Genomic DNA, 144179 nt, shown 5'->3' on the forward strand with positions numbered 1-144179 from the left:
ACTCTGTATGCTTCTTCAGGAGAACTGTAACTGCTGATTTAGACGTAGCCAGTATTCTGTTCTATCACATTTAGCATTTTGTGGCGCATAATGAGCTTGTAGTATCTAAAGCAAAGTAAGGAGAAATTAGGTTCTTACCTGCTAATTTACTTTCTTTTAGCTTCTCCAGACCAGTAGAGGTTAACTTTACGATTGGGTATATATCTAATCATGACCAGCAGGTGGAGACTGAAAACAAAACTTTGGGACAGTATATCCTAGCCCCTCCTCTCTATTTCCCTCAGTCTGCCGAATAGCCAAGCAGAACCAAGAACTGGAAACAACAGAGAGAAAAAACAATACTCCGAAAGGAGTAACAAATAACATACCCAAAAAATGCTGTTGGAAAATGCAGAGGAGAAATTCCCGAAGGAAGAAGGTCCCCACAGCTCGCCAGCTAAGCCAGCCGAGCCACAGCCGCTGTTCTTCAATTCTCCCCGGCCCTAGAAAAATACTAGAACCCGCAGCAAAAACCAAAAACTGCCCGCGCAACAGCCCCAACAACAACAACAACAGACAGGGTGGGGACCTCTACTGGTCTGGAGAAGCTAAAAGAAAGTAAATTAGCAGGTAAGAACCTAATTTCTCCTTCTTTAGCACTCTCCAGACCAGTAGAGGTTAACTTTACGATTGGGACGTACCAAAGCAGTCCCTCTCACGGGCGGGACCCCCGAAGGGCCGATACCAGAACACGCTCACCGAACACCGCGTCCCGACGCGCCTGAACATCTACCCGATAATGCCGAACAAATGAATGCAAGGAGGACCAAACCGCAGCCTTACAAATATCCACCGGAGGCACGAGCGACGACTCAGCCCAAGAAGCCGCCTGACCCCTAGTGGAATGAGCCTTGAGAAACTCCGGAACCGGCTTCTGACTCAGAAGATAAGCGGAAGCGATCGTCTCCTTGATCCAGCGCGCAATAGTAGCCTTAGAAGCGCCAGCCCCCCGACGAGGACCCGCCAGAAGCACAAAGAGATGATCGGAGCTCCGAAAATCCCGGGTCCGCTGCACATAAGCATGGAGGACCCGACCGACATCCAACTTGCGCAGCTGTCGTTGCTCAGAAGAACCCTCCCGACTACCCAAGACCGGGAGGACCACCGATTGATTGACATGAAAAGGAGAAACTACCTTCGGCAGAAAGGAAGGAACAGGCCGCAAAACAACCCGCTCCTTTGAAAACTCCAGGAAGGGAGCCCTACAAGAGAAAGCCTGTAGCTCCGACACCCGTCTAGCGGAAGTAATGGCCACCAAAAAGACCGACTTCAGCGTAAGGTCCTTCAACGAACAGCCATCCAACGGCTCGAAAGGAGGGCGCACTAGAACAGAGAGAACCAGATTGAGATCCCAAGAGGGAATCGAGGGCCTTATGGGAGGCCTGAGCAACTTGGCCGCCCTAAGAAAGCGAATCACATCAGGAATGGCTGACAAACGCTGACCTGTCACCAGCCCCCGAAAAGCCGACAGGGCCGCCAGATGAACCCGAAGAGAAGACCAGGCCAGGCCCCTATCCAGGCCATCCTGCAAAAACTCTAGAATGTTAGGCAGAGAAGCGCGAAAGGAGACCACTCCCCGCGCTCGGCACCATTCCTCAAAAAGACGCCAAACCCGTACATAAGCCCGAGAGGTAGAAAGCCTCCGGGACCCCAAAAGTGTAGAGATCACCTTGTCGGAATATCCCTTCTTACTCAGGCGGTCCCTTTCAAGAGCCAAGCCGTAAGACAAAAGGGAGACGGGTCGAACATGGGAATGGGACCCTGCGTCAGAAGATCGCACTCGAGAGGCAGAGGAAGAGGATCCGCCACCAGATGCCTCACCAGATCCGCATACCACGGACGACGAGGCCAATCCGGAGCCACCAAGACCACCAGCCCCGGATGGCGAACAATGCGAAGCAGTACTCTGCCTACTAATGGCCAAGGAGGGAACACATACAACAGCCCCTCCGTTGGCCACGGTTGGACCAGAGCATCCAGACCCTCGGCCAGACCGTCCCTGCGACGACTGAAGAAGCGGGGTACTTTGGCGTTGCCACTTGTAGCCATCAGATCCATCAGGGGCTGCCCCCAAGCACGCACTAGCAACTGAAACGCCTCGGCGCCGAGACACCACTCTCCCGGATCCAAGAAGTGACGACTGAGGAAGTCCGCCTGAACGTTTTCTACCCCGGCAATGTGAGAGGCCGAGAGGTCCAGAAGATGCGACTCCGCCCAAACCATGAGCCGAGCCGCCTCCTGCGCCACCAGAGTGCTCTTGGTGCCCCCCTGACGATTGACATAAGCCACCGCCGTGGCATTGTCCGACAGGACTCTGACCGACTTGCCCAACAAAAGGGAGTGGAAAGCCAACAGCGCCAGCCGGACCGCCCTGGTCTCCAACACGTTGATCGACCAGGAGGCCTCCTCCGTGGACCAGGTTCCCTGAGCAGAGTGACCCAGACACTGGGCCCCCCAACCCAGGAGACTCGCATCCGTAAGGAGCACCGTCCACTGCGGAAGATCCAGACCCACCCCCTGAACTAGGTGAGGGGTCCGGAGCCACCAACGCAGACTGCAGCGCGCCAAGCCTCGCAGGGGAACCGGAACATCCATCCCGTGCCTCTGGGGAGACCACCTCCGGAGCAGAGCATACTGAAGAGGACGCATGTGGGCCCGCGCCCACCTCACCACGTCCAGGGACGCCGCCATCGACCCCAGGACCTGGAGGAAATCTCGCGCCCGAGGACACCGGGACGCCAAAAGCAGGCGAATCTGAGACTGCAATTTGCTCACCCGGGCCTCTGGGAGGAAGACCTTCCCCAAGGAGGTGTCGAACAGCACCCCGAGGTACTCCAGACGCTGAGCCGGAACCAACCGACTCTTGGAAAGGTTGACCACCCAGCCCAGCGACCGGAGAAACTCCACCACCCGAGCCGTAACCCGGTAGCTTTCCTGCAACGACTTGGCCCGAATTAACCAGTCGTCCAGGTAGGGGTGTACCAGAATGCCCTCCGACCGCAAGGCTGCCGCGACGACCACCATCACCTTGGTGAACGTCCGGGGAGCCGTGGCCAGCCCAAAGGGAAGCGCACAGAACTGATAGTGCCGACCCAAGATCGCAAAGCGCAGGAAACGCTGATGAGAGGTCCGAATAGGAACATGCAAGTAGGCCTCCGTCAGATCGAGAGAAGTGAGAAACTCCCCCGGCTGAACCGCCAGAATGACCGACCGCAGCGTTTCCATACGGAAAGAGGGAACCTTGAGAGCCCTGTTGACCCCTTTCAAATCGAGGATGGGCCGAAAAGTCCCCTCCTTCTTGGGCACCACAAAGTAAATGGAGTACCTGCCCGTGCCCCACTCCGGGGGGGGCACCGGAACTACTGCCCTGAGATCTAGCAAGCGCTGAAGGGTCTGGCGAAAAGCCTGCTTCTTCCCCGGAGTCTGACACGGAGAAGCGAGGAAAAAATCCGGCAGAGAGCGGGCGAACTCCAGGGCATAACCGTCCCGCACCACCTCCAGGACCCACTGATCGGACGTGATCTCGGCCCATTTGGGAAAAAAGTCGCGCAGCCGGGCCCCCACCGGAACCAAGGGGGGCGCCGGCAAGGCGTCATTGTGCAGGACGGGAAGCGGGGGAACCGGCGGAGGGGTTCCCTGCCCCCCGAAAGGGCCCCCCGAAAGGGCTGCATGCGCTGGAAGAACCGACCCCGGGAAAACCCCGGAGACTGGAAAGAAGCAGCCCCACGCCCAGGGCGATACTTGCGAAATTCCCGCAAACGCCCCCGGGCCGCACCCCCCCGAGACGCCGGGCGGGCACGGTCCTCCGGCAAACGGGGAACTTTCGAGTCCGACAGAGTCTGAATTAACTTATCCAAGTCCTCTCCAAATAAAAACGACCCCCGAAAGGGAAATTTAGTAAGCTTAGCTTTGGACGCAGCATCCGCCGCCCAAGCGCGCAGCCACAACACACGCCTTGCGGCCACGCCAAAAGCCATGGACTTAGCCGAGATCCGCACCAAGTCATACAGAGCATCCGAGAGGAATGAGGCAGCCATCTCAATCTTTGCTACCTCCTGATCCACCAGAGACCAGTCGTCAGACTCTCGATCCAAGACCCGCTCCGCCCACCGAAACACGGCGCGAGCGACCAGTCCCCCACAAATAGCCGCCTGGACCCCAAAGGCAGAGACTTGAAAATTTTGCTTAAGGATGGTCTCCAATTTGCGCTCCTCAGAGTCCCGCAAGGCAGAACCGCCCTCAACAGGCACGGTATGCCGCTTGGAAATAGCCGAGACCACCGCATCCACGACTGGCGAAGCTAACGTAGCCCGATCCCCTTCAGGAATGGGATACAGGCGAGCCATGCTGCGCGCCAGCCGAAACGGCGTCTCCGGCGTTTTCCACTGCTCAAGAATAATATCCCGAATATCCTGATGCATAGGAAAAGAGCGGGAAACGGAACGGATCCCTCGTAACAGAGGGTCCCCCACACGCGGAGTCTCCGGCGGCGCGTCCTCAAAACGCAAAGCCGAAGAAACCTGTTGAATAAGGTCAGGCAGCTCATCTCTCTGAAAAAGGCGCACCACGGACGCCTCGTCACTGGAGAACGGGAAACCCGACAACCCGCCGCCAGCTTCCGTCCCCTCCAGAGGGTCCTGGAATTCCTCAGAAGGGTCCAGGTCCTCCTCCATACCGACACGTTCCTCCGACCACAAATCCTCGTCCCACGACACCCGCGGACGCTTGGACAAGAGAGGCGGCGGAGGGGACGTCACGTCAGACGAGAGAGGCAAAGCCGCAGGGAGCGCGGAGGAAACCCCACCCCCCGAGACCCCCTGGGCGCAACCGGGACCCCCAGCCGCCTGAAAATAGGCTTTGCATAATGAAAAGAAAAAATCAGGGGAAAAACCCCCCGAGGGTCCCAAGGGACTCCCTGCCACAGCAGGGGACCCAGCAGAAACCTGCCCCTGCTTAGACAAAACAGGGGGAAGGTCACCTGAGGTGGAAGACAAAATGGAGGGGCCAGACAGAGAAGATGGCGTCTTTCCCGCCAAAACAGCTCCCTCCACAGCCTGAAGCGGCTGAGAGACCTGAAAAGTCTCAGCCGCTAAAACAGGCAAGCCGGCATCAGCTGTCAAAATATCAGCTGAGAGGGAATCCTCTAAAACCCGACCGTCGGCGGCTCGGGGAATCCCTCCGTGGGCGGACGGAGAAGACCGGGCTTCTCCACCGTTCCCTGCCGACTCGCGAGGCACCATCGGCGGGGAGCTCTGGGCGCCTGCAGCCGCTGCCGACGGAGCTCCTCCACCGCACCGGCCTGAACACCGCTTGCACAGGCCGGCCGCGAGTGCCTCGCGTCTGGAGCACAATGAGCACTTTTTCCCTTTAGAAGTGCTCATTGCTCCATACGCGACCTAGCTGTAAAAAAGTGCCGGTTAGTTGAAAAAATACAGTAAAATACAGTTTTCTTAAAGGGATACAACCCTCCAGACCAGCACTACCTCAGGATTTTTTTTTTTTTTTTTTTTTTTTACAGAACAGACTCCACAGGCTCTCGAAGCAATATGCCTTGCTTGATTTAGGGGGCAAGGCTTACTGCTGAGGCTCCTCTAAAAAAATATGGGGAGGTGGAGGAAGTGGGGGGAGGGACCCCGCTCGTGACCCGCCGGGTTTGACACCCCCGAGGTCGGACGAACCCCCAAACAGAGTCCGTCCAAGCTCCGTCCGGCTAAAAACAGGGACAATAAACCTCTAAACAAATTCCAACAGCCCTACCAAGGGAGATGGGTACAGATCACTCAACACCTGCTGGAGACTGAAAGAAGACTGAGGGAAATAGAGAGGAGGGGCTAGGATATACTGTCCCAAAGTTTTGTTTTCAGTCTCCACCTGCTGGTCATGATTAGATATATACCCAATCGTAAAGTTAACCTCTACTGGTCTGGAGAGTGCTAAAGAATATACATATAACATAAATTAATAAGGAAAGAGGATTTAAAGGGACCAATGATAGCTTGCATTAAGGCTATATTGACAAGACTAGTTCTAAAGTCAAAAATAGCCACAGGCGCTTGGGGTATCCCTTCTCCAATATCAAAGGATATACCAAAATGGTTGTTAAATGATGAATTTATAACACTAATAATCACAAGGAAGAATACTCTCAAGCATAGTCCATTTACTATTTGATGAGTAGTTAATCGGAGACTTTTATAAAGTACCTGTTTTATAAAGACAAGACAAGGTCTATGTGTCTTTACAAAATAGGGTCTTACAAAGATTCCCACTAGTGCACAAATGTTCAAGTAAATATTTGAATCTCTGTGTGTGTATTCTGTGGAGGTAATTGTATAAATAATTTTTCATGCTTCTATGCCAGTACACAAACAAGGTGTAAAAAGTACACACGGTACAACTGGGCACATACTTTATATGACTTTAGTGTAGTGTCGTGTAGGGGAGGAACTGAGGTGAATAGGCAGAGATGCAATTTACAATCATAATTTACTAGCTAACATTTATACCTGCTCCTAAACTGAAAGTAATATTTTGGCCTCCATGTGCATACTTGCTAGCATTTACACCTGTTCAGAATGGGATATAATTTAATTTAGTGAAATGTTTATATACCACTAAATCATCACACTAGCTTTGACGTGGTTTACAAAGCCAATAAAATTTGATTTACACAATGGCCAAAAGTCTAATCAGGTACTTTTAAGTAATTTCCCTTTCTATCCCAATGGGCTCACAATCTAACTATAGTACCTATGAGAAGGAGTAAACAAACAATTATTATCATACATATCAGGCATAGATAAAGGAAGGATGAGGGAAGAATAATACAGTAACTTAATTTAAAAAAAAAAAAACCAAAACAACAGATTAGAAAATTCTAAAGAAGCAGAATAATTGAACAGATAGGTATTTTTTAACAAACAGGTAAGTTTTTAGTCATTTTCTGAAAGTGAAGTAATTCAGTTCTGTTCTTAAGGGTGCTGTAAGGTCATCCCAGGTTCTGGTAGCAGCAAATGTGAAGAGAATGTTGAATATTTGTTTATATTTCATTCCCTCAGATGAGGGGATGATCAGTTGAAGGGTGGTGTTAATCCTTGTTGAGGTGAAGTGGGAAGTGAAGAACATGTGAATTATCTGTGAGATAGCGCATTTACAGTATGGTGCACAATGCAGGAAAGCTTAAACAGGATTTGAGCATTTAGAGGTAGCCAATGAAGCATGTAGTAGTACACAGACCCTCCCTCTTTTACTAAGGTGCGCTATGCTTTTTAGCACGTGGTAAATATTAGCGCGCACTAAACACGCACTAAATGCTAACGCATGCATGTTATCCTATAGACGCATTAGCAATTAGCGCACGCTAAAATGCTTAGTGCACCTTAGAAAAGAGGGCCAGAGAAACCAAAGATCAACCTGATTGCGGTGTCCTGAATCATTTGAAGCTTATTCAGTTGAGAAAGAGGTTATGCTTGCGTAGAGGGAGTTACAGTAGTCTAACTGAGTTAGGACCAACATTTAGACCAGAATTGCAAAATGATTATGGTAGAAGTAAGGTTTGATAAGTCTCAGGTGCTTAGGACCCTTGAGAAAGGCTTGCTAGCCGAAACATGGCCCGTGTTGGGTCCGTTAGTTTCTAATACGTTTGATGTGGACATATTATCACTGTATGAAGATATTTTGAAGAAATAAAGAAAAATCAAGAACTTTGTGTTTCTCTACAGTTTGTATCTTTCTGGATTGATCCTTTTTTCTGTGGAACATTGGGTCTTCTCGCTTTGTGCACACTATTTAAAACAATTTCTTGATATTAAAGGTGTAGTTGTCTATTATTGAGACAAAGTAGTTTTTTTGGCTTCAGCTACATGGTGCTTATAGGATTTCTTTGCTGATTTCCACACCTGCTTACAATTCTTAGAGCTGTTTTTTGCCATTGTCTTTCTAGGTGACGGCAGGATTGCTTTTCAGCTTTTAGAGAGTATCATTAAACCATGGGGACTGTTTGGTTGTCCTGACATTGCGGGGGTGTAGAGGTGCAAGAGAGTATAATGTGTGAAGAATAGCTTTGTTCCAGTTGCTTAGATGTATTGTGTTAAGGGTCGTTGACTTGAGCCGATGATCAGCTACTTTGGGCCAAAATTGACAAGGGTCTATTTTATTTCTGCTTAATAGCTTCTGATTTGTTGGCTTGTTAGCAGTGCTACCCATGAAGAGGGACAATGTAAAGGAAAGTAGTGAGTGATCAAACCAGGGAGCAGCAGACCAGACTAGGTCTGTGACTGGGAGAGTGGAACTAGTTGCTATGAAGTCAATAGTATGACCTTTATTATATGTAGGGCCAGAGGGAATCAGTTTTAGGTGGATGTTTGATAGAAAAGTTTTGAAATCTTGAGCTGCTGATTTATCTTGAGATTCTAAAGGATAGATTGATGTCTCCTAGAATGAGAGTTCTTGTGAATTGACATGTGATGCTTGAGATTATTTCTTCTAGCTTGTGGTGTATTTGAGACCAAACCCCAGAAGTGCAATATATTAGTATACCAACAATGCTGGGGAATTTGTCAGTTTCACCCTGTAGAGAACATATCATGTATTCTAAGGCTTAAGCCAGGTAGAGTGGCTGAATCCATTATGGATAAACAAAAAACCCAAAACACAAATCTTGTAGATCAATGCAATTTCACTTCCGCTTTTATTTGGTCTTGGAGTTAATATTTAAGAGATCTCATCAACAACCCAAACAAAGGTGTTATCACCAACATTTTCTACCTTTTCTATAGGCACCTATATATCCTTATAATATAGGCTAACAATAGACACCTAAGGCCTTTGCACATAGCCTTGGTGGGAAAACAAGTGCTTGTAGCACAGCAACTCTCTAAGAGCTAAGTATTCCTAAACTAAACTAAACTAAACCTTAAGTTTATATACCGCATCATCTCCACGGATATTGTGGAGCTCGGCACGGTTTATAAGAACTTAAAATATAGGAAGAGAAGGAAAAAAAAAAAGGTTTATATGAACTTATATATAGAAGAGAAGAGTAAGGGGAGGATAGAATTACATTTTAGTGAAAAGCCAGGTTTTCAGTTGCTTGCGGAATAATTGGAGGGAGCCTAAGTTCCGCAGCGGGGTAGTAAGGTCGTTCCAAAGACCTGTGATTCTGAAGAGAAGGGATTTTCCCAGTTTGCCTGCATAACGAATACCGTGTAGAGAGGGGAAGGAAAATTTATACCTTTGAGTGGGTCTGGTAGATTCAGGACTCGAGGAGTTATAAGATAGTGGGATTAAGGGAGGAAGGATGCCATAAAAGATCTTAAAAGCCAGGCAGGAGTATTTGAAATGGATTCTGGAAATCACTGGGAGCCAATGAAGTTTGGCTAGGAGTGGGGAGACATGGTCAGACTTGCGTTTTGCAAAGATCAACTTGGCTGCAGTATTCTGGATTAGCTGGAGTCTTTGAAGACTTTTTTTTGATAGGCTTAAGTAGATGGCATTGCAGTAGTCTAATTTGGAGAGGATGATGGATGGCGAAATGTTGTTGGCGAAAATAGGATCTTATTTTCCTCAGCATTCCTGAATTGTATATCACTGATTTTGCTTTAAGCATAGAATCTTATACTTTTCCTAGGGACCAAGATAGCGTCAGAGATAGCGTCAGAGATAACATGCGAGCAGTTCTTTCCCTAAGTTATGTGTGGAGAACACTGCTGGTGACTTGCCTGTTTTGTAATGGGGAAGCGGAAAGGAGTCTCACGGGCTGTGCCTCCATTGGCCGCAACTACTCGGTGGCTGGTCCAGATGACTTTGCAAGGATTGACTCTTCATCCTGCGCAGAAGACACAGCCGACTACAGAAGCGACCTCGCAGCAAGCGGGGGAGCTCAACACAGACAGGGCTTCATTGAGTCCAGACCAACATCAGGCTCATCTCTAGCCCAGACGGCCCAGTCCCATGCTGCAGGCGGTGCCTGGTTCTCCTGGAAGAGAGGTGGAGATGCTAAGCCCTGGAGAAATGTCGGGGAGACCACCTATAGAGGTGGAAATGCAACATCTGTTTCCAGCGTAGGGACTGAAGAAATAAAAGAATATGGAGTAGAGACCTCACAATTTGGAGAGTTGGTGAAACCAGCCATCATAAATATGGAAGCCATTTGGAGAGCAATAGAGACCATGGACTCCAGCCTGAAAAAAGCAGTAACTGTGTTGAGACATGATTGTGGTCAAATCAGCTCTAGGGTGAATCTCCATGGTGAAACCTTGAAAGAACACGGTGTGATTATTCAAAAAAATGAACAACAGATAAAACAGGTTAAAAGAGAGTACTGTATATAGAGAATTTCCAAAGGAAAAAATAATTTGAGATTAATAAATTTTCCCAGGTCTCCGGTAATCTCTGCTGTTAAGATGGTCCGTAGATATTTACGGGAAGTTTCATTGATTTCCTCTGACAATTTACCACCTATTCTAAGAGTACAATACCTGACCATCAAATCTAAACCAACTAGTTCTACACCAACTGGTAGAACAGAGACTCCTGGAGGTGAAATGGATTTGACAAAATTTTGGGGGGAAATTTCACTTGAAGTGATCGTTGAAAGGATGACACTTGTGGTGACTTTTGCCCTGGAGTTTGATAGAGACTTGATTTTCAAAACCTATTTCAGACATATGAATACTCAATTTTTAAGCTCAACTAAACGTATTTTTCCAGATATTTCATAAGTGTCACAACGGAAAAGAAGGGACTTCTTGGCATTTAGGCCCAGAGTCCTTTCTCTAGGTGGTACATTTGTTTTAAAGTTTCCTGCAAAATGTTGTGTGACTTATGGAAATAAAAATGTTCTCTTTTTTTTTTTAGCCTAAACAATTGATGGAATTTATTGTGGCTAGAGAAGGTGGGAGTGTTGTTATTGGACCCATTGTTCCTTCAATTGTGTAATGCGAACTGGCTGTCGACTCTTTCTCCTTTTGCTGTCTCCTTTGGATAATATCAAAATTAGTTTTTGATTTGCCTCTTAAATTTTTCCATATCTTGGTTCTATATATTTATGGACTAAATAATTATTAATTTTTTTATATGGGGGGTTTCCCTATTATGTATTAATTACCAATATTTTTGTTGTGAATCTATACTCAAGTGAATCTTCGGGATCCCAGTCAGCATGGGTTCACCAAGGGTAGGTCCTGCCAATCCAATCTCATCAGCTTCTTTGACTGGGTAACAAGAAAGTTGGACTTGGGAGAGTCTTTGGACGTCGTGTACCTGGACTTCAGGAAAGCTTTTGACAGTGTCCCACACCGCAGGCTGCTAAGCAAGATGGAATCGATGGGGTTAGGAGAGACACTAACTGCATGGGTCAATGATTGGCTGAGTGGCAGACTTCAGAGGGTGGTGGTTAATGGTACCCTCTCTAAAACATCGGAGGTGACCAGTGGAGTGCCGCAGGGCTCGGTCCTGGGTCCACTCCTTTTCAACATATTCATAGGGGATCTGACTCAAGGGCTTCAAGGTAAAATAACACTATTCGCCGATGACGCCAAACTATGTAATATAGTAAGTGAATGCAGTTTATAGAATTATATGGCGCAGGACCTGCTTACATTGGAAAGTTGGTCCTCAACCTGGCAACTAGGCTTCAATGCTAAGAAATGTAAGGTCATGCACCTCGGAAGCGGAAATCCATGCAGGACGTACTTCTTGAACGGAGAAACTTTAACTAGGACTTCAGCAGAACGAGATTTGGAGTAATCATCAGTGCAGACATGAAAACTGCCAATCAAGTGGAGAAGGCTTCATCTAAGGCAAGGCAGATATTGGGTTGTATCAATAGAAGTTTCGTCAGCCGAAAGCCTGAAGTCATAATGCCGTTGTACAGGGCCATGGTGAGACCTCATCTGGAGTACTGTGTGCAATTCTGGAGGCCACATTACAGTAAAGATGTGCGCAGAATTGAATCAGTTCAACGGACGGCCACCAGGATGATCTCGGGGCTCAAGGGTCTCTCGTACGAAGAGAGACTGAACAAATTGCAGCTCTACACTCTTGAGGAACGTAGGAAGAGGGGAGACATGATCGAAACATTTAAGTACCTCACGGGACGTGTCGAAGTGGAAGATGATATTTTCTTTCTCAAGGGACCCTCGGCCACAAGAGGGCACCCGCTCAAACTCAGGGGCGGAAAATTTCATGGCGACACCAGAAAATATTTCTTCACAGAGAGAGTGGTTGATCATTGGAACAAGCTTCCAGTGCAGGTGATCGAGGCAGACAGCGTGCCAGACTTTAAGAATAAATGGGATACCCATGTGGGATCCCTACGAGAGTCAAGATAAGGAAATTGGGTCATTAGGGCATAGACAGGGGGTGGGTAAGCAGAGTGGGCAGACTTGATGGGCTGTAGCCCTTTTCTGCCGTCATCTTCTATGTTTCTATGTTTCTAAGTGCCTGAGTTATACTTGTTTGATTTATAAAATAAAAATAGTACAAATAAAGAAAAGAAACTTATACTTTTCCTTTCCCTTCAATCTTCTACACTACTTTCAGCTAGTAAAAACATAAAAAATAAAAATAAAAAACCTTTAATCTAATCTAATCTAATCTAAACCTTAGGTTTGTATACTGCATCATCTCTACATTCGTAAAGCTCGACACGGTTAACAAGAGTTAGGGTAGAAAGGAACTCCAGTGGAGGGAAGAGGCAAAATGAAGAGAAAATTTAGAAGACTAGAATAACCAGAGAGGGAGGATGAGTTACATTTTTGAGAATAACCAGGTTTTCAGATGTTTACGGAAGAGTTGGAGGGAGCTCAGATTCCTAAGAGGAGAGGTAAGGTTGTTCCAGAGCTAAGTGATTCTGAAAGGAAGGGAAGAACCTAGTTTTCCTACAAGTGAAACGCCTTTTAGAGAGGGAAAGGAAAGTTTCAGTTTTTGGGTGGATCTGGCAGAATTGGGGTTAGAGGAGTTCCAAGAAAGAGGAATGAAGGGAGGGAGAATACTGTGTAGGATCTTGAAAGTGAGGCAGGCACATTTGAAGTGGACTCTGGAGATAATCGGAAGCCAGTGGAGCTTGGATAAAAGCGGTGAGACGTGGTCGAATTTGCTTTTTGCGAAGATAAGCTTAGCAGCGGTATTCTGAATCCGCTGGAGTCTTTGAAGGTTTTTCTTTGTTAGGCTAAGGTAGATAGAGTTGCAGTAGTCCAGTCTGGAAAGGATGGTGGATTGGACAAGGACGGCAAAGTGTTTTTGATGGAAACAGAATCTCACTTTTCTCAGCATGTGAAGGCTGAAGAAACATTTTTTTACTAGGGAGTTGAGGTGGTCATTGAAGGAAAGTGTAGAGTCAATGATGACTCCCAGAACTTTACTAGAATATTCAAGATGCAGAGTGGGGCCAGAGGACAGTGGGATGGAGGTGGGCAGTTGGTCCAATTTTGGGCCGAGCCAGAGAAGTTTTGTTTTATATTCGTTCAGTTTCATCTGCACAGTGTGGGCCCAGGATTGAAGGTTCGATATACATGAGGATATGTTCGCCGAGAGGTTGGTGAGGTTCCGGTCGGTCTTGAGGAGGACAAAGATATCGTCCGCCAATTGTGTAGAAATTCTTCTCTTTGTAACCCAAATGACTTTGTGGTTCTGGGAGTGAAGGTGAAGCAGTCAGGTGCGCAGGTGGTATTCTCATCCATCCTCCCTGTCGAGGGTAAAGGCCAGGGCAGAGAAGCTTACATCCTGGAGATGAATGCGTGGCTATGTGGATGGTGTCGTCGAGAGCGTTTTGGCTTCCTGGACCATGGGATGATCTTCCAAGGGCTGCTGAGCAGGGATGGTATGCATCTATCAAAGAAGGGAAATATGTGTCTTCCCCAGCAGGCCGGCTAATCTACTGAAGAGAGCTTTAAACTAGAAGTGATGGGGCAGGGTGATCAAAGCTCCCGCGTAAGTAAATCACTGAATATCTCTACATGGATGGCAAAAGGGGGCAATGACTGGAAAGTAGTATTTACTAATGATCAAAGTATGGGAAACAAGATTATGGATCTAGAAGCTATGAGGGAAGAAGAGTTGGATATAGTGGCCATCACAGAGACGTGGGTTCACAGACAACCATGACTGGGATGTAGTTATACTGGGCTATAATCTGTTCAGGAAAGACAGGGTAGGAAGAAAAGGAGGGGGAGTAGCGTTATATGTTAAAGATCATATCAAAGCCACACAATTGCAGTATCTGCAGGGCAAGGAAGAGGCACTGTGGATCAATTTGGAAAGAGAAAATGGTGAATATATTTACATTGGTGTGATATACAGGCCTCCTTCACAGACGGAAGAAGTAGACATAGATTTAATAGTAGATATTCAGAATTTACTTAAAAAAGGGGAAGTCTTACTAATAAGTGATTTTAGCATGCTGGATGTTGATTGGAGTATCCCTATTGCGGGGTCTTCTAGAAGTAGGGAGATTCTGGATTCTCTACAAGAACTGTTTCAGCAGTTGGTAATGGAACCCATGCGGGATGGGAGGTCATACTGGACTTAGTGCTTACAAATGTGGAAAGTGTTTCTGGTGTTACAGTGGGTGATCATCTGGCATCCAGTACACTTCTCTCTCTGTATTCACGGTTTCAGCAATTGCAGTTTCAATTATTCACAGTTTTTAGCTTGCTGGTTCCTCCCCCAAAATTAAATCAGCTTGCATAGAGAAATCGCTGATTGCAAGCGTTTACAAAGAAAATCGATGATTCCCAGCACTTTCTTCACCATAAGAACATAAGAATCGCCTCTGCTGAGTCAGACCACAGGTCCATCATGCCCAGCAGTCCGCTCCCGCGGCAGCCCCCTAGGTCAATGACCTGTAAGTGATCTATTACTCTAAAGCATTTGTACTGTATAGTACCCCTCTAATTATACCCTTCAATCCCCTTTTCCTTCAGGAATTTGTCCAGTCCCATTTTGAAACCCAAAATCGTGTTCTGCTTTACGACCTCTAGTTTTTGTTGCCCCTGCCAGTCTGAAGAATCTGTCCCTCTCTACCTTCTCTATACCCTTCATGATCTTGTAAGTTTCTATCATATCCCCTCTAAGCCTCCGCTTCTCCAGGGAAAAGAGCCCCAGCCTGTCCAGTCTCTCAGCATACGAAAGGTTCTCCATGCCCTTTATCATTTTTGTTGCTCTTCTCTGGACCCTCTCCAGTATCGCCATATCCTTCTTAAGAAACGGCGACTAGTATTGAACGCAGTACTCTAGATGCGGTCGCACCATCGCCCTATACAACGGGAGGATAACCTCCTTGCTTCTGGTAGCAATACCTTTCTTGATAATGTCCAACATTCTGTTCACCTTTTTCGAGGCCGCAGCACATTGTCCCGCCGGTTTCATTGTTTTATCCACCATAACCCCCAAGTCCCTTTCTAGGTTGCCCTCCCCCAATGATATCCCCCCCATCGTGTAATTGTACATCGGGTTTCTTTTCCCCATGTGCATGACTTTACATTTCTCCACATTGAAGCTCATCTGCCATTTATTAGCCCACTCACTCAGTTTGTTCAGGTCCCTTTGGAGTTCTCTACATTCCTCAACTGTGCTAACCTTACCAGAGAGTTTTGTGTCGTCCGCAAATTTTATAATTTCGCACTTCGTCTCTTGTTCCAGATCATTAATAAATATATTGAACAGGAGCAGTACAAGCACTGACCCCTGTGGGACGCCACTCGTTACCCCTTTCCAGTCAGAATAGTGACCTTTCACTCCTACTTTCTGTTTCCTGTTCGCCAGCCAGTTTCTGATCCATCTGTATATGTCCCCTTCCACTCCATGGTTCCACTGTTTCCTTAGTAGGCGCTCATGAGGCACCTTGTTGAATGCTTTCTGGTACACTATGTCTATGGGGTCACCTTTGTCCAATTGTTTGCTTATCCCCTCAAAGAAGTGCAGTAGGTTCGTCTGGCATGATCTACCATTACAGAAACCATGCTAGCTTGTTCTCATCAGCTTATTTTTTTCTATATGCTCATTGATACTGTCCTTGATTAATGATTCGGCCATCTTCCCTTGAACTGAAGTTAAGCTGACCGGTCTATAATTCCCTGGGTCACCTCTGGATCCTTTCTTGAAGATGGGTGTCACTATCCTCCAGTCCTCCGGGATCACCCCTGTTTTAAAGGATAGGTTGCAAATCCGCTGTAGTAACTCAGCTATTTCGTCTCTAAGCTCTTTTAGTATTCTCGGGTGGATTCCATCTGGGCCTGGAGATTTGTCCGTTTTTAGTCTATCTGCTTGAGTATGTCATTGAGGCTTACTTCCATGCACAATAATTTTTCCTCTTGATCCCCCTTGAAGAATTTTTTGGGTTCCGGCACATTGGATGTGTCCTCTTTTGTGAATACATCCAACGTGCCGGAACCCGAAAAATTCTTCAAGGGGGATCAAGAGGAAAAATTATTGTGCATGGAAGTAAGCCTCGATGACATACTCAAGCAGATAGATAGACTAAAAACGGACAAATTTCCGGGTCCAGACGGAATCCACCCGAGAATACTAAAAGAGCTTAGAGACGAAATAGCTATTTTCCTCTCCTTCAGAAACAGGCCAGGTCTCCCACCATGTTATTCGTTGTTTCACCATATTCACAATGGTTTTTAATAGAAAACAGCAAATAACATATGAAAAAGTTATTCGCGGTTTTTCTGTATTCACGGGTCTGTTAATCCCCTATCACAGTGAATATGGAAGAAGTGTAATCACTGCATGGTACAGTTTAATATTAAAATGGGTATAGAGGGGGCTCATTCAAAAACAAAGATTCTAGACTTTTAAAAAAACTAACTTTGTTCGGATGGGGGTTTACATCAAGGAATTATTGTCTAGATGGGAACGTCTGGAAGGAGTGTAAATGCGGTGGGCAAAACTGAAAGGAGTGATTGTAAGGGTGACAAACCTTTTTGTGAGTCAAGTAAGTAAAAGTAAGAGGAAAAGAAGGCTGCTTTGGTTCTCAAAAGTAGTAGCTAAGAAATAAGAGGTTAGCTTTCATAAACTACAAAAGATCGCAGAAAGAGGAAGACAGGTAAAAATATCTGGAAAAGTTAAGAGAGGCTGGTCTTGTAGTCAGATAAGCAAAGATGCAAATAGAAGAAAAAATAGCTGACATGGTAAAAAGGGGAGACAAGACATTTTTTATATATATTAGTGATAGGAAGAAGTGCAAAAGTGGCATTGTGAGACTCAAAGGTGAAAGGGAGGAATATGTAGAAGCTGATAAAGAAAAGGCTGAATTGCTTAACAAATGTTTATGTTCTGTGTTCACGGCTAAAGTGCTGGGAGCGGGACTGCAGAAGACAAACGTGAATAGGGATGGAGGAGTAATATTCCCTGATCGATTTTCAGAGGGTTGTGTTCATGAGGGGCTAGCTAAATTAAAGGTAGACAAAGCGATGGGGCCGGATAGTGTACATCTGAGGGTTCCACACAGACGTCTAATAAATAAACTGAGTGCCCCTGTGATGGGTCCCAAAATGACAGGCTGGGACAAGAACTGTTTGAGAAGGTGACAGAGGGTAGTGATCAATGGAGTTCGCTCTGAGGAAAGGGATGTTACCAGTGGTGTACCTCAAGGTTCTGTTCTTGGGCCTGTTCTTTTTAACATTTTTATAAACGATATTGCTGAAGGGTTGTCAGGTAAGATTTGCCTTTTTGTGGATGATACCAAAATCTGCAATAGAGTAGGCATGCCGGATGGTGTGAATAACATGAAGAAAGACCTGGCGAAGTTTGAAGAATGGTCTGAAATTTAGCAGCTAAAATTTAATGCTAAGAAATGCAAGATCATGCATTTGGGCTGCAAAAACCTGAGGGAACAGTACAGTTTAGGGGATGAAGAACTTATGTGTACGACAGAAGAGCTGGACTTGGGTATGATTGTATGTGATGATCTTAAGGTGGCCAAACAGGTTGAAAAGGTGACGACGAAAGCTATAAGGATGCTATGTTGCATAGGGAGAGGTATGGCCAGTAGGAAAAAAGAGGTATTGATGCCCCTATATAAGACTTTAGTGAGACCTCATTTAGAATATTGTGTACAATTCTGGAGGCTGCACCTTCAAAAAGATATAAAAAGGATGAAGTCAGTCCAGAGGAAGGCTACTAAAATGATGTGTGATCTTCATCATAAGGTGTATGGGGACATTCTTAAACATCTCAATTTGTATACTTTGGAGGAAAGGCGGGAGAAGTGAGATATGATAGAGATGTTTAAATACCTACGTAATGTAAATGCACATGAGTCGAGTCTCTTTCATTTGAAAGGAAACTCTGCAATGAGAGAGCATAGGATGAAGTTAAGAGGTGATAGGCTCCAGAGTAATCTAAGGAAATATTTTTTTACAGAAAGGGTGGTAGATGCATGGAACAGTCTTCCAGAAGAGATGGTGGAGACAGAGACTGTATCTGAATTCAAGAGGGCCTGGGATAGGCATGTGGGATCTCGAGAGAAAGATATAATAGTTACTGCAGATGGGCAGACTAGATGGGCCATTTGGCCTTTATCTGCCATCATGTTTCTTTGTTTTTAAACCAGTTAGAGTAATTAATACTTTTATTTATTTTGCTATATAGTGTGTAGGTATCCTGAACATTCAGGCACACATTTTAAGAAGCATAAACTCATGGAGGCCTACTCTTTCCTTTTGTTTTCTTTTTTTAAGTGAGGTTTAGGGTGAAGACACAAATGAAGACAGAAGATTAAAGAAGCCTTAAGAAAAGATAAGTAGAAGAAGAAGAAAAAGACATTTTTAACTTCTAAGGAAACAGATAGAGAGACTAGGGCCTAGATGCACTAAAGAGGATTGGTAAGACCATGTGGGTCTGCTCCGATCTGATTTTTGGCCAATTCAAAAAGAGCTATAGTTGCACTAAAAAGTTTGCATGCAAATGATTTACGTGGTGGTTAGTCATAATCCCCACTTCTCCTGTCCGATAGATTGCTGTGAGCGACTCTCACACATGCGCAGGGCCGGCAAGGGAAGCCTGAACAGTTGACAGATAGGGGAAGCCTTCCACTCAGCTGTTTGGAGCAGGAAACCTTTTTTTTTATGGGCACAGATCCTATGCTTGTTACACATATACAATATGTGGCCCATTAAAAAGAAAATAAATTTTTTAAAGGCCCCCCTCCCTGCCCATTGTCTACATGAGTTGTTGGCTTCACCTCAGGCCAGTTTTGTTGGAGGCCACCATGTTACTAAGAACTTTTGTTTGATTTTGGTGTCTTTGGAATTTGTGGAAAATCAAAAGCTCCCCTCCCTGCTTATTAGTTTCCATGCGGAGAAAGTGTTCGATCGGGTTTCCTGGGATTTTATGTTTTCAGTTTTGGATAGGTATGGGTTTTTTCAGTCAGCGGTTTGGGTACTCTATCATTCCCCTCAGGCTTTGGTCTGGGTTAATGGTCAGTGCTCCTCTTCTTTTCCTATAGAAAGGGGCACTCAACAGGGCTGTCGCTTGTCCCCTCGTTTATTTGTGTTGACACTGAATCCCTTGATTCGGGATGTTATGGTTAATCCAGGAATTAAGGGTTTCCTGATAGAGGATTATGAATTTAAAATCTCTGCATTTGCAGATGACTTATTAGTTCATTTAAGTGAACCTAGGGCCTCTTTAATGTGTCTCATGGAAACATTTCGAGATTAGTATAGTATATGCCTTTTCATTGCCATATATGTAACATCGCTGTAAATATAACATCGCTATAATATGTAACATCGCTGTAAATGTACAGTCTCTTCTTTAGTATATGCCTTTTCACTGCCATATATGTAACATCGCTGTAAATGTAACAACGCTGTAATTTGTAACAACGCTGTAATATGTAACATCACTGTAAATGTACAGTCTCTTCTACTGTTAACCGCATTGAACTTCCATGGTATTGCGGTATACAAGAATAAAGTTATTATTATTATTATTACGGTGATTTTTCTGGATTTTGTTTGAATTTGGATAAATCCTTGGCATTGGCCACTACTCCTCAGGTACGGTTGGACTGGGAGAGTGATTTTCCATTTCTTTGGGCCGAAGGCTCATTTCGTTATTTGGGTATCCGACTTACTGCTTCCGTTTCTATCTTATTTGAGAGGAATATTGTTGTGTTGTTTGAGTATACGGAGGAGTGTTTATCTTATTGGGCCCCTTTACCTATTTAGCTTCAGGGCCATGTTCATCTGATTACCATGATAATTCTTCCTAAATGGCTTTATGTTTTGCAACTTTTACCACTGTGGATAACAAATTTTGATCTTGGCGATTATATTCCTTGTTTTCCAGATTTTGTTGGAATAAAAAAAAGCCTTGATTGGCTTTAAAATATTTGGTGGGGTACTGGTCCAGAGATGGATTGGGTCTCTCTGATTTTAAACTTTATAATTTGGCTTGTGCCCTGCGTTTTTTGGGAGAGCGGTTTTCCAATTGCCAAGCTTTCACCCCTAAGGATGTAGAAGTGGCTCTTTGGGTCCCGTGGAGTGTTTTGTCTTTTTTTACAAGTACCATTCTCTGTCTTACCTTCTCTTGCAAAATCTAATCTACTTTTGCAGTCTCTTCGGAGGGCATGGGTTGATTTATTGTGGTTATGGCATGGCAACTGTCGCTCCACTAGCATCTTGCCCATTCTGGGGAACTTACACTTCCTACCGGGCACTGAAACTGCTACTTTTCGCAGATTATCATCGGCTGCCATGCGGCTATTGTCTCACGTTCTTCAAGCTGATGGGACCTTGATTTCTTCAAACTCTTTTCGTCTGACTTATCATTTACATCTGACAGATTTTCTTGCATATAAACAGCTACATTATGTTAGTTCCTTGGCTCAGACGGATCTGTTATTCCCCATTGAGTCTAAAATTCGGGATTTTGTGAAACCATTCTCAGAGGATGGTTTTAGTGTATTGGGCTTGCATAAATCTCTTCAAAGTTTACTTTCTTTGGCACTAGCAAAAAATCGGCAGGAGGTATGCCCATTCCCTCTTGCTATGCCGCCCTCCCCCATATGAGAAACAAATTGGCAGGAGAGATGCCCACTCCCTCCTGCCATGCCATGGCATTGAAACGTCAGGAGGTATGCCCATTCCATCCTGCCACCAAAGGCCCACCCCTGCACCAGACACTCCCCAAAAATCCCCTACCCTACCCTCTTCCCCACCTCAAAAAAGGCAGGAGGGATGCTCACTCTCCTCAGACCCCCCCCAAACCTCCTGTACCTTTCAAGGAAGTTGGAGCAGGAGGGATGCTCAGTCCGTCCCACTCGGAGGTCTGCCAGTCCAAAATGGCAGGCCTTCCCCTCCCCGGTGTATAAAGTGATTGGCTCAGATGCCTAAGGCCTCTCCCTTTGGGTTGACTGAACCAATCAGGGCCTGAGACTCCTCCCCCTTATATCCAGGATACAGAAGAGGAGCCTAAGGCCCTGATTGGCTCAGATGCCTAAGGCCCTTAGGCGTTTGAGCCAAGCCTTGGGTCCCATGATGCACCAGGGAGGGGAAAGCCTGCCATTTTGGACTGTCGGGCCTCTGAGCAGGACACATCCGTCCTGCTCCAACTTATTTGAAAGGTACGGGGGAGGGGGATTCGGTGGACCTCCAATGGCAGGAGGGAGTGGGCATCCCTCCTGCCTTTTTTGAGGTGGGGAAGAGAGTAGGGTAGGGGATGTTTGGGGAGTGTTTGGGGAGTACTGCTTCTGAATATTAGCGGTGCCTTAGTAACGCTCAGCTCCACCCTGACTCTACCTCCAGACATACCAATACTATTCGCATAATGTTGAAGCGGGTTGCCTGGCTATTCAATAGCATTATCCAAGTATATGTCACTAAATATCAGATTGGACCCAATCAACGCTAATTAATCAGGAGCATCTCCTACTTGGTTAACTAGCACTGACTATCAACCCCATTGTTATTATGCTGCTATTTCACATTAGAAATGCCCTCATTCTATCTTCCTCACATGTGCATTCCATTATAAGTGGCCATTTTGACCAGCCATCCTCTTTGTTGTTCTTTTGTTGTAAAGGAAAGAAAAGTCACTCACCATGTTCCATTACTAATGTGTCTGCTAATGCTGGGATAGTATCCACCAACTTCCCCAAGTAAAGGAATACAGACAGATTTCCTCTCATGTTCCCAACCTTAGATAACTAGAATTAAACAGAATACAAAGGCAACATGATAAACAAGGTATCTTAGTTTTGGACATCTTACCCCTTCTTCTACAAAACTGCGCTAGCAGTTTCTAGCGTGGGGAGCTGCGCTGAATGGCTCATGCTGCTCCCAACGCTCATAGGAACTCAATGAGTGTTGGGAGCAGCGCGGGCCATTCAGTGCGGCTCTCTGTGCTCTTTCTGTGTTAAAAACCGCTAGCGCAGTTTCGTAGAAGAGGGGGTTAGTGTTTTGAAAATGCCTCTATGTCTACCATTAAAAAGCTTCAGAAAATTGAAAAGCTTTCAACAACTTCAGGTACTGAAGTTCCTGTAGAAAAGAATTCCACAAATAATAATAATAACTTTATTTTTTCTATACCGCCATAATCTTGCGACTTCTAGGCGGTTCACAATGAAGAATAGCTGTACAGTCAGCGAATTACAGTGTATAAATAGATAAGAGGTCACTGAGTGGTCAGTGATTACAAGGTGCAAATTGGTTAGAAGAAAAATATACATAGGTTACAGTATAAGACTTAACTTTTTACATATTACATTGAAAATGCTCGGACACGAGCGAGTAGCTGGGTACAATTGTGAAGAGGACATTATAGCAGACGGAGAATATAGGGTACCTATAATGAGGAAAAAAGAATTCAGGGTGAGGTGTGGTAGCTTTGGTCATGTGGGGAGAGTCTAGCTAGGACATGTATTTCTTAAACAAAGTGGTCTTTAATTCTTTCCGGAAGACGCTGTAGGTCAACCTAGCGACATCAATGAAGTAGCCTTGCCAAGTTTGCTGTCTACCAGCTTGAAACTTGAATGTTCTGTCCAGGAAGGTTCGATATCTGCAGCCTGCGATTTTTGGGTATGCAAAGAGGATGCTGTTTCTGGTAGACCTAGTGGAGGAGTAGAATTCGAAGTGAGGTTGAAGGTAGTTGGGGGCCATTCCCCTGGTTAGTTTGTAGCAAAAGCAGGAGAATTTGAATAGAATTTGTGCCTCAATTGGTAACCAGTGCAACAGTCTGTAGAAGGGACTAACGCGGGGGTCGGCAACCCGCGGCTCCAGAGCCGCATGCAGCTCTTTTTCACCTTTGCCGCAGCTCCGGTAGTGTGTCACGCGGGCCGGAGTCTTTCAGTGGCTGTGGCGCGCTCCTGAAGAATGGGAGGCGCGGAGGATGACGTGTGATAGAGGTCTCCACGGGAACGGGGATCGCGGGGATCCCGCGGGTTCCCCCCCGGCCCACGGGACTCCCACGGGGATGAAAACAGCCTACCTAAATTCTGGCGATGCAGGCATGCAGCTTACAAGTCCGGCGTCGCGGCGGGAAATAGCCATGCTGAGCAGTGAGCTCAGCACGTACAGAGATGAAAGCCTTGCTTGCTGATTGGTCCGGCGGCCCCACCCCATCGTGCCGCCGGACCAACCAGCATCTAAACATTAAGATAAGAAACAATATATGCAGTGTTAGATTTGTTTTATAATGGTTTTGCGGTTCCAAATTTTTTTTTCTTTTCGAAAACGGATCCAAGTGGCTCTTTATGTCTTAAAGGTTGCAGACCCCTGGACTAACGTGATCACATAAAATATGCTCAAACAGTAGTCCTTCAATCTAATATGCTGAAAGAAAGGCACATCCAATAGTAACTTATTTGAACATTAAATATGCAAGACTGTGATTAGTGAAAAAGAACATCATTATTAATCGCTTTAAATACTAATGTTAATCTTTTAACTGTGCAATCTGTAAAGGTCTCATGGTCTCTACTTGAATATCACAATTCACGTGCTTCTCCAGTGCCATGTTGATGTTTAGGAAAATGACAACTTTTGGCAGTTCCCATAGCATCTAATCTCCTAATACAGCTCAATAACTCTTAGGTCCTAATATTCAGCCTGAGAGAGGCAGCCAAGCTACTTCCAGCAGGCCGTGATGATCCCAGATATTCAATGCCGGGGCCTTATTCAGCCTCGGCACTGAATATCCAGGGCAAAATTCAGTGGCTTGCAATTAGCAAAGCCAAGCTGATTTTTATCAGCTGGCCAGCTAAGGCTAATGGTCAAAGACAGACTCACATAAAAAGTAGGTCTATCTGGCTGCATGTCTTAGCTGGCCGGCTGATGAAAATTGGCGGTGACCAGCTATTTTGTGCAACAAAGCCAGTCAACAAGCTAGCCGGCTATCTTTTGCTGAATATTGGCGGATAACCAGCTAATGGGACTTACACAGACCTTAGCCATTCCCAGTCCAATTAAGGTTCAAGACAAAATCATTATTCATCACCAATATAAACAGGAGGACACTAAGCAATTATCTCAAGGGAAGGGATGGAATGATAAGAAAAAAAGGGGATAGGGAATAGATGATCAGTGACAGACAATGAGGATCAGCCCCATGAGCAGGCTAGAGAAAATGTGAAGGTTTCATACTGCAGAGAAAGGAGAAATATGAGGCAATGAAAATAGGAAAACAAGGAAGAAAAGAAGGAATAAGGACAAAAGGAAAACCAAACAAAAAGATAAAGAAGGGAATAAGAAAGAGAAGGAAGCTGTCAAAGTGTGACTGAAAGACAGCAACAACCATTCCCTATTACCCCTTAATTAAACCAAATGCACCTCCAACTCATCCACAAAGCAAACAAGCCCACCATCACCTTTCCAGATGCTTAAAGCTCTCCTCATACACAATCTGCAAAACACACTCATACACAGCCCAACAATATTAACCAAACCCTCTCATTTCACAAACCATTCAGTAAAAATAAAGATGAACCAGAAAGCACATTTACTTACCATAACAGGTGTTATCCAGGGACATCAGGCAGATATTTTCACATGTGGGTGACATCATCCACAGAGCCCCGGTATGGACAGCTTTAAAAGTACATCATCACTTTAAGAAGTTAAGAAAGTTAACGAAATGCCTGCACTGCGAGTGCCTTCCTGCCCGACGCAGAATCACGGCACCTCAGTTCCATAAGCAAACTAAGAAGCCAACCAGGGGAGGTGGGTAGGTTGTGAGAATATCTGCCTGCTATCCCTGGATAACACCTGTTATAGTAAGTAACCATGCTTTATCCCAGGACAAGCAGGCAGCATATTCTCACATGTGGGACTCCCTAGCTTACTAGAATAGGATGGAGAGAGTATTGGCCATTAAGAAAATAAATTTTACAAGACTGCTTGGCCAAAGTGACCCTCCCGTTTGGAATTAAATTCCAGACAGTAGTGAGATATGAATATATGAACTGAGGACCAAGTAGCAGCTGTACAGAGTTCATCAAAAGGAGTTGAGAGTAGGATAGTAAGTGAAGCTGTCATAGGTCAGACGTTTGTGGGCTGTGACGCAACTCCCAGTTGCAGCCCAGCCTGAGCATAACAAAAAGTGATACAAACCGCTAACCATATAGTTCTCTTGGATACAGGACATCCCAACTTATTAGGATCAAAGGAGACAAAAAGTTGAAGAGATGTTCTTAGTGGCTGAATTCTTTGTAAATAGGAAGCCAAGGCTCGTTTGAGTCGAGTATATGAAGAGCTTTTTCTCCAGAATGAGAATAAGGCTTAGGAAGAACACTGGAAATATGGTAGATCGATTTAAATGACATTCCATGACTACTTTTGGAAGGAATTTTGGATGGGTGCGAAGCACAACTTTGTCATGATGAAACACTGAACGGTGGATCCGCCACCAGTGCTTGAAGTTCACTTATTCTTCGAATAGAAGGGAAATGAGAAAAACCACTCTCCAACTGAGGTATTTCAGATAACCCAAAGACATTGGTTCAAAAGGAGACATCATAAGTCTAGAGAACATTGAGAGCCCAAACTACTGGAGGTGGTTTGAGAGGTGGTTTGACGTTGAAAAAGTCTGTTAATGAATCTGAACACAACAGGATGAGCAGTTAGAGGTTTACCATCAACTGGGCTGTATAAAGCATTGATAGCACTAAGATGAACTCTAATCTAGGTCTTGAGACCTAAATTGGATAAATTTAGAAGAAATCCAATACTGCAGATATAGAGGTGGATACAGCATCTTGACGATGAAAAGTACACCAAGTGGAAAACCGTGTCCATTCTGCTGGAAACACTGCTGCGTAGACGGTTTTCAAGATGCTTCTAAGATAAGCCTGAAAGGATGAGAAAGATGAACCTCAGTCCATGTCAACCTGAGAGGTACCAAGCTATTAGGTGTAAGCCTGTAGATTGAGATGCAGAAGATATCTATGACTCTGCATTAGAAGAGATAGAAAAGTCTGAAGCGGCATTGGTTCCTTGATACGGAGCTGAGGTAGAAGGGAGAACCAGGGATGCCTGGTCCATTGAGGGGCCATCAGAATCAAAGTGGTCAATTCCTGCTAGAGCTTGACAAGTGTCTCGAAGATGAGAGGGATTGGAGGAAACACATAAAGAAACTTGTGTGTCCAATCCAGAAGAAACACATCCAATTCTAGGTTTTGGGGAGAATACTGCCTGGAGCAAAATTGAGGCAACTTGTGATGGGGGGGCACGCAAACAGGTCTATCTGAGGAGGCCCCCAAATAGAGAATATGTGATGCAGAACTGCAGAGTTGATCATCAACTCGTGTGGCAGAAGAAACCTGCTGAATCCGTCTGTGAGATAATTCTGCTTCTCTTGAATGCATACTGCTTTCAAAAATATATTGTGAGCAATCATCCAGTTCCAAGTCTTCTGGGCCTCTTGACAAAGAAGGAGAGAACCCATGCCTCCTTGCTTGTTTATGTAATACATTGCAATCTGAACATCCGTGGGGATTAGGAGGACGTAGTTAGTCACAATGTGCTGAAATGTTTTGAGAGCATCGTAGATCACTCTGATTTCCAAACAATTTAGATAGAAAAAATTGCTTCTAGTAGACCACCAACTTTGAGTTCAAAGACCATCCAGATAAACCTCGCAAGCATAGGAGGACGAGTGCAAGTTCAGAACCTTCTGATGTAGAGGTGTGCGGAACTAAAACCCCCTGGAAAACAAGGAAGAGCTCATTCTCCACTGCAAAGATTGTCAAACATCCAGGGATCATACAAGGATAGTACTTTCCAGTGTATTGGGCCTAGGGAATGGAATAACCTCCCTGGGTACATTCGTCAAAAACAGAATATACATGAATGACTACTTTGGAAAATTGCAAGTCATGGAATCGAGGATGAAATATTCACGTGGTTTAAAAACTGGCTGAAGCATAGGAAACAGAGAGTGGGGGGTAAATGGACAATACTCGGACTGGAAGAGCGTCCCCAGTGGGGGTGCTGCAGGGCTCGGTGCTTGGATCTGTGCTCTTCAACATCTTTATAAATGATCTGGACATTGGTACGATGAGTGAGGTGATTAAATTTGCAGATGATACAAAGTTATTCAGAGTAGTGAAGACGCAGGGGGATTGTGAAGATCTGCAATGTGACATAATCAAGTTTGAGAAATGGGCATCAACATGGCAAATGAGGTTCAACGTAGATAAGTGTAAAGTGATGCATGCCGGTAACAAAAATCTCATGCACGAATACATTATGTCCGAGGCGGCAAAGAGAAAGAGACTTGGGAGTTCTGATCTACAAGTCGATGAAGCCATCTGCGCAATGTGCAGCGGTGGCGAAAAGGGCGAACAGAATGCTAGGAATGGTTAAGAAGGGGGTCATGAACTGATCGGAGAGGGTTATCATGCCGCTGGACCAGGCCATGGTGCGCCCTCACCTGGAGTACTGTGTCCAGCACTGGTTGCCGTACATGAAGAAGGACACGGTACTACTCGAAAGGGTCCAGAGAAGAGCGACTAAAATAGTTAAGGGGCTGGAGTAGTTGCCGTACAGTGAGAGACTGGAGAAACTGAGCCTCTTTTCCCTTGAAAAGAGGAGACAGAGGGGACTTGATCAAAACGTTCAAAATATTGAAGGAAATCCTGGGGAGATCCGGGGAGATCTGGGGAGTTCCTGCCAATCCAACCTGATCAGCTTCTTTGACTGGGTGACGGGGAAGCTAGATGTTGGAGAGTCCCTGGACATCATATACCTGGACTTCAGCAAAGCATTCGATAGCGTGCCTCATCGCAGGTTACTAAGCAAGATGAGTTCCATAGGATTGGGCGACACATTGACGAAGTGGGTTGGGAACTGGCTTGGAGGTAGGGTTCAAAGGATAATGGTGAATGGCACCCCCTCTGAAATGACGGAGGTGATCAGTGGAGTACTCTGAAATGACGGAGGTGATCAGTGGAGTGCCCCAGGGCTCTGTCTTGGGCCCGATACTGTTCAATATCTTTATAAGGGACTTGGCAGAAGGGCTCCGAGGTAAGATAACATTATTTGCCGATGACGCCAAACTAAGCAATGTAGTGGGCAAAAGCACAATAGATAAAAATTCAATGCCCGACAATATGATGCATGATCTACTCTTACTAGAGAGCTGGTCTAAGACATGGCAGCTCAGCTTCAATGCCAAAAAATGCAAAGTTATGCACCTGGGTACCCAGAATCCATGCAGGACTTATACCCTTAATGGCGAGATCCTAACAAGAACGGTTGCAGAACGAGACTTAGGGGTGATCATCAGTGAGGACATAAAGGCTGCCAATCAAGTGGAGCAAGCTTCTTCCAAGGCAAGACAAATCATAGGTTGCATACGCAGGGGTTTCATCAGCTGTAAGCCTGAAGTCATTATGCCTTTGTATAGATCCATGGTGAGACCGCACTTGGAATACTGTGTGCAATTCTGGAGGCCACATTACTGTAAGGATGTGCTGAGGCTGGAATCGGTCCAGAGAATGGCCACCCGGATGGTCTCGGGACTGAAGGATCTCCCGTACGAAGAACGGTTAGATAAATTACAGCTATACTCGCTCGAGGAGCGCAGAGAGAGGGGAGACATGATCGAGACGTTCAAGTATCTCACGGGCCGCATCGAGGTAGAAGAAGATATCTTCTTTTTCAGGGGTCCCACGGCAACAAGAGGACACCCGTGGAAAATCAGAGGCGGGAAACTCCACGGTGACACCAGGAAATTCTTTTTCACCGAAAGGGTGGTGGATCGCTGGAATGGTCTTCCACTTCAGGTGATTGAGGCAAGCAGCGTGCCTGATTTTAAGGCCAAATGGGATCGACACGTGGGTTCTATTCGCAAAGTAAAGGCAGGGGAGGGTCATTAGGGTGGGCAGACTGGATGGGTCGTGGCCCTTATCTGCCGTCGATTTCTATGTTTCTATGAAATAGACTTAATAGATAAAGACAGACTGTTCACCCTCTCCAAGGTAGGGAGAATGAGAGGGCACTCTCTAAGGTTGAAAGGGGATAGATTCTGTACAAATGTAAGGAAATTCTTCTTCACCCAGAGAGTGGTGGAAAATTGGAACGCTCTTCCAGAGTCTGTTATAGGAGAAAACACCCTCCAGGGTTTCAATACAAAGTTGGACAAGTTCCTGTTAAACTAAAACATATGCAGGTGAGGCTGGACTCATTTAGAGCATTGGTCTTTGACTGGAGGGCCACCGCATGAACGGACTGCTGGGCAGGATGGACCACTGGTCTGACCCAGCAGTGGCAATTCTTATGTTCTTATATCCCTTTTGCCTGATGAAATACAGGGTATGAGATTAAATGAACAAAGGAGAATAGAGATTCCCTACAGTAAGGTGCTGGTCGCCAATGTTTTATTGTCTGGTATTCTGTTTTGTATTTTAGATGTAACTTTGTATTTTTATATGTAGTTTGTAACCCACCCGTTCTTTCAATATATTAAGGAGAAACCAACCGCGAAGGAAGTACTGAGACTGTTGGATGACCATGGAATAAAGGGAGCGCTAAAAGAGGATAAAGCAATCGCTGACAAACTAAATGCATTTTTTGCATCTGTATTTACCAAAGATTTACACAGCATACCGGAACCCATCAGGCTATATGCTGGAAACGAAGATGGAAAGCTGACAGGATTGACAGTCAGTCTAGAGGAGGTGTGTAGGCAGATTGATAGGCTTAAGAGTGATAAATCCCCGGGACCGGATGGCATCCATCCGAGGGTCATCAAGGAACCGAAAGGAACCATAGCTGAACTGCTTCAACTAATAGCCAATCTGTCGACCAAATCGGGAAAGATTCCAGAAGATTGGAAGGTGGTGAATGTTACGCCGATCTTCAAGAAAGGTTCAAGGGGAGATAAGGGAAACTACAGACCGGTGAGTCTGACCTCGGTACCGGGAAAGAAGGTAGAGTCGCTGATAAAGGACCGCATCATTGATTACCTTGACGGACACGGGCTGAGGACCAGTCAGCACGGTTTTAGCAAAGGCAGATCATGTTTGATGAACTTGCTGCACTTCTTTGAGGGAGTAAACAGACAGATAGACAAGGTATGTCTGGATTTTCAGAAGGCCTTTGACAAGATTCCACATGAATGACTACTTTGGAAAATTGTGAGCCATGGAATCGAGGGTGAAATACTCATGTGGATTAAAAAATGGCTGGAGCATAGGAAACAGAGAGTGGGAGTAAATGGACAATACTCGGACTGGAAGAGCGTCACCAGTGGGGTGCCACAGGGCACGGTGCTTGGACCCGTGCTCTTCAACATCTTTATAAACGATCTGGACATTGGTACAACGAGTGAGGTGATTAAATTTGCGGACAATATGAAGTTATTCAGAGTAGTGAGGATGCAGGGGGGTTGCAAAGATCTGCAACGTGACATAATCAGGTTCGAGGAATGGGCATCGACATGGCAGATGAGGTTCAACGTGGATAAGTGTAAAGTGATGCATGTAGGTAACAAAAATCTCATGCACAAATACAGGATGTCCAGGACGGTACTTGGAGAGACCTTCCAGGAAAGAGACTTGGGAGTTCTGATCTACAAGTCGATGAAGCTGTCCACGCAATGTGCGGCGGCGGTAAAAAGGGCAAACAGAATGCTAGGAATTATACAGAAGGGGATCACGAACAGATCGGAGAGGGTTATCATGCCACTGTACTGGACCATGGTGCGCTCTCACCTAGAATACTGCATCCAGCACTGGTCGCCGTACATGAAGAAGGACACGGTAGTACTCGAAAGGGTCCAGAGAAGAGCGACTAAGATGGTTAAGGGGCTGGAGGAGTTGCTGTACAGTGAAAGATTAGAGAAACTGGACCTCTTCTCCCTCGAACAGAGGAGATTGAGAGGGGACATGATTGAAACATTCAAGGTACTGAAGGGGATAGACTTAGTAGATAAGGACAGGTTGTTCACCTTCTCCAAGGTAGGGAGAACGAGAGGGCACTCTCTAAAATTGAAAGATTCCGTACGAACGTAAGGAAGTTCTTCTTTACCCAGAGAGTGGTAGAAAACTGGAACGCTCTTCCGGAGTTTGTCATAGGGGAAAACACCCTCCAGGGATTCAAGACAAAGTTAGACAAGTTCCTGCTGAACCAGAGCATATGCAGGTAGGGCTAGTCTAAGTTAGGGCTGCCGCGTGACTACTGGCCACGATGGACCACAAGTCTGACCCAGCAACGGCAATTCTTATGTTCTTATGTTCAATGCAAAAGTGACCTGCGACGCCGGTTGGGAAGATGGCGGCCTCTGAGTTGGCTTACCAGACGGAGCGATGTCTACCGACGATGGTGTCAATGTTGATGTCCTCAATGACAAAGGTTGCGAGGTCTGATCGATGTACATGCTGGTCCCGAACAATATTTTCTATTGAAGTTTCTGGCTGATTATCAAACATTTCTGCAGGGTAGAACACTAGGCACAAGCTCCACCCGGTGTTCTGGGCTAAGGAACTGGAAGCACCAAGTGTCAGGAAGAGAGACTGACCTTGGGCACCTGCAGTACTTTTTTTTTTTTTTTTGCTCGTTAGTTGCCTGGAATGGTCAAAAAACACTGTGACAACCAAATCACTTCAGTGGCCGAGGAAAAATGAAGGCCTCGATGACCGAAGCCCCAAGGAAAAAAAAAAGGAAAAAATGTTCCTCTATTTCTTTTTTTTTTAAAAGAATAAACTTAAAAATAAGTTAAAAACACATGAGCGGGAAGGCAAATGGCAAAAAACTGAATAATGTTTAGAGGCATGACTTCTTAGCTCTGAGGAAAACTAAGAACTGAGGAGCCATGAGCCCGTGTCGGGTGGACATGCACTCGCACATGTGCGTTGCGGGCAGTTCACAAACTTTCTTAAAGTGGTTATGAACTTTTAAAGCTGTCTATACCGGGACTCTGTGGATGACATCATCCACATATGAGAATATGCTGTCTGCTTGTCCTGGGATAAAATTAGGTATAGTACAGGACCATCAGTTCTATCCCCGAGAAGAGGTAAGAAAGTATAATGAATCTGGAATCAAGTTGTTGGCGGTAAAACTGTTAGAGGAAATGTATTAAGAAAATCCTGAGCCACTTCCTCAGTGTCCAAAGTCTACCATCTTCCAGATGCAAAGACCTTTAGGACTGCTGCTTATAACAGCAAAAATCGAACTTTGCATTCATGTAGTCAGGAGCAGATAGGGTAAAATCTGTCATTTGTCCAACAATGCTGCCAATGATTTTATGAGCATAGTTAGGAATTTTCACAATCACTATCTGGGGTTGCTGTCATGTGTCCAGTTATTTTCACAATCACTATCTGGGATTGCTGCCATGTGTCCAATCACTGACCCAACCAGTGAGCTCGCTCCAGCCGCACTGACCCCACTCCATCTGGAAAAGGCAATTCTGTCTGTAGCCAATTTTCCAATATAGGGATGAGGCAGACCTCCGGAATTGACTCTGGTAGTCCTAGAAAGCGAAGGTTGTAAGTACGAGAGCAATTTTCAAGATCTTCAATCTTTTCAGTTTGTGTCTTTAGTTGCTCTCACAGGGTTACAAACTCTAACAACATTGAGGCCGCTGTGTTCTCTATGGATGCCACATGCTCCTCTAAATCTCCCATGCGGCAAGAGACCTAAGCCAACAACGATTCCAAATTGGAGATCTGCCCTGACAATTTTACAAAGTATGATTCTAAGGCTTGCATAACCGCTGATGTGAGTTCTGAAATATTCTCTGGAGATAAAGTTAAAGTCATTTCTCCATTAGAGCCTGCTATTTTGTCTTCTAAATTCTTAGGCCTCTCTTTTTCTTTGGCTTTCTGAGCAATTTTGGTGTTCATGATCAAATCAGACCTAGGCAGTCTTTTGGCCACTCCTCATAATCTATAGCATCTATAAGTTCTGCTCTAGGCTCAGATTCAGACTCCCATCATTCTTATAAATTGGGTAAAAGACAGACTCTCCAGTGGTGACCTTTTGTGAGGAGATCTGCGAAAGGTCTAATGGGATGCTGTAGGATTCTTCAGCAGATAGCACTATGTGGTCTGAAAAAGAGTGCTGAAAAAGATCAGTCATAATCTTCAATGCCATAATTCAGTGATATAGAATGTCAAGAAGGATGCCAAGGCAATGGTTTAGAAGATTGATGACATCAAGGAGAACATTAAGAAGTGTACTGAGAAGTACAAGATGTTCTCCTTGAAGACTATCCGTATCGGTGCCGAGTTGTGGCATACTTTGATCGTGAAGAAAAGCTCTGCTTCTTAGATGATCTTCTCAACACTGATACCAATACTGGTGTAGTGAGTAATATCAAGGGCACAGGCTGCATCAGGTGTCAAGGTGTTGGTGACCTTGATGTCGAGGTATACCTCAAGGGAGATACCAGCTGTAGGGATGGTAACCTAGTCTCTGTTCGTCGATAGTGTGGACGCAAGGGACAACACCAATGTATGCCTGGAGGGAGAAGGATGTTTGTGCTTCTTAGCTTTCTTATGGATTTCTCCTGATGGCAGCACCACCGATGAAGAGGTAGACTGAGGAGAAGACGTTGTCGGTATCGGTGCCAAAGGTTGTTTATATGTGCCGGTGTCAGTCTCAGCAAACATTGTGGATGTTCCTGATGTAAATCCAAACAGCTTTTCAAACTGGAGCTATTGAACCTTAAGAACAGCAAGTGCAAGAAATCAGGATGGTGTTGAGGACCAAGGCATTGAACACACCAGTTGTGTAACAGAGATAGTCTGGCTACACCGGATGCACCACTTAAAGCCTCTAGAAGTTTTTGACATAGAGAGGAACACTGTCAATACGAGATCAAAGGACTCAATGGTCCAGGGAGGTTGAGTAACTGTAAAGCCATAAAAAGTTTGATGTTCCCAGTCTGAGAACAGACAGAAAGGAACCCGAAAGTCCAAAAATGAAAAATTTTCCAATCAATGTAAATAATTATGAAGAAAAAAAAAGGGACCGGGAAGGTAAAATAACCTGAAAAAAAATTAACGCTTGCAGAGAAACTACAAATATAATTTCTCAACTCTGCGAAAAACTGAGAACTGATGGTCCAGTGAGATAATGATGGATGGGAAGGCACCAGTGCATGTGCGGTACAGGCGGTCCTCAAGACTTTTAAAGTGACACTATTGTTTTTGTTTTGTCTGTATCAGGTCCGTGGATGGTATCACCCACATGTGAGAATATGTTGCCTGCTTGTCCTAGGAAAACATGGCTATACTTTGTTATTATTATGGACCCCAAAGTGACATATGGACCCCAAAGTAACAGACTGGATCAGGAACTGGTTGAATGGAAGGTGCTAAAGAAAGGGATGTTACTAGTGGTGTACCTCAAGGTTTGGTTCTTGGGCTTGTTCTTTTTAACATTTTTAAAAGTGATATTTAAAGTGACATTTTTTAAAGTGATATTGCTGAACGACTGTGATAAAATTTGCCTCTTTGTAGATGATACCAAAATCTGCAATGGAGTAGACACCCATGATGGTGTGGAGAACATAAGAAAGGACCTAATGAAGCTTGAGGTATGGTCCAAAATTTGGCAGCTAAGATTTAATGCTAAAAATGCAAAACCTTGCATTTGGGCTGCAAAAACCCAAGGGAAAGCTATAATAAATGGAGGGATAAATGGTCAGAAATAATTTAACAATATTGGGCCCAATGTTCAAAACAATTTAAATAGCCAGGAAAGGCTTGATTGGTTCCATATAAAAGTTCAGACTGAGAAATTCCCAATATTTGGCACTTAATTGGTTAAGATAATCACATAAATAGGACCACATAAAATGCAATCCTACCTTTATGCAGTTCTTCACAGCGAGGTAAATGCTATATTCAACATCACACTTAACTGGCTATGTTTTAGATTGCTCCCTATATCTGGAAATTCAATACTGGAGCCTGGAGTTGGACTGACACTGATGAATTCCCAGGTTTAACACTGGCAGCGGTCAGCAAAATGCTGATTGCCACCGGCTGAATATCAGGCTAACTGATTTCAATTACTATGACTTGTTACCTTGGCCTCCTGCATTTAATATGTTCAGTATTGTAATTATATTCAACCTCATTTGGGGAAAGGATGAGATGGGATGAAAGGAAGGGGCAGGATAAAGGAGATGAGATTCACCTTTCAGTGACTGCTTGAATTTGTTAAGAAAATAGGGAAAGGAAAATCATCTGTAAAATGTAAAATATCGATCTTTGTTTGAAAACAATAAAAATATTTTTAAAAGCCTGTGATAGTGGCTTTTAGTAATGTAATCTGAGACCACAATGTCATTTCATACAGTCCACCAAACAATTTGCAACCTAAGTTAGATATGAACTGATGACAGGTCCTTGGACTATACTGCTCCCTTTACACAGTCATGTCCATTTTAAGTAAACTTTACTAACCTGTTTGTGGCACTCGTCTAGCACACAATGAACAAACTGCTCTGACTTCAGCTCTACAATCAGATGTACCAGAACTGAATGGAAAGAATAGTAACAGATGAAAAGATTAGGATCTTACCTAAATAATCTTCTTTCTAGTAGACAAGACACTCTATTCCTGAACATGTGGGTAGACAATCACTTCTCGCGAGAACTCTTGTAGGGAACTTCATTAGCATTCTTTTGTCTGCCTCTCATCCTTCTGGGCTCTCCTCCAATTCCTCAGTTCATACCAAAGCAGATAGTGAGCCCTGAAGAAGAAATAGAAGAGGGAGAATACTCTCTGAGAAACATATCTGTTCTGCTCATATCATTAAATATATAACAGATAAACAAAACTTAACCATTTGCAATACATAACAAGGTGAAAACCAAACAAGTCACCAACTGGAGAGCTACCTGTACTAAAAGTGTGGGAGATTTCATAGATACCCCCTAGTTTCTTCAACGTGGCTATTGAGTCCTCTATACATGTCAAAGCTGGACAAAAGAAAGAAATAAGACATCTGGATTCTCTGGCACGATTGAGTCAGTAAGCAGGCAAATGAACATCTGACAAGGCAGGTTTCAGGAATAGAGTGTCTGTCTACTAGAAAGAAGATTATCAAAGTAAGAACCTAATCTTTCCTTCTAGTGCGACAGACACTCTATTCCTGAAACTGTGGGAAGTATCAAAACAGTCCCCTAAGTTTAGGGTGGAACAGATAAGCCTGCTCTCAAAACTGAAAATCCAGTCTTGTTTGGCTGCCATGTCCACCCTGTAAAACTTTGTGAACGTATGGAAAGAAGACCAAGTAGTAGCTCTACAGATTTTATCTGGGGACATACTGAAGTTTCCATCTAAGAGGAAGCTACACTTCTAGTAAAGTGCGCCTTTATGGATATAGGCAAACGTTTTTCACTTCCAATATAGAATGAAAAAATAGCCATATGGATCCATCGTGAAAGGGTCACTATAGAGGTTGGTTGACCTTTACGGGCAAGCCCCAGCTAATACGAACAGATGATCTGACAATCAAAATTCATTCACAACTTCTAGATACTGCAATAAAAGTCTGAAAATACCCAACAATTTTAACACCTGATCACTCTTTCTTGACCCCAAAGGAGTGAAGGCAGGTAAATGGATTTTTTGATTGACATGAAAGCCAGAAAATACGAATGGTAAGAAAGATGAGACCGTGCATAAGACCACACCTGAATCTGAAATTCTGAGAATTGTATATCTGGAGGACAAAGCCTGAAGTTTCGACACTCGTCCGGCAGAGGTAATTGTTACCAAAAATACCATCTTGATGGTGAGGTCCATCAGAGAAGCTTGCTCCAGAGATTTGTAGGGTGTTCTCGCCAGTACCCAGAGGACAGGATTAAGATTCCACTTTGGAAAAGGCTGCGCACCAGAGGATGAAGGCATAATGTGCCCTTCAAAAAACTGTCCACAACTGGTGGCTATGGTGCTCTTAATAATCCTAGTTCCAAAACAGAAGAGCCCTGTAATCTGAACTTTCAGGGAACCACCTGATAGGACTTTTTCCAGACCTTCCTGCCAGAAGGCGAGTATCACAGAGATCGGTGCCAAGCTTGGGAAGCACTTCCCAGGCTTTCACATATGCTACTATAGTTGCCTTCTTCTTACATCTTAGAAGAGTGGATGCCATTTGTCTGAATAACCTTTACGTGCTAGCACCCGTGTGCTCAAGAACCATGCCGTAAGACTAAAGCATTCTGGATCCTGCAGGGCAGTTGGACCCTGTGTGAGCAGCTGGGGATGATGGGGAAGTTTAAGGCTTTGATCCCTTTGCAGACGGACCAGGTCTGCATGCCACAGTTGCCTCGGGCAGTCTGGTGCTATTAGAATCATGGCCCCTTGTGCACATGATCCTACGCAGAAGTCAGCCTATCATGGGCCATGGAGGGAAGGCATAAAGAAGACCTGCCATTGGCCGTTGCACCAGGGAATCCAGACCTTCGCTTCCTGACTCATGTCTTCAACTGAGGAACCGAACCACCTTCTTGTTGGCTGCCGATGTAATCAGATCGAATGTCAGGCACTGCAACCGATTCACAATGTAGGTGAAGGCTTCCTTAGACAGTGACCACTCCCCAGGATCCAGGGTCTTCCGGTTGAGGAAATTCACTTACACATTGTCCAGTCCTGCCGTATGTACTGCTGAGAGCACCAGAAGATAGGCCTCCAGCCATTGAAACAACATTTAGGCTTACAAGCATACAGCAGAACTTTTGGTGCCCCCTTGGTGATTGACCTAGGCTACTGCCATTGCGTTGTCCATGAAAACTTGTACTGCTTTGCTCAGCAATGCGCTCCCAAACTCCTGAAGCACAAGGCGGATGGCTCAAACTTCCAAGAGGTTGATCGACCGCTTCTTCTGGGAAGGGGACCAGTGTCCCTGAGCTAGACAACCCTTGCAATGTGCCCTCCAGCTGGCATCCATCGTCAGAGTCACCCATGAAGAGATGTGAAGAGGAACTCCTCTGGTAAGTGACTGGGGTTCCAACCACCAGGCAAGACTGGTGAAGCATATCCCTCTGTGGTCACCATCGGAAGAGAAGCATATCCTGGAGTGGACACAAGTATGCCCTTGCCCAGGGGATTATGTCTATGGTTGCAACCACTGATCCCAGTACCTGCAAATAATGCCAGAACATCAGAGCAGACTTGCTCCGAAACTCCCGTATCTGATGCAGAAGCTTCTCTCTGGGGTCTTCTGGGAGGAACATTTTGTTTTCCCTTGTGTCGAACCAGACTCCCAGATTCTCCAAGATCTGTGTCAGCTCCACGTGGCTTTTCCGAAAATTGACCACCAAGCCCAGTGTGCTGCAATAACCACATTACCTTGGTGACTGGAAGTGCTGCCCCAGCACATGGAATCTCAAAAACTTCCTGTGCTCTTGGAAAAAATGAGAATGTGAAGATAGACATCCATCAAATCCAGTGAGGCAAGAAATTCTCCCAGATCCACTGACCTCACCATCTCCATTTGGAAATGTAGTATCTTGAGGGTCACATTCACTACAATCAGCCTCCAGTCTTCTGAGCCTCTCCTGGGCACTATGAAGTATATTGAGTATCTGCTGGAGTCTAGGTTTTCCTCTGGTATGGGCTCTATGGCTTCCAGATCCAGCAACATTTGCAGCATTGCTCTGACTTTGCCTGCTCTTTCCTGGCCTCCCAGCAGGAGAGTCTAGAAAAGGGACTGGGAGAGGACAAATTAACTAAATCTTGTACTCCTCCCATATAATATATAGCACCCAGCAATCTGTGGTGATCTCCATCCATGCTCCCCAATAGGTCGATAACCTCCCTCTGATGCGTGGAGGTTCGGCTGATAGCATGGCATCCTAACTGCTTCTTGGGAGTTGTGGTGGAGCGTGATCCTGAAGCTTGGGAGCACCTGCCCCCCCCCCCAATCTTTGTCTGGAGTTTTGAAAGAATCTCTGATCTGAAGGCCCTCTCGAGAACTGGAAATATTGTCTGTAGGCCTGAAAATCACCAAGATCTAACCCTCTAGGAGTTCGAGGTCTGCTTCTGGTAAAGACTTCAGCTTGCAATCCTGCACGTTGACCACGTGATCATCAAGTCCTTTCCCAAAGAGTTAATGTCCCTAAAATGGCAATTTACTTAGGCCCAAATTCACTAAACTCACCGATCTGGGCGATCCGTGGCCGAGTCTTGCCTAGCAATCAATTCACTAAAGAGTCTCCATGCAAATTATTGGATTGGATGCACGCCCCAGGCATCGCTGCAGAGCGATTGTGATGCACGCGGACCATTCTGGTTGGCCCCAGATGCAATCCGCACATGCGTTTGGTCTTTGAGGTCAGGGAAGGGGTGGCTGCAGTACTCGCTGACTGAAAGGAATTTTTAAAAAATCTAATTTTTAGGGAATGAGCAGAAGTTTCTTTTTTTAAATGCTTCCAGATTTTTATGTAAAAGAACACACTTTTAACCCGTGGGTTAAAATCACGGGCTCGCACTGCACTGAGCTTTGGCGGCAGAGCAGGATTTCAGGGCGGCAGAGGACTATGGAACATCTTCCCCGGAGACACTCACAGAAATAAAATTTTAACCCCCCCACACCCCTAGGAAAACAGCTAAGATTTCAACATGTAACCGTAGAAAAGCAACTTGCATTTCAGATGTCTTCCCTATAATAAAAGACGGGCTGCAAAAGTGAACTGAACAGATGAACCTGAACTTGCAGTGCGAGGTGTAAGCAAGCGGCAGAGCTCTGGTATGCAGTCCTTTATATGCAGAGAGCATGACAGCAGCAAGGATAGTTGCAACTGGTCCTCAGCAATCGCTTCTTTTTGGATCAGCCAGCCCAATCAGTATCCCTTCTTCCATTTAGTGAATCGCTGCCTTCCTACTTATGCAGGCAATTTCCCCTCATTTGCATGAGCAGATTGGATTGGATTGGAGATTGATCGGCCACAAGGTTAGTTAATCAGGTTGGGGAAAAATCTGATCAGGGAACGATAGCAAACTGGTTGGGACACGATCGGTGCATAGAGGAGGAATCCCCTGTTCTCTGTCTAATTCATAGAACCCTGTGGACGGAAATGGAATAAGCAGACATTTTGATACATAATCCATTCCAGACATTAAAAACTGAAGATCCCTCCTGACAATAGTCTCCGGATTGCGGTGCTACTTGAAGTGGAAAGCCTAGGCATCAAAAAATACTGCCGCAGCTGCTTTCAAAGCAGAGACCGCAACTTCAAAGAGCTTCTTGTGAACAAAATCCAGCCTTTGATCCTGGGCATCTTTAGTACCACACCGTCTTCACTGAGAGGGGAGGTACGCTTTATAACCTGCACCACCAGTGAATCCACAAAAAGCTGGTTAAATTCCACATTAACTGAATAAACTTTGCCATGAGCATTTCAGCATTTTGGTAAAGTCTTGTTGAGAGGGAAAACAGAAGTCTGTGCCTTTGTGCTGATCATAAGCAAGCACAGTCTAGCAGAGGACTTTGGAGTCTCTAATTCCTGGAGGGATCCATGATCACCTCCAAAAATGCTGAAGGCATAAACAGTCTGCGCACAGTCGGGTCCTCCCCAAGATCAGGATCCTTCACCAGATCTGGATTTAGTCCCCCTAGAGATGAAGCAGCATTTCCTAATACAGAGAACCCATACTGTGAGAATAAAGGCATTGAAATAGAGCCCACTTCATCCCAGTCTGCCCCCAGACTGAAATTCTGAAATTCCCTGTCTTGTGCATGGCACTGCTGCAGAGGAATTGCGCTCTTGGGGAGGGAGGGGAACCCCAGCACCAGCAGGGCCACGATATCCAAGGAATCCATGCGGCTCTTGTTAATCATCTAAGCTTGATGAATTCAGTGGAAACCCCTGACCAGGAAGTCCAGAAGTCTCCTGCAGAAACTCACGAGCTCCTATATGGGGTTTTGTGGCCGCATCACAGCTGCGCTTCACCGAGGACACACTTGCTTGGCTCCCCTGTTTAAATCTGGACCTTTTGCCGGGCCCTCGGACCAACTGAGCACTAACATCCACTGAGGGACCAGAGGAGGCCAGAGTCTTCTGCCCCGCCTTCATGTGCCTCAAGGAATATGGAACACAGATGATCCTCAGACAGCCATCCATTACAAACCTGCATGAATCCAAGGTATCCTAGCCTGAGGAGTCCATCATACTTGCTTTTAAGCAAAATCAAGGGGTTATGAGGCAGATAGTGGCTTTTATTTTTAAATTGGGAAATCCAAGATGGCCACTGCAGCAGCAATTCTAGCGCCAAAAACAGCCTGAAGGACTACACTGGGAAATAAAAATTAACAATTTTAGAGGCGGGGCACCTAACTCTAACCCTAGAACCACAAAAAATCACCCCTTGATTTTGTTTGACAATGCTGTCAGCCTGTTACTGCCATGCTATGTGCTGGGAGCTGCAAACAGCTTTACATTATGTAGGTTTAAATAGAAATACATGAGGGTTTTTTTTCCGCTCTTTCTTTCTTTTCTTGCGTGACAGAATAGGTCTTTTTATGGAGTTCCTTTCTGTTTCATGCATTTGATTTTAATTGTTAGCTGCTGAGAACTGTTGTAAGCGTCAGCAGGATATCAAATTTTAATAAACATAAGCAAAAACCTCTGCATCAAAAAGCCTGGAATTAGAGAATGACATGGGTAAAAATTTGTCCCCGTCTCCGCCCTGTCCCCGCAACCTCGGTCCCCATCCATGTCCCGTCCCCGCGAGCTTAGTCCCGTCCCCACAAACCATCTGATCCCATCCACACAAGCCTCAAATAGTTTTATACTGAACTGGATAAAGCTGGATAAAAAATGAAAACGTAGACTGCCTCTTTCTCACAGAAACCTGGCTAACATCAGACACTGACCCCAGAATAAGTGAAGTCTGCCCTCAGGGATACAAAATAACAGTGATTTGCAGAGAGAAAAAAAGAGGAGGAGGATTAGCAATCCTAATCAAAGACTCCATATCCCTAAATTTACTGGAAAAAACATCCACCCCATACATGGACCTTCTAGCCTGCCAACTCTCAAACACCACACTAAAAAACTCACTAAATGCTACATAACACTGGGAAACTGGACCACAGTAAGACCTGAATTTGAAAACTTCATATACCAAAACTCATTAACAACAGACTACAACCTTATCTAGGAGATCTAAACCTACATCTTGAAGACCAATCATCCAAACTAGTAGATAACTTTCTTTCATTTCTCAATGCCTTATCTTTCCAGATTTTAAATCCACAAACTACGCATGAGAAAGGTCACCAATTTGACATCGCAGCCTTCATGACCCACCAACCATCTATACCAAAAATTCAAACATCTAATGGAACTTGGTCCCCATCCCTCTGGTCAGACCACTACACATACACCTTCAACATCAATTGGACCAAAAACAAAGCCATACCAAAATCCAAAAGAGTAATTTACACCTAACGCAAACACATCAAGTCACTAAATTCTGGACAAAAATAGATGAAACAATTCAGGAATGCAACCCCAAGGACTTCATTTCACAATGGAGCAAATTGAGCACTAACACTCTTGATGAACTAGCCCCATTGCAAACCAAAACTAGAACCAGCAGACGATCAGACCAATGGTTTGACAACGAATTACTCCAACTCAAAAGACAATGCAGACGACTAGAAAGAAAATGGAGAAAAACCAACCTAGAGTATACGAAAACTACCTGAAAAAAAATTAACAAACAATACAAACTACAATTAAAGGATAAGAGAAAAGTACACTACACCAACCTAATAGGCACAGAAACCCAAAACACCAAAAAACTATTCAAAATATTAAAAGATCTGACAGACACCAAACCCTACCTGGCCAACACCCCCCACCCCTCAGCCACCCTCTTAGCAGATCACTTCAAGAATAAAATTACAAATGCCAGAGCCACCCTCAATGATACTCCAATCCACCTAATTGAATTCACAATGCAACCCACAGAAAAAGAATCAAGTGCAGCAGACAGAACATGGTCCCAATTCCCCAATATACAATGGTCCGATCTCAATAAATTCGACAGGAAATACAGCCACGCATCCTGTGAACTCAACCAATGCCCACCATATCTCCTAACAACCTCCAGCACAAAATTCCATGCTTTACTCCTACAATAGATACAAACCACGCTCACAGACAGTCTTTTACCAACTGACCTCAGCGAAATCATCATCACTCCGATCTTAAAAGACCCAAAGGGACCAACAGATCAACCATCTAACTACAGACCCATTGCCTTAATACCACTATATGTCAAACTAACAGAAGGACTAGTAGCCAAACTCCTCACTAACTATCTAGAAGACCACAACATTCTCTACCCTACACAATCTGGCTTCAGAACCAACTTCAGCACAGAGACATTACTAGGCTCCCTTATGGACACAACCAGACAACACCTCAGCACAGGAAAAAAAATCATGCTCATACAACTGGACCTGACTGCAGTATTCAACCTAGTAGACCATAGCATCCTACTGCAAATTCTGGACACAATAGGTATCTCAGATAAAGTATACTCATGGTTTGAAGGTTTCCTAAAATCACAAACATACAGAGTAAAATCAGATATAAAAAAATCAGACCCTTGGTCTAACTCCTGCGGCGTACCCCACTATCCCCTACCCTCTTCAATCTCTATATAGCCTCACTCGGTGCATACCTTGACAAACTTGGCCTAACATCTTATAGCTATGCAGATGACATTACCATTCTCATACCTTTTGATCAACCTATGCCCTCTATGAAAGACACACTACACAGAACACTAGACTCAGTAGGGACCTGGATGAAAAATCACAAACTGAAACTGAACCCAGACAAAACAAAATTCATTCTCCTCGAAAAAAACAAAGTTCCGACCATAACTAATCTATATAATAAAAGGCTAACTCGCGCATGCGCACTCCTATTTATGTGCTTCCATGATCTGTAGTTCCGTGGCCGCATGAGTGCGCATGCGTGAGTCCCCAGCCTTCTTCCCAGCACCTACCTTGGCCGCAAGCAGCGGCGGCTCATCTCCTGTGGGGACCTCATCTCCTGTGCTGTGTCCGTCCGTGGCCGTGGCTTGAGGCTTATGCGCCAGTTAGGTGAATCGGACGACAGGAGCGGCGCAAGCGGCAGATGGCGGGAGGAAGGCTCATGGTCCTGCCGCCATTGCCGCTCCTGTTCACAGGGCCTGCAAGTCGCCGACTCCCCCCCTTCCCGCAACAACCACTACCGCTCCTGTTCAAAGCGGCCTGCTGAGGTTCGCGGCCAGCTGTAACGAACCTCGCAGGCCGCTCTCCACATGGTAGCACGTTCCCTCTGACGCGATCGCGTCAGAGGGAACATGCTACCGAGTTGGAGAGCGGCCTGCGAGGTTCGTTACAGCCGGCCGCGAACCTCAGCAGGCCGCTTTGAACAGGAGCGGTTGCGGGAAGGGGGGGGAGTTTTAACAGGATTAGAATTTTAACAGGAGGAGTCGCCGAAAAAACCTTCAGCAGCAGCAGGCCAGCACGCGGGAAGGGAAGGGGGAGAGGCCGAACGGAGCAGGGCAGCTCACGGTAAGAGAAGGGAATGGGGGGGGTGGGGGAAAATGCTTCTACTACTCAGCAGGGACCTGGAGGGGAAGGGAAATACCGCTGCTGCTTATGCAAAGGAAAGTGGTGGTGGGGGAGAGAAGGGAATGGGGGGTGGGTGGGGGAAAATGCTGCTACTACTTCTCAGGGATCTGGAGGGGAAGGGAAATATCATAGCTGCTTCTGCAAAAGAAAGTGGGGGGGGGAGAGAAGGGAATGGGGGGTGGGGGAAAATGCTGCTACTGCTTCAGCAAGGACCTGGAGGGGAAGAGAAATACCGCTGCTGCTTCTGCAAAGGAAAGTGGTGGGGGGGAAGAGAAGGGAATGGGGGTGGGTGGGGGGAAATGCTGCTACTACTTCACAGGGATCTGGAGGGGAAGGAAAATATCACTGCTGCTTCTGCAAAGGAAAGTGGGGTGGGGGGGGAGACACAGAAAGAAATACAGACAGACAAAGGAGGCTAGGGAGAGAGACAGACAGAAATAAAGACAGACAGGGGACCAAAGAGAGACAGAAAGAAAGACAGACAGACAAAGGGTGCCAGGGAGAGAGAGAGAAAAAAATTGCAGGAGGGAGAGAGACAGAAAGAAAGGAAGAAAGAGACAGGAGCAGGGAGAGAGACATAAATAAAGAAAGACAGACAGCCATATATTCTAGCACCTGTTAATGTAACGGGCTTAAACACTAGTATAGAAATAAACTCATTCAACTACCCCATTCAAACCACCCTAAAACTACTAAGAATGACGATAGACAGATGCTGCACTATGCAACCACAAATAAACAAAACAATACAGAAATCATTCGCAGTTATGAGAAACCTAAGACAAGTCCTAAAATTCTTCAAAAGAACACAATTCCAGCTCATAGTACAATCCCTAATCCTAGGTCTACTAGACTATTGCAACATCCTCTACCTCCCCTGCCCTGCAACAATGACATAACAACTACAAACAATTCAAAACACAGCCCTGAGACTCATCTACTCATTGAGGAAACACGACCACATTATAGAGGCATACCTCAACTCACACTGGCTGCCAATTCCAGAAAGAATACTATTTAAATTCTACTGTATACTATTCAAAACTATAAACGGAGACAGCCCAACCTACCTAAACAACTGCCTCATCCAAAATACCTCAACCAGGCATAGAAAACCTCACACCCCATTCACCCCCCAATCAAAGAAGTTAAACGGAAAAAACTATATGACGGACTCCTTGCCACTCAAGTAGCAAAACTAGATAATCAAATCTCCAATCTACTGATAACAACCCCAGACTACAAAACGTTCAGAAAAGAAATATAGACTGTTCTGTTCAAGAAATCCCCGAAAAAAATCTTAGCACTACGAATACCTTCCTTCCTCCCATCTTCCTGGCTCACCGAATCAACCTGGTCTACTCTTTACTCTCTTTGGAAATGACCAGAGATCTTCTTTTGTAATCCACCTTCTATCTCTCTTTTGTAATCCGCCTTGAACCGCAAGGTAATGGCAGAAAATAAATCTCTAATGTAATGTAATATAACTTATTTTATTAAAGTATAAAAAGTAATAATATTCTGTACAATTGTCATTTTATAAATCAAAGTTCTGGTTGCCGAACTAGAGGAAGAGATCTTCAGCTGGCAGGGCTTTCTTTGTAAATGTTTACCAACACAACTAATATACTACTTTATCCTAAAGCCCCAAAAAAATAAAAGAAATAGAATTTTTTTTTCTACCTTTGTTGTCTGGTTTCTGCTTTCCTCATCTTCTCGTCATTCTATTCCTTTCGTCCACTGTCTGCCTTCTATCTACCTCTTCCATATGGCATCTGCTCTGCTACTGTGCCTCTCCCTTCCATCTCTTCCTCTACCCCTACTCCCAATTGGTCTGGCATCCATCTTCTTTCCTCCGCTCCCCCCATAGTCTGGCATCTCTGTCTTCTTCCCTTCCATTTTCCTTCCCTCCCCCAGGTGGTTTTTAGCATCTCTCTCCTCCTTTCCTCCCCTCTGATCTGGTATCTGTCTCCCCAATCCAGCATGTGCCCTTTTTTTCTTTATCCCCTCCTTCCATCCAGTTTCCTTCAGCATCTGTTCCACTCTCTCCCCTCCCCACTTTTCCTTCAGCATCTGTTCCATTCTCTCTCCTCCCCACTTTCCTTCAGCATCTTCTCCCCTCTCTCTCCTATCCACTTTCCTTCAGCGTCTTATCCCTACTCTTTCCTCCCCATTTCCTTTTAACGTCTGTTCCTCTCACCCCACCCCCTCTTTCTCCACTTCCCTTCAGCACCGCGCGGTCCAGCAGCCCTCTCCCTTCCTCCCGATCACCACGGTCCGGGAATCTCCCTCACTCCCTCTCTCTCCCTTATCTTATTGGTGATTTTCATTTCTCCAAACGGCACTAATCTTTAAACAAGTTGCATGTAGCTACCTGAAACTTCTCCTCTAATGCAACTTCCTGTTTCTGGTTGCGTCAAAGGAGAAATTTCAGGCAGCCACACGCAACTTGTGTAAAGACTAGTGCCACTCGGAGACATGAAAATCGCCAGTGAAGGTAAGGGGAAGGGAGGGAGAGAGATGCCCAGACCACGGCAATCGGGAGGAACGAGGGAGGGAGGCTGCTGGATCGCGTGAGCGCGAGGGGTGGTAAATATTTTGCATGCGTTCCCTCCCTTAACTACAGAGACAAGACCATTCACCGCTCCACGGGGCAGTAAATGGCCTTGTCCCAGTACCCGCAACTACCAAGTTTTTTTCCTCCCCGTATCGGCGGGTAACAGTCATCATGTCATTCTCTACCTGGAATCCATACTGCTTGTGTCTTCTGACTGCCTCTCAGGCCCAACAAACTGGCCTCAATCCCCACCAGATCACCTGCTTGCAAATGAGGGGAGGAAAGTAGTCCGCCCCAATCCTGGAAAAAATGTCAAGAAGCCACTCCGCCTGCACTCAAGCCCACTGCAAACAAACCTGGGTCGAGCCTTGCTCCCAAGGAAATGGTCCCTGAGCCACCAAACTGAAAGTGCAGGCTGTACAAGTAGGTGCACTGCAAAGCAGTCTATCCCTTGGAAGCAGACCCTCAAATTCAGAGTCTGCATTCTCACGCAGACAAAACTGTCCCAAGAGTGAGATTTACTGTAGTACCAAAAGCTTCGCAAAAAGGTCCAAAAAAAAAACTGAATATAATTGAAAAAAACCCCACAAGCAGAATAGACTGGCTCTTACCATCTCGCTTGTAGAGGAATTGAAGGACAGCCTAGAAGGATGGGAGGCAGAACACAAGAATGTTAATGAAGCTCCCTACAAGAATTCTTGTGAGAAGGGATTGATTACCCACATGTTCAGGATTGGAATGTCTGTCGCACTAGAACTTCAGTTACACTGCACAATTTAGTATCATTCTAATGGAAGCATCATTGTAAAAGTTAAACCTTTGAGTTGCCTGTGTGGGTAGCATAGTTTAAGTAATGAAACTGAAGGTATTCTTTTTACAAGGGTAACAAGCCTCAGATGGTAGAGTCGTGCAATCACTTCAGATTCTCGTGTGAAGGTGAATTTTTCACCTGCTCTCTTTTTTAACATCACTGGCTTGGACCCACCTTACCACTCACTGGATTTTTGTGTTTATTTTATCATCTTTATTGAATCTTATTTAAATAAAGTTATTAAAAAAAAAAAAAATCTCTTTACTCCTTTCCTTAAGACAGGGGTGCCCACACTTTTTTGACTCGCGAGCTACTTTTAAAATGACCAAGTCAAAATGATCTACCAACAATAAAATTTTAAAAAAACACAACGCACACTGTACGCATAGAATTGTTAATTATCATTCCTATTCCGGGGTTTTTTTTCAAAGAGGTTAAAGCAGATGACTCTATGTGCTGTCACCTCAGTAACAACCATACAAAAATAGACAAATACCCACCCCCCCTCCCTTTTTACTAAACCACAATAGCAGTTTTTAGCGCAGGGAGCTGCGCTGAATGCCCAGCGCTGCTCTCGACGCTCATAGGCTCCCTGCGCTAAAAACCACTATTGCGGTTTAGTAAAAGGGGACCATATTGTAAAATATAGACAGCAGATATAAATTCAGACACATTTTGATCACTAAATTTAAAATAAAATCACTCTCGGATCCAAGATGGCCGCCGCTATCTGTTGCTGAAAAGACGCTGGAGGGTGTCCTTTTTTACTTACTGAAATAATGCCGAAGAGAAGGGGTAGAAGCGTCGGTGGAGCCTCCCAGCGCTCGAGCCCCACAGTTCTTACCGTCGATGACATCTTCCGACGTCTTCAAAGCGAGCTGAGTCGTTTGGGGAATTGCCCGATGGGAGCGCCGGCTGAGAGGAGTGCTTCGGCGGACACCCCCGGGCTGGATGTCACGCTAAGCCCCGACGTCAGGACGCCTCCCCTACAGCCGTTGCCGCTGGGAGCTAGCTCTCCAAGGGAGGAGAGCATGTCTGAAGAGGCAGAGTTTTCCTCTCGAGAGGCCAGCGAAGCGGAGGGCTTGCTACAGGGAACAGCACAAGGGGATTTTCTCCTTGTAAGAGAACCAGCGACCGGGACAACTATGTCTGAGGGTCAACAAGGCTCAAGGGAGGTAAAGCACTCGGATGAACCAATTAACATTGCACAGGTACTTTCCTTTGCCCCTATCCGACCCCCTGAGGTTACATTGGAATCCTTATGGGATTTGGTTTCTAGTCTGGGTAATTCTCTCAGTCCTCAGATAAAGAATTTGGATAAAGAATTACAAGTTCAGAAAGAAGAAATTAAAATTGTGAAACAGGACATTGTAGTTATAAAAACTGAGATTCAAGAAGAAAAGAAGGACTTAAAAATGTTAAAGAGCAACCAAGATTTGATTGTGAAAGATAACCTTAATATGAGAAGAAAATTGGAAGTACTTGAAAACAATAGTCGGTTTAATAATTTGCGTTTGATTAATTTTCCGAAGGTTGCGTCAATTCCTCCAGGAGAAATGATAAAACGTTATTTTCTGGAAAATTTAAAAATTCCAGAGAGTTCATTTTCACCATTGTCAAGAGTGTACTATTTGCCCAATAGAAAAAATCAGGACTCTCAAAAAAAAGATGGTGATGGCAGACCACAGGAAAATCCTTTGGATGTTACTGCTTTATTGGAACAATCTGATAGAGAGGTGGCTAGTCCAGCCACTCTCTTACTGACTGTAGCTTTGGCTCCAGACAGAGATTGGATTCTTAAACTTTTCTTCAAAAATAGATCCAGGGATTTCCTTGGCTTCCATATTCAAGTTTATCCTGATGTTTCGAGAGAAACTCAGAAAAGAAGGAGGGAATTTTTATTGTTAAAACATGGTGTGACCCAGATGGGGGGATTATTTTTTCTTAGATATCCTTGTAAGTGTGTAATTAGATATAATTCCCTTAAATATATTTTCTTTGAACCGTCTCATCTGACTGCTTTCCTCTCTATGAAGCGCCTCGAAAAAGGAGAAACATCTGTGTCTTAATTAATTAAGCTCTCTTTCAGCATCAGATGACGTGTTTTGGTTAAATTTCTTATTGTACTATATTTACTCCTAATTCCTTAATCTTGGATCCATTGTTGAGGACTAGTGTACGATTAAGTCGGATTCATTGCCTTTTATGTAATCTTGATGTAATTTTGATTCATTTTCAAGTTTGATAATAATCAATGATATGTTTTCTTGATTGTACTTTTCTGTACAAGATTGTAATGCTTGTTAAAATTTTTAAAAATTCATAAATAAATAAATAAAAAAAATAAAAAAATAAAATCATTTTTCCTACCTTGTCTGGTGATTTCATGAGTCTCTGGTTGCACTTTCTTCTTCTGACTGTGCATCCAATCTTTCTTTCAGCCTGTATGCTTCCTCTCCTACACACCTCATTCCCTCTCCCAACTTTTTCTTCCTCTCTCCCTGACCTTTCTTTCTTTCTCTCTTCATGCCCCCTTTCTTTTTTTCTGTTTCTCATCTTTCCTTCTGTTTCCCTGCCTGCCCCCTTTCTTTCTTTCTCCCTGCTCTTCCCCAAGCCACTGCCACTGCCGCTGCCATCAGGGAACAGGACCCAAACGCCACCAATGGATAACAGGCCCCAAAGCCGACACCGCCCCATGCTCGCCCTGCTTCGGGCCGATCAGTCTTCCTCTCCCCGACATCAATTCTGCTGTTGGAGAGGAAGTTCCGCCCAGCCAGGCAGCGATTGGCTGGCCCGAACTTCCTCTCCGACGGCAGAATTGACGTCGGGGAGAGGAAGACTGATCGGCCCGATAGATCGCCAATGCAAAGTGAGTCCTGGATGATCGACTCACTTTGCCTTGGCAAGGCAAAAAATTGAACAACGTTAAAAAAAACATGACTTCTTAGTTCCTCCGCAGAAAACTAAGAACTGAGGAGCCGCGCACCTACATCGGGCGGGGAAGTCACTCATGCATGTGCAGTGTGGGCTATCGTGAACTTTCTAAAAATCTTAAAGTGTTAATGCACTTTTAAAGTGTCTGTACCAGAGCTCCGTGGATGACGTCATCCACATGTGAGAATATGCTCCCTGCTTGTCCTGGGATAAAATATATTATCAAAGTAAGGACAAACACTTTTTCCAATGCAACAGGTGAGTCATTCTAGTGAGGTACCTCAGTTCAGAAGCCAACCCGGGGAGGTGGGTGGGTTGTAAGAATATCTGCCTGCTGTCCCTGGATAACAACTGTTACGGTAAGTAACTGTGCTTTATCCCAGGATAAGCAGGCAGCATATTCTCAACATGCAGGTGACCTCCAAGCTAAGCATAATGGGATGGAGGGAGAGTTGGCAAATTAAGAAAACAAATTTTGTAAAACGGACTGGCCAAAATGGCCATCCCTTCTGGAGAAAGTATCCAGACAATAATGAGAGGTGAAAGTATGAACCGAGGACCAGGTGGCAGCCTTGCAGATTTCCTCAATAAGAGTTGATCTGAGGAAAGCTACAGATGCCGCCATTGCTCTAACTTTGAGGCCTGTGACTTGACCCTGCAGAGGGAGACCAGCCTGAGCGTAGCAGAAGGAGATGCAAGCAGCCATCCAGTTGGATATGGTTCGCTTCGAGACAGGATGCTCCAACTTATTTGGATCGAAGGAGATGAAAAGTTGTGGGGCTGTTCTGTGAGATTGAGTGCGTTGCAAGTAGAAAGCCAAGGCACATTTACAGTCCAAAGTATGAAGCGTTATTTCTCCAGGGTGAGAATGAGGCTTTGGAAAAAAATACTGAAAGAACAATAGATTGATTAATATGAAATTCTGAAACACCTTTGGGTAAGAATTTAGGATGAGTACGGAGGACCACCTTGTCATGGTGAAAAACTATGAAGGGTGGATCCGCAACTAAAGCTTGTAACTCACTGACACTTCGAGCAGATGTGAGGGCAATGAGGAACACCACTTTCCAAATGAAATACATTAGATGAGCCCTATCAATTGGTTAAAATGGAGGCTTCATCAATTGAGCCAGGACGACATTGAGATCTCAGACCACTGGAGGCGGTTGAGCGGTGGGTTAACATTGAAAAGTCCTTTCATGAAGCGGGAAACCACAGGATGTGCAGACAGGGGTTTCCCATCAAGAGGCGCATGGAAAGCAGCAATTGCACTAAGATGGACTCAGATAGATGTGGACTTGAGGCCAGAGTGAGATAAATGACGTAAATAGTCTAAAACTGAAGACAAGGAGGTAGACATTGGCTCCATGTGACGAGTAGTACACTAAGCAGAAAATCTAGTCCATTTCTGGTCATAACACTGCCTAGTGGATGGCTTTCTAGAAGCCTCCAAAATGTCCTGGACAGACTGAGAAAACTGTAGAGAGGCAGTTAGGTTGAAAGGTACCAAGCTGTTAAGTGTAGAGACTGCAGGTTGGGATGAAGCAAAGACCCCTGACTCTGCGTAAGCAGAGAGAGAAAAACTGGTAGAAGCAGAGGCTCCCTGGTGCTGAGTTGAAGTAGAAGGAAGTACCATGGTTATCTGGACCATCGAGGAGCTATCAGAATCATGGTGGCATGTTCTGTCTTGAGTTTGACAAGAGTCTTGAGAATCAGAGGGAATGGAGGGAAGGCATAGAGAAAACAATCTGTCCATTCCAGAAGGAATGCATCTACCTCTGTAGGGTCATGAAATGGTTAACTGTTGTTTAAAATATTGCTCTGGCCTACATAGGTGAAAACAGTGTACAGTCTACTGACCTCATCTGCCTAAAATGTATGTCCCTACCTTACCACATTGTAAGCTAAATAGATAAGAGTTTGAGCCATGATGTACCCTGCCCTTTCACCTCGAGGCGATGAGGAGTGTATATCTTGGAGCAGAACTGAGGCAGCTTGTGGTTGAGGGGACATGCAAACAGGTCTATCTGAGGAGTCCCCTACTGAGCAAACACATGACGTAGAGGTGAGGAACTGAGTGTCCATTCATGAGGTTGTAGAAGACAACTCAATTTGTCTTCCAAACAGTTTTGTTGACCTTGAATGCATACCGCTCTGAGAAAGATGTTGCAGAGAACAGCCCAATTCCAGAGCTTCAGAGCTTCTTGGCAAAGGAAGAGGGATCCCGTGCCTCCCTGCTTGTTGACACAGTACATGGCGACTTGGTTGTCCATCCGGACAAGGACTACTTGGTCATGAAGAAGATGCTGAAAAGCTTTGAGAGAGACGGTTTGTGCTGGACCAATGATCTTGAGTACGGAGACCGTCGAGGTGGGCTCCCCAAGTGTAGGTCAAAGAATCTGTTGTGAGAACCTTCTGATGAGGGAGAGTGTGGAAAAGCAAACCTCTGGAAAGATTGGAAGAGAACATCCACCAGTGGAGAGACTGTCTCAACAAAGGAGTTACTGTGATGTGTTGAGAGAGTCGCTTGCTGCCACTGAGATGCCAGGGTCCACTGAGGTATTCGAAGGTGAAGTCTAGCAAAAGGAGTTACGTGAACTGTCGAGGCCATGTGACCGAGTAGAATCATCATTTGTCACGCTGAGATTGATGTGAGGGTAGACATTTGATGATAAAGGTGAATGAGAGCATCCTGGCGTGGTTGAGGCAGAAACGCTCTGAGCCGAATGGTGTCCAGGACGGCCCCAATAAACTGAAGAGTTTGAGAAGGGTGAAACTGGGATTTTGGAAAATTGACTTCGAACCCCAGACATTGGAGAAACGTAATACTCTGTCGGCCTGCTGCAATAACCCCTTGTTGAGAGGGAGCTTTGATGAGCCATTCGTCAAGGTAAGGAAATACTTGAAGACCCTGGGTATGCATGGCTGCAGCTACCACCACCAGACTTCGTGAACACTCTGGGGGATGATGCGAGTCCAAAAGGGAGAACTTGGTATTGAAGATGAAGATTCCCCACCCGAAATCTTAAGAATCTGCAAGAGGCTGAATGAATAGGGATATGAGTGTAAGCCTCTTTGAGATCCAGAGAGCATAACCAATCCCCTTGATCCATCAGGGGGTACAGAGTTAGTAAAGAAAGCATCCGAAACTTCTCTTTGACTAGAAATTTGTTGAGGGCTCTGAGATCCAGAATAGGTCACAAATCCCCCGTCTTCTTTGGGACTAGAAAGTAACAGGAATAGAACCCCATGTCCCGTTGGTTCAAAGGAACCTCCTCGACAGCTCGAAGGTGAAGGAGCACCTGAGCTTCCTGAAAAAGAAGGGGAAGTTGTGACGAACTGGAAGGAAACTCTCTTGGAGGGAGATATGGAGGTACTGTTTCTATCCCATGTACTGTCAAATGTATCTTTATTGTAAACCGCTTTGAACTTCATGGTATACCGGTATATAAGAAATAAATTATTATTATTATTATTACTTGAAGGAAGTGAAGTGAGTATTCCTCCCGAAGGATGTTGAGAACCCAGAGATCTGAGATGATCAGCTCCCACTGGTGATAAAAATGGTGAAGCTGACCTCCTATAGGCAGAAGAGAAGTATGATGGATGGGGGTTGGTATGCTCAGACTGAGAATGTCAAAAAGACTGAGCTGGCTTAGCAGCAGCAGGAGTCTGAGGTTTTTGCTGTGTCTGCTGCTGTGGCGGCCGTCTAGGCGGAGGCCTGGAGAAAGAAGGAGTTGTTTTTTGAGGGTAACGACGTGGTGGAGGTTTGTAAGGCTGAGCAGGTGGAGTCTTAGCCTTTGGCTGGATCAGGGAGGAAAAGGAGCACTCATGTTCAGAGAGACACTTAGTAGCAGCCTCGATGGAATCATCAAAAAGTTCATTTCCTTGGCAAGGCAAGTTCACTAGACGGTCCTGCAAATTGGAGTCCATGTCCACAATGCGCAGCCAAGCGAGACGACGCATAGCCACAGCAAAAGCGGTAGCCCTGGATGATAACTCAAAGGCATCGTACGTGGCTTGTAACATGAAGAGGCGAATTTGTGACAAAGTGTGAAGAATCTTTTTAAACTCTGGAAGAGATTGCTCCTCAAGAGCAGGAAAAAATTTAGGCAGTATTTTGAGATAGTGATTAAAATAAGAGGTGAAGACATAATTATAACTGAGAATTCGATTTGCCATCATGGAATTCTGATAGAGTCTGCGGCCAAACTTGTCCATGATGTGGCCTTCCCTGCCTGGAGGCACCGCAGCGGAGACCTTAGAGGGTTGAGCCTTCTTCAATGAAGATTCCACCACTAAGGATTGGTGAGATAACTGTGGTTTTTCAAACCCCTTACAAGGAACTGTGCGATACCTAGATTCCATCTTAGAAGGTATGGCTGGAATAGAGTAAGAGGTCTCCATATTCCTGAGAAACGTTTGTTTTAACACAAGAGTCATGGGAAGCCTCAAGGTCTCCTTGGGTGGATGAGGTAACTCCATGTCGGCCAGGTACTCAGGAGTGTACTTAGATTCAGAATGTAGATCCAGTTGAAGAGCCTTACCCATATCAAAGACAAACCTCATGAACGAGGAGGACTTTGAGGTAGAGGGTTCCGCAGGAGAAGGAGAACGAGACTTGGGAACAGCCAAATAAGATGGTGAAGCTTCTCTGGAATATTGAGAAGGCATTTCAGAATTAAGCGCCATGGTAACTGAAGAAGCTCCACTGCCTGTCATAGGAGGAGTCAGAGAGTGTTTGTGCTTCAAAAGCCTCAATGGATAATTCCCCGGAGTTCTAGGGATGGACTGGCTCATGGCAGGAGGAGAAGGTTCCCTCGTAGATGGTCTCGACGGAGAGGTCCTCGACCTGGATTGTCTTTGAGGTGAAGCAGCAGACGTGGAAGACTTACTGGACCGAGGCTTGTGTTTAGGTCTCGAAGGAGTCTCGACGGCCCTCGATAAATGAGGCATAGAAGACTCGGTACTATGAGGAGGTGAGTCCTTTCGTTTGAGAGAAGAGTCTTTACACTGCTTAGAAGCAAGGTGCCTTGAGATTGGGGTGTGCTTCGAGTGGTGTCTCGATCGAGGTGCAGGAGACTCTGACCTGGAAGGCTGAGGCGAAGAGTCACTTGAGGATAAGTGATGAGATTTTCGAGGCTTGCCTCGAGGTGCTTCAACAGGAGGCTCAGGCTGGCTCATAGGAAGCAGGATCAAGGCAGGGACAAGTTGCGCCAGGACCGAGGTAATCTGAGTGGTCAAAATGGCTTTTAACATGTCCTCGAATATAGGCACCGAGACCAAGGGATCAGGTCTAAAAGGAGTGCACTCCAAGGAGGGCGACCTCGAGGATGAGTATTCCCTATGTTTGGAGGCACCCTTAGCTGGAGGTCTCGTAAAGGCTGGCAGGACTGCACTCACTGCCTGGAATGCCTGAGACTCTGGAGGCTTCTTAGGAAGGGTACCTGAAGGAGAAACAGGAGACTTACCCATAGATGAAACCTTCAGAGGGACCACAGATGAGGCCTTCGAGGCCAAGGTCGAGGCCTTAGTCGAGGCCACTACAGGGGTCGAGGTTCTAGAAGTCGAGGCTGCCCCTGAGGCCGAGGTCGAGGCCTTATCCGCAGACGGTTCCATAGTGCCAAACAGTTGAAAAATTTTAGTGCGGCGTCTGCGAAGGTCTCGAGGTTGAAGGGTAGCACAGCATGGACAAGTGTCAGGAAATGTTCTGGTCCCAGGCAGGCAATGCACCAACAATGAGGGTCGGTGATGGAGATGACTCGGCTGCATTGGCTACACTTTTTAAAACCGGTAAGAAGCTGGGACAAAAAAAAAAAAAATGGAACTGACGAAGGAATGAGGCTCAGTGGCCAGGCCTAAGCCCAGAGGCCGCTGACCAAAAAATACGGAGAAAAAGTTTTTGGGTTTTTTTTTACACACGTAAAACTCACAAGGCGCGCCAGCACAGCGACTTGAAGAAAATAACAAAGCCGTGATGCAAGAAGGCAACAAAGAACTGCAGAGCTGAAGTAAACGGGACTTCTCGGCTCCACGGAAAACACTGAACTGAGGTACCTCACAGGAGACGCGTGCCCTAACTCGGGCGGGAAGGCACTCGTGCATGCGCAGTGCAGCACTCGTAAGCTCTTAAAAGATCTTCAAGCAAGTCTGCTTGCGAGGCTGTCCGCTGCGGGGCTCCATTGGTGACATCACCCACCAAATAAATGATTTTATTATCAATTTAGTGATCAAAATTTAGTGATCAAAATTGTTAATTATCATTTGTATTCATGGGGGTTTTTCAGAGGTCAAGGCAGATGACTTTAAAATATGCAATATCACCTCAGTAACAACCATACAAAAATAGACAAATATACCCCCTCCCCTTTTACTAAACCGCGATAGTGGTTTTTAGCACAGGGAACTGCGCTGAATGCCCCTCGCAGCTTCCGACGCTCATAGGCTCCCTGCACTAAAAACCACTATCACGGTTTAGTAAAAGGGGGCCATAGTGCAAAATAAAGACAGCAAATATAAATTCTCATAATGGATACTTTTCTCTGCATACAGTGTGCTTTGTGTTTTTTTAAATTTTATTGTTGGTAGATCATTTTGACTTGGTCATTTTAAAAGTAGCTCACAAGCCAAAAAAGTGTGGGCACCCCTGCTCTAGAGGCTCTGAGTCTGCTGTCAAGCAGGGTTTAAGGGCAACGGGTTGTTCCCCCCCAGAATTCATAAGGTCATCTAATCTTTAGCCAAACAACTACCCCTAAAAAGGGAGCCATGCAAGAGTAACTTTAGAGGTGGAATCACCAGCTCATTGTCTGATCCAGAGCATTCTGTGAGTAGAAATCAAATGTGTAATGTAATGTAATGTAATGTAATTTATTTCTTATATACCGCTACATCCGTTAGGTTCTAAGCGGTTTACAGAAAATATACATTAAGATTAGAAATAAGAAAGGTACTTGAAAAATTCCCTTACTGTCCCAAAGGCTCACAATCTAACTAAAGTACCTGGAGGGTAATAGAGAAGTGAAAAGTAGAGTTAGAGGAAAAATAAAAATAAAATAAACATTTTAACAAGACAGCATTGATCTAAATACTTTGGAAGGTAGAAGAGAGGAGAGAAAGGAATAGAAGCAGAAGGGGGAGCCGTTGAACAGTAGAATTCTGGAGAAATTTAAATGATAGAAATAGAACAAAACAAAGACAAAAGGCAAAACAATAGATAAGATTAAAGATAAATCATAAGCTGGAAAGAAAAATAAAATAAAACTTTGTCTTCAATCCACGGTTTCAGCGTCAGTGATGAAGTGGAGCAAGTAAGTTTAGGAGGAGCGATTGACGTATCCAGAAAGGGCTTCTTCAGGGAAGAGACTTGGCAGACAGTCCCAGGATGCCTATGTCTCCTCCCCTGCGATGTTCTCCCATCCATGCATTCCCTCCCAGACACACTGCCCGTGCCCCAGCCGCTCCAAGGACATCTTACCCAAGACCCGCATACAGCACATCAGCCACATACTAGTCCACACTCCAGCTAAAATAAGCTGATGAGGAGGCTCCACAGCCTCATTTTCCAGAGTATGCAGCCGGGACAAGCAAGCGTGAGTGATAAATGACGCTACCAAGGCAGTTTTGACTCCCAAAGCCACTGCCCCAAAGAGTCTTCTGAGAACCACATCCATGCGGCAGTCCTGGGGGAAGAACAAGCTCTACAGGAGGGACGGACTGCACCTGAGCACGGCTGGGACGAGGTTGCTGGCACGCAACGTCCAGAGCGGCATAGACTTGGCTTTAAACTGAGAAGAAGGGGAAAGCCAACAGTCGACCTGACCTCGACACATCGGACCAAAGTATCGAGCAAGGATACTGAACCAGAAATTTGTAAAAGAGGACTCGGGACTGAGAGGGAACTTTTGGGAAAAGGACACAAGGACGCAATGCAGGGAGCCAATGCACAAACGAACCTAGCAAGCAGGATTAAGAGAGAACAACAGGAGCCAGAGGGTCATCCAAACATGGGGAAGCAGGCTGAGGACAACACAGACACACCGCAGGATGGGGATGAACACAACAATGCTCGGGGGCTGGCAACCCATGAGGAGGTTGGCAGGGGCATCAAACCACGAGGAGAACCAGCAAAAAAGGCAAACAACCAGGACTTAAATTGCCTATACACTAATGCTAGGAGCCTAAGAGCCAAAATGGGAGAACTAGAAGTCATAGCCAGTACAAAGGACCTGGACATAATAGGAGTCACAGAAACGTGGTGGACTGATGACAACAAATGGGATGTGGCCATACCAGGGTACAAACTCTACAGGAGGGACAGGACACACAAGAAGGGTGGAGGAATAGCGCTTTATATAAAGGACTCCATACCTTCAACCAGGATGGAAACAACAGTAAGGGCGGACGACTTGGAATCACTATGGATTAAGCTACCTGGAGGAACTGGAGCAGACATAAAATTGGGCCTGTACTATCGCCCACCTGGACAACCGGAAGCACTCGACCAGGACCTGGAGGCTGAGCTGAGGCAGATATGCAAAAGCGGAAGCGTGATGGTGATGGGAGACTTCAACTACCCTGGGATAGACTGGAGTATTGGACACTCAAACTGCATAAGGGAGACCAAATTCCTGGAAACCACGAGGGACTGTTTCATGGAACAGCTGGTCACGGAACCAACATGGGGGGATGCCACTCTCGACCAAATCCTCAACGGGCCAGGGGGACCTGCAAAGGAGGTGGCGGTGCTAGAACCCCTAGGAAACAGCGATCACAACATGATCCAGTGCAAGCTGGAAATTGGATCATCAAAGGTGAAAAGAACCACAGCAACAGCACTCAACTTCAAAAAAGGGAATTATGATGGCATGAGGAAAATGGTGGGAAAGAAACTCAACGGTAGCGCAAGGAAGATGGAGTCTGTAGAAAAAGCCTGGTCCCTACTCAAGGGCACGGTGCAAGAGGCACAGAACCTGTACATCCCCAGATTCAGGAAGGGGTGCAAAAAAAACCGAACAAAAAATCCAGCGTGGATAACAACTGCAGTGAAAAAGGCGATAAGTGACAAGAAAGCATCGTTCAAAAAATGGAAAAAGGACCAAACAAAGGACAACCAAAAGGAGCACAAAGAACACCAAAAGGAGTGTCACCGTGTGGTTAGGAAAGCTAAAAGAGAATATGAGGAGAGACTGGCGGGGGAAGCAACAAACTTCAAATCGTTCTTCAGATATATGAATGGGAAGCAACCGGCAAGGGAAGAAGTGGGGCCATTGGATGATGGAGACAAAAAAGGAGTGGTAAAAGAGGAAAAAGAGATAGCAGACAGGTTAAATAAGTTCTTCACGTCCGTCTTCACGAGGGAGGACACATCCAATATTCCGGAACCGGAGGACATCGTAAATGGGGATTGGGATGAAAAGCTGGTCCAACTAGAGGTAAGCCAAGAGGATGTCCTCAGGCAGATAGACAGACTAAAGAGCGACAAATCGCCAGGTCCGGACGGCATTCACCCAAGGGTACTCAAGGAACTAAGGAACAAAATAGCAGAGCCACTTCACCAAATATGTAACCTATCCTTAAAAACTGGAGAGATCCCGGAGGATTGGAAAATTGCAAATGTCACGCCCATCTTCAAGAAGGGTTCAAGGGGGGACCCGGGAAACTACAGGCCGGTGAGCTTGACCTCGGTCCCGGGAAAGATGATGGAAGCACTGATTAAGGACAGTATCCGTGAACACAGTAAACACATAGAAAACAATGGACAGCTAAAGTCGAGCCAGCACGGCTTCTGCAAGGGTAGGTCATGCCTCACAAACTTATTGTACTTCTTTGAGGGGGTAAACAGACAGGTGGATAAAGGGGAATTCATTGACATCATTTACCTTGACTTTCAAAAAGCCTTCGACAAGGTACCGCACGAAAGACTACTTAAAAAGCTGTGGAAACACGGGGTGCAAGGGGAGGTCCACCGATGGATCAAAAACTGGCTGGCAGACAGGAAACAGAGGGTTGGAGTAAAGGGCCATTACTCAGACTGGCATGGGGTCATGAGCGGAGTTCCGCAGGGGTCGGTGCTGGGACCGCTCCTGTTCAATATATTTATAAATGACCTGGAGGCGGGAACAAATTGCGAAGTTATTAAATTTGCGGATGACACCAAACTCTACCGCAGGGTTGAAACCATGGAAGACTGCGAAGATCTGCAAAAGGACCTAACGACACTAGAAGAATGGGCCAAAAAATGGCAAATGAACTTTAACGTAGGGAAATGCAAGGTCATGCATGTAGGGAAAAACAACCCGATGTTCAGCTACAGAATGGGAGGATCACTGCTAGGGGTAAGTAACCTTGAAAGAGACCTGGGAGTGATGGTAGACACATCTTTGAAGGCGTCGGCACAGTGCGCCACAGCCTCAAGAAAAGCAAACAAAATGTTGGGTATCATTAAGAAGGGTATCACGACCAGGACAAAGGAGGTCATCCTGCCACTGTATCGTGCAATGGTGCGACCGCATCTGGAGTACTGTGTCCAGTACTGGTCGCCGTACCTCAAGAAGGACATGGCTGTACTTGAGGGAGTCCAGAGAAGAGCAACTAAGCTGATAAGGGGTATGGAAAACCTCTCATATACTGACAGACTGAAAAAGCTGGGGCTGTTCTCCCTGGAAAAGCGGAGACTTAGAGGAGACATGATAGAAACCTTCAAGATCCTGATGGGTATAGAAAAGGTAGACAGGGACAGATTTTTTAGATTATGGGGAACCACAAGTACAAGGGGGCACTCGGAGAAATTAAAAGGGGACAGGTTTAAAACAAATGCCAGAAAGTTCTTTTTCACCCAGAGGGTGGTGGACACATGGAACGCGCTTCCGGAGGCTGTGATAGGCCGGAGCACGTTACAAGGCTTCAAAGAAGGTTTGGATAGGTTCCTAGAGGATAAAGGAATTGAGGGGTACAGATAAGAGTAGCGGTAGGTTATAGGGATAGTCTGGGACCATTGCTCAGGCAATGGGCCTGATGGGCCGCCACGGGAGCGGACCGCTGGGCGAGATGAACCTCTGGTCTGCCTCAGTGGAGGCAACTTCTTATGTTCTTATGTCCTAAGTACCACACCACTGTCACTGGGAAGGGAGGTGTGCTTAGTGACCTGCGCTACCTAAGAGTCCACTTTAGGTTGACTAAAAAGGATACAGACAGGACATAGCTCTCACCACCTAGAGAGCACCTTTCGTAGAGTCCCATTGCTCCGAGATCAGAATGCTAATATCAGGATGCCAAGGACTGAGCTCGTATTCCCAAAAGGAGGGAGGAGGAGGTAGAAGGATCCAGCTGAGAGAATAAATTCAACTCCTGCAGATTCTTTGATATGAGATCCAGCAAAGCAGCAGACTTAAATAAATGCAGAACTGTGGGATCGTCCTCAGGCTCAAAGGCCATATAAGGATCCAAAGATCTGGCATACTGTCCCGAGTGCTCCCACCACATCCCCGGAATACAAGGGGATTCACAAACTGATCATCATCATAAGTATCGCCCAAATCAGGGTCAGCTACCTCAGGAACAGTAGCTGCTTGCGAAGAGGATGTGCCTAAAGAGGCAAAACTGCTGAGAGACAAGTCCAAGGTAGCGAGGGACTACGCAGGGGAAGTACAGCTATCCTGAAATGAATTCCACAAATATTTCATAAATTCTGAGAAGGCCTCCTCCGGTCCCTAGGGAGTAGAATCATCCTTAGATGACTTAACCTTGCTTTTCTTGGGCTGTGGGGCAAATGTGTCCATTCGTGCAGAATCTTCAGCCTTACCGAGGCCTGAAAAAGGAACTTGCCACCCCAAGGAGCTAGCCGCCCATTTTATCACCTGCTTAGGCAAGGGAGAGGTTAAGCCTGGCGCTGCTGCCTCTCCTGGCAGCGCCATGTGGAACTTGGCACAAGGTCGCTCCAGAGGCGCTAAATTTGCACAATCCTGGCAATGATTTAAAGTAGAACACATTCACATGGATCATGCAAAAAGTACAAACAGCTACAACACGAGTTAAGTGGATCACCACTGGGAGGAAAAGCCTCAGACAAAGCCCTCCCAGCACCACAGACACAATTTAGCATGCCCCATCTTGAAAACTCACGATCGAAGGTTACACCCTGAGGCAGCATTATGTGAAACGCTGGACAGAGTTGGTGTTCCGACCAAGTTTTACAAATTATTACATTGAAAAAGATAAGTTTGAGTCACATTTGTACCTAAACTTTTGACTACTTGTTATTTATTTGCATTGCACAACATAGAGCTTTACTAGGCCCTCCTTTTTGCTGATGAGGTTCTCCGCCTGAACACCTTATGCCACAGCTGTGGCGGTGGGAGGGCTTTGTCTGAGGCTTTTCCTCCCAGTTGTGGTCCACTTGACTCGTGTTGTAGCTGTTTGTACTTTTTGCACGATCCATGTGAATGTGTTTTATATATTGATATTGGATTTTTCACTGCTTCTGAGTTGCTTATAATGATTTAAAGTAGAAAAGCCCAAGGACTCCATCCCAACAAGGTTTCAGGCAAAAATTGTTGTTTTGGAAGAACAGGGAGCATTTGAAAAAAAGATTGCTAAAATCCAAGATGGCCACCGCTAAGAAATTTGTGCCAAAATCGTGAATATTTTTCACAGTTAGAAAAGAAAAAAAACGGTGATTTTAGGATTTTTCAGGTTGGGAATCCCAGGGGGCCATGCAGAAACTCTCCCCCCCCCTGATTCACCTCACAGGCTGTAACAAACTTACTTACTTTGATCTATATTGGAAATGTGCTGCAGCCTGCCTCAGCTCTCTTACAGTTGCTGGAATCAGAGAATCATTGCCTCATGCTGGGAATACTTTTTCAACGCTGATCTTCAAGATGCCAACCAGACATGGTATCTGACAACACCACTGCCCCCCATGGACCAACGGACACATTAAGGGAAGGGTGCATGTGATAAGCACAGCGGCACCCTACAAGACACCGCTGAGCCTCCTAAGGGTGGCTAACAGACTGCACTCGAACCCCTGCTAAACAGTTGGTGAGGAAAAAGTGGGGATGGCTCCAAGCTCCAAAGAAACATATGCAGACTGGCTAATAGGTACCACCAGGGATTGGCCTGTCAGCTGCAGACCAGAGTATGTTTCTTTTCAGGCAAAGCTGAAGAAAATACTCCAAGCACAAAGTAAACCCAGAAAAGGTTAAAAAACACAGAAGAAAATAAGAAAAAGGGGAGAGCAGAACAGAAACACTCCTTCAAGCTCACATGCAGAAGGGAAAAACTACAGGTGGAAGTAGAGCTCCTAGTGAAGTAGAGAAGGATCAGATAAAAAATAGGAGTGGATTCCTTCTGCAGATGGCTCGCAGCCATTGGGAGATAACTCACTTGTCCAGAATGACTCACCTATTGCACTAGAAAAAATGATTTCCTATACACAGTCCCTAGCTCACTGGCCCTTTTACTGAGTTTTCTTCTCCCTCTACCCTCTAACACACACAAATTCTCTAAACCGGATAGCATTACCAAAGAAAACTAGTTTGCAATGGATGTCATATTTTCAGCATTTATAGATAGAACCTTTGTAAGGGAATTGAGTATAGAAATGTTTTTGCCTTACCATCCACAATCACATCCAAAGCTACCCCATCCTCCACACCATGTAACATACCTAAAAGAGTCAGAGAAATATCAATGTTAATTTTTTCAGAAGCAGAAGCTCCACTTCACAGTTGGAGAGCACAGGATACACATTACACAGGCCAACCAAAAAAAAAAATAAAAGTTTTTCTTGGTGCCTTGGGTTTTTTGACCTGTTCCTGGGGTTATTTGAGGCACTGATTCAGAAAATTGCATTGGATAGACTGTATCAGCTCTAGTTTCTTAGATATGGTTTAATTTATTAATTTTTTTACCACTATGAACGAACATTGGGCAAAAAAAAGATTGGCCTTTGAGGGAATACCGTATTTTTCGCGCCATAAGACACACCCTAGATTGAGAGGAGGAAAACAAGAATAAAACATTCTGAACCAAATTCTCCCTACCAGGCTCTGCACCCAACCCCACACTCCTTGTCAGGCTCTGCACCCTCTCCCCATTCCCCGCCAGGCTCTGTACCCTGTACCCCCTCTGGTGGTCTATTGGTAGGCAAGGACAGGACAGGTAGGGACAGGGCAGGCAGGGACAGGGCACAGATGTCAAGGCAGATGACTTTTTAAAATATGCAATGTCACCTCAGTAACAACTATAGAAAAATAGACAAATATAGTACAAAATATAGACAGCAGATATAAATTCTCAAAACTGACACATTTTGATCACTAAATTGAAAATAAAATCATTTTCCCTACCTTTATTGTCTGGTGATTTATTTCTTTCCTTCCTCAGGCCCAACAATTGTCCCTTCCTTCCTCCCTCCTATGTTCTCCTCACTGCCTTCCAGCCTCTGTCCTCTTCCGCTCCTCTCCCCTCAAGCCTGCCCGCCCGCCCACTGGATTTAATTACCTCCCGCTGCTACTACTGTGAGGACACATCGAGAAGCAGCAGCAGCAGCAGCGGCGGGGGGGGGGGGGGGTCGGACTCCTGGCACATGTTCTCTATCTCAAAAACTAGAGCTCAGAGGAAAAAACTGGTGAGGATGAAATGTCAATAATTCAGCCACGGGTGAATATAAACCAATATGAAACACATAATGGAAACTAATAGAAACTATAATAAAAATAATATGAAACACTTAATATAAACTAAATTAATAAAATCATAATTAATAAAAGCATATCAAGCAAAGAAAATATATGTATTATTAAACAGAAAATGATAAAATCAATTTGCAAAGACAAATGGATCAATACATTGAAATTTTGGAAACAAGAAATTAAGGTCCACGTGATCTTTTCCTCACTTCTCTGGCAGTGGCACTCTTGTGCCTTAATCATCCCTTCTTTTAAAGACCTTGTGTGTACTTTATTACTGTTCACTGTTTAATTATCCTTTAGTTCAGTACTTTTGGCTTTGTTTTAATCAAGTTTTGTTCAAATACCCTGCATTTTGATTCCCTGCAGTTTTCTATCCTCCTTTTGATTGCATTTCTTAAATTTCTGTCTGCTTGTCACATAGCCTCTGATTTACGGTAATATGTTTTAAACCTTTATAGTTGACATGCATTGAATGCTCTATTTATGTGATAGAACTACCAGCTATTGAGGTAGGCATATTTAACCTGTGTCATGCAGTCACCTTTTTTCACCAGATTTCTTTCTATATTACATTTACCTAGCCTTCTATTCCTTTCTGCCCTTCTTTCCAGTTTCACTTTACTTTCAATCAGTATATTTAAGTGTATCATATTTTATTTTTTATTACTTGTGTACTTCTAATAGATGTTTATCTGATTTATAAATGTCTAGCAATATGTTTAGTTACATCTTGTTTCAAAAATTTCAATGTATTGATCCATTTGTCTTTGCAAATTGATTTTATAATTTTCTGCTTAATAATATATATACTGTATTTTTCACTCCATAAGATGCACTTTTTTCCCACTCAAAAGTGGGTGGAAATCTCAGTGCATTTTATGTAGTGAAGATACAAATTTTGATACCTCCCGTGCCGTTGTAAAACACCCCCCTGCCGCTGCATCCCCCCCCCCGCCTTCCTGCCCGCCACCGTTGTTGTACCTCCTGGTGGTCCAGTGTATATTCCTCCCTCGCAGTCTTTGCTCTGCCGGGCTCCTCCTTATTTCATGGCCAGCGGCGCACAGGTCAGGAGCGCAGAGGTCAGGAGCAAGCTTTCTACGCTCCTGCTTGGGCCCGCGCTGCTTTCTGAATGCTTGCCATCAGTTTTCGCAGGACTCACGAGAACTGACGGCAGCCATTCAGAAAATGGTGCAGGCCCAAGCAGGAGCGCAGAAAGCTTGCTCCTGACCTCCGCGCTCCTGACCTGTGCGCTGCTGGCCGGGAAATGAGGAACCCAGCAGAGCAAAGGCTGTGAGAACCGTCCAGCAGCCTTGTGTAAAAATCAAGGTGTGTGCTGCCGCAGGGAGGGAAGGAAGCCGGCTGGAGCTGCTGGGCCCACAAGCAAGGGGGGTGGGCTGGAGCCAACAGACCCACAAGCAGGGGATGGGTGGGCTGGATTTAAAAAGGTATGGGGGCTTGGGGATGGCTGGCTTGGGGCTGGGGGGCTGCCTGACTGGCTGGCTGGGGGCTGGCTGCCACTACATGTGCCTAGCATTAGATGTGCCCACCACTAGACGTGCCCTGTACCCTGTCCTAGCCTACCACTAGACCACCAGAGGGAGTACAGGGTACAGGGCACACCATTTGGTTCAGAATTTTTTTTCTTGGTTTTTTTCTCTACATATGGGTGCGTCTTATGGTCAGGTACATCTTATAGAGCGAAAAATATGGTATTTTCTTTGCTTGATGTGCTTTTATTAGTTATGATTTTATTAGTTTATATTGTGTGTTTCATATTATTTTTATTATAGTTTCTATTAGTTTCTATTATGTGTTTCATATTGGTTTATATTTTGTGCTTCATATTATTTTTATTATTGGTTTTAACTTGCCATGGCTCAATAGACTCTTGACAAAGGCATAGATGCCGAAACACTGTCAGTGTCGAGTCTTCGCAGTGCTACCATCAATAAAATGAACTTTGAACTTTACACCCGTGGCTGAATTATTGATATCTCATCTTCAGGACTCCGTTATTGTGCCTTGATTGTCTCATCATTGAGGCCTCCTTGGGCTCCCCCTTTTTGGAATCAGCAGGTCAAATATACCCAGAAAGAAGTCTAACATTTGAGGCACCAAAATCAGTGTTAGCCAGTGTTATTCTTAATAGATTGGCAATTCAAAAGAACCAAGGTAATAGAATTAAAGTTACTTACTAAAGAACATCAATGAAATTAAATCATACACAGCGTTTGTGAGTTTACCTTGGGTAATGATTCCCAAGGAACACAATAACATGGAGTTAGGATGTGGTTGGGTCATTCTATTCTCACGTTTAATAGTCCTGGTTGTTAGCACGTGTTGTGAGCAAAAACCAAAGTCATCTTTCCTCGTTAGGGAGGAGGTTGATTTGAGCCAATTAAAATCAAAATGGATGATGATGGATTGGATTGAAAATGGATTGGATTGGATGATGCAGTTTGATGGCTGATATACCCCTTTAACAGCCTGTCTTGATGATATTGCTCTGTTAAAGGAAATAAGTCTGCGGCGCAGTAATTGTGCACCATGGTTTTCTGATATATTGCGGCAGTCTAAACAGGAGCTGCGTAAGTTAGAACACAAGTGGCGCAAATGCCCAGATCATGATTCTGACAGCTTATCGTGATTCCTTGATGGGATATAAGGCTTTGACATTAGAAGCTTAAAGGGATTTTTTTGAACCATAAAATTAGTGGGGCAACTAATCAAGGGCGTTGTTTAATGTAGTCCAGAGACTTACGTCTGCTCCATCTGATAATGCTGAATCCTCCTTTGCTAGTCGGGAATTCTTGCATTTTTTCACAGCTAAAGTTCAGAGGGTTGTGGCAGAGTTTAGTGGGAATTTGTTGCCTTTGATAGAGTTCCCTGATGTAAGGTTATGGACTGAATTTGATGTTGTTGGCAAGTTAGATATAAAAATGATTATTGAATCCCTGCCTTCTTGGCGTTTATGTGTCTATGTTGGATGCTTTGTCGCTGTCAGTACTGCATGAAGGTTGTATCCAAATCGTCGCTTACTGGGTCAGTTCCGTTGCAACTTAAGAAAGCTATTGTTTGTCCATTGTTGAAAAATCATACGCCTGGAACTGCTTTGGAGCATTTTCATCCAATTGTATAGCTGAATTTTTTTGACCAAGGTTTTTGGAAAAGTGGTGTTAAAGCAATTGCAGGTTTTCCTGGATAGCAATGCGATTTTGGATGATTCACAGTTTGGTTTTAGACAAAACCATTCTACTGAGCTTCTTTTGTTATCAGTGTTAAGACACACTGTATGTAAAGGGCTAAACCAGGGGTGTCAAACTCCTTCCTCAAGGGCCACAATCCAGTCAGGTTTTCAGGATTTCCTCAATGAATATGCATGAGATCTATTTGCATGCACTGCTTTCATTGTATGCTAATAGATCTCATGCATATTCATTGGAGAAATCCTGAAAACCCGACTGGATTGCGGCCCTCGAGGAGGACCCTCCTGGGCTAGACCATGGGTTATCTTACTACATGGTGTTTCTGGATGTGTCAGCAGCTTTTGACACTATCAATCATCAAATCTGCTGGCAAGGCTGCGAGCTAAGGGCATTGCAGAAATTGTTTTGGACTGGTTCCGATTGTTCTTGGTATATAGGTCATTCTGTGTAGAAGTAGAACAAGAGAAATCTGATTGGTCCACAATAGCTTGTGGTGTTTTCTAGGGATCCGCTTCGTTGGCGGTTTTGTTTAACATCTACATGTTGCCATTGTGAAGGGAACTGCAAAATTTGGGTGTCAATTTTCATCTAATGCTGATGACATCCAGTTTTTGATTCCGGTGGATAAATCGATGGATGAGGCATTGTTGGACCTCAATAACTGTTTTTGTGTCATACGTGACTGGGTGTGTTAAAATCAATTAAAACTAAATGTGGCTAAAACTAAAATCTTGCTTATTAGCCATGGTAAAAATCTGCCTTTGAGCTCTTACGAGGTCTTGCTTGATCGTGTGGCAGTTCCAATGCTACAGCAATGTAGGTATTTGGAGGACCTGTTGGATTCTTCCCTATCTTTCAAACCACAGATCAAGGCTGTTGTATCTCATGTGTTTTTCAAGCTACGCTTGTTGCATAGATTGAGAGATTACTTGTTGAATGATAATTTTAAAACGGTGATTGTGATGTTGATAACCCTGTTGTTCGACTACTGTAACTCTCTCTATTTAGGATTACCTAAATGTGTGTTACAAGCTATGCAACTAGTGCAGAATGCTGCTGCACGTCTCGTTGCTCATGTCTCTAAGTTTGATCACATAACCCCAATTCTTCGAGATCTTCACTGGCTGCCGATTGGTGTGCGGATTGAATTTAAGGTTTTGTGTATAATCTTTAAATTGTTACGTGACAACTGTCCTGTGGCTATACATTCTGTTTTGCAGTGGTATTGCCCTATGCTTGCGTAACGCTTTTTGGATAGGTTGTGTCTGGAAGTACCTCCATTGAGTGTAGTTAAGCTTTCTGTGAGTCGGAAGACATTGTTATCTGTACAGGGCCCAATGTATTGGAATGTGTTACCACTGGAATTAAGGCAGGTTCCCACATTGTTACAGTTCAGAAAAGGACTGAAAACAGCCTTGTTTGAGCGTTGTTTTGCCCAGCGATAGGCGAAAGCATGGAAGGAGTGTATGATTTTTTTTCTTTTCATTTTTTAATTGAAGTTGGTGGGTAAGTTTTCAATAACTTTGATTTTATTTGTTTAACTTTTCATAATTGTATGTATGTTATTTTCGTTATTATGTAGGTCATTTTTGTTACCCGCCTAGAATTGTTGGATAAGTGGGTTATAAATATTTTAAATAAATAAAATAAAAATCTGAACTGGAATCAAAGATTCATGAGAATAAGATATAACAATCTTGAACAGGATAAAAAAAAAACCCAAAAAAAAACCCACCCACAAACTTAAGACATAAGCAAGGGTTCTCCAGCAGCAAAAATTTCCCCCTCTCCCACTTGCTCCTGCCACAACTCTGTCCAAGCACTTGTATTGCGTTGGCCTCCCCCTGTCACACATACTAAGTTTTGTGCATGCATGAAAACTGAGCATGCGCAGGGAGGACAGAGCAGTTGCAGTGGTCATATAGAGCTGCAGGCTGGAGCAAGTGGGAGAAGGAGTAGTTTTAGCCGCTGGAGGACCATTGCAGCTGATGGAGTTTGGGGTTCCCAACCAGATCAGGTTTTTAATGCTTTTGAGTTGGCCCAGGGGGGAGGGGAGGATGTGAATACCACATATGCCCACACAGTTTGTCCAGTGGCTCATCCAAAATTTGAGGTCTGGCTACACCTCTAGATGCAAGATTTTCTTGCCATTTATTTTTAAAATTTCATAAAAAGAGATTATGTACTTACCCTGGTAAGCTCTTTTCCAGTAGATAAGTGAGACATTCTAGACCAGGGGTGCCCAAATGGTCGAATGCGATTGACCAGTAGATTGCAAAGGCAACGCGATCTTCTTCCTTCCTCCCCGAGCCAGGCGAGGCACATACAAGTACCAGACCCACAAGACTTCACCTCCGACATCAATTCTGATGTCGGAGAGGAAGTTCTGGGCCAGCCAATCACTGCTTGACTGGCCTGGAACTTCCTCTCCAACATCTGAATTGACGTCGGAGGTGAAGGCTTGTGGGCCCAGCGCTTGTACGCGCCAGGCCTGGCTCAGGGAAGCAGGGAGAAATCGGCGTGGTGGCTTGGGGGGGCGGCAAGGAGAGAGAAAAAGAATCAGGGAAGTGGAGAAATGGCGCGATGGCTTGGAGGGAGAAGGGGAGAGAGAGAGAAAGAAAGACAGAAATAAAGAGGGGTGCAGGGGGAGAGAGAAAGAAAGACAGACAGGCAGGGGGAGAGAGAAAGACAGAAATAAAGAGGGGGACGGGGAGAGAGAAAGAAAGAGAGACAGAAAGAAAAGGGGAGGGGACAGAAAGAAATTGGATTTACAGAAGAAGGAAGTGCAATTAGAGACTCATGAAATCACCAGACAAAAAAGTAGGAAAATGATTTTATTTTCAATTTAGTGATCAAAATGTGTCCATTTTGAGAATTTATATCTGCTGTCTATATTTTGCACTATGGCCCCCTTTTACTAAACTGCGATAGTGGTTTTTAGCGTCAGGAGCTGCGAAGGGCATTAGGCGCAGCTCCCTGCGCTAAAAAACGCTATCACGGTTTAGTAAAAGGGGAGAGAGTATATTTGTCTATTTTTGTATAGTTGTTACTGAGGTGACACTGCATATTTTAAAGTCATCTGCCTTGACCGCTGAAAAAAACCCCGAATACAAATGATCATTAACATTTTCTCTGCGTACAGTGTGCTTTGTGTTTTTTTAAATTTTATTGTTGGTAGATCATTTTGACTTGGTCATTTTAAAAGTATCTCGCAAGCCAAAAAAATGTGAGCACCCCTGTTCTAGATAATAAGATTATTTCCCCATACTCGCATGCTGCAGAAGGAATCCACTCCGGATTTTTCACTCTGCCTCCAGTGTACTTCACAGACCAGTTTAGCACTCTCTACAGTTTTTTCCTTCTGCACGCATGACTGCAGCTGTGTGTGTTCTGCTCTCCTCAATTTATTGTTTCAAATTCGACATAGTTTCATGTTTGAAGCAAATTTGGAGCTCTGCCTGCTTGAGAATTCACAGACTTCAGTCTGTAGCTGACAGGCCAATCCTTTTTGGGTACCTGTTAGCCAGTCTGCATAGTTTTCCTTGGAGCTCAGAGCCATTACTGAAGTAGTCTCACCTTCTGTTAAGCAGGGGTCGAGCGCAAACTGTTAGGCATGCTTAGGGGGCTCAACAGTGTTCCACAGCTTGCCGGCAGTGTTTTTGCGCTTCTGCCCGTCCTGGTGTGCAGTGGAGTTTGACCAGCAGCCCAAAGCGTTGAGAGAGCATTCCCAGCATTGTGGCAGTGAATTCTTATCCGGCTACTGAAGAGAACTGGAAGTAGGTGCAGCTCAGTGTATAAGGACACAGTGAATAACTCAGAACTGACATGATAGCCTGTGAGAGACATTGGGGAAAGCTTAAAAGAAGGGTTTTTCTGTGTATCTAAGTGTAAAAAATATTGCATTTTTGGCACAGATTTGGTACCGGCAGCCATCTTGGATTTTTATTTCTTTTTTTTCCTGCTTCTTCAAAACTTCATTGTTTGCCTGGAAAACTGCTGGGATGGAGTCCTCAGGGTCTCCGCATGGGAATTCATGCCAGGTTGGAGCAGATTTAGCGCTTTTGGAGTGTCCTTGCGCCACATGGTGCAGCTGGGTGGGTAGGGGTGGGGGACTGTAGCAACCAGTTCAACTATCCCCTCACAAAAGTAGGTGATTAAACGTTCAGCTAGCCTGGTGGGGCAGCCTCCATTGCTTTCAGAGCTCAGCATGGCTGGTTCTGTGGTTAGCCAGGCTGTGGACCCTCCGCAGCCTACGAAGCGCAAATGTAAGTACTCTAAGGGTGACTCTATGCCCTAGGGACCAGATGCTGTCTCTGACTTTATGAAGTCTTTGTGTTCAGCATTTTGAAGCAAATGTTCTGCTGCTGGGCAGTCTCCGTCCCCCCCTAAGGCATCTTTGGGCAGCTTGGCCTGCTCATGTTCTGGGGATCTGGGTGTTGATCCTGGCCTCTCGTGACTAAGTGCACCTCTCTTCCAAGTGATGGGGAAGTTGTGTTAAAAAATATACAGGACCACCGTGTGGACGTGGTCCTCAGGGAATTTTTTGAAACGGCCAATTTAGGCATCAAAGCTACTGTGGAGACATCTTTGGTTGCATGCGCCTGTTTCTTTCAGCTGCGCACGCTAGAGATTGATGTGGTGGAACCTCCTCCTCAGCTTCTGATGGCTGGTACAGATTATATGGCTGAATACCTTATATGACCTTTTGAAAATGCTGGCCAAAGTGTCAGCGTATTCCATTTCAGCCCACCGAATGCTCTGGGTCAGGCAGTGGGCTGGTGATTCAACTTCTAAGGCAACTTTAGCGAGTCTGCCTTTTTAAAGGGCAGTTATTTTTTGACAAAGGCCTGGATGACCTCATGGATTTGGTAATGGACTGTCTTCGGTAGACCCAAACCCTCCAGGGATTCTGGGCGTTCTAATTTTCAGGGCTCCAGATGCTCCAGATAGGCACCTTCCAAGTTGCAGAGATTTTCCCAGAGTTCCTGAGGTTGGTATGCCAGCTACAGTCGTTCCCAACCTTCTGCCATCTGTCTTACACATCTTGCCAGAAAAACATGATAATGCTAGAACGCCGGATGTCTCTCTGTGAATAGGGGGCCAGCTCTCGGAGTTTCTGCCTGCCTGGATGCGCATTACAGCAGACCAGTGGGTCTTGGACATTATTCGATCAGGTTACGAGCTGGAGTTTGCCCAGTATCTGTCAGTTTGGTTCATGGATTCTTCGTCTGGATGCCCAGACAAGGCACTCAGAGTTCATCACTTATCGGATATTCAAGTTGTAGAGCCGGTGCCACGCAACCTGTATACTTTATCATGCTAAAGAAAGGCTCAGAAGGTTGGAGGCCTATTCTGGATCTGCAGCATGTGAATGCGGCTCTCAAGATTCCCTGCTTCCGAATGGGGAAATAACCCTATTGTTTAGAATGTCTCACCTATTGCACTGGAAATAACTGAATCACTACCTCAGCTCTTTCCAAGTGCTTCATGTTGAAGGCCACAGTAATGCTGGTCCTTTCCCCCTCCTCTGTGAAACCAAAACTGCTTCAGGGACAGGGGACTGGGAGACAAAGGCTTGATGCTGAGTTTAGTATTCCCAATTGTTTTGAAAAGGTGGCAACTAAGGGCAGAACAGTTTGTACCTATCCCCCACCCCATCCACTCCCTTCCCTTCTCTAGCTCCTCTATGACCAAGTTTGTTGAACTGGAGCAATCTGCAATCTAAACAAACCCCTGTATCACTGACAGGTCACACAGGTCACAATACTAGAAAGCACTGCTACATCTTTTATACAAAAAATAATTTTCCTCCTCTCTGCCAGAAGCAACCTGCAATGAAGCTGAGACTGGTAGCCCAATTAGCTGTATGCCAGTAAGTTCTCTTACCCATTAGTGTCCCGATGAAATGCGCACATATTCTTCTATCCTGCAGTAGCAGCATGGTGACAGTGTCCGGATGAAACAGCATAGCATTACGAAAGCAGGACAGCATGTATTTCTTACGAACAACCTCAAGGACAAAAACAATGTAAAAGTAAAAACCTTTTCTTTAACCTCTCTAGAGGCTAATTTTATAATAGGACATCTAGGCGGGAAAGACACATGGAGGGGCATTTTCAAAACATACCTTTAAGTCCGATTTGGACGTATGGTGCTAGAAGTCCAAAGTCGGCAGTAAGAAGGAGAATTTAGGTTCTTACCTGCTAATTTTCTTTCTTTTAGTCTTTCCAGACTGGCATAGTTCACTGATGGGTAATAGCTCACCATGACCAGCAGGTGGAGACTGAGACAAACTTTTGGCTGTAGTACAAGTGGCTGTGCAGTCCCTAATACACTCAGTCTGCCGAATAGCCAAGCAGAACTAAGAAACTAATAAGTGTGAATTATAACAGTCACAACACTCCCAACAGGAGTAACAACTAACAGAGCAAAACTGTTGGAAATTGAATAGGAGAAGTAACTTCAGCAAACGAACCCACAGCTCGCCAGCTTTGCCAGCCAAGCTAAAAGCCGCTGTTCTTTTAATCTCCCTTACCCTACTAAAAACCTGAGATCCTGCAGAGGGAAGGCCCTGGCAGCCTGTTCAGAGCGATGCCGCCGCTGCTGTTTTTGGAGGCCTCGGAGCAGATGTATGTCAGTCTCATAGTGGGAGAGTCAGTGGGATTCTGCTGCACAGGGGGATTGGAGGGAAGGATAGAAAGATTCTGCACAAGGGGATGGGTGAGAGGGGAGGAAAGATGCTGCACATGGGGGAGGGGGGGAAAAGAAAAGAGGAAGAATTGGGGTAGAGGAGAGGAACATAAGAAGTGCCTCTGCTGGGTCAGACCAGAGATCCATCGTGCCCAGCAGTCCGCTCGCGCGGCGGCCCATCAGGTCCAGGACCTGTGTAGTAGTCTTCTATCTGTAACCCTCTATCCCCTTTTCCTTCAGAAAATTGTCCAATCCCTTCTTGAACCCTAATACCGTACTGTGTCCTATCACGCCCTCTGGAAGCGCATTCCAGGTGTCCACAACCCGTTGGGTGAAGAAAAACTTCCTAGCATTGGTTTTGAATCTGTCCCCTTTCAACTTTTCCGAATGCCCTCTCGTTCTTGTATTTTTTTGAAAGTTTGAAGAACCTGTCCCTCTCTACTTTCTCTATGCCCTTCATGATCTTGTAAGTCTCTATCATATCCCCTCTAATTCTCCTCTTCTCCAGGGAAAAGAGCCCCAGTTTCTCCAGTCTCTCAGTGTATGAAAGGCTTTCCATACCCTTTATCAATCGTGTCGCTCTCCTCTGAACCCTCTCGAGTATCGCCACATCCTTCTTAAGATACGGCGACCAATATTGGATGCAGTACTCCAGATGTGGACGCACCATTGCCCGATACAACGGCAGGATAACTTCTTTCGTTCTGATTATAATACCCTTCTTGATTATACCTAGCATTCTATTCGCTTTCTTAGCAGCCGCTGCGCATTGTGCCGACGGCTTCATTGTCATGTCCACTATTATCCCCAAGTCCCTTTCTTGGGAAATCTCACTCAATAACAGCCCTCCCATCGTATAGCTGTACCTCGGGTTTTTGCTTCCTACACTGAACTTCATCTGCCATCTCGTCACCCACTCCCCTAGCTTGTTCAGGTCCCTTTGTAATTCTTCTCAGTCCTCTTTAGTCCGAGCACCACTAAATAGTTTGGTGTCGTCTGCAAATTTTATTATTTTGCACTTCGTCCATGTTTCTATGTCATTTATAAATATATTGAATAGCAGCGGTCTGAGTTACCTTCCTCCAGTCCGAGTAGTGGCCCTTCACTCCTACACTCTGCTTCCTACCCCGAAAATAAGCCCTAATACATTTTTTGGACTCCAAATTAATATAAGACACTGTCTTATTTTCGGGGAAACACGGTAAGAATGAAGGACCTGACAGACATCCAACTTGCGCAACTGCCTCTGCTCCACAAAGCCCTCCCAACTACCCAAAACCAGGAGGACTACGGACTGGTTGACATGAAAAGGCAAAACCACCTTTGGCAGAAAAGAAGGAACAGGCCTCAGCACAACGAGCTCCCTAGAAAATTCCAGGAAGGGAGGCCTACAAGAAAATCTCTGTAGCTTGGAAATGTGTCTCGCAGAAGTAATGGCCACCAAGAAGACTGCTTTAAGAGTAAGGTCATTCAATGAGCAAGAACCTATGGGCTCAAAGGGAGGACACATGAGCATGGACAGGTCTAGATTGAGATCCCAGGCCAGAATCGAAGGCCACACCGAAGGCTTAAGCAATTTGGCCACCCTCAAAAAGTGAATCACGTCCAAAGAAGATGTTTAAACAGCTATCCTGCAGCAAATTGCGAAACGCAGACAAAGCTGCAAGCTGAACCCAAAAAGACCAGGCCAGGCTCCTGTCCAGGCCATCCTGAAAGAATTCCAAGATGTTAGGCAAAGAAGTGCGAACAAAAACCACTCCTTAAAGATACACCAGACACATACATAAGCCCAAGAAGTGGAAAGTCTCCGGGACCCCAAGAGATTGGAAATCACTTTATCCGAATAACCTTTCTTACCTAGGCGTTCCCTTTCAAGAACCAAGCTGTAAGAGAAAAGGGACCCGGATCGAAAATTGGAATAGGACCCTAAGTCAGAAGGTCGGGCGAGAGGAGCAGCGGAAGAATATATGCCACAAGAAGACGAACCAGATTCACATACCAAGGGTGCCTGGACCAATCCGGAGCCACCGGGATCACGCGGCTGGGTGCCGAGCAATGTGAAAAGGACTCTGCCCACCATTGGCCACAGGGGAAACATGTACAGGAGGTCCTCCGATGGCCAAGGCTGCACCAGAGCATCCAGTCCCTCTCTCTGAAGATCTCTTAGCCAACTAAAGAACCATGGCACTTTCGCATTGACACTCGTGGTTATCAGGTCCATGACCGGCCCGCCCCAGGTCTTCACAATCAACCCAAAGGCCGCGGGACTGAGATACCATTCACTGGGATCCAGCACGTGACGACTGAGGAAGTCCGCCTGGACATTCTCCGCTTTCACTATGTGAGAAGCCGAGATGTCTAGAAGATGAGCCTCTGCCCGGCCATAAGCAGAGCTGCCTCTTGCAGCACCTGATGACTCCTGGTTCCCCCCCTGACGATTGACATAAGCTACCGCCATGGCATTGTCCGAGAGAACCTGAACCAACTTGCCTGTCAGCAACATCTGGAACACTAGCAACACTAATCAGTTGTCTCTGGTCTCCAGAACATTGATTGACCAAGACGCCTCCTCCGGAGACCAGCTGCTCTGAGTTGAGTGACCGAGACACTGAGCTCCCCAGCCGAGGAGACTGGCATCCATGACAAGCACTGTCCGCTGAAGCTGATCCAGACTCACTCCCTGCACCAGATTGTAATACTGTAGCCCCAATGTAGACTGCAATGAACTAACCCCTAAAGAGAAACAAGAGAATCCAGAACGTGCAACTGAGGTGACCACCGCTGAAGAAGAGCATACTGAATTGGCCACATGTGAGCCCCGGTCCACTGAACCACGTCCAGGGAGGCTACCATTGACCCCAAGACCTGAAGAAAATCCTGCGTCCGAGAACACCAGGAAGCCATCAGAAGGCAAATCTGCGACTGCAACTTGTCCACTCGAGCCTCCAGAGAGAAGGCTTTCCCCAAGCCGGTGTCGAAGAGTACCCCAAGGTACTCCAGGCGCTGAGACAGAGTCCTCCGGCTCTTGGACAGGTTGACCACCCATCCCAGCAACTGCAGGAACTCCACAACCCGAGCTGTAACCCAGGAGCTCACCTGAAAAGATTTTTCTTCGATCAACCAGTCATCCAGATAGGGATGAATCAGAATGCCCTCTTTGCGCAAGGCCGCCACCATGACCACAATAATCTTGGTGAATGTTGAGAGAGCCGTGGCCAGACCAAAAAGAAGCATGCAAAACTGATAGTGCCATCCCAAGATTGCAAAGTAAAAGGAACCGCTAATGGGAGGTCCTACCATGTTTCCCTGAAAATAAGACAGTGTCTTATATTCATTTGGGGCCCAAAAAAGGCACTAGGTCTTATTTTTGGGGTATGCACATGATCATCTCTCCCTTCCTCTCCTTCACCACAATTTTTCCTCTTTCCTTTCTCTCCCCCACATGTGCAGCATCTTTCCTCCCCTCCCTCCCTCCCATCCCCCTGTGCAGCAGAAGTTTGCCCAGCTTCTAACCTTCCCTCCCTCCAATCCCTCGGGCAGAACCCTTGCCCAGCTTCTATCCATCCCTCCCTTCCTCCCAACCTTTGTGCAGAAGAACCCTTGAGCACCCCCCCTGCCCCCACCGCGCAGCCGAACCCCTGCTGATCCTCCATCCTTCCCTCTCACCGACCGCGAGCGAGCCCTACCTTCAACCGAAGCAGCATCAGGCCGGCAGCACTCTAAACAGGCTGCTTCGGCCTTGTTCATTGGGGAATTCAATCTGCCGTTTTATTGATGACATCATTAGTAACGCGGCAGAGTGAAATCCACAACGGACAAGGCTGAAGCAGCCTGTTTAGAGTGCTGCCGGCCCGACGCTGTTTCGGTTGAAGGTAGAACTCGTTCGTAGTCGGCGGGGAGGGAAGGATGGAGGGTCAGCAGGGTTTCGGCTGTGTGGTAGGGGGGCTGCGGCAGCATCAGGGGATGGGTTGAACAGTTGCCGGAGAATCCCAGGACTAGGGTTTATTTTTGGGGTAGGGCTTATATTAAGACCTACCCCGAAAATGATGCTAGGTTTTATTTTCAGGATAGGTCTTATTTTCGGGGAAATACGGTAATTGGAACATGCAGGTAGACCTCCGTCAGATCGAGAAAAGTCAGGAATTCCCCCGGCTGAACCGCCAGAATGAAAGATCTCAGGGTCTCCATATGAAAAGATGGAACCTAGAGTGCCCTGTGACTCCCTTGAGATCCAAGATGGGCCAAAAAGACTCCTCTTTATTGGGCACAACGAAGTAAATGGAATACCTGCTGGTACGAAACTCCCAAGGAGGCACTGGAACCACTGCTTTGTGGTCAAGCAACCTTTGTAGTGTCTGACGATACATCCGCTTCTTACAGCCGCCTGACAAGGAAAAGAGAGGAAACGATCTGGAAGGGCCAAGAAAACTCCAGAGCATAGCCGTCCCGAATCACCTCCATGACCCACTGATCCGTTGCGATCCTCGCCCACCCCTGGTGAAACTTCTGCAACCGGGTGCCTACTAGCACCAGGAGAAGAGACTGCAAGGAGTCATTGGGCTGGGTGGGCGGCGGAGGGACCGCCGGAGGAATCACGCCTTCTCGCCCCCCCAGGCAAACCGGCAGCAGCGGTAAGGAAGTCCCCAGCACTATCGGCAATAAGGGAAATTTTATTTCTCTGACTGTCGATGGCTGAGGAAATCCCTGTGTGGGCGGCAAGGGAAGCCAGGGCTTCCCCCCTGCCTGCTGCCGGCATGCGAAGCACTCGTGAAAGGGATCCCTGTTTGCTGGCATCCAAAACCGATGTGGATTCCCCTTTGTGGCAACCGGCGTACCGTGAACACAGACCAGCCACATTGACCTTTAAACGTGCTCATTGTGAAAACCGCTACTAAGCTGAAAACAAAAGTGCCGGTTAGCAATTAAATGCAATTTACATTAGGGATTTCTATTCCGCCATTATCTTCCGGTTCAAGGCAGATTACAAAAGAGTTAAAGAGGGTGTTTTACAAAAAAAGATTTCTGGTCCTTTTGGGGGAAAAAAGGGTAGAGCAGGTTGATTTGGGGATTTGGGGGGTTAGAGGGAAGAAAGAAGGAAGCTTGAGAGGTTAGGATTTTTTCAGGGATTTTTTGAAAAGTATAGTCTTTATTTCTTTTCTGAAAGTTTTGAAATCTGGGGTCGTTATCAGAATGTTGGCGATTTGGTTGTCTATTTTTGCTGTTTGAGTGGCTAGGAGGCCATCATATAATTTTTTACTTTTAACTTCTTTGATTGGTGGGTGTGTGAATAGGGTGTGAGTTTTCTTATGTCTGGTTGAGGTGGTTTGGATGAGGCGGTTGGGTTATCTCCGTTTAAAGGTTTAAATAGTAGACAGTAGAATTTGAATAATATTCTTGCTGGAATTGGAAGCCAGTGTGAGTTGAGGCATGATGTGATGTGGTCATGTTTCCTCAATGAGTAGATGAGTCTTAGAGCTGTGTTTTGAATTATTTGTAGTTGTTTTGTTATTGTAACAGGGCACGGGAAATAGAGGATGTTGCAATAGTCTAGTAGTCCTAGTATTAGTGATTGTACTATGAGCTGAAATTGTGTTTTCTCAAAGAATTTTCTGACTTGTCTTAAGTTTCTCATAACTGCAAATGATTTCTGTATTGTTTTATTGATTTGCGGTTGCATGGTGCAGCATCTGTCTATTGTTATTCCTAGTAGTTTTAGGGTGGGTTGAATGGGGTAGTTAATTGCGTTGATTTCTATGTTGGTTATGGTTGGGGTTTTGTTATTTTCGAGGAGGATGAATTTTGTTTTGTCTGAGTTCAGTTTCAGTTTGTGATCTTTCATCCAAGTCGCTACTGTTTCAAGTGTTTGGTTGATCAAAAGGTATGAGAATGATGATGTCATCTGCATAACTGTAGGAAGAGAGGCCTAGTTTGTCCAGGTGGGCACCGAGGGAGGTAGTGTAGAGGTTGAAAAGAGTAGGGGATAGTGGAGATCCTTAGGGTACGCCGCAGGGGTTTGACCAAGTTTCTGATTTTTCTTTATCCGATTTTACTCTGTAGGTTCTGGATTTTAGGAATCCTTCGAACCATGAGTATACTTTTTCTGTGATACCTATTGTGTCCAAAATTTGTAGTAGGGTGTTATGGTCCACCAGGTCGAATGCAGCGGTCAGATCCAGTTGTATGAGCATCATTTTTTTCCCTGTACTGAGGTGTTGTCTAGCAGTGTCCATGAGGGATCCTAGCAGCGTCTCTGTGCTGAAGTTGGTTCTGAAACTGGATTGCGTGGGGTGGAATATGTTGTGGTCTTCTAGATAATTGGAGAGGAGTTTGGCTACTAGCCCTTCTATTATTTTGACATATAGCAGTATGGAGACAATGGGTCTGTAGTTGGATGGTTGGTCCGTTGGACCTTTAGGGTCTTTTAGGATCGGGGTGATGATGATTTCGCTGAGTTCAGTTGGGAAGATGCCATTTGTGAGCCATGGTTTGTATCCAATGTAGGAGAAGAGCTCGGTATTTAGTGCTGGAGGTTTTAAAGAGATATTTACCTCAAATGAAGGCTTCCCTTGAGACTGGCACTGCCTCAGGACTTTTTTTTTCAATACAACTTTAATTTTCAATTGAACAGACTCCACTGGCTCTCTAAGCCAGTATCAGTGGCAAGGCTTACAGCTGAGGCACCTCTACTGAAAACAACTTGGGGGAAATGGGGGAGGGACTTGACCAATTGAGTGTAGCACCCTCAAAAGGGTCCCCCAAGCTCAATCTGGCACCACAGACAGGGACTAGAAGGCCTCAAAATCAAAATCCAACAGCCCTACACTAACTCAGGGAAGACTGAACAGGCTTACCACCTCCACCTGCTGGAGACTGAGCGCAGACTGGTTGTACTTAGGACTGCACAGTCCACTTGTACTACAGCTAGAAGTTTGTGGTGTAGTCTCCACCTGCTGGTCATGGTAAGCTATTACCCATCAGTGAGCTGTGCCGGTCTGGAGAGACACTTAAAGAAAGTGTCTTTGTTTATTTGTAAATGGGTCTCTACCGAAGCATCTAATTCAGTAGCATAATTAAATGAAATAACTATTTCTAAAGTAGATGGGGATGGGCAAGAATGGAAGAGATTACTTGCTTGGACGGACTGGATTCTAGCAGAGATGGGTTTGATTTCTGTCCTCAGGCAACTCTCTAGTCAACAGCAGCTGTAGAAACAGTTTTTCACCAGCATATAGGATAGGAATTAGAGAATGACATGGGGACAAATTTGTCCCCGTAGAAATGCAATTTCCCCATCCCGTCCCAGCAAGTTTTGTTGCTGTACCTGTCCCTGCCCCATTCATGTAAGCTCTGCCTTAACTGCATGATTTTAAAGTTTTTGAGGCTTGTGCAGATGAGGATGGAGCTTGCAGGAATGGGGCAGGGACAGGAAAAGAACTCATAGGAACAGGACAGGAAAATGAGTTCCCGTGGAGATGGGGAAAAATTTGTCCCCGTGACATTCTCTAATAGGAATGAAAAGCAACAGAATAAGTCTAAAACTAAAAAGCAGTAATGCCAAGACTACAAACAACCTTGTGATAACTGTTTTAGGTTAAAGAGAAAAGAAAAACAAAGATGAAAACTCTATAGCCCTCTTCTTCCATCTGTGCATAAAATGTCCTGCTTCCTTTCCTATTCCATCATCTAATTCTGTTTACCGAGACAGAGCCATCCTCCATCATTTCAATGACACAGGCCAAGCACAGCAACACGACACTTTCCATCTCCGAGTCCTGTGGAACTTGAATGCTCAGATGAAGCTGCCAACGCAGGTCATGCCGATAATGTACCCGTTCATACACTGCCTCCACTGACATGGCTGCCAAGTCACAACAGGGCTCTAGAAATAAATAATAGAGTCAATATTCAATTCAGTTTAAGCAATCCCTGCTCAGCAAACCATTCCCAAATATTCAATGTCACTTAATTGCACAGTACCATTGAATATCTCCTCTAACCACCATGGCACTGTGTAATTAGTCAAAAAATAATAGATACAAGCTGAATATATAAAGTTCACTACACCACACAAAGTCTATTCAGAAAAACCCCACTTTACCAGAGGTAATCAGAGAGTTTCCTATCATTAACGGAGAAAAGACCTCAGTTCTTTCCAGGGATAGTTATCACCTGGAAAAACTCATTGAAGCAGCAGCTCAATTGTTCAATAACTTCCCCTGATGCAGCAGGAATTGCGAAACAGGGCCTGTCGGGAATTCTAAATTTTTCTCTCCCGTGCAGTAGAGTGACAGCAGCACTGGGAGAATAATGAGGACAGCTAAGATTTGAATCACACCCAGAGGATAAAGCACTTTCGAAGATAAATTTTCCTACTAATTATTATCAAGTTTTTTTATGAAATAACAGTTAAAATATATGAACTTTTGATTATTATACGGAGTTTTTGTAGACCAAGGATGTTTTTTCCTGTGTAGCTGTATGGCAGAGCACAGCTAACATAGAGTTTTTCCAGGTGACAACTATCCCTGAAAAGAACTGAGGTCTTTTCTCCGTTAATGATAGGAAACTGTCTCTGATTACCTCTGGTAAAGTGGGGGTTTTCTGAATAGACTTTGTGTGGTGTAGTGAACTGTGTAATTACTGCCAGAGTTGGGGAGGAGCTGGCAGCTATATTCAGTGCCAGTGCCCACATAGCAAAGCTGGAAGATAGAACTGCACAAAAAGCAGTCTTATCTGGGCCTGTTTTAGCTATGGATGTGCCAATACAGCATTATCGGCTGACACCCGTGCAACTTCCAGGTAAGTGTCTGACCTGAATATTCAGTGCCATTGCTCACACATGGCCCAGGCATTGAACATCAGCTTGCAGTGGTCAGTGGCTTTAAAACCCTAACTGCCAAGGGCTGAATATTGGGCAGTATTTGCCATATTCTATAAATAGAGCCTAACTCAGTAGACGCCTAGAAAAGCAACGCCCACCACATGTCAATCAACGTTAGGCACCATTTGTAGAATTGCGTCTACCAGCACCTAAATTGACTTTATTCCTTGTAACCTGGGTTGGCCACTGTTGGAAACAGGATACTGGACTTGATGGACCTTCGGTCTGTCCCATATAATGTTCTTATGTTATATTAAGCCAGAGTTTTCTTGGCCTAATACTGAGTTTCTCAACAAGCGGTACACAGCACTGCGTGGGGCTCCAGCCCCATTTCTCCTTAATCACCACCGCTAACGGGGATCCCATACCCTCCTTCCTGCATTCCCCCTCTGCCAAAGCCGAGCTGAAACGGCTTTCCTCCAATATCAGAGCTGACGTAAGAGGAAAGCCTTCCGAATCAGCGGGAGATCCCAGTTACCTCCTTCAGGGATGCTCCTTCCGGCCTTCAGCCACACAGGGACATGTCGCGGGCAGCAGCTTTTGCATGCTGCACGTGACTGACCTGGAAGCCTTCTCTCCGTCGTCAGAGCTGACTTCAGAGGGAAAGCTTCTGGATCAGCCATGTGCAGTGTGTAGGAGTCACTGCTCATGACACGTTCCTGTGCAGCTGAAGGCAGGAAGGAGCAGCCAAGCTGGATGACCCTGAAGGGAGCAAGCACATTGTAGCATGTAAGGGAGAGAGGGTACATGATTGTGGGACAAAGGGAGAAAGGAGGGGGAGGAATTTAGGACAAAGGCTGGAAGGCAGGGAAGGGGGCACGAAGTCGGGACACAGAAGGAAGGGAGGGAGGAAGGAAGCACTAACTTGGGAGAATTGTTGGGCATGAGTGTGTGAGTGAGAGGGAAAGAGATGGTTCTCATGGGGAAAGGAAGAAAGAGGAAAATTGTTGGGCATAGCGAGAGAAAGAATTGAGGTAGAGATGCATGGGGAAGAGAAGGATGAGAGGAAGAAATGTTGGAGTGGTGGAAAAGGAGCAGAGGGACAGATTGAAGGGGATACAAGGGGGAGGAATGTTGGACATAGTGATGGAGGGAGATGTGGCATGGTGCTGGAGAGGGGTGATAGAAGGAGAAATGAGCATGGGGGCAGGTGGGCAGTGGTGAAAAATGCTGCACATGATCTGGGGATTGAGAGAGGGAGAAAAGTTAGATGTGGCATTAGAGGGGGCCGGGAGAGATGCACCCTGGATCTCTCTCTCTCTCTCTCTCTCTCTTTCTTTCCCCACTCCCTTTACAGCAAGGGAGAGAATGAGAGAAAGACAGATGGACAGAGAGAGAGCGTAAAACATGTTGCCAATAGGAATAGAGGAGAGAGGAAGAAAAGTTGGACTCATGGGGGGACAGAAGAATGTTAGTTGGGGAAGGGAATGAGGTCCAGAGGAGAGGAAGCGTGCAGAAAGAAAGAAATATTGTATGCAGTCAGAAGGAAGTGCAACCTGAGACTCATGAAATCACCAGACAACAAAGGTAGAAAAAATGATTTTATTTTCAATTTAGTGATAGAAATATGTCGGTTTTGAGAATTTATATCTGCTGTCCATATTTTGCACTACAAATCCGGGTGGGTGGATGGAAATAACCCACTGGTCCCAGAATAAAGTGGGATTGTACAAGAAGGGGTTATATTGGGAAAAATTAGTAAATCAGGTTGCTAACTAGCAAAGAAAATCTATTATATAGCACATGATGCTATAATTTCTTAAAATATAGGTGCTTTTTTCAGATAAAGCACAGTTACTTACCGTAACAGGTGTTATCCAGGGACAGCAGGCAGATATTCTTGACTGATGGGTGACGGCACCGACGGAGCCCCGGTACGGACAATTTTAGAGTGATTGCACTCTAAGAACTTTTAGAAAGTTCTAGCTCGGCCGCACCGCGCACGCGCGAGTGCCTTCCCGCCCGACAGAGGCGCGCGGTCCCTCAGTTAGTATAAGCCAGCTAAGAAGCCAACCCGGGGAGGTGGGTGGGACGCAAGAATATCTGCCTGCTGTCCCTGGATAACACCTGTTACGGTAAGTAACTGTGCTTTATCCCAGGACAAGCAGGCAGCATATTCTTGACTGATGGGTGACCTCTAAGCTAACAAAAAGAGGGATGGAGGGAAGGTTGGCCATTAAGAAAACAAATTTTGTAAAACAGACTGGCCGAAGTGACCATCCCTTCTGGAGAATGCATCCAGACAATAATGAGATGTAAAAGTGTGAACTGAGGACCAAGTAGCAGCTTTGCAGATTTCCTCAATAGGAGTGGAACGGAGGAAAGCTACAGATGCTGCCATTGCTCTGACTCTATGGGCCGTGACAGAACCTTCCAGTGTCAGTCCGGTCTGAGCATAACAGAATGAAATGCACGCTGCCAGCCAATTAGACAACGTACGTTTAGAAACAGGACGTCCCAATTTATTCGGATCAAAGGACAGAAAAAGCTGGGGAACTGATCTGTGGGGTTTCGTACGCTCCAGATAGTAAGCAAGAGCCCTTTTACAATCCAAAGTATGCAGAGCTTGTTCCCCAGAATGAGAATGAGGTTTTGGAAAGAAAACCGGTAGAACAATGGATTGGTTGAGATGAAATTCAGAAACAACCTTGGGGAGAAACTTTGGATGTGTACGCAGAACCACCTTGTCATGGTGAAAAACCGTAAAAGGTGGATCTGCAACCAGTGCATGAAGCTCACTGACTCTCCTGGCAGAGGTAAGAGCAATAAGGAAAAGTACTTTCCAAGTGAGAAATTTGAAAGGAGAAGTAGCTAAAGGTTCAAATGGAGGTTTCATTAAAGCTGAAAGAACCACATTGAGATCCCAGATAACCGGAGGGGCTTTAAGAGGTGGTTTAACATTGAAAAGCCCACGCATGAACCTGGACACCAGGGGATGAGCTGAAAGAAGTTTTCCATGGACTGGCTCATGAAAAGCTGCAATGGCACTGAGGTGGACTCTGATGGAAGAGGACTTCAGGCCAGAGTCAGACAAAGAAAGAAGATAATCTAACAACGTCTCCACTGCCAGGGAAGTGGGATCAAGATGATGAAGAAGACACCAGGAAGAAAATCTCGTCCACTTTTGATGGTAACATTGTAGAGTGGCTGGTTTCCTGGAGGCATCCAGAATGGAACGAACGGGCTGAGACAAAAGAGTATCAGTCGAGTTCAGCCCGAGAGATACCAAGCCGTCAGGTGTAGAGACTGGAGGTTGGGATGCAGAAGGGTTCCCTGCTGTTGCGTAAGCAGAGAAGGAAACAGAGGAAGAAGAAAAGGTTCCCTGGAACTGAGTTGAAGTAGAAGGGAGAACCAATGTTGCCTGGGCCACCTCGGAGCAATCAGAATCATGGTGGCTCGTTCCCTCTTGAGCTTGAACAAGGTTCTCAACATGAGAGGTAGAGGAGGGAAGGCGTACAGGAACAGATTCGACCAGTCGAGGAGAAAAGCATCTGCTGTTAGACGGTGCGGAGAGTAAAGTCTGGAGCAGAATAGGGGCAGCTGATGATTGTGAGGAGCTGCAAAGAGGTCTATCTGAGGAGTGCCCCATTGATCGAAGATAGACTGCAGAGTTACGGGATCGAGTGTCCACTCGTGAGGTTGGAGAATTCTGCTGAGTTTGTCCGCTAAAGAATTCTGAGCCCCCTGAATGTATATAGCTTTCAGGAAGAGATGATGATCTATGGCCCAAGTCCAGATCTTCTGGGCTTCCTGGCATAAAAGGCGAGAGCCTGTCCCACCCTGTTTGTTGATGTAGTACATCGCAACCTGATTGTCTGTGCACAACAGAAGGACCTGAGGAAAGAGAAGATGTTGGAAGGCCTTGAGGGCGTAAAACATCGCTCTGAGTTCCAGGAAATTGATTTGATGTTTCCTTTCCTGGGCTGACCAAAGACCTTGAGTCTGGAACTCGTTCAAGTGAGCTCCCCATGCATACAGAGAGGCGTCGGTGGTGATGACTAGTTGATGAGGAGGCTGATGGAACAGAAGACCTCTGGATAGATTTGAGGATACCAACCACCATTGAAGAGACTGACGAAGAGATGATGTCACAGATATGTGTCGTGAGCAAGGATCCGACACTTGGGACCACTGGGTAGCAAGGGTCCATTGAGGAGTGCGCAGGTGAAGACGGGCGTGAGGTGTGACATGAACTGTGGATGCCATGTGCCCCAAGAGTACCATCATTTGTCTTGCTGAGATGGACGGCAGTGGAAGCACCTGCTGACATAGAGACTGAAGAGTCTGGAGACGATTGGATGGTAGGAAAGCTCTCATTAGGAGTGTATCCAGGATCGCTCCAATGAATTGAAGTCTCTGAGTGGGAATGATATGAGATTTGGGTAGATTGATCTCGAATCCCAGAAGTTGTAGAAACTGGATGGTTTGGTTGGTGGCCAGAAGAACTGCTTGAGCGGATGTGGCTTTGATCAACCAATCGTCCAGGTAAGGAAATACATGAAGGTGGTGAGAGCGTAGAAATGCCGCTACCACAATGAGACATTTGGTGAATACCCTTGGAGATGAGGCAAGACCGAAGGGCAGCACCTTGTACTGGTAATGACAATGATTGATCATGAATCGGAGATATGGTCTTGAGGTTACATTGATCGGTATGTGAGTGTAAGCCTCTTTGAGATCGAGGGAGTATAGCCAGTCGTTTTGATTTAGAAGGGGATAAAGGATGGCTAAAGAAAGCATCTTGAATTTTTCTTTTACTAGATGAATGTTGAGATCGCGAAGATCCAGGATGGGTCTGAGATCTCCTGTTTTTTTGGGGACTAGAAAGTAACGGGAGTAGAATCCCTGCCCCTTTTGATGTAGAGGAACTTCCTCTATAGCGTTCAGAAGGAGGAGGGATTGGACCTCCTGAATAAGGAGGGACGATTGAGGACTGTTCAAAGCAGACTCTTTTGGCAGGCTTTGAGGTGGAAGAGTCTGAAAGTTGAGAGAGTAGCCGTGGCGGATGATGTTGAGGACCCATTGGTCCGATGTGATTACTTCCCACCGGCTGAGGAACAGAGAAAGTCGACCTCCTATAGGCTGAGGCAGGAGAGCAGGAATAGGGATACTGGCTATACTGTGGAGAATGAAGTCAAAAGGGCTGTGACTTCTGCTGAGGAGGTTGTTTTACAGCTTGTTGCTGCTGCTGTTGTCTGGGAGGCTGACGTTGTTGTTGCCTCTGACGCCTAGGTTGCTGAGCAGTGGTAGTCAATGGACGAGCTGTGAAGCGGCGTTGATAGGCCGATTGCTGCCTATATGGTCTTGGCGGAGGAGGCTTCTTTTTATTCTTAAGCAGGGTATCCCAGCGCGTCTCATGAGCAGAGAGCTTTTGTGTGGTTGAGTCCATGGAATCCCCAAAGAGCTCATCCCCTAGGCATGGGGCGTTGGCTAACCGATCTTGATGGTTAACATCAAGCTCGGATACCCGAAGCCAGGCCAAACGACGCATAGCTACTGACATTGCTGTCGCTCTGGATGTTAGTTCAAAGGTGTCATATATGGATCTAACCATAAACTTACGTAATTGGAGAAGAGACGACAAGCATGTGTGAAAAGCGGGATGCTTTCGTGAAGGAAGATATTTTTCGAAAGAAGCCATGGTGGTAAGGAGATGCTTTAAATAAAAAGAAAAATGAAAAGCATAATTACCAGCCCTATTTGCCAACATAGCATTTTGGTAGAGCCTCTTACCAAATTTATCCATGGCCCTTCCTTCTCTGCCAGGAGGGACAGATGCATATACACTGGCTCCTGAAGTCTTTTTAAGGGTGGATTCGACAAATAAGGATTCATGTGGAAGTTGAGGTTTGTCGAACCCAGGAATGGGAATTACCTTGTATAGAGAATCCAGTTTACGTGGGGCCCCTGGGACAGTTAAAGGAGTCTCTAAATTCTTATAGAAAGTTTCCCTCAAGATGTCATGAAGGGGAAGTTTCAAAAATTCCTTTGGAGGCTGATCAAAATCAAGGGCATCCAAAAAAGCTTTAGACTTTTTGGATTCAGCCTCCAAAGGAATGGACAAGGACTCGCACATCTCTTTCAAAAAACTGGAGAAAGAGGAAGTGGCCTGTTTGGAGGATGGGTCAGGGACAGCCGAATCCTCCTCCTCTGAGGAACATTCGCCTTCAGAAAGAAAGGGTTCCTCTGAGTCTCCCCACAGATCAGGGTCTCTGACATGGGAAGAATGGTCCCGAGACTCAGGTGTCGACGTTTGCATGTGTCGGGTTTTGCGCACCGACTTACCCGACCTCATCGATACCGAGTCAGGAGAAGTTATCGGTCGCACCGGTGCCGAAGTCTGCACCGATTGATGGTGAGCTCTCGGCTCCGGTGCAAGGACTGGCATCGATACCGATGAGGTTAGGTGAAGCGGTACCGAGACAGTGGAAGCGGGTAACACGGGTTCCACAATCGGTATCGATATGGGTTGTTCCACAACCGGTACCGATGGCTCGGTGCGGACTGGCACCGGAAGGTTCGGTGTCATGATAGCAGGAAGGAGTCGTTCTAATTGCTCCTTAAGCTGCACCTGAAGGATGGCCGTAATGCGGTCATCGAGGGATGGCACCGGTACCGCTTTTTTTCTTCTGCGGTACCTGCGGTGCCGCTCGACGCCCCGGAGATGAGGAGCCCGATGTCGAGGGACTCACCTCTATAGGGGCGGAGCGCTTCCGCTGGCGTCTTACAGGCGGCAGGATTGGACTCACTGCACTCGAGGCCGGAAGACGTTCCAGCGGGGAAGGCTTCTTAGCCGGCTTACCTGACTGTTGAGATGCCGGTGTGGAATCACGCGGCGTCGAAGACGAGGGTGCCGACTGAATCGGTGCCGAAGCCGGAGTTGAAGGAACGGGGTCGGACATCTCGGCACCGAACAACAATCGCTGTTGAATTTGGCGATTTTTTAATGTCCGTTTTTTTAAAGTAGCACAGCGGGTGCAAGTAGAGGCCTGATGCTCAGGACCCAAACACTGTAAACACCAGTTGTGTGGGTCCGTGAGAGATATAGGCCTAGCACACCGCTGGCACTTTTTAAAACCCGGTTGAGGGGGCATGAAAGTAAAAACGGCTTCCGCCAAATCGAAGGCCGAGGCTTCGATGGTGGCAGAAGGCCCCGCCGGGGGAAAACCGAAAACTGAAGAAAAAAATGAAAATTTTTTTTTTTTTTTTTTTTAACAAAATTGAAAGAAAGAAAAAAGGCAAATGAAGCCAAAACGTTTACGCGAGCGGGAAGGCAAGTTAGGAAAAAATTTCAACAGCCGTTGAAAACGCGTCTTCTTAGCTCCGCGGAAACTAAGAAACTGAGGGACCGCGCGCCTCTGTCGGGCGGGAAGGCACTCGCGCGTGCGCGGTGCGGCCGAGCTAGAACTTTCTAAAAGTTCTTAGAGTGCAATCACTCTAAAATTGTCCGTACCGGGGCTCCGTCGGTGCCGTCACCCATCAGTCAAGAATATCTGCCTGCTTGTCCTGGGATAATAATATATATAATCATTACTGTGGAATCTTAAAAATTTTGTAATAAGAATGCACTTTTAGGATATAAACAAATATATATAAAGCAGGGATCTCAAAGTCCCTCCTTGAGGGCCACAATCCAGTCGGGTTTTCAGGATTTCCTCAATGAATATGCATGAGATTTATGTGCATGTACTGCTTTCAATGCATATTCATTGGGGAAATCCTGAAAACCGGACTGGATTGCGGCCCTCAAGAAGAAACTTTGAGATCCCTGATTTAAAGAATTACAGTGGTCAGTTACTTGAGGAAGGTCCCAATCACTCCACCCCACCCAACGGGTGGATTTTGGATTTGCAAACCAAAAATCTTTTAACCTTACATTTTAGCATTAGTTCTCCTATGGATTGGATAACCATAGTCTTGGAGAGTCATAACCCAGTCGAGATTTCATAGGAAAATAAGAACAGTCTTACTAGATCAGACCAAAGGTCCATCTAGCCCAGTATCCTGTCTTCACGGTAGCCAATCCAGGTCACAAGTACCTAGCAAAAACTCAAATAGTAGCAACACTCCATGCTGCCAAGCCAAGGGCAAGCAGTGGCTTCCCCCATGTCTGTCTCAATTGCAGACTTTTCCTCCAGGAACTTGTCCCAACCTTTTTAAAAACCAGCTATGTTAACCACTCTTATCACATTCTCTAGCAATGTGTTCCACAGCTTAACTATCCTCTGAGTGAAAAAATATTTCCTGCTATTGATTTTAAAAGTATTTCCCTGTAACTTCATTGTGTCCTCTAGTCTTTGTAATTTTTGATGGAGTAAACAATTGATCCATTTGTACCCATTCTACACCACTCAGAGTTTTGTAGACTTCAATCATATTTTCCCTCAGTCATCTCTTTTCCAACCTGAACAGCCCTAACCTCTTTAGTCTTTCCTCATAAGAAAGGCGTACCATCCCCTTTATTATTTTGGTCACTTTTCTTTGAATCTTTTCTAGTTCAGTTATATCTCTTTTGAGATAAGGTGAACAGAATTGAATGCAGTACTCAAGGTGAGGTTGCACCATGGAAAAGATTTCCACAATGAATATGAATGAGATCTATTTGCATAAAGAAGCAAGACATGCAAATCAATCTTATGCATATTCATTGAGGAAGCCTTGAAAACTCAACTGGATTATGGCCCTAGAGGACTCATTAGAACATAAGAATTGTCGCTGCTGGGTCAGACCAGTGGTCCATCAGGCCCAGCAGTCCGCTCACGCGGCGGCTCTCTGGTCAAAGACCAGCACCCTAACCGAGACTAGCCCTAACAGCGCCCGTTCTTGTTCAGCAGGAACTTGTCTAACTTGTCTTGAATCCCTGGAGGGTGTTTCCCCCTATAACAGCCTCCAGAAGAGCGTTCCAGCTTTCTAACACTCTCTGGGTGAAGAAGAACTTCCTTACATTTGTATGGAATCTGTCCCCTTTCAACTTTAGAGAGTGCCCTCTCATTCTCCCTACCTTGGAGAGGGTCAACAACCTGTCCTTATCTACTAAGTCTATCCCCTTCAGTACCTTGAATGTTTCGATCATGTCCCCTCTTAATCTCCTCTGTTCAGGGGAGAAGAGGCCCAGTTTCTCTAATCTTTCGCTGTACGGCAACTCCTCCAAACCCTTAACCATCTTAGTTGCTCTTCTCTGGACCCTTTCAAGTAGTACCGTGTCCTTCTTCATGTACGGCGACCAGTGTTGGACGCAGTACTCCAGGTGAAGGCGCACCATGGCCCGGTACAGCAGCATGATAACCTTCTCTGATCTGTTCGTGATCCCCTTCTTTATCATTCCTAGCATTCTGTTTGCCCTTTTTGCCGCCGCCGCACATTACGTGGACGGCTTCATCGACTGATCAGAACTCCAAGTCCCTTTCCTGGGAGGTCTCTCCAAGTACCGCCCCGGACATCCTGTAATCGTGCATGAGATTTTTGTTACCGACATGCATCACTTTACACCAGTGGTCTCAAACTCAAACCCTTTGCAGGGCCACATTTTGGATTTGTAGGTACTTGGAGGGCCGCAGAAAAAATAGTTAATGTCTTGTTAAAGAAATGACAATTTTGCATGAGGTAAAACTCTTTATAGTTTATAAAACTTTCCTTTAACAGTTAAAAGGAAAGATATATAAACTATAAAGAGTTTTACCTTATGCAAAATTGTCATTTCTTTAATAAGAAATTAACTGTTTTTTCTGCGGCCCTCCAAGTACTCTATTTTTTCTGCAGCCCTCACATTTAAAGTTTAATATCTTTTCTTTCTCAAAACTGACACATTTCAATCACTATATTGAAAATAAAATCATTTTCCCTACCTTTGTTGGCTGGTGACTTTATTTTTCTGTGCTTTTAACTATGTTTCCAGAGCCTTCTTGTCCTTTGACTGTTTTTCTCTCCGTCTTCACTTTCTGCCTTGCATCCATCTTTGACATTAACTTAATATTCAATTTTTCTGCTTTCTTTTCAAAATCTACATTTCCATGTCTTACCTTTCCTTCTATCTCTCTCTTCTTCCATCCCTATTTCCATGGTCTGACATCTCATTCCTTCCTTTTCTCCCTCCCTCCTTCTTTCCTTTTCCCAGGTCTTGCATGTCTCCTTCCCTTGCCCTGGCATCTCTCCCTCCCCCTCTATGGTCTGATATCTCCTTTCCTTCCCTCCCTCCCATGAACTTGGCATCTCTTGTTCCTCTCCTCTCCCTTGTCTTCCTTCTCCTTCCTTCCCTCTCTTTCCCCAATTGGGTGCAGCAGCAACAAAAGCAGCATTTCCCTTCCCCCTTTCCTGTGCAGGAGAGGCATTTCTCTTCCTCTTCCCTCCCTCTCCCTTTCCCTATGCAGCAGCAGCAGAAGCAGCATTTCCCTCCCCCCCTTTCCTGTGCAGGAGAGGCATTTCTCTTCCCCCTTCCCTCCCTCTCCCTTTCCCTGTGCAGCAGCAGCAGCATTTCCCTAGGGTCCTCCTTTCCATATGCAGCAGAGCATTTCTCTTTCCCCTCCCATTAGGTTCCCTTCCTTGTGTAGCAGCAGCGTGTCTGGCCGGCTCCCAATCGATCGTTCCATTCAAAGCCGCGGGTGGCGGCTCCTCGCGAGATCCACGCCTGCGTCAGAAGCCTCTCTGATGTTGTGACGTCAGAGAGGCTTCCAATGCAGGAGTGGATAGCGCATGGAGCCACCATCCACGGCTTTATACGGATCGATCGACTTGAGCCGGCCAGACACGCTGCTGCTCCACAAGGGAAGGGGGAAGAGAAATGTGCGAGGAGCCGCCGCCGCTTTACAGTTGATCATCGTGTCCAGACCATGGGCCGCAAAATAGCACCTGGAGAGCCACATGCGGCCCACGGGCCGCGTGTTTGAGACCGCTGCTTTACACTTATCTATATTGAACCTCATCTGCCATGTCGATGCCCATTCCTTGAGCCTGATTATGTCACGTTGCAGATCTTTGCAATCCCCCTGCTTTGTATCGTCCACAAATTTAATCACCTTGCTCGTCGTACCTATGTCCAGATCGTTTATAAAGATGTTAAAGAGCATGGGTCCAAGCACCGAGTCCTGGGGCACCCCACTGGTGACGTTCTTCCAGTCTGAGTAACCCCACTCTCTGTTTCCTATGCTCCAGCCAGTTTTTAATCCATGTGAGTATTTCAACCTCGATTCCATGGCTCGCAATTTTCCGAAGTAGTCGTTCATGCGGAACCTTGTCGAACGCATTCTGAAAATCCAGATATACAATGTTGACCGGGTTGACCGGATCGCCCTTTAGACGTCTGTTTACTCCCTCAAAGAAGTGCAGCAAGTTCGTCAAACACGATCTGCCTTTGCTAAAACCGTGCTGACTGGTCCTCATCAGCCCGTGTCCGTCAAGGTGATCAATGATGTTGTCCTTTATCAGTGACTCTACCATTTTTCCTGGTACCGAGGTCAGACTCACAGGTCTGTAGTTTCCCGGATCTCCCCTCGAACCTTTCTTGAAGATCGGCGTAACATTCGCCATCTTCCAGTCTTCTGGAATCTTTCACGATTTGATCAACAGATTGGCTATTAGTTGAAGCAGTTCTGCTATGGTCCCTTTCAGTTCCTTGATGATCCTCGGATGGATGCCATCCAGTCCCGGGGACTTATCGCTCTTAAGCCTATCAATATGCCTACACACCTCCTCTAGACTGACCATCAATCCTGTCAGCTTTCCATCTTCATTTCCAGCATATTGCCTGATGGGTTCCGGTATGCTGTGTACATCTTCTTCGGTAAATACAGATGCAAAAAATGTGTTCAGTTTGTCGGTAATTGCTTTGTCTTCTTTTAGCACTCCCTTTATTCCATGGTCATCCAACGGTCCTACCGCTTCCTTCGTGGGTCGTTTCCCCTTAATATATCGAAAGAACGGTTTGAAGTTCTTCGCCTCCTTAGCTATTTTTTCCTCGTAGTCTCTTTTGGCCCCTTTTACCGCCTTATAGCACCTGCGTTGATGTTCTTTGTGCTTGTTCCAGTTTTCATCCGATTTTGACCTTTTCCATTCCTTAAATGAAGTTTTCTTGTCTCTGATCGCTTCCTTCACCTCTACAGTGAGCCACGACTCTGGCTGTTCACTCCTGGCCCTTTAGGGTTTCCAGTCAAGCAAATGGACAGAAGTCAGATGAAGCATTTGGAAATGTGTTGCGCAGTGGTTAGAGCCACAGCCTTAGCACCCTGAGGTTGTGGGTTCAAATCCCTCACTGCTCCTTGTGATCCTGGGCAAGTCACTTATTCCCCTCATTGCCCCAGGTACACTAGATAGAGTTTGAGCCCGCTGGGACAGATAGGGAAATATGATAAAATACCAAAATGTAAACCACTTAGGATATAAGTAATGTAACCATTTATTTTTTCATCAAAATGGGACATCTATTAATTGTCAATCCCGCCCCCCAATCCTGCTCTAGCCCCGCCTCAATCCCACCCTAGCCACACCCCAATCCCACCCTAGCCCCGCCCCAATTTCTTCCATTCATTTTTCATGTACACATAATATCTTATTAATTCATAATGGTAACCATAAAATTTTAAAAAAGCCAGAAAGCACACTATACGCAGAGAAAATGTTCATTATCATTTACATTTGGGAGTTTTTCAAAAATGTCAAGGCAGATGACTTTAAAATATGCAATGTCACCTCAGTAACTATAGAAAAATAGACAAATATAGTGCAAAATATAGACACATTTTGATCTCTAAATTGAAAATAAAATCATTTTTCCTATCTTTGCTGTCTGGTGATTTTGTGAGTCTCTGGCTGCGTTTCCTTCAGACTGTGCATCCTTTCTTTCATTTATTTCTTTCTTTCTGCATTCAGGCCCAACAATTGTCCCTTTCTATTCCCTCCCTCCTTCCTTCCCTCCCATGTCCTTAGTGCCCCCAGTGCTTCCTTTCTATGTCCGTAGTGCCCCTTCCCATGTCCTTAATGTCCCCAATGCCTCCATCCTATATCCTTAGTGTCCCTTCCCATGTCCTTGGTGCCCCCAGTGCCTCCTACCCATGTCCTTAGTGCCCCCAGTGCCTCCTTCCTATGTCCTTAGTGCCTCTTCCCATGTCCTTAGTGCCCCCAGTGCCTCCTATGTCCTTAGAACTCCTTCCCATGTCCTTAGTGCCCCCAGTGCCTCCTTCACATGTCCTTAATGCTTCCTTCCTATGTCCTTAATGCCCCTTCTGATGTCCTTAGTGCCCCTAGAGTCTCCTTCCTATATCCTTAGTGCTACTTCCCATGTCCTTAGTGCCCCTAGTGTCTCCTTCCTGTCTTTAGTGTCCCTTCCCATGTCTTTAATGCCCTCAGTGCCCCTTCCCATGTCCTTAGTGCCTCCTTCCTATGTTCTTAGTGCCCCTTTCTATGTCCTTAGTGCCCCCAGTGCCTCCTTCCCATGTCCTTAGTGCCCTCAGTGCCTCCTTCCTATGTCCCCCCTCACTGCCTTCCAGCTTTTGTCCCACCCCTCCCCCTAAGCCTACCTACCTGCCTCCCTCCCTCCCTCCAGCACCAATTCAAACACCCCCCACCCCAGTCCGCCACAGCTGCTGCTTCTTGCCACCCAGAAACCTTCTTCCCGACGTCAGAGAGGAAATGCCGGGCCAACCAACCACTGCCTGGCTGGCCCGGAACTTCAACTCCAACGTCAGAATTGATGTCAGGAAGGCTTCTGGGCGGCAAGAAGCAGCGGCTGCAGCAGACCGGGGGATGTTTGAATCGGTGCTGGAGGGAGGCAGGCTTTAGCATGGCAGGGAGGGGAAGCGATCGCCGGTCCGTTGTCCCTGCGCCCAGCTTCAGGACGCTATCCCTGAAAATGGGACATTTCAGTGTCCCAAAGCTGTGGGTCGGGACAACAGGACAGTCGGTCCAATAACGGACGTATGGTCACCTTAGATATAAGTGGTATATAAATAAATAAACAAACTATAATGCACCCCTGTTCTTTAAATTCTGGTGAAAATTGTTTGCGGTCTCCCATATAGATATACTGTATTAAATCTATATATATATATAAAATCAGATGTATGTGTGTATATGTATGTATGTATGTATATTCCAGCATATCTCTGAAATGCTTGAAGATTTCAACCAACCTTGGTATACATATCACTTACTATCTCAGAAAAAACACTGTGAAAAATGACAGATATTACTGTCTACCGCATAGTTTTCGGTCTTGCTAAGATGATTTTCAAGCATTACTCTGAAACGCATGGAGAGATTTCAACCAAACTTGGTTTACATATGATTTGCTATCTGGGAAAAAATACTGTGGTGTTGAGGAGGTGACATGTAAAAATGATCGAAAACGACAGATATTATATACATTTTATTCCTTTTCCTGTCTAATAGAAAATTGGGATAAATACATACCCGGGCAACGCCGGGTAATCAACTAGTATACTATAAAATACCAAGAAGCCCTTGCTCTCCACAGCACAGACCTGCACAATATAGCAATCGCTGATTGCATAAACATAAAAAGGCGGTAATAAATTGCGCAAGCGTGAGATGCGCAGGAATAGGAGGGGAGGAGCTGAGCCGAGGCAGATTTAAGCTTTTTTGAAGCGCAGGTTCTAACGGTGATGGCTAGCAAGACAGATTTGCAAGGATGATGTTAAATTCATATGCCACTATTTCTTAGAAGAAAAAACCCCCTGAGAGATCAAGACAGTCTACTATAAGTGACTTATGAAGTTAGTGTCTAGAAAAGTCCACTAAATTCTTTAAAGTCATCTTTTAGGTTGTGTAGTAGTGTGAGCGGACAGGACATCCAGGCATAAAGCTGATAGTTCTACTTCGCCACTAGCTGAGGTCCGGGGGCGCGCGCAAGCCGTCTTCGCGCTGCTTCTTTTAATATCCCAGTGTCCAATGCGGTTTCCGGTGGAAGTGACGCTATTTTAAGGAAGTAGCGTTGGGGTTTTTTTTTTTGTTTTTGTGGGAAGCGTGTTGTGCCTTGAGGTATAAGTCGAAGCAGTTCACTACGGTCATGGTGAGTAGTACTGAGATGGGTCCATGGTACATGGCTTACGGCTACAAAGAGGGAAGAGACGCGCTTAGCCTATGTTTCTCTTCCTGCTTCACGTGCATAGTTTTGGGGCTACGTGGCCTCCTTCTTCAAGTAGGTTATAAGAAGCTTACCGCCTACTGCGTGGTGGGGTTTTTTTTGCCCTTATGTTATTAGCTCCTGGACTCTTCTTACATTACGGACAAGGCTCCTGCATAGTTTAGGTCAAAGCAGTTTAGTTACCTGTCGTCATTATCAAAGGCAAAGTATTCGTTTAATTTAACCCTCGCCCCCTTCCATGCGGTACAGGCTCTCATTTTTAATCGGAAAGTTAAGTGGAACTCGCCTTGGATTATGGTTCTAGCCTTCATTTGATTTTAACCAAAATATGTTCATAAGCGAAGAAGCTGCATAGTCTAATTCTTAAAATAAGGTGAACATCCTTGCATTTTGTTTTGAAGGGGGGACATGGTTCTTGAGTATCTCCAACTCGTTGCTCATGTTTTGTTTTTTTTGGCATGTGATAGGAGCAGCATGAGCTTAACTTTTGTGGGGATTGCATGTTAAGAAAAACTTGTAATGAGTTTATTTTACCGTGGAGATAGTATAAGCTAGTATAGTACTATAGAATGATCTGTGCATAATTGTTAAGTGCACTCCATCATGTACCCTGTCCTTATAAAACAGTAATATATTTGGCTGTTCATCTGTGTGACACTTTAATTGCAGTTATCTTCCCCTCTTAGTGGTAAGTGCACATGTGTTAAATACACAAATGATTATGAAATAAGTACCATGTGCTAATTGCTTTCTATACTCCATGCCCATAACTTGCACAGTTCTTGCCCCATATGTTGGTAAACAGTATTGTTTTCACTGTATGATAGTAGTTACTGCAGTCTCATGCTAAATCTGTATTAGCTGCTTAATATACAGGGTGGGCTAAAAGTAAGTATACAGTATTCATTATTTCTTTTTTATTTTGCAGTTATGAATAACATTTGTGTGAAGTTTGTGTCAGTCACATTTCACTTTTGTTTATCGCTCAGTACTGTATTATACTTATTCAATACATGTAAATTTTTTAAAAAAAGAATAAATACTATATACCTATTTTTGGACCATCCTGTGTCAGCATTACGTCACTGTGTGCTGGCTGTCAGCACTAGTGTGCTGCCATATCCAGAGTGACCCTTGGGAATGCCACTGCAAGCAGAATAGATGACTTCTAAAGACCAGTACTAGAGAATGACATAGTGACCGTTACCTGCGGCTAGCCACAGGTAACCCGCAAGGGGGAGGGGGAGACTGGTTGCTGTGGGTACGGGGACAAGGCCATTTACCGCCCCGTGGTGAATGGCCTTATCCCCACAGTGAAGTATCTGCTGCAAGTTGCCTCTGTGTCCTCCTCAGCGCAATCATGCATCCAGCAGCCCTATTTCGCCATTGTGAATACAGCAGAAGCCCCCACCCTTGCACCCTCCCTCCTGATGGTGGACGGCAAAATTTACATCAGGTGTGGATGTTATTCAAAAATACCATTCTAGAAGCCCAAATATATTAAAAAAGAATGAAGGAACACCAAATGGCAACTGCATGGTTAACGAGTGAGGTGAAGGGAAGCTATTAGAGCCAAAAGAGAATCCTTCAGAAAGTGGAAGACAGATCCAGCTGAAAATTTAATTGTAAACAGCACAAGGAGTGTCAAGTCTAATGCAAGGCACTAATGAGGAAGGCAATGAGTGACTTTGAAAAGAAAATTGCGCTGGAAGTAAAACCAAACAGTAAAAACTTTTTTTTAAGGTATATTAAAAGCAAGAAGCGGGAAGAGAATCTGTTGGATTGCTAGAAGACTGAGGGATAAAAGAGATCTCAGGGAAGACAAGTCCATAGCGGAGAGATTAAATTAATTCTTTGCTTGGACCTTCAAAGAGGAAGATGGGGGAGAGTTACTGGTGCCAGAAATGGTATTCAATTCTGATGAATCGGAGAACACAAATCTCTGTAACACTGGAAGATGTATTTGGTCAGTTTGACAAATTAAACAATAGTAAATCGCTTGGACCAGATGGTATACATCCCAGAGTGCTGACAGAACTGATGCAGGAAATTTATAGACCAAGGAGAGTGACATTGGTGTCGGGCAAAATGAGAGACAATTATTATAAAGAACAAAATGACAGAGCATGTACATAAGCATGGATTAATGAGAGAAAGCCAACATGGATTAGTCCAGGAAAATTTTGCCTCACCAACTTCATTTCTTTGAAGGGGTGAAATGAACATGTGGGTAAAGGTGAGCCGGTTGATATTATGTATTTGGATTTTCAAAAGGCATTTGAAAAAGTATCTCAAAGACTTCTGAGGAAATCAGAAAGTCATGGGATAGGAGGTGATGTCTTATGGATTAAGAACTGGTTGGAAAAAAAACTAACCATTTAAACCTACTCTTATCTCAATGGAGAAGAGTAAATAGTGCGGTTCCCCAGGGGTCTATGCTGGGACTGCTGCTTTTTAACATATTTCTCAATGATCTAAATATGGGGATAACATTGTTTTTAAAGGGCTTTAGTAAGGCTCTGTACAAGCCTCTGCAACAGGCATCACTGCTGGACCTTACTGTGAAGACCGTGTTCCATGTCTACAAAGCGCTGCAAAACCAGAGCACAACGGACAGTGTGGAGCAGCGGTCTCAAACATGCGGCCCACAGGCCGCATGTGGCTCTCCAAGTTTTATTTGCGGCCCGCGGTATGGACTGGATCATTCTCTTCCTTTTGGAGCAGCAGCGTGTCTGCCGGCTCGTTCCGTTCAAAGCCGCGGGTTGGCGGCTCCTTGTGCTATCCACTCCTGCATCGGAAGCCTCTCTGACATCACAACATCAGAGAGGCTTCAGATGCAGGCGTGGATCTCGCAAGGAGCCGCCACCCGCGGCTTTGAACGGAACGAGCCGGCCAGACACGCTGCTGCTCCAGTGGCGTACCAAGGGGGGGGGGGGGCAGTCCGCACAGCTGGCCACCCTCCACTGTTCTCCCTAGAGTGCGGCTTGTCTAGAGCAGTGGTGCCCAACCTGCTTCCCTTCCCTTCTCACCGCTGCCATCGGGGAACAGGCCGGCACCATGCTCTTTGATCTCCTGCTTCTCTCACTGCCCAACGTCAATTCTGATGTCGAGAGGACGTTCTGGCTAGCCGGCTTCCCTCCTCTTCCCTCCGAAACCGGAAGTTATGTCCGGGGGGGGGGGGAGGGAAGAGAAGGGAAGCCGGCACGCACATGTTAGATCCCCGAAGCATAAATTCACTACAGGCTAAGGTGGGAGACAGGTCAGTGAAGTTTTCCATTTGCTCTTCTTGCTGCCGGGTCCTGCCTACTTTCAATTTCAGCGAAGGCAGGACCCGGCAGCATTTCCCCAATCGATTGTGATCTTGGGCCGATCAGCCTTCTTCTCCGAAGGCAGAATTGACATCGGGGAGAGGAATGCTGGTCGGCCCGAAGTAGGGAGAGGTTGGTGGGGGCGGCGGCCAGCGGCTTTGGGGCATGTTCCCCGATGGCAGTGACATTGGCAGTGGCTTGGGGGAGGGCAAGGAGAAAGAAAGAAAGGGCAGGAAGAGAGGAAGAAAAAGTTGGGGGGAGGGGAATGAAGTCAGGAGGAGAGGAAGCATACAGGCTGAAAGAAGGGAAGAAAGATTGGATGCACAGTCAGAAGAAGAAAGTGCAACCAAAGACTCATGAAATCACCAGACAATAAGGTAGGAAAAATGAGTTCATTTTAAATTTACTGATCAAAATGTGTCTGAATTTATATCTGCTGTCTATATTTTACACTATGGTCCCCTTTTACTAAACCGCAATAGCGTTTTTTAGCGCAGGGAGCCTATGAACGTCAAGAGCAGCGCTGGGCATTCAGCGCAGCAAACTGCTATCGTGGTTTAGTATGGTCTATTTTTGTATGGTTGTTAGTGAGGTGACAGTGCATAGAGTCATCTGCTTTGACCTCTTTGAGAGTACCCCGGAATAGGAATGATTATTAACATTTTCTCTGCGTACAGTGTGCTTTGTGGTTTTTTAAAAAAAATTTTATTGTTAGTATATTATTTTGACTTGGTCATTTTAAAAGTAGCTTGCAAGCCCAAAAAATAGCCAATGGTAGACTTCAGAGGGTGGTGGTTAACGGTACCCTCTCTAAAACGTCAGAAGTGACAAGTGGAGTACTGCTCCTTTTCAACTTATTCATAGGGGATCTGACTCAGGGGCTTCAAGGTAAAATAACACTATTCGCCGACGACACCAAACTATGTAACATAGTGAGCGGATCTGATTTACACGATAGTATGACGTAGGACCTGTTTTTGTTGGAATGTTGGTCATCTACCTGACAGCTGGGCTTCAACGCCAAGAAATGCAAGGTATCCATATTCAAGTTTCATCACGGTGCTCTGGTTTTGGCTCCAGTATTTGTCACTTCTGTTCACCAGGTCTGGCTATCCGTTACCGTCTCATATTTTAAAGACTCACTCATTATAATTAGTGGTGATTCACACGTCTCTTCGTAATGGACATGTCCGATTTTAGCATTTGGATCTTAGTACTATGGGTTTGGTCTTTTCTGGTTTCCTTTCTATAGTTTGCTTTTCGTCTGGAGTCTTTTGAGTTTAGAATTACATTTTATGACGTATTTTTGTGGTTATAATTGTAGGACATGTCTAAATTGGTCAAGTTATCCATTCTTTCTGTTATTTTTTGTCCCCTCATACAGTGGCAGACCGCCCCGGGTGCCAGCCCTAGGGGGGTACACAGCAGGCTGGATCCAGTACCTTCCAAGCTGCTCTAAATGGCACCTGCACCTCAGGACGGCTGCTGTACTTATTCTGAAGCGGAGTCAGCAGCCGCACTGAAGTGCAGAAAGGTCCCACGATGACTGCATTTGCCGCCTCTGCCTCCGGAATTGCGGAACCTTGATGCAATTCCCTGTGTCTGCCGGCCCACCCCCGCCAACGTCACTTACATCTTCCAGAGGCAGAGGCAACAGAAGCAGTCATCATGGGACCTTGCTGGTTTGGAGGGAGAGAGGAGTATAGAAGGGTGGTGGAGGGAGAAAAAGGAGGTCAGGGTGGTAAGGAAGGGTGGTGGAGGGAGAGAAAGGGGGCAGATGCTGATGGAATTGGTATGCAGGGAAAGGAGAGAGAGACATAAGGGGGAAGGATACTGGATGGAATTGGGTTGGAAGGAAAGAAAGGGGGCAGATGCTGATGGAAGTGGGGGGAAGGGAGAGGAGAGAGTGAAATGCCAGACCATGGGGGTGTGGGAGAGGGAAGGGAAGAAGAGGAGAGAGATGCCAGACCATTGAAGGAGGGAAGGGAAGAAGATGGATGCCAGAATAATAGGGGTGTAGGGAGAGATGGAAGGGGAATACAAGGAGAGAAGATGCCATATAGAAGGGGCAGAGAGAGGGTAGACAGTGGATGAAAGGAAGAGAGTGTCAAGACTATGAAGAAAGCAGAAACCAGAGAAGACAATGTAGAAAAAAATTATATTTATTTATTTTTTTGCTTTAGGGGAGATGCATCGCTGTTTCTGTGGTGTTGCATTGTATACAGAGTCCAGCTTCTTGGTAGTTCAATTTAACCTTTGTCTACGTTTTTCTATTTTATCCCCCCTTTTACAAAACTGTAGAGCGTTTTTTTTAGCACTGGCCATGGTGGTAATTGCTCAGAATTCTATGAGAGTCTGAACTGTTACGACCATAGCTAAAAACCACATTACAGTTTTGTAAAAGGGAGAGGGGTTAGTTTGTGATTACATATTCCATACTAGGCGAAGGTGTGTTCGAAAGACATGGTATTCAGTTAGGATTGACTGTGTAGGATTGATCTGTACTAATCTGGCTTGTTTAGTTTTACAATGGGTGTATTGATGTACTGCTCACTGCAATATGTAAGATGCTGTCTTTTCCTAGGTACACTCTTGTGTGATGTGTGGATTGTTACTAAAAATCATGTTTTTCATACAGATGGGGGATGTCATAAAATGATGGGCCTTGGGTGTCACATATGCTAGTTATAGCTATAGAAACACAGATATATTGAAAACCAATGTATGTAAACCAACACTTTCAATTGGTGACTACTATAGTTGTAGGACAAAGTAGTAATAAAGTTTTGCAGAAAAATATATGTGAGACAAGTGTTAACTCTAGATTTACTCAAAAAGAAGGAAAAAGCCTCAGAAAAAGGCCCTCCCACCGCCACAAAGGTGGATATCAAGGTGGTTAGACGGTAACCTCACAGGCAAAACCTTCATTGATATGAGTTATTTGAGAAAAAACTTGTGCTTCACATGTATAAATTTATAGATAGAGGAAAGACCACTTATCTTCAACTGATCGGCACACCGACGGAGGCCAGCGTTTCACCGACAAGCTGCATCAGGGTGTGACCCGACCGATCAGTCTTGAGACTTGGAAGCCATCTTTTTGGACTCTCTTGAAGCGGTAGTTTCCGCTCTCTCAAGACTGATCGGTCGGGTCACACCCTGATGCAGCTTGTCGGTGAAAAGCTGGCCTCCGTCGGTGTGCCGATCAGTTGAAGATAAGTGGTCTTTCCTCTATCTATAAATTTATACATGTGAAGCACAAGTTTTTTGCTCAAATAACTCATATCAATGAAGGTTTTGCCTGTGAGGTTACCGTCTAACCACCTTGATATCCACCTTTGTGGCGGTGGGAGGGCCTTTTTCTGAGGCTTTTTCCTTCTTTTTGAGTAAATCTAGAGTTAACACTTGTCTCACATATATTTTTCTGCAAAACTTTATTACTACTTTGTCCTACAACTATAGTAGTCACCAATTGAAAGTGTTGGTTTACATATGCTAGTTATGCCATCATAGTTTATATCTAATCCACAAGCCTGCTTTTAGGACCTACAGGGTATGTATCCCTCTGATTCATGACAATTTCACTTCTCATGTTATCTTATCCATTCTTTTTATTATACAACTGCCCAGATAAGCATCATTCTTTGATGTGATTGGACCTTGAAAATAAGGGCATCAGTGTTCTCCCCAGAAATTTTTTCCAGCCATGAAAAAACATTTGCTGCATTTAGTGTGCCACAAAAAACATTTGCTCCGTTTAGTGTGCTGGAGTTAAAAAAGTTTTGAGAGACGCTGCTCTATACCATTTGAAAGAGGGCAAATATCTAATTATTCTAGAATTGGATACTTCTTAAATTTAATATATATATTATGGAACAAGTGTCAAACCTTAAGAAAGGCAGTCATATTGAGTACTAGCTGATGCCCCGGCGTTGCACGGGTATTTAATTATAGCAATAACACTGTAAATGGATTCAAATAAAGATACTTTATAGTGGTGAATGAAATTATTTTTTTACAGCTTAATAAAAAGTACAATATTCAAATTATAATGTGAAATATTTGACAAAATGAATACAATACAACTAACAAAACGTGATTATAAACAACAATTTTAGTTTCACCTCCTGGAGCAAGAATATATAAATTCTTGGGTGAACCCACCCTTGAGCAAGCAACATAGAGTTGTGGGCCGCGAGACCCCCAGAACATATCACCCCAGGTAGTGAGGGATCTGCATACCAAGTTTCTTTCAAATCGGTCAAGCCGTTTTTGAATTACTGTGAGAATGGCAGCTTTTTACATTTTTTTCCATTGACATGAATGGGTGAAATCTGATTTTATGTTTGTAGCTCCGCCCACGTGTGCAGGTGAGCCGTGAGACCCCCAGAACATATCATCCCAGGTAGTGAGGGATCTGCATACCAAGTTTCGTTCAAATCGGTCAAGCCGTTTTTGCGTGATCGCGGCACATACACACATACATACCTCCGATTTTATATATATAGATTGGAAAATAACTAATAATAATTTACTAATACAAATAGTACACATTTAGGGCTCCTTTTACTAAGCTGCGATAGCGGTTTTACCGCGCGCTTAGCTCGCGTAGAATTGCCGCACATGCTAGACGGTTAGTTCTAGCCGTGTAGCATGGCAATTCTGCACGCGCTAAAAACGCTATTGCAGCTTAGTAAAAGGAGCCCTTAATTTTCCCCACCACCAAATTTCCCTGTCCCGCCTCACCTGGCTACTTTTTCATGCCACCCGGTTGGAAAAAAAATTTCTGGGGAGAACACTGCAATAGTATGGAAACTTATGGAAACGTTGATCAAAAACAGATTGGACACGTTTTTGGATGACAAAAGACCAAGGGATCCCTACCAGCATGGCTTTACTAAGGGAAGGTCTTGTCAGTCCAATCTGATAAACTTCTTTGACTGGGTAACAAAAAAACTGGATAAGGGAGAGTCCCTGGACATTGTGTATTTAGACTTCAGTAAGGCTTTTGATAGTGTCCCACACCGGAGGTTATTGAACAAGATGAACATGATGGGCCCTGGAGAAACACTAACAGCATGGTTAGAAGACTGGCTTAGCGGCAGACTTCAAAGGGTGATAGTAAATGGTACTCCCTCAAAAACGTCGGAAGTGACCAGTGGAGTATCGCAGGGCTTGGTCTTGGGCCCGATACTATTCAATATCTTTGTAAGAGATCTGCCTCGGGGACTTCGAGGCAAAATTACATTATTCGCTGATGACGCTAAACTATGCAAAGTTGTGGGCAGCGCAGCAGAACCTAACAGCGCAACCAAGCCCGACACCATGGAACAGGACCTACTTTTACTAGAACAATGGTCCAGTCCTTGGCAACTGAATTTTAATGCCAAAAAATGTAAGGTAATGCACCTTGATAACGGAAACCCATACAGAACGTACACCCTGAATGTTGAAAACCTAACAAGAACTGCAGCAGAACGGGACTTGGGAGTAATCATCCGGGATGATATGAAAGTTGCCAATCAGGTGGAGAAAGCGTTGGCAAAGGCCAGACAAATGCTGGGATGCATTAGAAGAAGCTTTATCAGCCGAAAGCCTGAAGTTATACTGCCGTTATACAGATCCATGGTGAGACCTCACCTGGAGTACTGTGTTCAGTTTTGGAGGTCACATTATCAAAAGGATGTGAAGAGAATTGAGTCAATTCAGTGAATGGCCACTAGGATGGTCTCGGGACTCAAAGATCTCCCATATGAAGAACGTCTGAACAGGCTACACTTATATTCTCTCAAAGAGCGCAGAGAAAGGGAGGACATGATAGAAACATTCAAATACAATACATCACGGGCCGCATTGAGGTGGAGGAAGAAATATTTTATCTTACGGGTCCCACGGCGACAAGAGGGCACCCGATATAAAACTCAGAGGGGGAAGATTTCATGGGGACACCAGGAAATACTTCTTCACCGAAAGGGTAATTGATCGATGGAATGGTCTTCCACGTCAGGTAGTTGAGGCCAGTACCACGTTTGACTTCAAGGGATGATGGGACCATCTGATGGGGTCGCTCCAGAGGAATGCTTAAAAGATGGATTCTCGAGGAGGGAGGGTTCTTGAGTGGGCAGACTTGTTGGGTCGTCAGCCCTTTTCTGCCGTCATACTCTGTTTCTATGTTTCCTAGTAGCGATCGTCTTAGTGAGAAGAGTTAGTTATAAGCGCTCTTTTGCAGAGAACCCTTTCTCAGAATCACGAAAGTGGGAGTCTCTCTGTGCATGGTCCCTTCCTTCCTTCTGAAGGTTGTTTTAGCTTTCTGTGTCAACTAGGAATCTCGTATACCCATGTTTTCAGCCCACAGGTTCAAAGAAGCATGATTAGCGCCTGTAAGCACTAGACATTAGAATTTTGCTCTACTACTTAGAAAAGACCAATGACTTTCTTTTCTTAGATCATCTTTTTGTTCTGACTAGTCAGGCTAGACAAGGTAGACAAATTTATATGGAAATTTTGTCAGCATACATTGGCTGTGGGAAACATCCTTTTTATTTTTCAATGTACCACACACAAATCCTCCTATTATACACGGGCTGCTGCTGAATTGAATATATATAGACCGTGGAGCTCAAGTGTCTGCTGGTATTACCTTCAGAACTAGTCTCGGTAAATTACCATATCGCAGACTATCATTGATTCAATTTGTCTATTAATTCAATTTGAAAGCAATTTATTGTTGTGATTTTATCTTTGTAATTTTATCTTATTTTTCTTATAAATAAATACATATAGAGCTGATATTGTTATATATCCGTGATGTGAATTTTATCAATTACTTAACTTAAGCGTAACTGCCTCATCGTCTATCCATGGTTACTGTTACGACGGAGGATTTAATGATGATGGTCACTTATTTTTTAGTGGTTTTACCGTCATTGACGCCGTTGAAGTCACAACATCAGCTCTATACGTATTTATAGCAGACACTTGAGCTCCACGGTCATATATATTCAATACTTTATTCCATTCAACAGCAGCCTGTGTGTAATAGGAGGATTTGTGTGGGAAACATCCACCAATATCACAGAGGACCCACTCTACCAGAGGAGTGGTTTCTTCCTGGGCATAATCTCGGGCAGTGCTGCCTGAGAAGATTGGTAGGGCAGCTACATGGTCTACTCTCCATACGTTTATCAAGTTCTACAGAGAGGACACAGCGGCTCATGAGGATGCTGCATTTGAATCCTCTGTTTTGCAGGCAGGCTCATCTGTCCTACCCTAGCAACATGGGACTGCTTTGGTACGTCACCTATTGTCTGACATCCTATGAACCACAAGGGAAAAATTAGGTTCTTGCCTCAATTTTCTTTGTAGTAAAATGGCAAAGGATTCCAGACATCCCGTCCCTCCAGTTACTTCTCCTGCTTTCTGCCTCAGACAAATCTTGAGGCAGGAGATGCAGAATTTTTCTAGCCAGTTGGATAAGCATGTACAAAAAACAATTTGATGGCATTGAGAGCTACCGTATTTCCCCAAAAATAAGCCCTAGCATGATTTTCAGGGTAGGTCCTAATATAAGCCCTACCCCAAAAAATAAGCCCTAGTTGGATCGACATCCCCCCCCCCCGAAGCCCCTCCTGAATGTCCCTGACACTCCCCAATTTGCCCCCCTAAGTGCAGCATATTTCCTCCCCTCTCACCTATCTCACCTATCCCCTTGCGCAGCATCTTTCTACCCCTCCCATCCCCTTGCGCAGCATCTTTCTATCCCGTGCAGCAGAACCCCACTGATCCTCCCACCACGAGGCCAACCTATCTCCATTCAAACAGCTGCGGCAGCAACACTGAACAGGCTGCTTTGCGGCCTTCCCCGCTGGGGCCTTCCCATCCCTCTGCTGCATCACCAATGTCATCAGTGACTCAACACAATGAAATTGCTTTTGGGGTTCTGCTACACAGGGGGGATAGGAGGGATAGAAAGATTCTGCACAAGGGGATAGGTGAGAGATGATAGTTGTACACACAAAAAGGCATCCCCCGAAAATAAGCCTTAGTGTGTTTTTTGACCCAAAATTAATATGACAGTGTATAATTTTCAGGGAAACACAGAATTAATACAAGTTGCAAGCTAAGAGATGGATTGTTTTAGTTTCACCTAATGTTATAGAGTTTGAGTTAATGAACATAAGAACATAAGCAGTGCCTCTGCCGGGTCAGACCAGAGGTCCATCCAGCCCAGCAGTCCGCCCCCGCGGCGGCCCAACAGGTCATGACCTGCCTTAATCACCAGAAGGGGCCCCCTTGCCCCCTAGGTTTCTCATCGAAGTCCTATCTTCCCATCAATGTCCTAACCCTCCGGCCTTGCACCTGCACGACCTGGTGAGCTGTCTATACTTATGCAACACCCCAGCACCTCCCTCAGTACCCCACGATCCCCTTTTCCCTCACGAATCTGTCCAATCCCTGTTTGAATCCCTGTACTGTACTCTGCCGGATCACTTCCTCCGGGAGCGCATTCCATTTGTCCACAACCCTTTGGGTGAAGAAAAACTTCCTTGCATTTGATTTGAACCTATCTCCCTTCAGTTTCTCTGAGTGCCCCCTCGTACCTGTCGTCCCTTTTAGTCTGAAGAACCTGTCCCTGTCCACCCTCTCTATGCCCCTAAGTATTTTGAAGGTCTCTATCATATCCCCCCTGAGCCTCCTCTTTTCCAGAGAGAAGAGCCCCAGTTTATCCAGCCTCTCAGCATATGGGCAGTTTTCCAGCCCTCTTACCAGTTTTGTTGCCCTCCTTTGGACTCTCTCAAGAACTGCCATGTCCTTCTTGAGGTGCGGCGACCAATATTGAACGCAGTATTCCAGATGTGGGCGCACCATCGCTCGATACAGCGGCATGATGACTTCCCGCGTCCTGGTTGATATGCCCCTCTTGATGATGCCCAGCATCCTGTTGGCTTTCTTCGAGGCTGCTGCACACTGTGCGGATGGTTTCATGGATGGATCCACTAGCACACCCAAGTCTCTCTCAAGTCCGGTGTCTTCCAGCAATCTCCCCCCCATTTTATACTCGAACAACGGGTTCTTTTTCCCTATGTGCATGACCTTGCATTTATCTACGTTAAAGCGCATTTGCCATTTGTTTGCCCAGTCCTCCAGCTTATCGAGGTCCCTTTGCAGTTCCTCACACTCCTCCCTGGTCCTAACTCTGGCGCAGAGCTTGGTATCGTCTGCAAATTTTATAACCTCACACTTTGCCTCCGTTTCCAGGTCATTGATAAATATGTTGAAGAGTAGCAGCCCCAGCACCGATCCCTGCGGCACACCGCTCGTGACTCCCCGCCAGTCAGAATATTGGCCCTTTACTCCGACCCTCTGTAGTTTACCTGACAGCCAGTGCTTGATCCATCTGTGTACATCCCCGCCCACCCCGTGGTTCCACAGCTTCCTAAGCAGCCTTTCATGTGGCACCTTGTCAAAGGCCTTTTGAAAATCGAGGTAAATGATGTCTATGGGTTCCCCTTTGTCCACCTGACTGCTTATTCCCTCAAAGAAGTACAGAAGGTTTGTCAGGCACGACCTTCCCTTACAGAATCCATGCTGGCTTGTCCGCAGTAGGCCATTTTTCTCGATGTGCTCGCAAATGCTGTCCTTGATCATTGCTTCCACCATCTTCCCTATAACTGAAGTCAGGCTCACCGGCCTGTAGTTCCCGGGGTCACCTCTCGATCCCTTCTTAAAGATAGGTGTGACATTCGCCAGTTTCCAGTCCTCTGGTACCTCCATTTATTTGTTACAGAGCACAGCAGAACTGTATTGTCTGGGAGATTTCCCTGTCCCCCCCACCTATTTTCTTTACTTATAGTGGTGATTGACTACTTTGGCACAAACTGAAGGTGGCAGTATAACCTACTGGCGAATGAGGCAGAGTTGAAAGCTGTATGACGTCTTTCTGCAATCAATTTGCAACCAGGGATATAAAACCTATTGTCTAGAATACTTTGCCTTTCTACTACAAAGAAAAATTGAGGCAACAACCTAATTTTCCCTTGGACAAGATTCTAAAAGTTGTCATACCTTTTTATGAACTAGGTAAAATTGGAAATACACTAGGTAATTTACTTCTTGTGACCCTGGACTGGCCAGTGTTGGGAGATAAGATACAGTGCTTGATGGACCTTTTGGTCTGACCCAGAGTGGCAATTTTTACATGTTCTTTACACAAGTACTGAAATATTGGAATGGCAGAAATTAAGTACTGACTATTAAAAACTGTTAGAATGATGAAGTTCATTCAAGGTGGTATACATAATAATAATAACTTTATTCTTATACACCCGCCAGGCCATAAATGGTTCTAGGCAGTTCACAGCAAATAAGCTGAACATTCAGCAGATATACAATTTATTAAAAAAATACAATGATTTCTTAGAAAATATAAACAATACATAATTATGTTTTAAAAGGCATTAGGGAGCTTTGGTTACAAATTTTTCAAAAAGTTGTGTCTGTAGTAATTTTCTAAAAGAATAATAAGATGAGACTCCTAGCATGATATTACACCAATTTGTGTGTTGGAGGGGGGGGTCAAATTAAAATCATATGCCCCTGCTTTACAGCCATACTGCATTCAAAAATATTCTCAAGCTCTTTAATGCAAAGCTAAAAGCACACTTGCAAATCATATTACTGTTAGCTATAGAGTTTTAACAACTGCTTAAGTCTGAAGTTATGAGTGATAAGAAATCCATGGATTGTACAGTTAAAAGAAAACAGAACAAAAAAAAAAAAGAAAATCATGTTTTGGGTTGTTTTTTTATTTTTTTTTATTTTGAGGGTGGGTGTTATGTTTTTATGTCTTTAAAAAAAAAAAAAAAGTGGACTAGCACAGCTACCACATCACTTTATCCAAAATGGATTGTACAGCAGTTTCATAGGAACAAATCTATCTAGAAAACTTAACTGTTATTAATCCTAATGATTCTGAAGAATAAACAGAATAACACCATACCCTATATTCATAGAAGGGAGTTTTGGGGGTTTTTTTTGGTTTTTGGTTTTATTTGGTTTTTTGTTTGTTTGTTTTTAAATCTGTGGCATCAGAATTTGCTGTCCTTGGAGCACTGTTCTTTGAATTTTACATGTAGCTTAATTCTCCTCTCTTAGACGGAGCCAGAAGTGAACCCCAAAGCATACCCCCTAGGTGATGCTCAGCTCACAAAGACACTGCTAGACTTGGTACAGCAAGCTTCCAACTATAAACAGCTTCGAAAAGGAGCCAATGAAGGTAAGGCCACCTGTGGGAAATTGCCATTTCAATCTAGTTAACGTAGATTTATGGCTTCATGAGCAATTCTAGTATGTGCATATTCATTCTGCATATCTTGAAAATTTGACAGGTGTGGAAAATCAGATTTTAAACATAGAAACATGATGGCAGATAAAGGCCAAATGGCCCATCTAGTCTGTCCATCCACAGTAGCCATTTTTTCTTCCTCTCTCTAAGACAAATAGCAGTAACTTATTAAGTAAGGGAAACTGAAGCTATTAAGCAGGTCTGCCTCATATATATGTGTGTGTGGCTTTTCTTTTACTTGAACTACTGTAAATCCTTGTATGAAGAATGAGTGATATTTACTAAATTGCTGTTTTCATAGCCTCTTTTTTCATAGCTCAAATGAATAAATTACCTACTAATTTTCTTACTCAGAGGACAAGCAGGATATTGTTTTTCACATTTGGGTAACATCTGACAGTGCCTGGTGCAGATGCTACCCAACATTCTGTAGCTTTAAAAAGCCTTTGGCAGCACTCATCACTCAGGCGTGAGGGCTTTCTTGCCCGATGTGAGCGTGCAAGACCATTGCACTCTATTTTTCTGCAGAGAAGAGGTCATGTCTAACAAGCTCTATTCAGTGCATCTGTCTTCCTGGTTTTCCACTGTTCTTCCTTGCCCCTTTTAATTATTTTAGGTTGTTTTGGTAAGTTGGTTTGTTTTTTGTTGTTGTTGTTTTTTGGGTTTGTTTCTTGTTTTTTTTTTTTTTTTTTTGCAGCACCAGTTGCTGTTTTGATTTTTGTATCGGCTATTTTCCCCTTGATGTTTCAAAATTCTTAGTGATTTCAAGCGATGCTTTTGGTGTAAGTGTAATCTCTGGGATTGACCTATATAGTTGGCGTCTCATGCCTAGGCCCTGACCATAAGGCCTCAAATTTGTGTTCTTTGTTTAAAAATCCAGAAAATAACTCAAAATAGAGGCCTGTGCAAGAGACTTTTTGGCGCTTCTAAGACTGATCCATCAGCATCAGCCTCCATGACTGGATGAGCAACATTGGACATCGGTGGTGCACCGGCATCAAGGATGTCTTCCTCTTTCTCAACATTGGTCACACCATGTGATTCAACACTGTCCTAATTGGTTCGTAGACAAAAGTGTGCGCCAACAAAGGCGTGCCGAGACAACTGAGCGCAAGGCGGAAGCCCGCACCGAAGAAAAGTGTTTTAAGGGCTCCCCCCCCCACTTTACTGAATACAGATCGCGCCGGCATTGTTGGGGGGTTGTAACCCCCCTCATTATACGGGAAACTTTAGTTTTTCCCTGTTTTTTAGGGAAAAAGTGAAGTTTTCAATATAATGTGGGGGGTTACAAACCCCCAACACCGGCGCAATCTCTATTCAGTAAAGTGGGGGGGTTTCCCCTCACCCCCCCCATCGGAGCCCCTTAAAACACTGTTTTTCTTCGGCATGGGCTTCCGCCTTGCGCTCAGTTGCACTTTTGACCTGTCACCGTCCTCATTGACACTGAGGAATCTCATTGTGCATTGAGCGAAAGCAAAGAAACACCGACATAGTTCTCTAAGAACAAGCAGGCTTTCTATTCTCACAGCTGGGTGATGTCATCCGATGGAGCCCATACACACAAACAAGAGATTCTACCTCCGCAGGGTAGAACAAAGAGAAGCTTCTCTTATTATCTGATAGAACCCAGCACAGAGCTTACTGACAATACAATATGCAGAAGCTTCTAGTGCATGTGTGCCTTCTTGCCTGATGTACAAGTCCTACAGTCTTTGTTTTTCTGCAGAGCAAACTCATTCTGGTGTTCTCTCATCTCAGTATTTTCACGTGTATAATTGTGCCTTCTTTAGTTTTTCTTCCTATCCTGAGTTTTTAGCTTTTTTACAGCACCTTCAAGTTTTCTTACTCTCTTGTGGTGGTAGGCTTAGAATTGAGCCAGAACCTCTACTTAAATTTGTGTGTCTCTGTGACGGGGTACACATCCCATCCCAGGAATAAAAGGATCACAGGTCTCCACAGCCCCTGGAAATAGGGAAATGAGTGGTGGGATTGTGGTTTTGTTTAGAAGTACTAATCAACATAGTGAGACTAGGAGGATAATGGCACATCCCAGATATCTCTTATCCTTCCCAAAAGAGCTTGAAGAAAACTAAAGAGTGAATGAACTGACTTGCATCTGAAGGAACTGATTTGCATATTTATTTGCATATGTATTTACTACAGAGATAACAGGACTCTGAAGCCATTAATAGACCGTAAGGACTGGGGAAGGACCCAGGAAAAGGGGGGTGGAAGAGTCCTATCCTCCTTGTTATAGGACTCAAAAGAGGTTTTTGACTGAGTTGGCATTTTTTCACAGTAAGTAAAAGAGGAAACCCTTATTCAAGACTTTCCAGGACTTGAGGGTGACCCTCGGGAGGAGGAATGTGGCATAAGTCTAACTTCCGGTAAGCCAGCGAGAGTGACTGGTAGTGGGAAGGTTCGCAGGGACTTGTGCACTAGTGCTGCCCGATTCAGGGAAAAATGGGCCAACAGCAGGCCATGGAGAGGTGGTTTGCCCAAGTAATGGAACAACAATGGCAGAGGCAACAACCTATGATAAACTGAGGGAGGTCCAATTCTCAAGAATTACACCGCTTAGCAGAAGATACTCTCCAAAAGTTAGCCAATGCGGATGTAGCCCCAGGATTGGGGACTCAAAGGCTGGACAAGGGAGATTGGGTGAAGGGACTTACCCTCTCTAAATTGGGATTGGAGGATAACCACTTTTGACCTGGTAGCAATGGCAGCTCATTGATCTGCCAAACAGAGGGCTGTGAGACTTTCACCCTTTTTAACAGGTGTGTACTATGCCTAAGTGAGAGAGGTAATATAAGACCACCTATGCCTGTCCCCTGAATGATATAGGCAGAAATTTTGAAAGACTATAAGAAAAGAGAGCAACTCTGGGCCATCACCCAGACCTTGACAGATTAAGCCATTAGATGGTTAGAACCTGGGAAACATACGACAGTAGAAATATTGGATATAATAGTGTTGGAACAGTTCCTGCAGATTCTGCCTCATCCGCTGCAGCAGTGGGTCACCCAACAAGCCCCTTCCTCCCTAAGAAAGGCAGTAGAATTAGCTGACCATTTTCTAAATGCAGAACGGATGAGAGTGGAAAAGAGTCGAGGGAAAACAAGTACCCAACCAAAGTATAATAGGTGGGAATCAAGAAATGGGAAAGGCAAAGGACAGTTTCTCCCTGCCAGGAAGGAAAGGGCCTACTGAGAGAAATCATACCAGGGCTGTGAACCTGTAAAAGGAGAACCCTCATTTGGACCCTGGAGCAACATAAAATGTTTTCGTTGTGGGGAAGAGGGGCATTTTCAAAGGGATTGTCCACATATGGATTGTTCCTTTTTTTAGGACCTGGAGAGCAAAAGACAAAGCATGATAAAGAAAAGGAAGTGGTGCTCACCTGCCATCAGGAGTAGCTGAAAACTCCTTTAAGAATGCAGAAGCTAGTTGAATGATAAAACAGTGTTGTCTTGCCTGGAGACTATGTGGAAAGTGATATGTTCAGTTGCTCACAGTTACTTCTATTAAAGCTGTTTAAATATATTTTGCCTTTACTTTTTGATTTACTCTCATATTGAGTCGTATTATGGAGTTTGTGCCAAAAGACCTATGAGAAGAGGATTGAAGACTTAATATGTACACCCAGAGGAAAGGAAGGACAGGGATGATGAAACAGACCTTTTTAAATACCTAAAAGGAATTAATATTCAAGATGGTTTTTCAGACATGCTACATTACATAATTTTTAAAACGTCATGCTTTGTGTGCCAGCCCCATGATATTCCTACTGGATGCTATGGCATGCTGGTTTGAGAACCATTGGTCTAATGGTTAGAGCAGCAGGCTGAGAACAGGGAGGATAGTGTTCAAATGACAGTCACTCCTTGTGATCTTGAGCAGGTCACCTAACCTACCTGAAAGGCATAGAGAAGGTAGACAGGGACAGATTCTTCAGACTGTGGGGAATCACAAGTACAAGGGGGCACTTGGAGAAATTGAAAGGAGACAGGTTTAGAACAAATGCTAGGAAGTTCTTCTTTACTCAGAGGGTGGTGGATACATGGAATGTGCTCCCGGAGGTTGTGATAGGGCAGAGCACGCTAAGGGGGGTTCAAGGAAGGTTTAGATAAATTCCTGAAGGATAAGGGGATTGAGGGGTACAGATAGAAGTAGAGATAGGTTATAGGAAAAGTCAGGGACCACCTAACAGGTCATGGGCCTGATGGGCCGCTGCGGGTGTGGACTGCTGGGCACGATGTACCACTGGTCTGACCCAGCGGAGGCAATTTCTTATGTTCTTATGTACAGTTCTGTTGGAACCTTTATGTGAAAATCACTGTGCTACTGGGATGCATGTGTGCTAGTCTACTAAAGATCCCCACTCCCAATATATCTTAATGGCTTGCTTGTTTCTGTGTCTTTTTCTCTTGGACTTTATTTTCCAAATATGGTTCTAAAAAAAGATGCACTGAGCTCAAAAACATCCTGCAAATGCCCACTTTCAAAACAAAAAGTTGGCTTTCCTGGTTTGAAAGTGATTTTTTCTACACGATTTTTGGATATTTTTCCTTAAATGTCCAAAATCAAATTTTAAATGTCATATTGAAAATGGCTCTGCCAGTGAGTTCCCTTATCTTGGGCTACAACTTTAAGTCAAAGAAATAGAACAATCTGTTTAATGAAAATTCTTAAATTAAATCGGATCTAGAATTATACCTTTTTGTAATGTCGCTGTTCCCTTTCACTCTTATTTAAAGAAAAGTCACTGTTGTATAGAACAATGTTCAATTTCACTTTCTTTACTGTTTCTTCCTTGCTTTTTTTCATAGCAACAAAAACACTGAATCGTGGTATTGCAGAATTCATTGTGATGGCAGCAGATGCTGAGCCTTTGGAGATAATTCTTCACCTCCCACTGCTTTGTGAAGACAAGAATGTGCCCTATGTCTTTGTGCGCTCCAAGCAAGCCCTGGGGCGGGCCTGTGGGGTGTCTCGACCTGTAGTTGCCTGCTCTGTCACCATCAAGGAGGGATCACAACTGAAGCCCCAGATTCAGTCCGTGCAACAGGCTATTGAGCGACTACTGGTGTAAAAACCCATTTAATATCTTGTCTGATATTTTTAATGGCTCTGTCCCACCAGACTCTCAAGCTCTGCTATTTGATGCAAATTTGCAGTGAGAGGGAATAAGGAGTTTTTTCAGCTCTGGCTGAAGTTTAAAGCATCCCGGGTACCTGACTTGAGAATGTTCATGTAAATGCTTCATAACTTTTGGATTGTGAAAATAATAAATGAGGAAATAACCCACATATTATGATGGCTACTAATTTTACTAAATTACCCTGTATTTTTGTTTAACCTACAATAAAATGGAAACTTTTTGTTCTGTTAAGTGGTAGGTAACAATGCTTTTGCCTACCTGAATTTTTTTAAATTGTTTAAGCAGGGGACTCTGTAACATAAAACTTTCATTTGTATGTTAATTACAAAAAACTTTGTCCTTTAAATAAAGAGATATTACAATGCTGGTTCCTTCTGTTCGAAGAGTAGAAGTGAGGCTTTCTAAGAGCTGAATGGTTATGGAAGAGACCCGAACATGTGTTTTTTTAGTGTTTTGTTACTGCTGCTCGGCATAATTGGAGGTGAGTTCAAAACCTATTAATGCAGTTTTCTAAATAAATGCAAGTATTCTGAAATTTAAGAATTATAGCAAACTTTTTTTTTTTTACTGAATATCATATACCTTATAAATAAAATACCTTTTTTTTAAATTTCAAACAGCTTATGGCTCTCTCTGAAAGTCTGTTTCTGGTACAGTGGTGTGCAAAAGTCTGGAACCACTTGTGAATTTTGCATTCTTTCAACTGTCTGACCTTTTTATTTTAATTTTTGTTGACCAATAGATTTGTCTGTGTAATACATTATAAGGGAAAATATAAACTAAGGAAGGACTGGAGGTACAGACAACTGTAAGACACAATAAAATGCTCCAGAGAAATACTAACGGAGAAATCTAGGTGAAGGAAGAAATCCTCAGAAGGCACTAGAGAATGACACGGGGAAAAAATCTGTCCCCGTCACCGCCCCGTCTCCGCCATTCCCTTCACCGCCCCGTCACCGCCACTGCCATCCCATTCACCGCCCTGTCTCCGTCACCGCAGCATGCATAAAAGCCTCAAACAGGTATGATTTTATTTACTTATCTTTATTAACGTATTCCCATGGGTTACATACTGAACATGTGCTGGATTCCTCCATTCTTGCAGCACATGTTCAGGAATAGGATTCAGTAACCCATGGGAATGGACACAGCACACTACTACACTAGTACTCAGATTTAAAAAAAAAAGGACCAGCTCCCAGCTCAGCCAGACTCCAGTCTCCAACCGGTCAAAGAATCCCACTCAGATTTTTTAAAAAAAAAAAAAGAACCAGCTCCCAGCTCAGCCAGGCTCCCGTCTCCAACCGGTCAAAGAATCCCACTCAGATTAAAAAAAAAAAAAAAAGAACCAGCTCCCAGCTCAGCCAGGCTCCCATCTCCAACCGGTCAAAGAATCCCACTCAGATTAAAAAAAGAACCAGCTTCCAGCTCAGCCAGGCTCCCGTCTCCAACCGGTCAAAGAATCCACCCCTGCCGCCGCCGCCAACCCTGGGCAGGCAAGTAGTAGGAAAGTGTGCACCTTACCTCTACTTGTAGCGCCGAAGTTTTCAATGAAATTTCACCTCCTCCAAGTCTGAAGCAGTGACTCCTCTCCAATCCAGTCAACGACTCCAAAAAAATCCTGGGCTTGCCTCTCAGCTCCGAAATCCCCCGATTTCCAATCGCTACTGCAACCCATTAAAGATCATATGTGGCAGTAGCGATTGGTCCCCTTCTTGAGCAGGAAAGAACTGACTAATGAGCCAAAATATTGAAGGGGGCGGAGTCAGGCAACGTGCAAGTCGGGTGGAGAGACGAGTTGGAGGAGACCACATGGCCGACAAGCATGGCCGCCGGAAAAAAATCAGACACCTGTCCCGAAGTGAACCGAACACACGGTGAAGACCCGATAAATCGCGGTATGTAGAAGGGGATACATTTGCCTGCGGGGACAAATCTTGTCACCGTTTTTGCGGGCGGTGAAAACTTTTGTCCCCATGTCTGCAGTGATTTGGCTATGGAGTCTCCATAGCCCGCAGCCACGCCACGGTTCCCCGCGGAGATCGCTCCCCGTGTCATTCTCTAGAAGGCACTCAAAACCATTTTTAATGTGCCTAAAGAATTGAGCCGAGATCCTCTAGCTCTGCTTCCTACCATAGGCAAAAAAACCCTTCACCATATATTATTCAGAGCTGCAGACAAAAAAATGGCTGTTATAAACAGTGCCTTTGATGCTTAAAACTGTAAATGTTATACTACATGAGCTGCTATGTAATACTTTAAATAATTTGCTTAGCTGGAGAAAGCACAGGATCCCTCAACAGTGGCCGTTGTTCGGTGGCAGTATTGCTGCTGCTTCAGGGCTTAAGATCCTCTAAAAAGTAAAAAATGTCTTCTGTATGTATGTGGGTGCGTATAGGGCGGGGGTCAGCAACCTGCGGCTCCAGAGCCGCATGCGGCTCTTTTCCACCTTTGCTGCGGCTCCGGTAGTGTGTCACGCAGGCATGCAGCTTACAAGTCCGGCGTCGCGGCGGGAAATAGCCATGCTGAGCAGTGAGCTCAGCACATACACAGATGAAAGCCTTGCTTGCTGATTGGTCCGGCGGCCCCGCCCCGCCGTGCCGCCGGACCAATCAGCAAGCAAGGCTTTCATCTGTGTAGTGCTGAGCTCACTGCTCAGCATGGCTATTTCCTGCCGCGACGCTGGACTTGTAAGGTGCACGCCTGAAAAAGAAATCATCCTGGCCGGGGTCGGTGTCATGCTCCGGAGATCTACAGCCTTCCTATCTCCCTCTCCCTTCTACCTGCTTCCGGCCACATCCCCTGCTCCGCGGCTCTCTTCGGCAACTCAGCAGCAGCGATCGACACAAGCTTCTGACGTCGGGGCCTACCCTCTGCGAGTCCCGCTTGTTTCAACTTCCTTTTTCCACAAAGGCGGGACTCGTAGAGGGAAGGCCTCGATGTCGGCAGCTTGTCTTGATCACTGCTGCTGACGAGTTGCTGAAGAGAGCCACGGAGCAGGGGGGTGTTGCCAGGTGCAGGTAGAAGGGAGAGGGCCAGATGCAGGACTCGTGGGTGAGGGAGGAGAAGAGAGAGAGAAAGAGAGAGGGGAGGGAAACAAAAGGAAATATTTCATACTGGGCTGGGCCGGAGTGGAGGGAGGGTGGAAAGATTCTAGCTACAGGGTGCAGTAACAAAGGAAAAGGGGGGAAAGCTGAAAATGGAGATAGTGACACAAAGAAGAGAAAGGGTAAGCAGGACCTACTGAATAAGGATAGAGATACAGAGGGGACATGAAGAGGAGGTGAAATAGAGACATAGAAGTAATGCTGAAAAAGTGTGTGGGGGGAGATAAAGACATTGAAAGGGCAAATGGTGAACATGGCATAAAGATAAGGACAGAGACAAATGAAGATTCTGAAAAAGTGGTGAGATAGGGATATAGGTGAGATGGACACAAAGAAGGGTGATGCTGGAAAATAGGTGGAATGGTAATTCTGACAGACACAGAAGGGAAATGCTGGATCAAGGAGAGATGGGGCTCAGGCTGGATGGAATGAGGAGAAATGCCTTGTTGGCCCGGAACTTCCTCTCCTACGTCAGAATTGATGTCAGGGAGCGGAATGCTGGTCAGTGCAACACTTCTGCAGGGAAAGCTTGGGACGGCGGTGGCTTGGGGGCTGTTCCCCGATTGCAGTGGCAGCAAACCGAGTGGCTTGGGGGACGGCACGGAGACAGAAAGAAGGGGGAACAGGGAGACAGAAAGAAAAAGTTGGGGGAGAGAATGAGATCTGGAGGAGAGGAAACATACAGGAGGCTGAAAGAAAGGAAGAAAGATTGGATGCACAGTCAGAAGAAGAAAGTGCAACCAGAGACTCATGAAATCACCAAATAGCAAAGGTAGGAAAAATGATTTTATTTTCAATTTAGTGATCCTGTATATAGCATTAAGATAAGAAACAATATATGCAGTGTTAGATTTGTTTTATAATGGTTTTGCGGCTCCAAGTTTTTTTTTCTTTTCGAAAACGGGTCCAAGTGGCTCTTTATGTCTTAAAGGTTGCAGACCCCTGGTATAGGGAAACAGTTAATCTGCTGGCTGGGTTGGTGAGCAGTGGGGAGTAGGGCTATGGATAGAAGGCTATATCAAAAAGGGGAGATTTCAGTCTGCTTTTAAACAAGGGGCTTGGTGGACAAACTTGGGTAAATCATCAAACATGCTGAAATTGAATACAATTGTGTACCATAGGTGATTCTGTGATTTTATTTTATTTTTTTTTTTAAAGCACTGCAATGCTCATCTATAAAAATATGAAACTTCTAGATGTTTTGACCTGTGGTCGCTGTAGAACATGTACTATTACACTAAACTGTAATGACTTCCTTAACCCAGTGGACCACAAAAGGTATATCTTGTATTTTGACACTAACTATGAGATTTGACTTTTGTATACAGTATCATTTGCCCATGTAGAAAATTGTATATTGGTCAAACATCTAGGACGTTTCATATTTCTATAAATGAGCACAATCAAAAACAATGGGAGTGTAGTTTAGTGCCAGCAATGGAGTTTCTCAATTTGATTAATTCAAATAGTATTCATCTTCTGAAGTGTATAAAAAAAAAAGCATTTCTTTTAAAAAGGCTTTTGTTCTAGATACTGCAGGAAAGGCAGCTCAAGAATGGTTCTGTTTTCATCACATTTTATTTAGAATTTTTTCATGCTTTGACTAATGCCTTTCTTTTGCAACATCCCATGGACAGTCGGTGGCTGAGTTGCTATGTCATTCCTCATATGAATCTCTCCTTTTATAAACCCACTTGTGTAGGCTCAGTCTGTTAATCTGTTCCCCATAATGAAAAAGTTTTCATGTTCTCTAAAGTAATCAGATTATTTGTTTATTTTTCATCCAGCTGTTTCTTTTCACTTTGTTTCCCCTTTAATAGAACCAGCTCTTATTAAGGTTACATAAGAATAGCTTTATTGGGTCAGACCAATGGTTCATTTAACCCATCTTCATGTTGGTCAATCCAGGTCACTAGTACCTGGCAAAAAACCAAATAGTAGCAACAATCCATGCTACCAATCCAGGGCAAGCAATGGCTTCCTCCATGTTTGTCTCGATAATAGACTATGGATAAGTAGTTCCCCATAACTTCAAATGCCCCCCTAGTCTTTGTAATTTTGGATTAGAGTGGGAAAAAAAAATCAATCAACTTGTACCTGTTCTTCACCACTTGGGATATTATAGACTTAAATTATATTGCTCCTCAACTGTCTCTCTTCCAAGCTGAAGACCCCTACCCTTTTTAGTCTTTTCTCATATGAGGAGTTTCTCCCCTTTATCATCTTGGTTTCTCTTCTTTGAACATTTTCTAGTTCTGCTATATTTTTTTTGAGATAAGGAGATGAACTGAATGTAATACTTGAGGAGAGGTTGCACCATGGAGCAATGAATGCCATTATAACATTCTTAGTCTTGTTAACCATTCCTTTTTTAGTAATTCTTAGCATCACAGTCCAGCTATATCAAAATGCAGACTTTTTGGGTTTTATACACTTTCTGCATAAACCATGAACAAAACTTGGAACTTGATATTAGAGGAGCATGTTCTTGAGTCAGTGATGAGCGAGGAAGGATTTTCATACTGCCAACAAATTCAGCTGCAGTCACACCATAGTAGTAAAGATTGTACAAAAAAAAGCAATGGGTTCAATGGTAGACAAGCCTCGGTCCAATCATCTACATGCAAGTTGATCTCACCTCAGCTACTGCCTGAGTGGCCAGAAAAGAGTCATGTTAGTGTCAGCTCATCAATGGTGTCTGCAGTTTGGTCTGTGGGGCTGCAAAGCATGCAACTAGCCACTGATGACTGACAGCCAAAGGCACAAGACTGAATGGGTGTGGAAGCACTCAAGCTTAACATGTAAGAAAAGGAGCTTTACAGCTATGACAGGCTAAAGTGGCTAGGGCTCTTTAACTTGGAGAAGAGATGGCACAGGGGTGATAAAATACTGAGTGGAGTGGACAGGATAGATATGAAACGCTTGTTCACTCTTTCCAAAAATACTAAGACTAGGTATACTAAGTACAATAATAGATTTAAAACAAACCAAAGAAAATATTTCTTCACCCAATGTGTAATTAAAACTCTGGAATTATTTGCTGGAGAATGAGATGAAATAGATCAGCTTAGCAGGATCTAAAAAAGGCTTGAATAATTTTTTAAAAGAAGTCCATAGCCCATCATTGAGATGGCTTGGGGAAATCCACTGCTTATTCCTATAATTAGCATAAAGTCTGTTTTACTGCTGAAGACTAGTGCTGCCTGATTCACGCTTCGAATCGATTCATTTAAAACAAACAAATAAAAAAAAAAAATCAAGCTTGCTGATTCTAAAGCAGGAGTGGCAGCGCTGCCTCTTGCTGGCCAGCCACTGCCGCTCCTGCTTTAGGGGGCCCCTCGGATCAGACGGGAAGTGCTGCTGTGCTTAGACACTCTTGGCAGCGTCCTCTAGCTTCCCCTCCTGGTCTCACCTTTAGCTAATTACGGCAGCCTGCAGAAAGGATCGCCGATGCTGTAGTGATCCTTGCTGGCTGCCGTCATCCCCTGCAGCACATTCCCTTTGCTGCAATCCTGCCCCTGATGTCAGAGGAGGGGTGGGACCACGGCAGAGGTAACATGCTGTAGAAGCCGATGGCAGCCTGCAAGGATCGCTACAGCCTGCAAGGATCGCTACAGCACCGGCGATCCTCTGCAGGCTGCTGTAATTAGCTGAAGGTAAGACCGGGATGCCGGAGCATGCTGCAAAGAAGGGGGGAATATACAGGCCTTTGGGGGGTGACCTGGTGTAGAAGTACATGGAGGGAAGGGGGGTCCAAAGATGTGCATATGCCGGACTGGGGGGAAAAAATAATAGATCTAAAAACAAAAGAGAGGGAGAGAGATGGTGGACAATGGGATTCAGAGAGGGGAGGAATAGAAAGGGAGAGAAGTTGGACACAAAGGATGGTGTGGGATAGAGATACTGGATAGGAGGGTAGTTGGGAAGAGAAAGGGAGAGCTGGTGTACCCTAGGGTGGTGGAGAAGGAGGGAAAGATGCTGGATGAAAGGGTAGTTGAGAAAAGGAGAGATGGTGGATCTGGGGATGGTGGGGTCCATCACTGCAGCTGTGGGGATGAAGACAAAAAAAAAAGGAAAGATGCCAGACCTTCCAGGGGAGGGAAGGGAAACAGAAGGGGATGACAGAAATGGAAGATGGATGGTTAGCATGGAGAAAGAAGAAAATGACAAATGGGTAGGAGACCCTGGTAAGCGAGTTATCAGAAGACATTTGTCGCAGAGCCTGGGACTAACATGATTTGAATAATGACCCGACAACAAAAGGTAGAAAAAATAATTTTATTTTCTGTTTTGTGATTACAATGTGTCAGATTTGAAATGTGTATTCTGCCAGAGCTGGTATTAGACTGCGAATGTGAGCTACAATTTAACAGAGTGAGGAAAATTTTTTGTTTGTTCGTTTTGTTTACACCACAACACTAGTGTGGGTAGGAGAGGGCAAAGGGGGTGGGGTGGGTGAAGAGGCTATAAAATAAACCCACCAGGATGTTTGAAAAAAAAAACAAAAAACACCACCACCCAATTGGGCAGGAAAATCGAATCAAAAAATCAATTTAATAGGCTGAATTGAATCTAATCAAAAATATTTTCCCTGAATCGGGCAGCATTACTTGGGACTTGAGTTGGCCACTGTTGGAAACTGGATAATGGGCCTTCAGTCTGTCCCAATATGGCAATTCTTGTGTTCTTATGACCAAGTACATCACAATACTGCCAAAGTGCATGGTGCCATCAGCTATTTCCAGGCCAGTTTCTGTTCCAAAATAACAATTCACCTTACCACTGCTCTAAACAGGTGATCAACTAGAAGCTTCAGAACATTGAGTCAATCGACTTGCCTGCCCAATCTCTACATCCAAAGTTGATCAAGAACTTGTGACACAAGGTAGCTTGGGAGATATCAAAGACATCTGACATCAAAACAGGAGTTGATCGAGTCAGTTGTTGCAACCTGGAAACCATTACAACATTGTCACCCATGATCACCTCATCAAACTAGTTCACTCAATGCCAACATTGTGTAGACAAGTGCTCAAGAATAGAAGGTGGCCCACTAAATACTGAGCTATCACTGACACACAAACTGCCTTTTTCAAGGCCACCAACATTAATATGAAGGATGACGCTTGTATGTACTTTTGGGCTGTGAAGTATGTACATTACTTGATTTATGCAAAAAATAGTTAATATGGGTAATTTAACAAACTCAGAAATTTTAGGCCAAGCTAGAATAAAAAGTTGTTTCTAATAACCAAATGTATCTCTTATAATGTGGTACACAGACAAATCTACTGGGTTAACAACAAAATTTAAAGGGCAGAAAGTTGAAATAATTCACAAGCGGTTCCAGACTTTTGCACACCACAGTAAGTACTTATTTTTTTCCCACATAAGCTCACAATAGGTTTTGGAACTTATCTGTTCAACTGATCTGTCTAAGCCTCTCCCTCACACATACATTTTTGTTTTCTTCCTTAAGGTCAACTGCCATTTCTCAGACAAACTCTGAGTAGCAGGGTGCCTATACTCTGTCCATTGCTACAATGTTACTTGGGAGGGGAGACCAAAAAAGTAGGACCCCCCCACCCCAAAGATTGTTGTTTTGTTTTAACATAACTTTATTCTTCTATACCGACATAACTGACTGATCTCTAGGTGGTTTACACCAAAGAAGACTGGACAATCAGTGAGTCATGCCTTATCAAGTTGAAAGTAGCAGATAACTGAAAAATAATTGGAGTGAAGATGCAGAGCATGGTTTAGGTGAACTTTCCAGCCTCTATGCTAGTTTATGGTGGTGTACTGGAGGAAAAGGGGGAATTTTGAATGGAGCTGATGACAGTACAACAGCTCTGAAGGCCATTCCCGAAAGAGTTCCAAAATAACTTTGAAGAATGGACTAGGTGCTGGAATTGGTGCACAAATTAATAAGTGTTAACATAAATAAACCTATACTCATATTTTTATTGTAATCCAAAGGCAAAATATTTCCTGTTAGGCGCACCAAGCAAGTCAATGGTGTGGTAGATATTATTGTCTGATTCACTACTAGTATTAGGTGAGGGGAGGGGGGGAAATGGTGCAGTATGACTAGAGGTGTGAACTTGTCTCGGGTACCAAAGGCACCCGCATCATAGTTCTTAATAAAAATAAGCAACTGTTGTATCGTTTTTGACTGGCTGAGATAGGTGACTGCTTGGTGTCAATGGATTGCGTGAGAAATTTTGCAACTCTAGTTATGACTTTTTGGATTGTGAATTGGCAACAAAGTTCTTCTGTAATTGTTATAAACTTAGTGTGCTTCAAGATGAAAATCAATGTAAATTAAATGTACACCAAAACAATTTTTTTTTGTTCAGGTGTCCTCAGTGTGAAAGCATAAGCTAGTAGAAGAGACAGTACCCTGTTCAATTAATTTACTTTTGCAACGGCATATCAGCCATATGCTACACACCATCATAGGACCACCAATGTGTGTGTTAAAAAAAAAATAGTTAAATCAATCAATAAATAAACAGTGCTAGTGATATATTTCTTGAAGCACACTTTATTTAAATAATCATTGAAAGCTCAAGTCCAGGTTACTTATCTCAATGAACCAGCGGCGTTTGTAGGTCAATGTGATCGGCTAATTAAACCGTGCAATAGCATTCATTTTTTGTGGCTGGCTCAGTCCAACAGAGCTCAGTTTTGGGAATCATTCATTCATCAGGAACCCCAAAAATTTCAAAGTCAAGCCATAAGCAACTGTGAACTCTATTAAGCTGGTGGTAACAAGAGCTCCTGGAATTATTAGAGAAGAACTTTGTTGCCAATTGTGATTTGTATTCTTCAACTGGGTTGTATTGAATTGTTCAATTTGCCTATTATTATTGTACTAGTGTTTTAGCCCGTTACATTAACAGGTGCTAGGTACCCCTCCTACGTCCTTAGTGCTCCCAGTGCCTCCTTCCTGTGTCCTTAGTGCCCTCAATGCCTCCTATGTCCTTAGTGTCCCAAGTGCCTCCTTCCTATGTCCCCCTCACTACCTTCCAGAATTTGTCCCACCCCCACCCCCTGAAGCCAGCCTGCCTGCATCCCTTCCTCCCATCCCCCTGTGCAGTAGAACCCTTGAACAGCATCTTTCCATTTCTACCCCCAGTATTTTTCTATCCCTCTCTCCCATCCCCCTGTGCAGAACTGTTGTTTCCCCCTCCCATCTGACCCTCTCACCGTGAGATGACATACAAACTTCCCGACTCCAGCAGCGTCCGCAGCACTGTAAACACGCTGCTTCTGCCCATGATTTCCTCTGCCGTGTCTCTGGAATTGGGAGGCCAGTTTGTCCTCGTCCCCCTAGGAATCCATGTACAGGGCATAGAAGAGCAAATACAGTGGTAATCAAAACTTTAATAATTTTTACTTGTGATTGGCTGGTTGGGTAGCCTCCCTTGCTCAGTCTATACATGGATGATGTGTGTCCAACCAATGAGGTGTTTTTTTTGCGCTCATACATGCTAAATCGCTCCCCCCCATCCCCCCGAGAAGCAGGTATATTTCCATGTAGATACCCACAGGGAAGAGTGAAATCTGGTTGAGAATGACTAGAGATAAGATGAGATGGGCTGAATGGGGGGGGGGGGGTGGCTAAGGTTTGCTTTGCCTAACCCAAAAACTTTCCACCTATGACACCACTCCACCCACAGAATTTCACCCCTACAGGATTCAGTACTGCTTTCCACTCCACTCCACCGAGCAGTCCTTCAATCCTTCCGGGGCTGCCAGCAGCATTAGTGATATAAGCACGCTGCCTTTGGCCTAGCCCAGAAGTCTTCTCTCTTGTCACAACCCTAGCACTAAGACTCGGCTTGTGCCAGGGAAGGCTCCTCCTAACCCTGGTGTGGCTTTGACCCGGGCTAACCAATGTGATAGGTTAGATGTAAAGCAAAAAGAAAGTTCTGATTTTCCATTTAAAACTCAGGTCACAAAACCCTGGGGAGGTGAGGAATATGGGGAGAACAGCCTGCAGCAGAGGGAGGTACCTCATTCAAAGCAACGGCCTAAGAACACAAGCTTAGGTAATTTACAGCAACTGGGCCTAATTAGAGTCCCAGGAAAATCCCAGCAACAGCTACAGGCTGCCCTGCACCCTCACAGAACAGGGCGTGGTCGCTTCAGTGCTTTAGAGGCAGCACTGAGGAGGAACAAGTCAGTTTACCCTGGGTCAGCCCAGGAGGAAGATGCTCAGGACCAGTCTCCTGAGGCCCAAAGGAACCAGGACATAGAAATGGTAGATGCAGCCCCTGTTCCTGAAGACAGCCAGCTTGCCAGCCTGGAGCCCATGGAGTTTTTGGACGCTTCCATGGAACCAGATGCCACAGCAATGGATATAAGTTAAGTGCAGTAACTTTATCTTTTTTGGCTGTGCTTAACTGGATGAACTTTGTTTTGCTGGTTTTTGTTTTCTTTTGAAACCTGTGTGCACCTGTTGGAAGCCTGGTGAGCAGTGCTAGGCTCTAGGCTCTAAAGGTGCCAGAATCTGGTAACATTAAAACCAGGTTCATTTTGTTTGTGAGTTTTTTACTTTTTGCCTTTTTGCAACTGATTTGGGACTGCATTGAGGACTGTAGGAAGGGATAGTAGTTGGGGAGAATCCACACAAGATCCTTGGGTGGGATTGTGGGGCCAATTGTGGCAAGCTTATTTAAAAGTGGCTTCAGCTACTCCCCTCCCCCACCAACTGCTTGTTAAGTTGGCTGGGGCAGGCCTGTTACAAGCCAGGCCTAGGCAACACGGTTTACAAGTGTTTGGGCAACATGGTGAAAGACTCTTATAGAATTGAAGAATTTTGGTAGCCTTATTTTTACCCTTTTGGAACTGTGGGACTGATAGGGCTGGGCTACTAAGGACTATTTGAGCACTTACCTGTTGATACCGGCAAGGAAGGTGAGGGCTTGGTTGTTTTACAGCCCAAATGTTTTCTTTTTTTCATGTTTTTTTTTTTCTATTCATGAAGTAAATGATTTAAACCCCTGACTTAGGGGCCAAGGCACTCAATAAATTGAGACTTATTGCTATAAGAACTTTATTGTTCCTGATTTGTTTTTTTTACTGATTAAAAACCAGCAGGACCTCCAGCGTCTTCTGGAGGCATGTGGAGCGCAGGCTATTCTGGGCGCTGACCGGGGCCATCATTCAAGCCGGCACCGGCGGTGCCACACTCTGTTGTAACTTCCTGTTTCTGCATCGGTGGGAAGCTGTAGAGAGAAGGCTTCTGGGCTAGGCCAAAGACAGCATGCTTACATCACTAATGCTGCCGGCAGCCCCAGAACAATTGAAGAACAGCAGCAGGAGGAAGACCAGACATTGAGAAGATGGGGAATGGTGGAAGAAGAGTGACATTGAACTTTGCAGGGCAAGGTGCAGAAGAAGGGAGAGAAAGAATGACCAGACCAGCAGGGGGTGTAAGGTGTGGTAGTAGGAGAAAGGAGAAGCACAGTGGACCTCATTGGGGGAGGGGGGGGAAGAAGGAGAGAGAGAGAGACAGTGACACTGGACTTCAGGGTGGGATGAGCAATGGAAGGAGAAAAGTGACACCGGATCTTGTGAGGGAGGGCAGGCAGGCAGTGGGAGGAGAGACACTGCATCAGAGAATACAGGATGGAGGTGGACGATGGAAGCAGGAAGAGACACACTGGACCTTGGGTGGGGTGAGGAGGGGGAGAGAACAGTGGTGGAAGGAAATACTGTACCAGTAGATAGGGAGGAGAAAAAAGATCTTCACAACCCTTGAAAATATCAAAATCACAATCTCCCCATGTAAGAAGTGGTTTACACTCTTGCTGGCTCTCAACTCCTAAAATGCAAAATACTCCAGAGGACCTTCAGAAAAAGGAGGAAAAAGCCTCAGACTCATGCCTCTTCTGCCAATAGGCATGCATTTAGGTGTCAGAGCTACCTATTATATGGGGAGATTGGGTTTTGATATTTTAAAGGATTGTGGAGTTGTGAAGATTTTTGTACCTTGAGTGTGTGAGTGTGGAGTTTTTACTTGAGGAGCAAAAAGATCCCAGATCACTGGGGTTAGGGGGAGAAGCAATTGCTTGGTTGAGGAACTGAGGAAGAGGGGAGAGAGGCAGATGACAGGATGGGGGGAAAAAAATGGGATAACTGTGGGGGACAGATTGGGAAAATGCTGTATCCAGGGAAGGGGAGAGATGCAGGCTATAGGGTGGGAGAGCAGGAGAAAGGGGAGAAGCAGGATGGGGAGGGATAGGAACACAAAAGGTAGATATTGAATCTGGGAATAGAGATGGTACTGTATAGAACAGGGCACAGAAGGAATGATGGTGGACATGGAGAAATACAGTCCTAAAGAGGAGATACTGGAAAGCAGAAAATGGATGGGATTAAGGGAGGGAAGAGGGGCGGAGAGCAGAAGACAGATGGGACTGGGAGATGGGAGAAGGAAAGGAACAGGAAGTGGATGGGGCTAGGGAGTATGGATAGAGGTGGAGGGGAACAGAATGGAAGATGAATGGAGCTAGTGGGATTGGGAGGAAGGGAAGCAGAGCAAGAAATTATGGAGAGATGGGTTGGGAATTTGAGCAAATAGTGAATACTTGGCAATTTTAGATGAGTGGGGGTATATTAATGGTTTGGGAGAATGAGTGAGGGTTTGAAATGAGGGATATGAGAAGGGGAAATAAAAGGGGATGACTGGAAAAATTGAAACTGTGAATGACCCAGAAGACTGGAGAGAGAATGAGAGACATTGAAAAGGGATGAGTATGGGAGGAAGGGATAGGTCTCTGAAGGGGTCAAGTGCAGGTAGAAATGGGGTTAAAAAGATGGTGGAAGAGGCTATTGGGCATGGGTTAACTGAGTCGAGCTCCATTTTGGTTGAAGACCCGGTATACAAAGCTAAGTTTTAGTTTAGGATGAAAAAGAAAGATGCTGAAATGTTATCAGAAATTAGAGAGGCTAACAAACTGAGTAACTGGGCGATTTCAACTACCCTGATACTGACTGGGTAAATGTAATATCAGGGCATGCTAGGGAGATAAAAAATAAACTTAGTAGAGCAGCTGCAAAAGTAAAAAATGTACTTCAGGCGTGGATTATTCAAAAATACCATCCTGGAAGCTCAGACTACAAATATTTCATGTATTAAAAAAGGAGGAAAGAAGACCAAATGGCAGCCAGCATGGTTGAAAGAAGCTATTAGAGCTAAAAGAAAATACAGTCGAACCTTGGTTTGTGAGCATAATTCATTCCAAAAGCATGCTTGTAATCCAAAGCACTCATATCAAAGCAAATTTCCCCTTAGAAAATAATGGAAACTCAAGACGATTCGTTCCACAACCCAAAAACATTAATACAAAATACTATATGTATTTGTATTGCAAGACCTAGCTCATTTAGAACAGTCACTACACTCCTGCAGCGTTAGAGAGAGAACCATTAGCTCAGTTGTGATGTGACACGTGTAAAGTATACTGTATGTACTCATATTGCAAGACTTTGCTTGTTTAGAACAGTCACTACACTCTTGCAGTGTCAGAGAGAGAACCATCGGCTCAGTTGCAAGGCAGGATTAATTCTTCGAGGGTCCCTAGGCACACAAGTACACTGGGCCCCCTAGCCACGCCCCACCCATGCCCTGCCCCACCCCATTTACCTGTTTTCTTATTTACTTCTTTATTTCCACCTGTATTTCTTTTTTTATTATAAAATTCAAAACAAACAACAAAGATTACCATACCAGTGCCAGTGTAATTTTAGTTTAATGCAAGCCCCAAACATCTCTGAACAAATCCCCCCTTCCTACCTACTTGCCCAGGACTTTAACTCAGAACCCTTTCCTAATGTATATAAAAGTGTTCAAATGCATTGTACAGCAGTAATACTATCTGAAACGTAAGTCTATATTAATAACAAAGTCTGCAACTCCTCTCAACTGCCTCACTCTCGTCCAATTTTAACTCATGTATAAACAACCAAATCTGTAACTCCTCTGGTACCTTCCACTCCATGCATGTTAATTTGTAACAAAACAAGGTAAGTGGTCCAAAGAATCCAACGTGGAACAAAAGATCGGCAGACAATAAGGAGATTCAAATCAGGAACCATGCCTGTTGCATTTCACCAAACAAGGCTGGTTAACGCTATCAGAAAACCATGTCTTTCATACACACAGGACACAGAATCACCTTCACCCAGTAGGAAATAATCACAAACTAACCCCCCCCCCTTTTTTTTTTTTTTTACAAAAGCACAGAAGAGGTTTTTAGCGCTGGCTGGTGGGCTGAATGTTCTGCACTGTTCTGACGATCATAAGAATTCTATGACCATCAGAGCAGTGCAGAGCATTCAGCATGCTGGCTTGTGCTATAAACCGAAGGAAAGGTACAGTTTAGGGGGTGAAGAAACAGTGGTGCATATCTCTCAATACTGAACAAAATATAAAGATAGCAGATGTAAATTTGAAAATGGAGAAATAACAACTTGCTTTACAAATTAACAAATAAAAATAAAACAAAAAATGGAAAATAAGATAATACCATTTTATTGGACTAATACATTTTTTAATTAGCTTTCAGAGGTCAAAACATCTTTCCTTAGGTCAGTAAAGTATGCTGTTACAGTATCCTGTCCTGACCTGAGGAAGAATTTGGCCTCTGAAAGTTAATCAAACATGTATAAAAATTAGTCCAATAAAAGGATCACTATTTCTATTTCTAAACATTTATCAACACAGCTACAATACTACTTTATCCTAAAGCAAAAAAATAAAAAAATATATAATTATTTTCTACCTTTGTCATGTGGTTTCTGCTTTCCTCATCTTGTCATTCTCTTCCTTCCATCCACTGTCTGTCCCTTCCAGAAAATGTGTTCCTCCCTCTGCAATCTCTACTGCTGCCCCCCTCCACCCCTTGGTCTGGCATCCATCATCTTCTCTTTTTTCCCCTCATGGTCTGGCATCTTTCTTCTTCCCTCCCCCCCTGTGGTTTTTAGCATCTCTCTCTCTTCTCATTTCTTCCACTCAGATCTGATATCTCTATCTCCTTCCCCGTTCTTCTCTGGTCTTCCTTCTATCTCACTATCTTCTTCCCCCCATTCAGCATGTGGGAAAGCAGCAGTGGTGAGGAGGTGAGAGCTGGGCACAAGTTCTCCCCACTTCCATCATCTGCCTGCCCTGCTCCCTTCTCCCCACTTCCATCATCTGCCCTGCCCCTTTCTTCCCATATCCATCATTTGCCCTGCTCTGCCCCCTTCTCTCTCTCCCTCCACCCTAGGCCCATATCACCACCCACCTTTCACTCTGATTTTTTTTTTTTTTCAATTGGTGATGCCCCCCCCCCCCCGCATCGATCAGCAATGTAGCCCCCTGATTGGCAATGGACCTCCCTTCCTCATCGACATAAAGTAAAATAAGCAAGGAATGCGGGTAAGAAAGGCAACAGCAACTGTAATTTTCCAAGCGGTGCTGCTTGCCCAAAGCTTCCCTCTGATGCGCCCCGGCGGAAACAGGAAGCTGTGTCAGAGGGAAGCTTTGGGCAAGCAGCACTGCTTGGAAAATTACAGTTGCTGTCACCTTTCTTACCCGCATTCCTTGCTCATCTTATTTTCCGTCGATGGGGGAGGGGGCCGCATTGCCGATCGATGCTGGGGGGGAGCCATTGCCATTTGAAAAAAAAATATCCTCCTTCATCGGGCACCCTTGACCATTTCGGGCCCTAGGCATGTGCCTATTGGGCCTATTGATTAATCTGGCTCTGCTCAATTGTGATGTGTGTATACTGTATATACTTGTACATAAGAACATAAGAATTGCCGCTGCTGGGTCAAACCAGTGGTCCATCGTGCCCAGCACTCCGCTCATGCGGCGGCCACTAGGTCAAAGACCAGTGCCCTGATACTAGCCCTACCTGCGTACATTCCGGTTTAGCAGGAACTTGTCTAACTGTCTTGAATCCCTGGAGGGTGTTTTCCCCTGTAACAGCCTCAAGAAGAGCATTCCAGCTTTCCACTACTCTCTGTGTGGGGCGGAAAAAGGTGGGAAAGAGGCTGAACTAGGCGGTCCATCTTCAAATTCACCTGCCTCTGCTTCAAAACCCTAGCAGGCTCTTCTCTAATCTACCTATCCGAGCACCTTGAAATTGCTGGCCCCTCTCGTACACGAAACACCTACCTGTTCTCCTTTCCCTCCCTGAAAGGCTGCCTCTACAAGAAATTTCTCGACAGATCCCTAGCATTCCAAGCGGGCAAATGGAACAAATGCCTCACAGCACTCATCTCCAATTCCACCCCCCCTACCAAATGTTCAGGAAGGCAATCAAAACCTACCTTTTTGATAAATTCCTCTAACTTCTCCCCCCCCCCCTCTTACTTTCCTCCTCCTCGGACCTTGACTTACCTCAGACTCTCGACTCCTCCAATCCTGTCAGCCACCAAATGGCTTAACAAAATAGATCACCCTATCCAACTAATCACCCCTTCTTCGTTACCTCCCTTACTAAATGTCTCTGGGTGAAGAACTTCCTTACATTTGCACGGAATCTATCCCCTTTTAACTTTAGAGAGTGTCCTCTCGTTCTCTCTACCTTGTCTTTATCTAGTAAGTCTATTCCCTTCATTACCTTGAATGTTTCAATCATGTCCCCTCTCAGTCTCTTTTCAAGGGAGAAGAAGCCCAGTTTCTCTAATCTCTCACTGTACGGCAACTCCTCCAGCCCCTTAACCATGTTAGTCGCTCTTCTCTGGACCCTTTCGAGTAGTACCATGTCCTTCTTCATGTACGGCGACCAGTGCTAGTATTCCAGGTGAAGGTGTACCATGGCCTGGTACAGTGGCAAGATAACCTTCTCCGATCTGTTCGTGATCCCCTTCTTAATCATTCCTAGCATTCTGTTTGCCCTTTTTGCCGCCGCCACACATTGCGCGGACGGCTTCATTTACTTGTTGATCAGCACTCCCAAGTAGAGAGTTGCACGGGGACAGAAATCCCGCCCAACCCCACCTGTTCCCACCAGTAACCCGCCCATCCCCGCAAGAATCCCCTCTATCCCCACCCGTCCTCGCCAGAATCTCCTCCATCCCCATAAGGAATCCCCTCCGTCCCCGCCCAACTCCATGAGGAATCTCCCCTGTCCCCCCGTCCCTTCCCATAAAAAGCAGCAATTACTTCTGACAGTTTTGATTTTTTTTTAAGTCTTAGTTTATTTAAACCAACAATAAAATACAATATAAACAAATAACAATGAATAGAAATAAGAGATGCATACATCACCGGAAAGAATTAGAATAGATATTAGGTCATGTGACTGTAGGGTCGACCATTTCTTGGATTTTTTGGTAATATAAAGATCTGTAGAGCAAACAAATCTGGTTCCACCATCTGGCATAGACAACTTGTGAGAGGTCCCTTCAAGCTCCACAAATGGTTTTTAATGCAGTAATGAGTAAAGAATCAAACAATACAGCATCAAAATCATTTAAAGCAGAATTGAGAGAGGAACTTTTCAGGACAATGGTTGCATAAGAAAAATGTGCCAAAACTGAACTGGAAACCCCAAAACAAACTCAGCAAGTACTTCATTTTGTACTAAACACAATTGTTGGCCATGAGAGGGGGCTGGGCCTCCCACTTTGAGCTTAGCCCCCCTCAAAATGAACATCTCCCTTGCTGTAGCTGGTGGGGCATTTTGTTCTTCCATCATCTTGATCTCAGTTTCTGCTTTTGTCTATCTTCTACTAAATCTCTTTCCAGGCCTCAGGAAACCCAGTTCCATCCCCACTGGAGTCCTGTGAGCCTGGGAGGGGGGGATCCCCACGGGAGTCCCGTCGATCTGGAGGGGATCCCCGCTGGAGTCCTGTGGACCTGGGGGGGATCCCTGCGGGAATCTACTCCATGCAGACCTCTACTCCCAAGTCTCTTTCCTGGGAAGTCTCTCCAAGTACCGCACCAGACATCCTGTACATGTGTATAAGGTTTTTGTTACTGACATACATCACCTTACACTTATCCACGTTAAACCTCATTTGCCATGTCGCAGCCCATTTCTCGAGCGTGTTTATGTCACGTTGCAGGACTTTGCAATCCTTCTGCGTCTTCACCACTCTGAATAACTTTGTATCATCTGCAAATTTAATCACCTCACTTGTCGTACCAATTTCCAGGTTGTTTATAAATATGTTGAAGAGCACGGGTCAAAGCTCCGAACCCTGTGCGGCACTCCACTCGTGACATTTTTCCTGTCAGAGTATTGTCCATTCACCCCCACTCTCTGTTTCCTACCTGCTAGCTAGTTTTTAATCCACATGAGTATTTCACACTCAATTCCATAAAATGTTTTGCTTGTCTTACAAAACACTTGCAATCCAAGGTTTTACTGTACTTCATAAAATGGAAGAAGGATCTGACTGAAAAATAACAGCACAAGGAGAGGCAAATCAAGTGCAAGGTACTGATAAGGAAGGCAAAGAGACCTTGAAAAGAAGATTGCACTGGAAGGAAAAACACACAGTAAAAACTTTAAGTTTATTAAAAACAAGAAGCTGGGAAAAGAATCAATTGGACTGCTGGATGACTGAGTGGTGAAAGGGATGCTCAGGAAAGACAAGGCCATAGTGGAGAGATTTAATGAATTTTTTTTTGCTTCAATTTTCACTGAGGAAGACGTGAGGGTGATACCAGTGGCAGAAATAGTATTCAGTGCTGATGAGCAAGAGAAACTGAAACAAATCTCTAACACTGGAAGATGTAATAGGGCAATTTAACAAAACCAAATCACTTGGACCTTATGGTGTACATTCCTGTGTACTAACAGAATTGAAAAATGAACTTGCAGAGCTATTGGTGGCGATTTGTAATTTATATCTGGTAATATATATAAACACAACAAAAATATAAAGGAAATAAGGGACCACTGTGAAAAATTGTAAGAGGACCTTGGGAGACTGGGCGTAAAAAGATGACAATGTGAACAGGGCTGGTGTTAGGGGAGGGCAAATAGGACAGCTGCCTTGAGCCCCACAGTTCCAGGGGCCCCTGTGGTCCAGCACCTTTTCCCCAATATATACCAACATAATCAGCCTGTAGTTTTCCTTTTTCTCTCCCCCTCCCACTCCTGATGGTTAATGGTGCTCCTAACCTAAATGACACTCCCAGAAACCCCCTACATACAGTCTATGTATAAAAGTATATGAGATCTTTGTGCATGTTGGGAGTGCAATTTTATAAAAGGTCTTTTCTATATGTAAACCAGGCTTTACACATTAAAAACCGGTCTTGCAGAAATCCAGACTTTTCTGCACTGCTTCTCCCACTTAGTTGAGGAACACAGAGCCCCCCTGTAGTTAAGTTCAAAAGCCACTGAATAGAACGAACAAAGATACAAGGGGGAAACAGGGAATCTCCCCACTACACAACAGCATTCTGGTCTGCTCTGCAACAATAAAGAACAATTAATAAACAGGCAATAAGTAAACATAGGCAAGATCATGGCAACCACATGGAATCAACTTGTGTGCAACGCAGTGGTGTACTTGGGGTATGTGACTCCGAGAGTCGATCTTTTTTTTTTTTTTTACACTTCCACCCCCCCTATAAAAAAATATATATATTTTTTGTAATTTTATTAATCTATTTTTAGAGCCCGTCCTCCCCAGAAAGCTCAGAACAGGTTACAGTTTAACATCCACAGTGTTACAATATAACATTACTTAGGGTTACAACCTCTCCAACTCCACTCTGGCGCTGTGGTGTAAACAAAATAAATAAAAAAGACTTTCCCTCTCTCTTTTAAGTCCTAGTTCACGCTTGCTGACCAGCTCTGGCGAGATACACATCTGACATATTGTAATCACAAAATAGAAGATAACATTTTTTTCTACCTCATGTTGGTCCCAGGCTCTGGTTTCTGTTTAACTCGCTTACCAGAGTCTCCTGCCCATTTGACTTTTTCTTCTTTCTCCGTGCTCACTATCCATCTTCCATCTCTGTACCTGCCCTTCCACTTCACTATCCAACATTTCTGTTTACTTTCCACTGTCTACCATCCCTCGCTCTCTCTCCCTGCCTTGTGCCTTGGGTCAAATCTTTCTGTTCCCCTCCATGCAGCATTTCTCCCTTCCTTCCCTCCATTATTATTATGTGCAACATTTCTTTCTCTCTCCCCATGCACCATCTCTCCCTGACCTCCACCCTATGTCCAAAATTTCTCTCTCTTCTCCATGCATGTCTTCCTCTCCTCCACCATATGCAGGATTTCTCCCTCTCACACCTTTCTACCTCTGTTGCATCTATCCCTTTCTCTTCTGCAGCCCATGTCCAACAATTCTAACTTTAAAAAAACCCTTATATACCGGGTCTTCAACCTATCTCCATGTGTAGCAGCTTTCCATCCACCCCTCCCAGGGTTGGTTTTAAACATACTGGGGCCCAGGGCAGAAATTAAGGAGGTGGCCCCCTCTTCTACCTGCCCGTCTCCCAGTTTCCCCACCCACCTTTAAATGACTTCTTCACACACAAAACAGGCAGACCTTCACCAAATATATAACAATGGATCACAAATTAGAAATAGAAATATGGAAACCAAAATTGAACTGGAAACCACAAAAAGTTAAACTCGGCAAGTACTTCATTTTGAACACAATCAGTAGAATAATCATGAGAGGAGGTTGGGCCTCACACTTCGAGCTTAGGATCCCTCAAAATGAACATCTCCCTTGCTGTAGCTGGTAGGGCTCCCCAAGCCTCACCAACTGACGGTCACCTCCTCCCCCTCCAACTTTCCAGGTCAGAGCAGTAAGGGGCCAAAGCTTTCCAGATGACTTCAACTGCATTTGAATTGTCATTAAACAGAAGGAGTCATGAACCCTCATACAGCAGCTCACCCTTTTTCTGATAAAGAGATAGCAGCTTATCCTTTTCTGAGAAGTTCAATATACGGGCAATAACCACCCTAGGCCTGCACGCTGTTGGCCTAGCCAATGCACATGCTCCACCTTCATGCCTAATCCAAGGTCGACCACGCCAGGAAGCCATGTTTCCACCATAGGCCAAAGAGCGTCAGCTTTAAATGATTCCGGTACACCTACTATGCACAAGTTGTTCCAGCGGCTCTGATTTTCCTGATCTTCTAAGCAGACACAAAGCTTTTGCATCGGTCTTCCAGACTATGCACTTGGGCCGCCAGCACACTTGTGGTGTCCTCCTGTTGCGACACTCGATGCTCCACTTGTCCCAGACGCTGGTTGTGCTGTTTGATGCTGTCTTTAATATCAACGGATGCCTGCAGCTTGGGTAGTTTGTCATCAATGATTATTGAAAGAGACCGGGTGAGCTCCCAAATCACCTTGGAAACTGATTCTCTTCTGTCCCTCACTGGTTTTGATGCCTTAATCGACATAGCAGTCTTGCTCACAACTAGCTGGGCCTCCAGATCAGGACTGCCCAACTCCAGACACAATAATCTTTAAGCCAGGATAAATTCAGGCAAAGTATGGTGCATTGATGTGGGGTAAAATCCAGATAATTTGCCGAAACAGGACGGAGCTGCGGCTCAGAGTCACCACTTAGCCCAACATCATCACAAGATCCCCCGTTCAGCTTTCTTAACGTTTTATTTTCTTTTTTGCCTCTGTCCACTCAAATCTTGACCTTTCAAAATATTTGGTCGATTAAATTTCTAATGCTTTCTTCCTTTGTTATTATGTATAACTTTTGTAAACTGCATTGAACTTAAGGTTATGCAGTATAGAAATACAGTGTTATGTTATATCTCCTCTTAGTTCCTAGCTCTCCCATTTCCCATCTCACTCCTTTCCCAGCCTATTTCCTTCTATCTACTCCCCATTACCACATTTCTACCACTGTACTCACTGTTCTATCACTCATCTTATCATCTCCTTTTTGACCACATCCACATGGCTCACCACTTTCAAAATTCCCCTCCCTCTCTCCACTGGTCAGCCTCCACAGACTCCAATTAATCCAGAACACCGCGGCCAAACTCATCTTCTCAAAAAGCAAATTTGACCATGCCTCTCCACTCCTGTCCAAGCTGCACTGGCTTCCTGTCATCTCCAGGGTACATTTTAAATGTGCCTGCTTAACCTTCAAGATGCTCCACGGCATCCTTCCACCTCTTATTCCTCTATCCTGGAATTCCTCAAATCCACTCTCCACCAGATCCACGCAAAAATTAAAACTATCCTTCCCCTCCTCAAAGGGTATCTCCCTCGTCGGTAAACTCGGGTCCTCCCTCCACTTCAGAATCGCTCAGCTCTGGAATAGTCTCCCTTCCCCTCTCCGCAACTTGAGCCCCCTTCTACCATTCCGTAAGCTTCTGAAGACTTGGCTCTTCTCCAAAACGTAACCCGTCCCCTCCCCACTATTATCACACCTAACCTCTCTCTTACTTACTTTTATAAACCCACTGGAGTTCCGTTGCTTCCTAACCATGTAAACCGTGTCGAGCTCCACCTGTGGAGATGATGCGGTATATAAACCCAAGATTTAGATTAGATTAGATTATATCTCCCTGTCCCTTTCTCTCCATCCCCTAGCATCTTATCACAGCTCTCTTCCCTCCTGCCCTCCCATGGGTCATCTTTCCTCCTCTCTCCCCATGGTCCAACATTTTGCTCTCTCTTCTGTTGTTCTTCTTCCCTCCCCCCTTGATGCTGAACAATGAGAGGGAGGGGAAAAAAATGCTGCATCTCTCTCCCTTCCACTTTCAGGTCTAACATTTCTCCCTCCCTTCCATCCCCAGATCCAACTTCTATCCCTTTCTCATTCCAACTGCCCCCATCACATCTCTCTGCCTGCCTCCCCCAGGTCCACCATCTCTCTTCCCAACAGTTCTTCCTTCAAGTATCTCTTTCCCTCTTCCTCTACACCACCCCAGGTCCAACATCTCTCCCTTCAGACCATTGTCCACCATCTCTCTATGTCTTCTGTTTCAAGTCCCATAAGCTCTCCCCACACGCCCAATGTGGCACTTCTTTTAATACCCTCCCCCTTCATACTTAAAAAAACAAAAACAAACCCCAGTTATTTCAGGAGGCTTCTAGGGCCCAGTATGTTCTCCCCCTTCTCTCCATGCCAGTCCGATATCACCCTCACCTTCTGTCTCGCTGAAAAATCTGCCAGCCTCAGCAACATTGCCCATAGTTCTCCTCCCTGCTTTCCATCTGCCATGGTCTATCTCCAATGAGCAGCTTCCTGTTTCTGCCCAGGTGGACTCCAACAGACAGAAAGCAGGAAGGGGAGCCATGAGCAATGTTTCTGAACCACTGCCAAGG

The 144179-nt window shown here is 45.0% G+C and overlaps 1 protein-coding gene across 3 annotated transcripts; it reads left to right on the forward strand.

Annotated features, from left to right (window-relative positions):
* The first annotated feature begins 35010 nt into the window (after positions 1 to 35010).
* SNU13 (small nuclear ribonucleoprotein 13) lies at positions 35011 to 120145 on the forward strand. Of its 3 annotated transcripts, none has more exons than XM_033929363.1 (3): positions 35011 to 35037; positions 114425 to 114545; positions 119447 to 120145. In XM_033929363.1, exons 1-3 carry the CDS (start codon positions 35026 to 35028, stop codon positions 119707 to 119709), a joined length of 396 nt encoding a protein of 131 aa, XP_033785254.1. In that variant the 5' UTR covers positions 35011 to 35025; the 3' UTR covers positions 119710 to 120145. The 3 variants fall into 3 exon arrangements, with proteins under 3 accessions (XP_033785254.1, XP_033785255.1, XP_033785253.1); XM_033929364.1 differs by lacking the exon at positions 35011 to 35037 and adding an exon at positions 99730 to 99887; XM_033929362.1 differs by lacking the exon at positions 35011 to 35037 and adding an exon at positions 99901 to 100016.
* The last annotated feature ends 24034 nt before the right edge of the window (positions 120146 to 144179 follow it).

Source organism: Geotrypetes seraphini, chromosome 2, assembly GCF_902459505.1.
Source record: "Geotrypetes seraphini chromosome 2, aGeoSer1.1, whole genome shotgun sequence".
NCBI lineage: Eukaryota > Metazoa > Chordata > Amphibia > Gymnophiona > Dermophiidae > Geotrypetes > Geotrypetes seraphini.

Excerpts from the sequence above, each read along its gene's own strand:
- SNU13 (XM_033929362.1), top strand. The coding sequence starts at position 99,903 with ATGGGTCCATGGTACATGGCTTACGGCTACAAAGAGGGAAGAGACGCG. Across the intron at positions 100,017-114,424 it reads TACGTGGCCTCCTTCTTCAA|ACGGAGCCAGAAGTGAACCC; the intron begins GTAGGTTATAAG and ends CTCCTCTCTTAG. Across the intron at positions 114,546-119,446 it reads TCGAAAAGGAGCCAATGAAG|CAACAAAAACACTGAATCGT; the intron begins GTAAGGCCACCT and ends TTTTTTTCATAG.